The sequence below is a fragment of the Piliocolobus tephrosceles genome, chromosome 8 (genome assembly GCF_002776525.5).
Source record: "Piliocolobus tephrosceles isolate RC106 chromosome 8, ASM277652v3, whole genome shotgun sequence".
Lineage (NCBI taxonomy): Eukaryota > Metazoa > Chordata > Mammalia > Primates > Cercopithecidae > Piliocolobus > Piliocolobus tephrosceles.
The window spans coordinates 57760659-57893216 of record NC_045441.1 but is presented as its reverse complement, the minus strand read 5'-3'; the positions used below and the strand labels follow the sequence as shown (position 1 = coordinate 57893216).

Below are 132558 nucleotides of genomic sequence, written 5' to 3'. Positions count from 1 at the left end.
TATCTCACACCAGTTAGAATGGCAATCATTAAAAAATCAGGAAACAACAGGTGTTGGAGAGGATGTGGAGAAATAGGAACACTTTTACACTGTTGGTGGGATTGTAAACTAGTTCAACCATTATGGAAAACAGTGTGGCAATTCCTCAAGGATCTAGAACTAGATGTACCATATGACCCAGCCATCCCACTACTGGGTATATACCCAAAGGATTATAAATTATTCTACTACAAAGACACATGCACACGTATGTTTATTGCGGCACTATTCACAATAGCAAAGACTTGGAATCAACCCAAATGTCTATCTGTGACAGACTGGATTAAGAAAATGTGGCACATATACACCATGGAATACTATGCAGCCATAAAAAAGGATGAGTTTGCGTCCTTTGTAGGGACATGGACGCAGCTGGAAACCATCATTCTTAGCAAACTATCACAAGAAGAGAAAACCAAACACCGCATGTTCTCACTCATTGGTGGGAACTGAACAATGAGATCACTTGGACTCAGGAAGGGGAACATCACACACTGGGGCCCATCATGGGGAGGGGGGAGGGGGGAGGGATTGCACTGGGGAGTTATACATGATATAAATGATGAATTGATGGGTGCTGTCGAGTTGATGGGTGCAGCACACCAACATGGCACAGATATACATATGTAACAAACCTGCATGTTATGCACATGTACCCTAGAACTTAAAGTATAATAAAAAAAAAAAAAAAAAAAAAACAGTAACCTTGAGGTTCAGCTTCAGCAATAGTAGCCACAGCATGGATGGTCACGGGGCAACGGGAGTATGGCCTGGTTAGGGCACACATCTCCAGACCGCCAGTATTATAGGAAAGGGGTCCTGATCCAGATCCCAGGAGAGGGCTCTTGGATCTCGTGCAAGAAAGGATTCATGGTGAGTCTGCAGTGCAAAAAAGCAAGTTTATTAAGAAAGTAAAATGGTGAGAGGGCAGCTATTCCATAGATAGAGTAGGACATTCCTTAGAGTAAGAGAAGGAATGCATCCACCCTAGGCACAATGCTTGTATATGTGGGGAGATGTGTTCTGCTACAAGGGTTTGTGATAAAGGATTGATTTTCTTAATTACTATATTTTGCAAGGATCGATATTATTATTATTATTATTATTATTATTATTATTATTATTATTATCATTATTATTATTATTTGAGACGGAGTCGCACTCTGTTGCCCAGGCTGGAGTGCAGTGGCACAATCTCAGCTCACTGCAACCTCTGCCTCCTGGGTTCAAGTGATTCTCCTGCCTCAGCCTCCTGAGTAGCTGGGATTACAGGCATGCGCCACCACGTCCAGCTAATTTTTGTATTTTTAGTAGAGACGAGGTTTCACCATGTTGGTCAGGCTGGTCTCAAACTCCTGACCTCGTGATCTGCCTGCCTCGGCCTCTCAAAGTGCTGGGATTACAGTGTGAGCCACTGCCCCTGGCGGACACTATTATCTTTAAAGCAAAATTAGGAATGCCTTTGTTCTCCAGATATCAGGATACCAGACACTCCCAAGTCTTTGTTCTCCAGATATAAGGATACCAGACACTCCCAATTGTTACTGTTTAGTAAACAATATTAATCTGTTCTCTTAACCATAAATATCTAGGGGCTAGGAATGCTTAACTTTCTGAGAATGCAGCCCAACAAGTCCCAGCCTCATTTTCCTAGCCCTCACTCAAGTTGGAGTTGCTCTGGTTCAAACTCTGACTTCCTCTGCCATATCTCCCCCAACCCTTTACAAGAGGACCCTTAATCCTAAGGGTGGCAGAAGGATGCAGATCCGTCTTCTGCAACTTCTTCAGGCTGAGTAGGGGCAATTATATTCCTGCCTAACTATTAGGGTCTCTTGCATTCAGGATAGAGAAAAGCTCAGTCAGACAGCATTGGTATGATGAAAGTCATTCGTAACTCCGAGTTCCAACAAAAGGTGATACCTGGAAGATTAATAAGTGTCCAGTTTAGGCCTGGCGTGGTGGCTCATGCCTGTAATCCCAGCACTTTGGGAGGCCGAGGCGGGTGGATCACGAGATCAGGAGATTGAGACCATCCTGGCTAACACGGTGAAACCCCGTCTCTACTAAAAATACAAAAAAATTAGCCGGGCATGCTGGCCGGCACCGGTAGTCCCAGCTACTCGGGAGGCTGAGGCAGGAGAATGGCGTGAACCCGGAAGGCAGAGCTTGCAGTGAGTCAAGATTGCGCCACTGCACTCCAGCCTGGTCAACAGAGTGAGACTCCATCTCAAAAATAAGTAAGTAAATAAATAAATACATAAATAAATAAGTGTTCAGTTTAAGAAAGCATTAAGTAAACTTGTCTTGCATTCCCACACAAAGAGTACAACCACAATATATTCCACAACAGTAAAGTAAAATAAGTAAAATCATTCCAAGTAAAATAAACAGGAAGGCTCTCCAAGAGCCAAGCAGTTGTTGGAACCCAGCCGATGTAGGGTCGACTGATAGTGCATCAATGGCAGAGATATGAGTATCTAAAGCTTTCGTATCCCAGGTAATATTATGTGAATAGTCTGAAACATACACTCGTTTGGTTTTGATCAGAGCACAAGTTCCCCCTTGGGCCGCTGTTAAAATCTCCACATACCCAACAGTTTGTCTGATTATGTAGAGAGGTGAAAGTCTATGCCCACTCGGTAAATAAGTTACTCTCTGCATGATTCCAACTTATACGCAAAAGTAGAATGCCAGTCTATATGTTATTTATCCCTTTCATTTTTTCTGAACAGGAGTCGGAGGTCACTGATTGGCTCACAGGAATAAATGAGATCACTCTCTTGTATTCCACAGGCCTGTGGGACTTCCTAAGAGACAGGTTTAATTCAAGATAAGTGGACCTAGCTGTTTTTTCCCAGAAGTTTCACTGCAGTTGGGGTACTAAGGAGAATTTAAGAGGGTCCCTTCCATTTTGGGGAAAGTTGATCTGCTGGGGATCCTTCCTTCCAAGTTTTTAATAGGACCAGTCTCCCAGCTGGATTGTAGCAAGATTCTCTTCCTTAGTGGGGGAAGCGAGTCTTTGGTTTCCATATTCAAGGAGCGTGCTTTGCACTTGTCCTAAGTTGATCACATAATTCTGTAGCTTGAAAGTATCTATGCCTATTAGGAGGTCTGTAGTTAAGAAAGGCCTTCCATACATTACTTCAAAAGGGCTGAGCTGCAGATTTCCCTTAGGGGCCACTTGAACCCATAATAAGGTTACAGATAATAAAGACAGCCAGGTTTCTGGTGGCATAGTTTAGCAAGAGTCCTTTTTATAGTTTGATTAGTTCTTTCTACTTTCCCCGAAGACTGTGGCCTCCATGCGAGTGAAGGCGGTACTGAATTCCTAGGGCTGAAGATGTGTTTTGGGTAATTATCACTGTGAAATATGGGCCATTATTGCTATGTAAACTTTTAGGCAGCCAAAATCTAGAAATTATTTCCTTTAGTAGGAGTTTAGAAACCTCAATTGCCTTTTCAGACTGGGTAGGAAAAGCCTCGATCCAGCCGGTAAAGGTGTCAACAAATACTAATAAATAAACACTTAAATGGGGACATCCAAGTATAGTCTATTTGCCAGTCTTCACCAGGGTACATTCCCCTATGCTGAACAGGCCTTACTAGAGGAGGAGGTAAAGACTGTTTTTTTGGGTTATTCCGGGCACACAGTTCACAGGCCTGAGTTAGTTACCTGCTTTACTCTTTTAAGTAAGCCTTTCCTATTAAATGCCAAGACATTAATTGAAACAGAGACTCTCTTCTCAAATGAGTAGAGTCATGCAAATGTTTAACTGTTTCCCACTGATTAGCACCTGGTATTAGCAGTTTTTTGTTCTGTTTCCCTGGTGCACAAAGCTACTTCCATCTGCAAACCATTCTACCTCAGGATTATCTGGAGGATCGTCTTTTAAATCCGGATAGCTGAAGTAAACTTTCTCCATAACTTGTATGCAAGAATGATCTAGGATGCCTGTGGGTTCAGGCAAATAGGTAGCTGGATTCAAAGTTTGGCTTACTTAAAGAATTATATCAGGATATTTAGCAACAAAACCTGATATTTATTCACAGGAAAGGAGAAGGAGCCATTTCTTACCTGCTTTATGATTTCCAAAAGATACTACCATTTTCAGCTGAGTTAACAAATCCCTTCCCAACAAGGGGTGGGACATTCAGGAGAAAACCACAGTCCCTTAAGAGGAGCTTACAGGATAGGTGAATGTCATCTACGAGCTTGTCCATCTATCCCCATGACTATACAGTTTTGGGGTGAGAGGCCCGTTATAATGGGTCAAAACAGAATCAGCATTCCAGAAGGAAGTTAATATTCTTACCTGCCACGTCAAGGGTTACCGAGGCTCCTCCGGAGACATGGCTAGCTGTCCGACAGAAGCTGTGGCAGAAGGTCTCAGGCCCCATCACTCTTGGGCTTGCCTGGCTATTTCTGCCATCATTGGTTCAGTTGCCGATGGCTCCCTTTGGAACGCTGGGCAATCCTTCTTCCAGTGGCCAGTTTTCTTACAGTGTGCACACTGATTCATGCCCAAGGCATCGTGACTTGGAGACCCAGCTTTGGGTTTCCTACCTTTCAGCTTCCCTTGTTCAGGCCAAGAGCCAGGAGGGCAAACCCAGGTGGGAGGTAAGCTTAAGGCTGCAGCCAAGAGTTGCACCTTGTGGGAGGTCCTTCTTGCTCTTTCTGCTTCCTCTGCTTTGTCCCTGTTATTAGAAATTTAAAATGCCATATCCAAAAGCTATTCTAGGCTAGGCACGGTGGCTCATGCCTGTAATCCCAGCACTTTGGGAGGCCAAGGTGGGTGGATCACCTGAGGTCAGGAGTTCAAGACCAGCCTGACCAACATGGTGAAATCCTGTCTCTACTAAAAATACAAACAAATTAGCTGGGCATGGTGGTGCATACCTGTAATTCCAGCTACTTGGGAGGCTGAGGCAGGAGAATCACTTGAACCCAGCATGCAGAGGTTGCAGTGAGCCAAGATCATGCCATTGCACTCCAGCCTGGGCAACAAGAGTGAAAATTCATCAAAAAAAAAAAAGGTGTTCCTTTTTTTTTTTTAGGAGTTTGGGGACCCATAGCTGCTTTTTGCAGTTTCCTGTGGATATCAGGGGCAGACAGGAAATAAAATGTACTCCCAAAGTGTTTGTCCTTCCCTTGAGGCAGGATCAGTGTTAGTATATTTCCTGATTGCCTCAACTAAACCCCCTTGAAACAAAGCTAGATTCTCGTCTTTGCCCTGTGAAACTTCCTTAACCTTTTCATAGTTAACAAGCTTTTTCATACGTTTCTTCATCCCTTCCAACAAACAAGAGACCATATGATCTCTACTCCCCAAGTCCTCACTGCACCTTTGATAGTTCCACCCTCGATCTTGATCTGGAACTGCTATACCTCCTGCCTGATATACATGATGGTTAGGGCTACGAGCCAATATCTCATCTGTATGGGTCCTAGCTGTCCCCAAAATGTATTGTTTTGGCTGGGCACAGCAGCTGACGTCTGTAACCCAGCACTTTGGGAGGCCAAGGCGGGCAGATCACTAAGTCAAGAGATCGAGACCATCGTGGCCAACATGGTGAAACCCTGTCTCTACTAAAAATAAAAAAATTAGCTGGGTGTGGTGTCATGCACCTGTCCCAGCTACTCAGGAGACTGAAGCAGGAGAATCGCTTGAACCCAAGAGGCAGAGGTTGCAGTGAGCCAAGATCGCGCCACTGCACTCCAGCCTGGTGACAGAGCAAGACTCTGTCTCAGAAAAAAAAAAAAAATAGTTGTTTTTCTTCCACTGTACAACACAGAGACAACAAAACATGCTGATTCTGCCAAGTTAAACTATAGGTGAGAGGTAATTTCTCAAACTCATCTATGAATTTTCCTGGATCTTCAGAGAAATGATCAAAGTTCTCTTTACATAGAGCCAAATCAGACATAGAAAAGGGAACATGTACTCTCACAGTGCTCTGGTTCAAACGTCTCTGATACCAGGGCTTCAGAAGGTCACTGGGTGTCTTACTCAACACTGCATGAGCACCGTTCTGGAGTTAAAGCATGGGAGTGGCTCTGCGGAAGCCTTTAGCCTCAAGGGGGCGCACTGAGTTTGGTGTTTGCCAAGAGGAAAATGATAGCTAGAAGAACAGACACTTGGACATGTTTCAGCATCCCTGGGGTTTTTTGGAAATACTCGGGGAGGCAAACCAAAAAAAAAAAAAAAAAGACAGACTTCCTGCAGTCAAGCATGCACACTAAATTGGATAGTAAAAGGACGTGTGACTGGTCAGGGTCATATAAGGACATGTTTTTCCAGGTCACTCTGAATACTTCTTTGCCTCCACTGGATCTGTTTCTTCCTTGGGCTCTGATTCCGTAATTTGCTTTTGCTCATTTGTTTTCTTTTCCTTGGAGACCTCAATCTGCATCTTCAATGACTTACTGGACATTTTTATATGTACATTATCTCCAACTCAGTTTGTCTGAAATCCACCTCAACAAAAAATCCTTACAATAAGAAAAACAAACAAACAAAAGAAAAATGAACAAAAATATAAACAGGCAATTCACAAAAGAAAAAATAAAATAGTCAATAAATGTATGAAAACATGCCTAATCTCATTAAGAATTTTAAAAATAACAAGGAGGTTGGAGGTCTGCTTGAAACCAGGAGTTTGAGACCAGCCTGGACAATATAGTGAGACCCTGTCTCTAAAAAAACAACAAAAAAAGAAAAATTAGCTGGGCATGGCAGTGCACACCTCTACTCCTAACTACTCAGGAGGCTGAGGCAGGAGGACTGCTCGAGCCCAAGAAGATAGTTAGCTATAATTGTGGCACTGTACTCCAGGTGACATAGTGAGACCCTGTCTCAAAAACAATAACACTGAAAAGTCTTTTTTTTTTTTTTGTATATCATATTGATAAAGATTTCCAAAACCTAGGATTGCATTGTCTATATATATATATATCTCCTTTTAAAAAGTGATCCCGGCCAGGCACGGTGGCTCACGCCTGTAATCCCAGCACTTTGGGAGCCCAGGGCAGGTGGATCATGAGGTCAAGAGATCGAGACCATCCTGGCCAACAAGGTGAAACCCTGTCTCTACTAAAAATACAAAAATTAGGTGGGTGTGGTGGCACGCCTCTGTAGTCCCAGCTACTCGGGAGGCTGAGGCAGAAGAATTGCTTGAACTCGGGAGGCGGAACTTTCAGTGAGCCGATGTTGCATCACTGCACTCCAGCGTGGCAACAAAGTGAGACTCTGTCTCAAAAAAAAAAAAAAAAAATGATCCCACTGTCTCCAAGCTTGTTACCAGCTTAAATCTGTTAAATCTTTAGGTGCTTTTAAAAGTACTAAGGCAGTTCAAATAACATTTATTGCTCAAATGTACAAAAGCCTCATGGCCTCATAGTTGTTTTTTAAAAAACAATTGTATTGAGGTATAATGAACATACAATAAACTGCATATATTTAAAATGTACAATTAGATAATTTTTGCACCCATTAAATCATCACCACAATCAAGATCATGAACATATACGTATCCCAAAATGCTTCCTTGATCTTTTCTTTTTTTTTTTTTTTTTTTGAGAGGCGGAGAGAATCTCACTCTATTGCCAAGTGCAGTGGTGCAATCTCGGCTCACTGCAACCTCTGCCTCCCGAGACCAGGTAATTCTCATGCTTCAGACTCCCAAGTAGCTGGGATTACAGGTAAGCACCACCACGCCTGGCTAATTTTTATACATTTAGTAGAAATGGGTTTTCACCATGTTGGCTAGGCTGGTCTCTAACTCCTGGCCTCAAGTGATCCACCTGCCTCGGCCTCCTAAAGTGCTGGGATTACAGGTGTGAGCCACTGCATGTGGCTTCACACGTCTTTTTAATCCTATCTTCTTATTCCTCCTTTTCTTAAACCCATGTCTCAGGCAACCCCTGATTGCTTTCTGTCACTAAATATTAGTTTGCATCTTCTAGAACGTTCTATAAATGTGTACATTTATAGAATGATACAATGTGTACTCTTTTTGCCTATATTATTCTACTCAGCATAATTATCTTGATATTTATGCATTTGCTGCCTGTATCAATAGTTCATTCCTTCTTATTGCTACTACAGAATATTCCATGGTATGGATACAGTCCTTTTTTAAATCCCTTTGCCTACTAATGGATAGTGGGTTGTTTTCAGTTTTTGGCTATTATAAATAAATCTGTTTGAACATTTATATACAGGTATTTGTAAAGACATATGCTTTCATTTCTTTTGGGTCAACACCTAGGAGTGGAATAGCTAATTCATATAGGAGGCATATTGTATAACTTTAAGAAACTGCCAAACAGTTTTCCAAAGTAGTTGTACATTTTGTATTCCCACTTGGCAGTGTATGAGAGCTCCAGTGCTTCCATATTTTCATCTACACTTGATATGATCAAGTGTTTTAAGTTTAGACATTCTTTTAGGTGTAAAGTGGCATCTTACTGTGTTTTTAATTTGTATTCCCCGATAAATAAAAATGTTGGGCATCTTTTCATGTGCTTTTTTCCTATCTATGTATATTCTTTGGAGAATTATCTGCTCAAATCTTTTGCCCATATTTTCCCCAAATGATTTGTTTGTTTTTTGCCTACTGAGTTGAGAGTTCATTATATGTTCTAGATACAAGTATTTTATCAGTATGTGATTTGCAAATATTTTCTCCCACACTGTAGTTTGTCCTTTCATCCTCTTAACAATGCCTTTTGAAGAACAGATGTCCTTAATTTTCATAAATCCCAAATTATCAGCACTTAAGCTCAGAGGGGCATGTAAAGGTAAAGGGAGACTATACAGAGAAAATATGTAACACAGTGATTGGCACATAGTAAGTGCTCACTAAATGTTAGTTTTTGTGTATTTTACTGAAGGAAAACATGGCTTAAATACTCAAAACTAGTTATCAGCTTAAATCCCTCATTTTCTTACTCTATATGATTGTGAGCCTTGTGGGCAGGAATTGGGGATCAAGGCAATTTTCCGGGGCTCTTTCCATACGTGAACATTCACAGCCATGGGTAATTCTCTTTTGTTGACAATGATAAAATTCTGTTTGCTAGACAAAAGCATATACAAATAATTTCAAAGCATTCTAAGAGAGATAATCTAATAGAAATACTGACAACTGGCTGGGCATGGTGGCTCGAGCCTGTAATCCCAGCACTTTGGGAGGCCAAGATGGGCAGATCACAAGGCCAGGAGATCAAGATCATCCTGGCTAAAACAGTGAAACCCCATCTCTACTAAAAATACAAAAAATTAGCCGGGCATGGTGGAGGGCGCCTGTAGTCCCAGTTACTCGGGAGGCTGAGGCAGGAGAATGGCGTGAACCCAGGAGGCAGAGCTTGCAGTGAGCTGAGATCCAGCCACTGCACTCCAACCTGGGTGACAGAGCAAGACTCCGTCACACACAAAAAAGAAATACTGACAACTATTTAACATTAATCTAAATCACATTGAAATTAAAAAGCAGATGAAACTTGTGTTTTCCATTATTGGGTGTTATGACGAATGTAAATGAATTATTTCTAGGAGGGAAATCACTGAGTGTCAATTGTGTTTATCAAAAAACATTCACTCCTATTCAAGTTATTTTTTTACGTCACATCAAACTCCTTTTATCTTTTACCACTGTCATTTTCTGACAGTTATATGTGGTAGAGCTATGGTAGCTGGTGAAATAGATAAAACAAAACAAAGAGGTAGTAAAATGGGCCGGTTGCTGTGGCTCACGCCGGTAATCCCAGCACTTTGGGAGGCCGAGGCAAGCGGATCACGAGGTCAGGAGATCGAGACCATCCTGGCTAACACGGTGAAACCCCGTCTCTACAAAAAATACAAAAGAATTAGCTGGGCATGGTGGCGGGCATCTGTAGTCCCAGCTACTCGTGAGGCTGAGGCAGAAGAATGGCATGAACCCGGGAAGCGGAGCTTGCAGTGAGCCGAGATCTACCACTGCACTCCAACCTGGGCGACAGAGCAAGACTTCGTCTCAAAAAAAAAAAGGTAGTAAAATGGACAGAGTAGGAAGCATTATATATTACCCTTGAGTCTTGAAGAATAAAGACCCAGTCACACCAGGGCAAAAGGGAGTAATGACAATTTGTTTTCACTGAGAAGTGAGGCACTGCTGAACAATATATGCCAATTTGGGTGCTAAATGGTATTAATAGTTTAGAGATGACTTTTGAAAATCCTACCACTAACCCACTGCCCTACCAGGCAGTGTACCCAAGTATAAAAGCCACGCGTAGATGTGAGAAACAAGAGTCAGAAGGGAGAAAATACCATTTTATGAACAGCTAGAGAAGCACTCACAGCCCCTCAAGGCAGAACTCTGGCAGAGCCAGAATGGAGAATGGAACTCAGCAGAGAGCCTCCCTCCCTGGCCAGCACTCCCTAAATCAGAAATGGCCGTGTTAGAGGGGCAGAGCTCAGCCTGACTTACACATCAAATTGCAGGCTGGAAGAAGCTCAAATAAATAGACCTGCCCAACAGATACAGGCCCTCCCTGGGCATTTTTACAACTCCATAGAATTAGATAATAAGTGATGAGTGTGGGTGCCGTTCTTTAAATGCATAGTGACCCTACCCACTAGTAAAATGGTACCCAATGACTATAAGGCTCTGACCAATTAGATTAGCAACTATTCCTTCCTTGGAGCAGAGCTATTTCAAGAAGTGAAAGGAGTGGATGTCTGGGAGAGAAGCAAAATGTTTTAGCTGGTTAAGTGAGAGTAGGCAGACATGCTCCTCTTTTCCCCCATCCATGTTCCCCATCCCCTCCCCCATAAGGAGCACCTTTTGACATGAGCAGAAATATTGAAGCTGTGACACTTGGTGGAGAAAAGAGTAGTTAGTGTCCCAGTGGACTAAAAATTAGAACCTGAAATTTAATCCTGCTTCAACCGCATGCAAAGTGACTTCGGAAAAATGGCTTAGCCTTTCTATGATTATATTCCCATCCTTAAAAAGACAAACACATGTAAAATATCATAAGAAATAATAAATATGCAAATATCCTATGAATAGTAAAATAATATAAAAATATAAGGAAGATTGTTTCTGAAGGAGCAGATATATACTAGGTAGGAGAAAATGTTAATTTGTGATCTGAGAAAAAAGAAGAGACGAGAAATAAGCAACTACTGGACCATGCAGTTTGAGACTGATAAAACTGGGATATTCCCAAGTAGAAATTTTAAAAAAGGAAGTAATTGGGAAATAATATAGATTCTGGACTGTAAACAATGTCAGAATCATAAGCCTAAAGTGATGTAAGGATAGTGATGTTCATTTTTAGAGTGGTAACACTTTGAATGATAGTCCTAGTTTCCATGTTTATTGCCCCTTTCTTTTTTTTTTTTTTTTTTGCTAATCATTCCTTTGTTTTCGTTTTTGTATATAAATTAAACTTAATATAAATAAACTTAATATTATATAATTAGATTATTAGATATGCAAAATGCATAATAGCCATGTACCTAGCATCTTGCTTAAGAAAAACAAAACAAAAATAAAACACGCATTACTGAAAGTATCGAAACTTCAAGTGAACTCATCCTAAAATTCACCCATCTCCCTTCCTCACATGGCTAACCATTATACTAATTTGGTGTTTATCATTCACATACTTTTTAAAAAATAATACTTTTACTACCTGTGCATCAATTTCTAAACAATACATTGGTTTACTATTTCTTACACTTCAACAGTGTTATAATGGCTTCATAATGTGTACGTCTTTATGCATCTTACTTTCTTTTTTTTTTTTTTGAGACATTCTCTCGCTCTGTCGCCCAGGCTGGAGTGCAGTGGCCAGATCTTGGCTCACTGCAAGCTCCACCTCCCGGGTTTATACCATTCTCCTGCCTCAGCCTCCCCAGTAGCTGGGACTACAGGCGCCCGCCACCTCGCCCGGCTACTTTTTTTTGTATTTTTTTAGTAGAGACGGGGTTTCACACTGTTAGCCAGGATGGTCTTGATCTCCTGACCTCGTGATCTGCCCGTCTCAGCCTCCAAAAGTGCTGGGATTACAGGCTTGAGCCACCGCGCCCGGCATATGCATCTTACTTTCTTTCCTCTATATTATGTTACTGAATCTATGTTTATTCCTGTGGCTCTAACGCATTTTTTACTGCAATATAATTACGGTACACTGTGCCTACTTTATTATGTTGCTGTAAGTGGACATTTAGATTGTTTACAACCAAAAAATACTGCCATGAATGTGCTATTCCCATATATCTCTCCTTGTAGGTATGCTCGGTCTAGGTGTGAAATTGTTTAGATAGGGAGTATGCATTGTCAACTTTACTAGATTTCATCAAATTATTCGTCCAAAGTGACTGTACCAAATTATAACATTGCCAGCAATTGATAAATGCTAAATATCCTTAGTAATATTTGGTATTGTATCCCTATAGAATTTTGGTCAATCAGATGGATGAATGGATGCCAAAACCTATCTCATTTTGTTTTTTTATATTTATTTATTTATTTTTATTTTGAGTTGAGTTCTTGCTCTGTTGCCCTAGCTGGAGTGCAGGGGCGTGATCTTGGCTCACTGCAACCTCTGCTCCCAGGTCCAAGTGATTCTTGTGTCTCAGCCTCCCAAGTAGCTGGGATTACAGTCATCCATCACCACACTCAGTTAATTTATTTATTTTTTATTTTTTGGTATTTCTTGTAGAGACAGGGTTTTACCATGTTGACTGGGCTGGTCTCGAACTACTGACCTCAAGTGATCTACCCACCTCAGCCTATCTCATTTTGGATTTAACATGCACTTCTCAGATTACTAGTGATGTTGAACACATTGTTATATGTTTCTTGGTCATTCCAATTTCCTTTTGAGTACATTTTCTAATTATTTCTTTTGTCCTTTTTTAGAGATGTTTTTCTTATGAATTTGTAAGCAATTTTTATATATCCTAGATACTAATTCATTCTCAGTCACGTGTGCTTCTGGGATCACAAGACTTTATCAGGACATGATGCATTATATTGTCAGGATGTGGTCCAATATGCCAGGATGCATAAAATATGAAACTTCATAGACTAACTCACTGTTGGTAGTACTGTTATAAAAACATAATAATTCTGATAAATTCTGTTTCATGCATTTCCCCTCAAAAATGAAAAAAAAAGGTGCATTTATAATTTTTAAAAGTATGCCAGACACAGTGACTCACGCCTGTAATCCTAGCACTTTGGGAGGCCAAGGCGGGTGGATTACTTGAACTCAGGAGTTTGAGAGCAGCTTGGGCAACATGACAAAACTCTGTATCTACAAAAAATACAAAAATTAGCTGGGCGTGGTGGCACACACCTGTAATCCCAGCTACTTAGGAGGCTAACGCAGGAGGATCAATTGAGCCTAGGAAGCGAAGGTTGCAGTGAGCTGAGATCACATTACTGCACTCTAGCCTGGGTGACAGTGAGATCCCATCTCAAAAAAATAAATAAAAACAGCTATAGTAAATATAATTTGTATACCATAAAGTTTACCACTTTACAATATACAATTCAGTGGTTTTTAGTATACTCACAAAGTTGTGCATTTATCACCACCATCTAATTCCAGAACATTTTATCACTCCAAAAAAAAAGGCATACATCTAAGCAGCCAATTCTCATTGCCTCCTTACCACCCCCCAATCCCTGGCAAACAATATTCTACTTTCCATCTCTTTGGATTTGTCTATTCTGGGGATTTCATAAGAATGAAAATATATAAGTTGTGGTCTTTTGTGTCTGACTTCTTACACTTAGTATAATGTTTTAAAGGTTCATTCATATTATAATATGTATCAGAATCTCATTTCTTTTTATGACTCAGTAATGACTAATGTTCCATTTTATGGAATATTATCATTATATGGAATATACCACATTTTGTTTATCCAGTCATTAATCGATAAACATTTGAGTTGTTTTCACTTTCTGGCTATTATGAGAGTAACAGTGTTACAAACATCTGTGCCCACGTTTCCGTGTGGACATGTTTTCAATTGTCTTGTATATATATCTAAGTGTGGGATTGCTGGGTCATATGATAATTCCTAAAAAAAAAAAAAAAAAAAACATTTTGAGGAACTGCTGAACTGCTTTCCAAAGTGGTTGCATCATTTTACGATCCCATGAGTAATGTATGGGCATTCCAAATTCTCCACATCCCGCCAACACTTATTATTATACATTTTTAAAATTACAGTCACCCTAGTGGGTGTGAAGTGGTATCTTGTAGTTCTGATTTTTTTTTTTTTTTATTTAGTCTTAGATGACTAATAGAGTTGAGCATCTTTCATGTGCTTATTGGCCATTTGTCTTCTGGGGAGAAATGTCTGTTAAGATCCTTTACCAATTTTTAAATAGGGCTATTGGTGTTTTACATATTCTGGATACAAGTTCCTTTTCCAATGTATGATTTTCAAATATTTCCTGTGATTCTATGGGTTGTCTTTTCACTTTCTTGATGGTATCCCTTGAAGAACAAAAGTTTTTCATTTTTATGAAGTCTAAATTATCTATTTTTTTTTCTTTTGTTGTTTGTGCTTTTGGTGTCTAGGAAGCCACTGCCCAATCCAAAGTCATAAAGATTTAAGCATAATTTTTCTTCTAAGAGTTTTACAGTTTTTCTCTAAATATAAGAGTCTTATATTTAGTTCCCATTTGAGTTAATTTTTATATATGATGTGAGATAGGGATCTCAATTCATTCTTGTCCATGTGGCTAATCCAGTTATATTAACATAATTTGTTGAAAAACAAACTATTCCTTCTCTCGTTAAATGGTCTTGACACTCTTCCTGAAAATCAATTGACCATAACTACAAGAATTTATTTCTGGCCTTTCAATTCTATTTCATTGATCTATATTTGCATTCTTATGTTAGTACTACATATTAACTTCGTAGTAAGTTTTGAAACATGGAAGTTTAAAATTTTTCAACTTCGCCTTTTTCTTTCAAAATATTTTGACTATTCTGAGTTCCTGGCATTTCTTTGAGACTGAGTCTTGCTCTGTCACACAGGCTGGAGTGCAGTGGTGCAATCTCAGCTCACTGCAACCTCCGCCTCCCAGGTTCAAGCGATTCTCCTGCCTCAGCCTCCATAGTAGCTGGAACTACAGGTGCATGCCACCACTCCTGGCTAATTTTTGTATTTTTAGTAGAGACGGTGTTTCACCATGTTGACAGGCTGGTCTCGAACTCCTGACCTCAAGTGATCCACTAGCCTCGGTCTCCTAGAATACTGGTATTACAGGTGTGAGCCACCATGCCTGGCCTCTTGGTGTTTTCATATGAATTTTAGAATTATCTTGTTGATTTCTGTAAAAAAAAAAAAAAATAGGAGTTGGGATTTTGATGATAATTACATTGAATCTGTAGATCAACTTGGACAGTACTATTATTTTAACAATGGCCGGGCGCGGTGGTTCAAGCCTGTAATCCCAGCACTTTGGGAGGCCGAGACGGGCGGATCACAAGGTCAGGAGATCGAGACCATCCTGGCTAACACTGTGAAACCCCGTCTCTACTAAAAAAATACAAAAAAAAAAAAAACTAGCTGGGCGAGGTGGCAGGCGCCTGTAGTCCCAGCTACTCGGGAGGCTGAGGCAGGAGAATGGTGTAAAGCCAGGAGGCAGAGCTTGCAGTGAGCTGAGGTTCGGCCACTGCACTCCAGCCTGGGCGACAGAGTGAGACTCCGTCTCAAAAGAAAAAAAAAAAAAAACAATGTTAAGTCTTTCACTCCATGATCATGGGATATTTTTCATTTATTTAGGTCCTCTTTAATTTTTTTCTATGATGTTTTATATTTTCCAGTGTATAAGCCTTGTACTACCTTTGTTAAATTTATTCTTATTTTATTCTTGTTTATGCTATGATAAATAGAATCTTTTCTTAATTCTATTTTCATATTTATTATTTTTTAAGTTACTATATAGAAAACTGATTTTTGTATCTTGATCTTGTATCCTGAAACACTGCTGAATTTGTATTAACTCTAATGCTGCATGTGTGTGTGCACGTGTGTTCCTTAGTATTTTTTATATATAAGTTAATGTCAACTGTGAATAAAGATAGTTTTCCTTCCTGCTTTCCAAGCTTAATGTTTTTTAATTATTTTTCTTACATAATTTCCCTGGTTAGAACCTACAGTACAATGTTGAATAGAAGCAGAGAGATGAAACATCTTTGTCTTGTTCCTAATATTAGAGGGAAAACTTTCAGTCTTTCAACATTAAGTATGATGTTAGCTGTGGGTTCTTCACAGATGCCCGTTAATGGGTTGAGGAAGTTCCCTTCTATTCATAATTTACTGAATGTTCTTGTCATGAAAGGGTGCCAGATTTTTTCAATTGCCTTTTCCACATCTATAATCATGTTATTTTTGTTTTTTATGCTATTAATATAATATATACTATGTTGATTGATTTTTCATGTTAAACCAATCTTGCATTCCTGGGATAAATTCCTCTTGGTCATGATGTATAATCCTTTTTATATAAAAAATCACTTAAAACAATAATTCTTTTACTCTGCCAAGGGGTTCTATGTGTGTGTTGGGTTGCACCTTTAATGCTCCAGCAGGCAGCTTATAATTCTGCCTTGCCTGTCACTTGTTGCTTGCATAGAGCCACAAAAGTCAACCAGAGGTAAGAGTTTCAGGCCTTCTGAGATTTCTCCTGGCCTTCTAGATTCCCAAGTATATGCCATAGTTTTCAAAGTCAACTATGGACATCTCATTACCTAATGTGGTGATTAATTTAAGGTGTCAATTTGACTAGGTTAAAGGATACCCAGGTAACATAAAATATTATTTCTAGGAATACTGTGAGGATGTTTCCAGAAGAGATAAGCATTTGAATCAGTAGACTGAGTAAAGAAGACCCACAGTCACTAATGTAGGCAGGTGTCATTCAAACCATTGATGATAGATAGAACAAAGAAGCAGAAAAAGTTTGAATTTGCTCTCTCTTCTGGAGCTGAGACATCCATCTTTTCCTCTCCTCAGACATCAGAACTCCAGATTCTCAGCTGGGCGTGCTGGCTCACGACTATAATCTTAGCACTTTGGGAGGGACCTTAGGAACCTTACCTGAGGTCAGGAGTTCAAGATCAGCCCAGCCAACATCATGAAACCCTGTCTCTTCTAAAAATACAAAACTTAGCTAGGCGTGGTGACACATGCCTGTAGTCCCAGCTACTCAGGGGGCTGAGGCAGGAGAATCACTTGAACCAGGGAGGTGGAGGTTGCAGTGAGCCAAGATCAAGCCACTGAACTCCAACCTGGGTGACACAGTGAGGCTCTGTCTCAAAAAAAAAAAAAAAGAAAAAAGAAAAAAAAACATGAACTCCAGATTCTCAGGCAATTGGACTCAGACTCTCAGACTTATAGTCCCTCCAGTTTTTCAGGACTTCAGCCTAGGACTGAGAGTTAAACCACCTGCTCCCTTGGTTCTTAGGTCTTTGTACTCAGACAATTGCAACAACAGCTTCCCTGGTTTTGTAGCTTGCAGACAACCTATCTTGGGACATCTTAGTCTCCATAATTGTATAAGCCAATTCCCATAACAAATATGTGTGCATTTATGTATGTATGTATGCATGCACTTATGTATGTGTATGTAATACCAGCAGCAGACCATCTGGAGTGGCCACACTGTGAAGACACAGGCTGCAGTCAGGGAGGTGCAGCTGGGGCTGTGCACTCCCCAGAGCTAGCAGGGGCCAGGAATAGGTGGGAGCTCCTTGCCCTACCAAGTTAGTAGGCTAGGAGCCCTCTCTCTGGGGCTCAGCTGTAGCCACCCAGCCACAGCTCCAGACCTGGGCATCCCTGTGCTCTCAGGAACTGGGAAGCTCCCCTGCTCCCGCAGGCTTGGAAGTGCCTGCTCCCGCTCCCTGGCCTCTCCTTGCTTCCAGGACCTGCTCTGGGGCAGAGCAAAGTTGTGGTTGAGCCTGGGCATTGTCACAACCTGGCCAGCTGTACATGTGTTCAGGATGGTGCTGACACAAGAGCCCCCAGCTGCTTCAGCCCCCTCCAGACTTTGGGCACCAAAGAGCATGGGAGGCAGGTGGGAGGGGCAGTGACTGATGGCAGCTTGGCATGGGCCTGCAGACACCTCTCAGTGTGGACAGCCAAGGTGCCCTGGATGACATGTTGATGAGGGCAGAAGGCAGACAGGTTCCTGGATGGGAAGGGGTGGGTCCCCAGTGAAGCCCCTCCTTTGAGCCAAGAATGGCCTGAAGCCTGGGGGCCAGGCTGCCAGTTCGGGTAGAGTCTGTGGCCCAGAGTGAGAACTTATGGTGGTTTTCCTGGGCCCACCCATGGCTGCCCATGGACCAATAAGCACACACTTCCTCCTTTCTGAAGCCCATAAAAACCCCAGACTCAGCCAGACTCACACAGATGTCAAGACTACCAGCTGTGGGAAAGAGCTGTCCACTTCGGGTCCCCTTGACTCATCAGGATGAACTGCCTGCAGAAGAGAGCTACCCACTGTGGGTCTCCTCTCCACTGAGATCTGGACATTCATCAGGATGACCTACCTGCAGAAAGGAGCTACCCACTCCAGGTCTCCTGATAGCTGTTCTGTCGCTCAGTGAAACTCTTCACCTTGCTTGCCCTCTCCACCTTGCTTGCTTGCATACCTCATTCTTCCTGGATGCAGGATAAGAACTCGAGTCTCACCAAATGGCAGGACTGAAAGAGCTATAACACAAACAGGGATGAAACACACACACACACACCCCGCTTGCCATGTTACAGACGACAAGGAGAGAAGAGCTGTGGCCCTTTAGGAAGCCCAGACCTAGAGGCTTCCCAAGCCGAGACTGTGACACCCTCTTTAGGGCTCTATGGTTCCTGGTGTCTCCAAGCTTCTGGGTGCTACGTGTTCCCCTCATCCAGATGTGGGTATCTGGAACAGAATCTGCACACAGTGCATCTGGACCAGCCACAGCCTCGCATGGAGCCAGCACCTGTGCTGGTGCCTAGAGCTGCCTACCTTGCCACAGTAGCTGGCATACCAGGCCGTGCACAGTGGCTGGACCCCAAGCTCACTGTCCCACACACTCCTCACCACTCTGAACCTGGTTCACTGTTGGCAGGTGTGGGATCTGGGCCAGTAGCCCGAGCTGAGCACAGCTTGCCAGGCCAAGTGGGCAGAATGAGTCCAGCAGGTGTAAGCAAAACTCAAGCAGAAGGTGCCACCAGCCACAGAGGTTTCTGGCTGGTGAAGCAACATCCTAAGGATCCTGTGACATATGTATGTATACATGTGTGTGTATACATGTATGTATGTATTATCTATCTATCTATCTATCTATCTATCTATCTATCTATCTATCTATCTATCTATCTATCTTTCCATCCATCCATTCATCTTATTGGGATTTTTTCTCTGGAGAATCCTGCCTAATATACTCAGTTTTTCCTTTTAAGTGTTTAGGTCAGCCTTTTGCTAGCCCTAAATGGCAATACTGCCTTAGGCAGCTGTAATATTAAACAACTGCTGCTTATTGTCTTTGTCAAATTCCCTGCTGGCGGAGCTGTTTGCACAAAGGGAGCTCTGAGTCATGGCAAATAAATACAAGCCCTGAGAATGGAGCTTTTCAGTAAGGTGCTAGACAGGCTGAATACTAAAAAATACCCTAGGGATGAGGCTTTCCAGGACCTCTTAACCTGTTCTGCCTTCTCCAATGACGGTGGGCTGGTGGGTTTCACAGCTACCATAGTTGTGAAGCTGTTGGTCTTTAAAGCTACTGTAAAGCTGGGGAGAGTGAGAAGGGATTAGGAAGAATTAAAACACTACAAGTCCCATTGTTCTTACTGAGATTCAGCCATCTGTATTAAATAAATACTTCTTGGATTTTTATAAGCTTTTAGTTAGTTTCCAGCATTCAGAAAAAGTTAATTTTGACAATCTCCCAGTGTTGTTGTTGCTTTTATGGAGGAGTAGATTTTCAGAGGCCCTTACTTTACCATTCTGGAAGTTGAGGTCACACTTTCCATTCATACGTTATATTGTAAAATATATACATGACTGGCTGGGCACGGTAGCTCACACTTGTAATCTCAGCACTTCGGGAGGCCAAGGTGGGCAGATCACCAGAGGTCAGGAGTTGGAGACCAGCTTGTCCAACATAGTGAAACCCCATCTCTACTAAAAATACAAAAAAAAAAAAAATTAACTGGGCATGGTGTCAGGCACCTGTAACCCCAGGTACCTGGGAGGCTGAGGCAGAATCGCTTGAACCCAGGAGGCAGAGGTTGCAGTGAGCCAAGACTGCACAACTGTATTCCATGCTGGTCAACAGAGTGAGACTCTGTCTCAAAAAAAAAAAAAAAAAAAAAAATGCATGACATATATATTCCTTCCACTTCTGACTGGAAGTGAGTACCAAACCTTCTGCTTACAATTTTACATATTTGATGATTGAAGAATTTTCCATAGACCAGCTTGTGGCTTAGCTGATGAAACCTGTTTAAAATTTGCTTCTCCGCCACTACTTAAATACTTTCAGTGCTGGTTACTGTAAGAAATATTAGGAGAAGATCTCAGGCCCTGCATCTTTGCATCACAAGATAGGGTTGGCACAGTGGGACTAGGGACTATTCCTGGATGCCATTCTTACATTAGAAGGGCTGGAAATAGCTTAACTATATGGAAGTAAATGTGATCTACAAATATATATCCTGCTAGATGCCAAAAAAATATATCCCCAGCTCAATTTGTGATGTGTTCCCAAAGATATACATGGCCATTTCAACACCACCAGATAGTAAAAAAAAAAAAAAAATGTGATAGAGGGAAATTCAGGGTGAAATGAGACAACAGACTCAAACTATTGTGGTTAAAATATCTTACTTTTATAAATTTTACCAAGCCAAATTGCTATGTGAACACACTGCTAGGCCCACAGCTTTGAAATCAGCCTGTTCAAGTTTAGAGACCCTGAATTTTAAGCTTAGATAACCCCCATCACCCTGCCCACTACCTGGTCCTTTGTCTGATTTCTCTCTGGGTTTCTGCTTTTTTTTTTTTTTTATTCTGCAGTCTCTGCAGACTGCTGCCTTTCTCTGCTCATCTACATACATTGTCCAGATTGGCTGGCTGAGCCCCTTGTACGTACTTCCAGTAGGACTGCTACACACCAGCTCATCAACATCCATCTGTCCCGTGTCCAAAGAGAACATGTTGCTCTTTACTTCAGCTTATTAGTTGGATGTCTTTGGTTTAGGTGTTCAACCTTAATCCAATAAACTGAGACTAGGTAGAGGTAAAGTCCCACAGAATAGGTACAGCCTTAGGAATCCCTCCTGTGCGTGAATAGAGGTGTAAGTAATTCACAGAAAATGGGAACTGGCTAAGTTGACACTTCAAAAAGTACTGGACTACAGAAAAGTTGAATAGGTTTAAGTAATAGGTACAGAAAACCTTCTCTAAACACTTAATATGCAAATATATTTTGGGATTTTTCACTAAGGATATATCTTATATGTCTCCCAAAATTGTTGCAAAGGTTCTCTACCAATCACATGACTGTGATTGCAAACAGATTTATTATGCACAGATAGATGAACAGCAGGAATAAATAGAAGCCTAGGATCCACAGCAAGCCAGTCCTCTAAGTCTCAAGAAAGCTGCTGAGTGTGGAAAGGGCCTTATCTGTGTGTGCTCCACATCCCACTGCAGCTGAGCGACACTGAAAAGCACTGTGCTCTGGGTTTTATACCCTAGGTGGCACTAGGATCACAGAGAACAAGTGCTGCAGTACACCCTGTTCTGCGAGGAACAAGCACACAACATGGATTATTCTGGACATTACCTCTCTATCTCAGAAAGTTGCATTCGAAGGTTGTTCTGAGAACTACAAGTTGCAGGGAGAGCTGGATTGGCCAAGATCACCCAAGGACCTATCCTCCTGTGGGTGCATTCCCAGAGAACCAATTCAGATTAGGGGAATCATAAGACTAGTGGTATTCCAAGAAACACCTTTTGGGAAATGCTAGATTAAATAGTAACAAAGTTAATATAGGACAGGCACACCTCATTTTATTTGCAGTTTGCTTTACTGTGCTTCACAGATACTACATGTTCTTTTTTTTTTTGTTTTTTTTGCAAATTAATGGTTTGTGGCAACCCTGCATGGATCAAGTCTATCCGTACCATTTTTCCAGCAGCATGTGCTCACTTTGTTGTGTCTCTGAGTCACATTGTGGTAATTCTTGCAATATTTCAAACATTATTATCATTATCATTATATCTGTTATGGTGACCTGTGACCAGTGATGTTTGATGTTACTATTATAATTGTTTTGGAGCACCATGAACTGAGCCCATAAAACAGCAAATTTAATCAATAAATGTTGCGTGTGTTCTCACCGCTCCAATGACCAGCTGTTACCCATTTGTCTTTGTCTCCCCAGGCCTCCCTATTCCTCCAGACACAACAATATTGAAATTAAGCCACCTAATAACCCCACAATGGCCTCTAAGTATTCAAGTGAAAGGAAGAGACGCACATCTCTAACTTTAAATAAATAGCTAGAAATGACTATGCTTAGTGAGGAAGACATGTTGAAAGCCAAGACTGGGAAGCTAGGCCGCTTGGCACCAAACAGCCACATTATGAATGAAAAGCAAACACACTTGGAGGAAATTTAAAGTGCTACTCCAGTGAACACACAAATGATAATAAAGCAAACCAGCCTTAATGCTGATATGAAGAGTTTTAGTGGTATAAATAAATCAAATCAGCTACTACATTCCCTTAAGCCAAAACCGAATCGAGAGCAAGATCCTAACACAATTCAGTTCTATGAAAGCTTAAAGAAGTAAGGAAGCTACCCAAGAAAAGCTAGAAGATAGCAGAGATTCGTTCATGTGGTTTAAGGAAAGAAGCTATCTCCATAACATAAAAGTGTAAGGTAAGGCAACAAGTACTGATGTAGAAACTGTAGCAAGTTATCCAGAAGACCCAGCTAAGATCTTGATGAGGGTGGCTACATCAAACAACAGATTTTCAATGTAGATGAAACAACTTCTATTGGAAGAAGATGCCATCTAAGACTTTCATAGCTAGAGAGGAGAAGTCCATGCCTGTTTTCAAACTTTCAAGGACAGGCTGACTCTTCTTGTTAGCAGTTAATTCAGTTAGTGACTTGAAGTTGAAGCCAGTGCCCATTTACCATTCCAAAAATCCTAGGGCCCTGACAAATTATACTAAATCTTCTCTGCCTGTGCTCTATAAATAGAACAAGAATGTCTAGCTGGCAGCACATCTGTTTACAACACGGTTTACTGAATATTTTAAGTCCACTGTTGAGATCTACTGCTCAAAAAAAAAAAAGTGTCCTTTCAAAATATTACTGGTCATTGACAATGCACATGGTCACCCAAGAGCTATAATGGTGCTGTACAAGGAGATTAATGTTGTTTTTATGACTGCTAACACAATGTCTATTCTACAGCCCATGGATCAAGGAGTTATTTTGATTTTTAGGTATTATTATTTAAAATGTGCATTTAATAAGGCTAGAGCTACCATAGTGATTCTTCTGATGTGGGCAAAGCACATTGAAAACCTTCTGGAAAAGATTCACCATTCTAGATGCCATTAAGAACATTTGTGATTGGGAGGAGGGAAAAATATCAACATTCACAGAAATTTGGAAGAAGTTGATTCCAGCCCTCATGGATGACTTTGAGAGGTTTGAGATTTCTGTGGAGAAAGTACCTGCAGATGTGGTGGAAATAGAAAAACAAGTAGAATTAGAAGAGGAATCTGATGTGACTGAATTGCTGCAATCTCATGATAAAACTTGAATGGGTGAAGAGTTGCTTCTTATGGCTGAGCAAAGAAAGTGGTTGTTTGAAAAGGAATCTACTGATGGTGAAGACTCTGTAAATATTGTTGAAATGACAACAAAGGAGGTAGAAGAGTGCATAAACTTAGTTGATCAAGCGGAGACAGGGTTTGAGAGAATTGACTCCAATTTTGAAAGAAGTTCTACTATGGGTAAAATGCTATCAAACAGCATTGCATGATATGGAGAAATCCTTTGTGAAAGGGAGTCAATCAATGCAACAAACCTCATTGTTGTCTTATTTTAAGAAATTGCCATAGCCACTCCCAACATTCAGAAACTACCATTCTGATCAGTCAGCAACCTGACCCTGATCAGTCAGCACCTATCAACATTAAGGCAAGACCTTCCACAAGCAAAATGACTGTGAATCTAGTGGGCATGGTGGTGTGGGCCTGTAGTCCCAGCTCCTCAGGAGGCTGAAGCAGGAGGACTGCTTGACCTCAGGAGTTTGAGGCTGTAGGATACTATGATCACATACCTGTGAATAGCCACTGTACTCAATCCTGGAGAACACAGCAAGACTCCATCTCTTATAAAAATAAAAATAAAAATAAATTTAAAACTTGCAACTTGCAAAGGCTTAGATGATCATTAGCAATTTTTAGCAACAAAGCACTTTTTAATTAAGGTACGTGCATTGCTTTTGCAGATACAATGTATTATTGTACAAAGTATTATTGCACACTTAACAGACTACAGTATAGTGTAAACATAACTTGCATATGTTTTGGGAAACCAAAAAATTTGTGTGACTCACTTTACTGCGATACTCACTTTATGTGGTGGTCTGGAACAGAACCTGAAATATCTCTGAGGTATGTGTGTATTATTAACTCAGTAAAGTAATTTTAAGGGTCTTGTGCTGGCACCCCTCTAAGCATTTTTATAATCTTTATGGCAGTCCCATGTGGTAGGTTCTATTTTCGCAGATAAGGAGACTGAGGCATAACAGAAGTTAAGCAATTTGTCCAAAGTTGCACAACTAGAAAGTTGAGATGCTTGACTTTGCATCCAGGCAAAGTCTCATGCTTAACCCCTGTACTGTATAATCTCTGTGGTCTCTTTGAGTTCTGAATCCTATGGCTCTTCCATGAACTTTGATGTTTTATACTCAGCAATATGTAAAAAGACTGTTCTAACAACAAGCACTAAGGATGCTGTTTCTTGTTTCTTTTTTGCTTTATTACAGAACAGCATTCTTTTTCATCACCTACATTTCTGCCTTTGAATCACAGATCCTTCATCTCTCAAGGCCTTCGAGTTAGAAGACAGATTTCTACTTCTTTTCGATGAAAAAAAAGAAAAAAAAAAGTTATTCTGTTTTTCTTCAGTGTCCTGGGTCATTTAATAAAGTGAATGAAAAATTTTCTCATTTCTAATTTTATTAACAATAAATTATTCCTATTGCCAGGGTTCACCTTAAATCCCCCAAATCAACTAGTTAAAATAGAGGCACATCTGAGAACCTCTAGATTAAAAGAAGAAAGATAAAGTCTACAGAGACATAAATATCTTACTCTTTTGTAAAAATTGAGGCGTATATACAGTTTGCTCTTTCATCTGGATTATGCTATGTTGTTTGTCCCCAACAAGAAAAGTATACTGTGGGCTAAGCCTGGCGGCTCATTCCTGTAATCCCAGCACTTTGGGAGGCCTAGGTGGGAAGATTGCATAACGCCAGGAGTTCGAGACAAGCCTGGGCAACATAGTGTGACCTCTTCTCCACCACCACCAACAACAACAGCAACAACAAAATTTTAAAATTAAAAATTAGTCCAGAGTTGTGTTGCACACCTGTAGTCCCAGCTACTTGGGAGGCTGAGATGGGAGGATTGCTTAAGCCCAGGAGTTCTGAGGCTTCAAGCCACTGCACTGCACCCCCCCAGCCTGGGCAACAGGGCAGAGACCCTGCCTCAAAAAAAAAAAAAAAAAGCCTCAAGAGTGTAAATTATTTTACATAAAATGTCTCTATACAGTCCTATATAGACCAAGGAGGAAAACCAATGAAATATAAAGTTTTCATAATATTAATGTACAATTTTAAATAATCCTATATATTACTATACACTAGAAAGAATATGGTTACAAAAAGCATTTCCATGAGGGCTGTGATTGAGTTCCGTGATACCGTAAAAACACTTAGAGAAGCCTAACTGAAGATTTCTAGAACTGACTGACAACTGATTTCAGTTGTGAACACATAGTAAGCCAGCCTAGTTAGGCAGACACTCACTGCTCGCCAAGGAGACAGCAATGGGACTGTGTGCTGTTGCTTTATGAATCCCATGAAAATAAATCTTGTACTCCGTGTAACAAGACTTTAACGTGCAGTAACATCCTTTCATCATTTAATATTTATTGAGCGCCTACCATACACCAGGCTCAGATACTGCACTGAACACCGACCGTGTTCCCATGAAGCCTTACACTGATGGGAGACACCTTTGCATGTTCCACCGCCCAATTATAAAAAAACAAAAAGATAATCACGTAACCGAAACCTGGAAATCTGTCTTGGGCACACAGAAGGGCAGGCGCGACCTCGGACCAGCTCCGAGGCAAAATTCACTCAGCGCAGGACAACATAGCACCCGGCCGCACTTGGGCCTGCAGTCGCATTGCTCGGAGCGGCGCGCCACTGTGACGTTCGAGACCCCGCCCCTGACTCCATTCAAAGGGCCCCCGCCTCCTTGCGCGAAGTGCGCAGGCTCCTCCGCGGGACTCGGGTTCTGCCCGGGGACTCAGCCCAGCTGGCAGCGTTGCTCCCTGAGCGCTCCTGAGGGGGCCGCCCGGCCTTGTCTTTCAGCAGTGGCCGAGCCACCGCCGCCTGTCGCCCGTTCCAGAGCTGGGTGCTGCAGCCGCAGTCCCGATCGCCGTGTTTGGTCGATAGAATCCCCAGTGTGCCCAGAGAGTGCGACCCCTCGCCCGGCCCGGCGAGCCCCGGGCGTGAACCGAGCTGAGGGAGGATGGCAGCCTCCGGAGTGGAGAAGAGCAGCAAGAAGAAGACAGAGAAGAAACTTGCTGCTCGGGAAGAAGCTAAATTGTTGGCAGGTTTCATGGGCGTCATGAATAACATGCGGAAACAGGTACCGCCTCTGTGGGAGTGACGGACGACGGTGGGAGGTGGTCCGGGGCTCGGGTCCCTGGCTCCCGGGGTCGAGCCCCGCGCCCTGTGGATCGCGCCCCTCTTCCTCGGTCCTCACCCCTTCTTCCATTTTCGCAGGCGAGCGAGTCCGCAGTTGGTAGAGGGGCGCGTAAAACAATTCTCGAGCAAAAGTGCTTCTCGTCTGCGGAGGATGTAGCTCCCAAGTCAGACTCCTGGGGGACTCCTCGGGCTGGCTTTCGCCGTCGGGTATAGGTTGTGTAACAGCTCTGCCCTAGTTATCTCTTTGTGAGGCGAGGATTCTTCCACCGGCGAGCCGTTTTAAAGTGTCGTGAGATCTTGTGTGAAGAAACCCATTGGCATAGCCCAAACCGAAGCCCCCAAACAGAGGAGAGTTGCTGGCCTGAAATCAGCTGTTCTTAAATAAGGATCCCCGCCCCCTCCAGTGTTTCCCCGGTGGAGCTAGTTGAAAACGAGTCCTCCTGTACGTGTTAATTTAGAGCAGAAGCAGCCATCGATAAATACCATGCCATCTTCTAAGGGCACTGTGCGCCCCTGTTATTAAGAGGAGCTCTTTGTTCTGTCTTTGGTGTGTGGTGCATTCATGAAATTCTGCAGCACATCGGCGAAAGGTGGGTTATGAAAAGAACGGATTTTGACACTGGCGAAGGTGAACCAAAGAGGCTTTATTATTTATTTTTTTAATTCCATAACATCTATACCGATAAGCATAGAAAGTCACTTTTTCCTTTCTGTAAGCTTTATTTATAGATAATTCACATCTAAGGAGATTTGTGGGAATGTTTGGATTTTGTTGACTGGATCCTATTTCAAGAGGACAAAGCAGGATGTGAGTTGCGTGTAACTGCAAAACCTAGTTTGCTTTGTCTAGTGGTTCTGGGAATATGGGCAACAGTAGAGGAATTTAAGATTTTTATGAAGATATTAACTTCTGGTTTCTATAAGCAAACGCTGACTGCAGGGACCTTGTCTTTGTTCACCAGCTCCTGCTACAGTGCACCAGTGCAGTCTATGGGAATGCTTTTAAATCTTTCATGACCTTTGTGCTGAAGTACTGTGAATGTCTGAATTCGTTAATTCATGCGACTTACTTCCATGTATCTATTTTCAAATTCATGTTCCTTTCATGTAAACCTTTTTGTATCTACAATACCACAGACTTCAAATTGCTGGTGCATTTTGCTATTGCCTGCCTGTAATGGTAGTTGAACATAGTTTACCAGTGCTTAAACTTGTTCAAGACTCATTAGGTTCCCTCCCACTCCCTCAAATATGTATTTTCATTCGTGGATCATAGCATCGTAAAGCATTGCCTCAATCCCTAAACAGATAGGGTGCAACTGGGTTGCAGTAGCAAATATTTACTTGAGGAGGAGAGGATTACTTGAGACTGTCCATTTAGGTCTTTGGATTTAAAAATTGACTCACATTTCCTAGCTTTGGAGTATATTAACATCACTTATTTACTGTTACAATAGAAATACAGTTACTGAAAAATCAGGGTTCTGTTACTGAGTAGGAAGGAAAAAATGGTTACTTGGTGAACAACCAGGGATCCCCTCCACAATGATTAACTGACCTTAATCTGCCAGGTTCTCCTTTTGTCAGTGGTTTGACATGTGATTCAAACAGTTCTCCGATAGCACTTTTATCAACTTCATGGAATCATGCATCTTTTGCAAGATGTGCAGTTTCACTTTGCAATTGATTTACATTATGGTTATATTGTATTGTCCAGTTTAACATCATAACACAGGAAATAATTCACCAAGAATGACTGACAAGGGCTGTTGATGGGAATTGGCAGAAACAGTAGCTGGCCTGAGCCAGAGGAGGAATGTTTGAGCGAGGACCAACTTTATAAGTGCTCTTGTTCTTCAGTAAATATTTTTGTGTTATGACTACTTTTGCATGCCTTTACAATCTCATTGCTTTAAGGATCAGGATAATGAGTGCCTAGATGACGAGGACCCCTCTGTAAACATCCAGAAACATTCCTTCAAGAATTTCAGAACATTGTGAGATTAGCATACCTCAGTTCCAATCCCTGCTCTCTCATTATTTCATTTTGTTATTTTAGATAACATGATTTAGGTCATTCCATCTCTCTGTAGCATAGTGGCCAATTCTATACATCGAGGCAAAAGGGGCTTCTGCAGAGCCAGCAGCCTCGGCTTCTTCTAAAGCCTTTTCCTATGTTGTTTTTGTCATTTCTAGCCTTTTGTTTCTAAGTAAACTCTCCAGTGAAGTATGGGATACATAGAAGAGGGCACAAATCATAAATGTACAACTCAATTATTACAAAGTGTACATCCCACCAACAAGACTAGAACATGACCAGTACTCCAGAGGTACCCCTTATGCCCTTCTCAGTCACTAACCCCACAGTAGTAACAACTATTCTAACTTCTGTAACCATAGAAGTTAGAGCAGAAGCAGCCATTGATAAATGCCATGCCACCTTCTAAGGGCACTGTGTGCCCTTGTTATTAGGAGGAGCTCTTTGTTCTGTCTTTGGTGTGTGGTACATTCATGAAAGTCTGCAGCACATTGGCAAAAGGTGGGGTTTTCCTGTTTTTGAACTTATATAAATGTAATCATATGGCATAAACTCTTGTGTTTTGATTTCTTAAAGCCAACATTGTGAGATTATTCTGTGCTTTGTGTAGCACTACTTCATCCTTGTGGTATATAGTATCCCACTGAATGAATATAGCACAATTTATCCATTCTATCATTATGGACATTTGGGTTATTTCTAGTTTGGGACTATTAAGACTAGTACTACTTTGAACATTTTTGTACACTTTGTACATACCTTTTGGTATGCATATATATATATTAATATTTGTGTTGGGAAATACCAAATAGGAATTTTTGAGTCATAAGCTATATCACCTTCAACTTTAAAAGATATTGTCATGTACTTTTCCAAAGTGATTGTACCATGTTATGCTTCTGCCAGTTGCGTGTGAGAGAGGCTTTTGCTCCGCATCCTTGCCATCACTTGATGTTGTCAATCTTACCACTTTAGCAATTCTAACTGGGTGGCATCTTATTTAATTAGATTGAATACTTTTTCATGTATTTCTTTAACTTTTTGCTTAGATTAATGTTATTACCTGCTATGTAATATAGAAGCTTTACAAGGCAGGTCTGGGTCACAATCACTATTACACATGCACATTGCTGTTGCCATACTCTTCTTTTGTGTTAATGAAGTCCAGGAGTCTCTTAACATTGGAGGAAGATGTTTTAAGACATTCTTGAGTACCAACATAGTTTGTAGTTTCTCCACATTAAATGAATTAAAGCATAATTGGAACTTGAAAGCTTATGTTAAAGTCCTTATTGAGAGTTATGTGAGAGAACTACAAGGCTGATTTGACAATTAGCTAGTGGGCAGTTAACTGGGCTCACCTGCTGGCTAAAATGACTTTGCTTCTGTATTCTCATCTGTCTGACTGTAAATTACTACATGTCATTATCTTTAGGTTCTCTTGTGAATAATCTAAACCTTCAGTATTAAACCCTTGATAATAATAAGACTTCTTGAGCCCTTATAACTCTGTTCCAGCCACTTTGCAGAATGTTTTACATGCTTTGTCTCATTTAATTCTCTTAACTTTCATTGACAGCTCCAGTCATCCAGACCTTTCTATTCTTTTTCCTGTACTTTACTGTTTTCTGTTTTTTTCTGTCTGTCCAGCTTAGAAGCTATTGTCACTCCACTGTCTCTCCAGTGCCCCAGCTTTCTTGACCCTCTGTCCCTTTTTCATGTCCATCTGGCAAACTTCAGTATTGACTGATTACCTTCTTCATGCACGGCTCCAAGCACAGCTGGAAAATATCTCATTATTGGGCAACTTCTGCCAAGTAAGTGCTTGGCCACTAATTTCCACTAGACTATCAGTGCCAGTGAGCAATCTTTTTGTTTTACTATTTTCCTCCAATCTGAGTCCTTTCTATAGATCCTCACTTTCAGCAGATCACCCTCTTTTGACACCATAGATAAATATAAGTCATTAGTCTAGAACTATCCTACCTTTTCACTTTCTACCACCAGATCTATAAACCTATTTTGACACTTTCCCTTTTCTCTTCTTATTCTGCTGCAATAGAGTTGCTGCTTCTTTTTCTAAGGCCAGTACTTCTACCTAGGCTTTGGCTTCCTGGATGCTGGGCTTCTCCGAAGTATTATACTGTTGGTTATTCCATCTTTGTTGAGCATCTTTAACTTTTCTTCTTTGCTGGATTCTTGCTATTGGCACTTAAGCTTGTTTTAACCTCTCCAACTTTTGAACCAACCAACCAGCAAACCCATTCTTAATTTCAACGTACCCCTGTAAATACTTCTCTCCTCCCATTAAAATGAGAAGTTGGATAAATTCACTATATTTTCTTAGTCACTATTTATTTATTCCTCTAGTTCAATTTGGCTTGCAAGCTCATTCATTGAAATGAATACTTATTGACAACCCACTGTATGCTAGACATTTTGCTAGATTCTGGGGTTGCAATGATAAGCAAACCCTGACAGTCCCAATCCTCATGTAGTTTATAGTCTAGTAGAAAAGCAAGACATTAGTCAAGTAATCACACAAATAAATGTAATATTGCAACAGTGGTAGGTATTACACAAGAGAATAACATGGTACAACGAGGGCATATGGGTGGGTAATTTGACCATCAGGAAGTTTTCTCTAAGGAAGTGGTCATTGAGAGCTGAAATAAGAGTAGGTGTTAACTAGGTAAAGAGAAAAGGGAAGAGTGACTCAAGTAGAGGGAACAACATATTCAGAGGCTCTGAGTTGGAGACCTACTTTATTATAGAATGGCACGTTTGAGACCGATTAAAGGTCAGTGTAATTGGAGCACAGAACATAAGGGGGACGATGGTTCTAGATGAAACTGGTGAAGTAGCTAGGGACCTGCCCATGCATAGCTTCATAAGTCAAGTTAGGCGATTTGCCCTTATTCTAAAATCTGTGTGTGCATGTTTGTGTGCATGTGCATGCATGTTTGTAGAGGTGGGGTGTTTTCCTCTTTAAAAAAGATGACTTGGCCTGGCACAATGGCCCACACCTGTCATTCCAGCACTTTGGGAGGCTGAGGCAGGTGGATCACCTGAGGTCAGGAGCTTGAGACCAGCCTGGCAAACATGGTCCCATCTCTACTAAAACTTTAAAAAATTAGCCACGCATAGTGTCACGTGCCTGTAGTCCAAGCTACTCACAAGACTGAGGCAGGAGAATTGCTTGAACCCAGAGGCAGAGGTTGCAGTGAGCCAAGATTGCGCCATTGCATTCCAGCCTGGAGACAGAGTGAGACTCTATCAAAAAAAAAAAAAAAAAAAAAGACTTACTGCTCTATGGTAAATGAATTAAAGAGTTTTCAAAGTGGTTGTTGGCAGACCAAATAGGAAGCTGTAGTAGTCCAGTGAGACATGATGGTCCTTTGGACTGAGGTGATGGCAGTGGCAGCCACAAGCAACATTAATGAAGAAAAGGTGATAGATTAAAAAAATAATAAAATCAACAGGATTTGGTGATGATAACTACCATATGTAGTTGTGATAACTAAATTAGGTAACCAAATTAAGATAACTTAAAATACGACCTGATAACAAGTAACATCTCAGTAAGTGTTAGCTATTTGTGTTGTGATGCTAGTACTTGATTGGATGTTGAGGCATTCAGCATAAGGTGTCACTTATGATCTCTAGGGTTCTGGAATGCATAACTAAATGGATGATGACACTATTCACTGAGAAAGGAGGTATTGGAAAAGGAGCAAGGCATTGGGGAAAGGATTATAATTTGTGTTTTAGATGTGTTTAGTTTGTGATATCATTGGGACACAAGTATATATGACAGGTTGACAGGTCTGGAAAGTAGTGGGTTAGATGTATACATTTGTGAATTATCTGCATGTAGAAGATAACTTCTTATTGAAGCTGTGAAGAGTCAAGAGTCCAGAATAAAGGATAGGAAATGGGCCTATGGAGGAGATAACAAAGGAGTCACCAGAAGAACAGGAGAAAAATGGAGAGTTTTGAAAATTGGGAAGAAATTGTTTCTGCTTCCCAAGAGGAGGATCACAGGAAGTCAGAATGGCCAAATGGTCTAAAGAACTGTGTTCAGAGGAGGACTGCAATTTTTGAAGCTGATAAAAGGTCAGAATAAGATTAAAACTAAAAATACTTGTAGGACATAGCAACACAGAGTGGTTTGTTGACTGTAGTAAGACTTATTTTGATGGGGAGACAAATAGGAGTCCGATTAATGTAAGCTGAAGTGAGTAAAATATGAGGAAATTCAGGCAGCTGTTTTGAGAAATTTGGCCTTGAAGGGAGAGGGAGTCAAACGAAGGTTGCTGGGTTTTATTTGTTTAAATGGGAAAGATATAGATGTCTTTAAAAACTAGTGAGAAAAAGAGATGTAGAGGTTGAATGTATGTGAGGCAGAGTGGGTAATTAATAGATAATTCCTGAGATGAGATCCAAAGCAAATGTGATTAATCTTAGACAGGGGTGGAGGGCAGTTCCTCTTCCATAAGAAGTGGGAAGGAAGAAGGGATTGATAGTAGTGTGTTTGAAATCAGAAAAATGAAGGAGTTTCTATCAAGTGACTTCTCTTTTCTCTAAAAAAAAAAGAAAGATCATCTGCTAAAATGAAGGAGGAAGAAGGCAAAGCTGAAGGTTGAGGAAAGTAGTCTTTGCAAAGAATAGAAATGGTATTATGGCTGTCAGTATTTTTGAAGATTCTTTTGAGGTTGTCATGAACTTATGTTGAATATTAAGCTAGACTTCAAAGCCCTATCTTTTGTTCTTTTTACCTGATGAGGAGGTAAAAATTAGGAGGCTAATACAGGCAGGTCACAGTCTTAACTTTCAATCCCATGGAAACATTTGTCTATCACTTGGTTGAATCACTTTTCTTTTGGGCCTCCAAATCTCTAAACTAACAGAACCCACTAGCAGAAAGACTAATTGCTGAGATTAGAAGCAAAATGTTTGTAAGTGAATCATTAAGTGTAATATCGAAGGGTGCCAGGCCAGGCACGGTGGCTCATGCTTGTAATCCCAGCACTTTGGGAGGCTGGGGTGGGCAGATCATTTGAGGCCAGGAGCTTGCGACCAGCTGGCCAACATAGTGAAACCCCTGTCTCTACTAAAAATACAAAAATTTGCTGGATGACGCATTCCTGTAATCCCAGCTACTCAAGAAGTTGAGGCAGGAGAATCGCTTGAACCCAGGAGGCGGAAGTTGCCATGAGCTGAGATCGTGCCATTGCACTCCAGCCTGGGTAACAAGAACGAGACTCTGTCTCAAAAAAAAAAAAAAAAAAAAAAAAAAAAAAAAAACCCAAATATTGAAGGGAGCCTCTTCCATTTTTTGGTTGCCAGGCTGTTAATTCTTGCTACAGAGAGACCATTCTGTCTATATAAATTATATTAGATTAGCTTATTTGAGAATGCTGCTACATAAAAAAGAAGCTCAAAAAGCACGAATGTAAGAAGCTGAAAGGAAATGAGGCATCTTGAGCTCATATCTATCTCACTTCCTCACTTTGTCAAACGAGAGAGGAGTAGCTATTAAGTTGGAACTGAAGACACTGCTGTTTTATCAATGGTAGAGTTACTCTGTTGAGAGCTACCTTGTTGTATTTAAGGACTCCATCTGTTGGAGTAGGACAGGTAAGGTATGTGTTATGATGGACTCCATAAGCTGCGTTTGGGCCAAGCCATCTCTCTCATTTTTCCCACGTAGGACATATGACTGTGCAGATTCCAAAATTTAGATTATTGGGATATGTAGGGGCAATTTAAAGGTTGGCTTATCAAGCAAAGCTTCATTTTCCAACTTTGTTTTATGAGAGAAGCACTGCATATGGGAGATTAACAAGTACTTGCCCTTCAGTCAAAAGTGCATCTTGTTATGTCTTATTTGGTTATTGATCCTTCCTTATATAAACAACCTGAGTTGAGAATCTCAGTGGGCTGAATGATAGAATCCAGGCACCAAAGCCCCACCGCAAACCTCCAGCACAAAATAGCCGGACCAAGTAGCTATAAGTTATTTTTTCCAAGTTTGCCTTGTATTTTGGGCTATTTTCTTACTACCTCAGGGAATGCTTTGTTTTATCTTCAGTGCTTATATGGCTATTTTCCTCTACCAATAACTTCTTTTTTGTATCCTCCGAAGACCAGCTTAAGAGGTTTTTAAAATTTTTACCCAAGAATGCTTTGAAATGGGTGGATAACTACTAACACCAGACCTTGAGATACTACAGGCTGGCAGTTACTCACTTCTATTTCCCATCTCAAATTTTTCTAAGCCGAGGTGTCATTCATAGCTCTCTAGATGTTCTGTGGTGAACCAAATCACAGCCTAAAGCACTCTGTATAATTCTGTATTAGCAACACAAAAATCTACCAAATCGGACTGTTATGGGCCCTCTCATGATTAAATTCCAACATCTACGTTCTTCCTCTGAATTAAAATGAAAGGCAGTTGAATTCCAAATATGTGCTCACCCTGGTTTCCTATGCTGTTCAGTTTAGTCAGCCAGAAAGCATTTGCTTGAGTGTTTGGGTACAGTCAGGGTAGCTTCTTCAGCAGCTGCAATGTGGGCTGGCTTCCACTGGAATGGATTTAGTTAGCTTAGCACCTCCAAAGCTGACTTTCTCCAATTTCAAGGTAGTTGATGCCACACTTTTCCAGTATGTCAGAATGTCCCTAGGATTGATACAAGAAGATCTCTCATCTCTATACCAAGCAGCCCAGATGTTGACATATTATTTATACAATCCTAACCCACATTATTTTTCACAGCCAAAAACAGAGTATAAACTTTGGTTTCTGGGAAACAGAGGGTTTTCAAATAAAATGTAACAATCTTGGCTTTTGGCTTGCCAGTCTGAATCAGCTTTCTATAATCTACAGACTCTAGGCTAAACTCAGTTGGGAGGAATCTTCCATGCTTATAGGGGCACTGTTTACCATCTATAGAAGAGATTTCTTCAATATATAATGATGCTTCTGTGGCATAGGACTCATTCCTTTTTTTTTTTTTTTTTGAGATGGAATCTTGCTCTGTAGCCCAGGCTGGAGTGCAGTGGCGTGATCTCAGCTCACTGCAATCTCTGCCTCCCGGATTCAAGCAATTCTCCTGCCTCAGCCCCCCGAGTAGCTGGGACTACAGGTGCCCGCCACCACACTGGCTCATTTTTTGTATTTTTAGTAGAGACAAGGTTTCACCATGTTAGCCAGGATGGCCTTGATCTCCTGACCTTGTGATCTGCCCTCCTCGGCCTCCCAAAGTGCTGAGATTACCGGCATGAGCCACCGCGCATGGCCGGGACTCATTCTTTTTCTTGGACAATTGTTAGAAATTTGCCAGGGTGATAATACTCAGCTATCAGGTATCATAGAGTTTCCCTTCTTTCCCTTTTGTCCATCCTGCACATTTAAAGCTTAATTTTGACATCTTTTTTGAACCCTGTGTTCCTGGCAACCTGATGCTGAAATGATTGAGTTCTATCTAATGACAAAGCTTCTCTCATTTTTGAGAGAAGAGTGATTCACATTTGTAGCCAGCAGTTCTGCAGACCACAGTTTGTGGCCTTGCATTCCTTACAATTCTGAGCTTCCTGATTGTTCTGCACCTTTGTGTGCCCATTAAGATCCTGTCATGCTGTGAAATTCCTTATATCTATGAATCCTGTCTCTTGGAGGGGTTTGTCCTCCTTTCCTCTCCATTTGTCTCAGCTGGAGAATGGCCTTTAACATTCCTTTAAGACCTGTGGTCCCACAGGGACCAATAAGGCCCTTACAGCATGCTCCTAAAAACCTTGCTTTTCCTCAGTATTTGAATTTTCTAGGCCTTGCAAACTCAGCAGCAGTGCAGACATGTTCCTTTCTGTTACCTATTGGTGTCAAAATGGGCTATGTCTCTAGTGTTGCGTTTTCCTCTATGGTACATCTGTTCTTTCAGGCAGCCTCAGCTGACTTGTTAACCTGCTTAAGTTGGATCTTTTCCTTTCTACATCAGGTAGCTGACCCTTTTAGATTAGAATACCTTTCTTTTTCTTTTCCTTATGATTTTGGTGTTTGTTTTGCTTACATACTTATTCCTCTAATGCATTTCCTATAGAGCTTCCCCTAGTGGAAAATAAGAGAGCACATGTGTTCAGAATTAGTTCAGTTACTGCCAGCCTTCACTAATCTCAGAAAGGTAATTCTAATTGTGGGGATGTCCAGCATATAACTTAGAGCTGGACTACTTTTGGCTTATTTGACTTACTTTAATGTGATCTAGTACTCTCCCTTAGAGTCTTAGTTCCACAAACTTCTCAGTTCCACTATATACCGTATGCCATATAGCAAATACCACACCTGTCTTCCGAGCAATATCAACTTGAAAATTACTTAATAATGCAAGAAATACTCTTGCTGATCTTTCTCCTTTTCAAATCTGTCTGAATTTAATTGTAATGGCCTATTATAGTTGTCCTATTCTTTAAGGGAAGTCCTCTAATTTTCTCTTAATATCTTTAGCATTAAGAGGAATCATAAAATTTTCCTAGATCCAGGCTTTTTTTTTTTTTGAGATCAAGTCTCGTTCTGTCACCCAGGCTGGAGTGCAGTGGCATGATCTCAGTTCACTGCAACCTCTGCCTCCCGGGTTCAAGTGATTCTCCTGCCTCAGCCTCCCGAGTAGCTGCTACTACAGATGCACACTACCAAGCCTGGCTAATTTTTGTATTTTTAGTAGAGTCAGGGTTTTGCCATGTTGGCCAGGCTGGTCTTGAACTCCTGACCTCAGGTGATCCATATGCCTTGGCTCCCAAAGTGCTGATCCAGGCCTTTCTGAGAGAACCATTTTAATCTACTCCTGAATTCTTACTTCTCTTCTTCTATTCCTGTTTGGTCCATAACACCTTCCTTGAATAAATAACAACAAAAATAGCTTTTTTTTTTTTTTTTCTTAGTCCCATCTCTTAAAGGGCAATTATGCCAAAGTCTCCTTTCCTTTGCAAAGCTGTTCGGCCTGACCTGGTATATGTTTCCCTTAAGGAAGGCAGTCCCTCTTTTCCTTCTGCTTAGTCTGGGTATCTTCCTTTGTTTTTCCTTCACTATCCCACTTGCCTTATTCTAATGTGTGTGTTTAAGTTCAGTCCTGTTTTTCTTTGCTTTTCTGACAAATGTGATTTCTAGAGAAGTCTTTTTAATGTTTCTTAGCCTTTGCATTTACTATTGCTTTATTGAGGCTTTTCTAGTAACTAATCCAAGAAAATTATTTACCCCATCTAATAAGGGCTTCATTTCCCTTTATATTTTCAGTGACTTAAATCTACCACCCAGCTATAGTTGAATCTACAATCTGCTCAGGGGTTTATACTCAATGCCAATTTGATATCATGCTGGGAGGGACTGATTGCAGAACCTTCTTGACAAGCCACATAAATCTAAAGGTTAGTCATTCCTCAGTCTCCTCCTTGGGATGTAACAAAGAATAGAACGTGGGGTAGTTGACTGCATGCCTCTTACTAATGACAGCACATGTGATTAAAAGCTAATCTTCGTATAGTGCTTTAGCGCTTACATGGACCCAGCTGCCTTTTGTAATCCTGTCTGATAAACTTGATAGAGAGCAAAAGGTCATGATACCAACAGATGCCTAAAATGTCTGCCTCTTCTGAGGTTAACCTTTCCTAGAACCGAAGGATTCTTCCTGTAAAAGCCCCCAAATCTTGCAGGCAATAAAGCAGCACCAAAGTTTCTTTCTCTATGATGCATTGAGTATCTATGCATACATATTTGAGGACCTGTCACTACTAGTTCTAACTATAGGACATTGACCTAAGCATTAAATTGGACTTTCTGTTCTTTCTTTCCTAAACTAAACTTACTTACCCAGTCTGAGGCAGAGCAGTTGATGAGCAAGAACAGTCCTCTCTTGCCAGAGGAGCAAGCCTGCCCCAGTGATTGATGTCCCACTTTTGGGGCAGACCTAGGAAAGAAGAATGAGCCACGATGCCTGACTCTGTGTTGTCAGTGACCTCTGCTACACTCTTGTTCATCCTGTAGTCACTCTTCCACATGTGATGGATGGAAACTGAAACTTCCTTCTCAGTACTTACCTTCCCAGGGGAAGAGGGAGTACATTATGAGTGAGGAATCTAATGGTTCCCTAAATGATTAAGTTATCTCAATATCAATTTTGATTATCTGATCTCTTACCACATTATTTAATAGACTTTTTTTTAAAGAGCAGTTTTAACTTCATAGAAAATTTGAGCCAGGTGAGGTAGCTCATGCCTGTAATCCCTATACTTTGAGAGGCCAAGGTAGTGAGATTGCTTTAATCTGGGAGTTGGAAACCAGCCTGGGCAACACAGTGAGACTTCATCTCTACAAAAGATAAAAAATTAGCCGGGCATGGTGGCACATGCCTGTGGTCCCAGCTACTTGGGAGGAGGGATGGGAGGATCACTTGAGCCCAGGAGTTCGAGGCTGCAGTAAGCCAAGATTGCATCACTGCACTCCAGCTTGGATGATAGAGCAAGACCCTGTCACAAAAAAAGAAAAAGAAAAATTGAGCAGAAAGCGCAGTATGTACATTTATTCCCTCACCTCCTTTTCTACACACAGTTACCCTTATCATTAGCATATTGCATTCATGTGGTATGTTTGTTACAATTGATGAGTCAATATTGTTACTTTTTTTTTTGAGACAGAATCTCGCTCTGTTGTCTAGGATGGAATGTAGTGGCAAGATCTCTGCTCACTGCAACCTCTGCCTCCTGGGTTCAAGCGATTCTCATGCCTCAGCCTCCGGAGTAGCTGGGATTGCAGGCGGGCACCACCATGTCCAGATAGGTTTTGTATTTTTAGTAGAGACAGGGTTTCGCCATGTTGGCCAGGCTGGTCTCGAACCCCTGGCCTCAAGTGATCCATCCGTCTCGGCCTCCCAAAGTGCTGGGATTACAGGGGTGAGCCACTATGCCCAACCCCCAATATTGTTACATATTATTAACATTTATAGTTTACATTAGGGTTCACTCTGTGTTGTACCTGTTATAGGTTTTGACAAATGTATAATGACACGTATCCACCATTACAAGATCCTACAGAATAGTTTCACTGCCCTAAACATGTCCTGTTCTCCACCTTCCCACTACATTTTTGAAATGGTATGTTTATGATATATCAAATTGCCACTTAATGAAGATCCCTCACATTTTTTTTTTTTTGTTTCTCAATATTTAATTATTTTGTTGCTTCTATACCTTGGGATTTTTTTCTCATTTGTGTTTCTTTACGGCTTATTTCTCATACAAGATAGTTAATTGCATTTCCGTATTTATCTTATTTGTGTCTGGCCATTTTACTGACTTTTCTTGTTCTTTCTATAAGTGTAAGTTGATTTATCTTTATCTTCTTACTAATTTGGCTAAGATTTCCAGAGCAAGGTTGAATAATAGTAATGACAAGGATTTGTATACCTAGTTTGTTTTATTTTATTATTATTTTATTTATTTTATTTTATTTTTGACTGAGTCTCACTCTGTCACCCAGGCTGAAGTGCCATGGCACAATCTCAGCTCATGGAAGCCTTTCGCCCCTGGGCTCAGGCGATCCTCCCACCTCCACCTCCCAAGTAGCTGGGACCACAAATTTGTGCCACCACACCTGGCTACATTTTTGTATTTTTGGTAGAGATGGGTTTTACCATGTTGCCCAGGCTGACCTTGAACTCCTGAGATCAAACCATCTGCCCACCTCAGCCTCCCAAAGTGCTTGGGATCACAGGCATGAGTCACCACACCCAGCCCCGTATACCTTGTTTCAAGATTGAAATGAGAACATGTCTGATGTTTCATCATTACATGTGATGTCTGCTGTTGATTTATTATTATTTTATTAGAGACAGGGTCTTACTCTGTCACCCAGGCTGGAGTGCAGTGGCATGATCATGCTTAGTGCAACTTCAAACTACTGGGCTCAAGTGATCCTCCCATTTCAACCTCCCAAGTAGCTGGGACTACAGACATGTGCCACCACACCTGGCTAATTTTTTATTTTTAGTAGAGTCAGGGTCTCACTATGTTGCCTAGGCGGGCCTTGAGCTCCTGGCTTCAAGCAATTCTGCCTTAGCCTACCAAAGTGCTGGGATTACAGGCGTAACCCACTGCTCCCAGCCTGAATCTATTACTGGTAACTATAGTCATCCTACAGTGATATAGAATACTAGAACTTTTTCCTCCCATCTAACTGTAATTTTATGTCCTTTAACAAATCTCTCTCTATCCCTCCTTTCCCCCACCGCCTTCCCTCTACCCTTTCCAGCCTCTAGTATCTTCTTTTCTGCTTTTTACTTGGATAAGGTCAACCTTTTTAGCTTACTCATATGAGTGAGAACATGTAGCATTTAACTTTCTGTTCCTAGTTTATTTCAACTAACATAATGTCTTCCATTTCCATCCACATTGCCATGAAAGATGGGATTTCATTCTTTGCTATGGCTGCATAGTATTCCATGATGTATATTTACCACATTTTCTTTATCAATTCGTCTATCATTGGACACCTAGGTTGAGTCTATATCTTGGCTGTTGTGCATAGTGCTGCAGTAAACATGGGGGTGCAGATGTCTCTTTGTTATAATATCACTGGAGTACAGTGATGCAATCACAACTCACTGCAACCTCCACCTCTGGGGCTCAAGTGATCCTCTTACCTCAGCACCACCCCCACCCCCAGTCACTGGGACTATAGGCACATACCACCATGCCTGGCTAATTTTTGTTTTGTTTTTTTTTTTTTTTTAATAGAGATAGAGTTTCATCATGTTGCCCAGGCTGGTCTCGAATTCCTAGGCTCAAGCAATCCACCTGCCTTGGCCTCCCAAAATGCTAGGATTGCAGGTGTGAGCAACCACACCCAGCTCCATTTCTTGTCTGTGAATATACCTTTCTTTCGCTTATTGATAACAGGAGGGGCCTTTCAATATAGGTCAGTCCCATCTCTTTTTTTTTTTTTTTTTTTTTTTGAGACAGAGTCTCACTCTGTCACCCAGGCTGCAGTGCAGTGGCTCGATCTCTGCTCACTGCAAGCTCCACCTCCTGGGTTCACGCCATTCTCCTACCTCAGTCTCCTGAGTAGCTGGGACTACAGGCGCCCACCACCATGCCCAGCTAATTTTTTGTATTTTGAGTAGAGGCGGGATTTCACTGTGTTAGCCAGGATGGTCTCCATCTCCTGACCTTGTGATCCGCCCACCTCAGCTTCCCAAGATGCTGGTATTACAGGCATGAGCCACCGCGCCCGGCCCAGTCCCATCTCTTTTTTTTTTTTTTTTTTTTGAGACGGAGTCTCGCTCTGTCGCCCAGGCTGGAGTGCAGTGGCCGGATCTCAGCTCACTGCAAGCTCCGCCTCCCGGGTTTACGCCATTCTCCTGGCTCAGCCTCCTGAGTAGCTGGGACTACAGGCGCCCGCCACCTCGCCCGGCTAGTTTTTTGTATTTTTTAGTAGAGACGGGGTTTCACCGTGTTAGCCAGGATGGTCTCGATCTCCTGACCTCGTGATCCGCCCGTCTCGGCCTCCCAAAGTGCTGGGATTACAGGCTTGAGCCACCGTGCCCGGCCCAGTCCCATCTCTTATTGGAAATTATCAGTCTATTGTAGTACAGGCAAATAAGTGTACCATTTGGATACAAAAGACTCTTCTGACTTACTCTCCCCATCCCTCAAACCATTAATATCCAGCCGGCCATTAATCTTAGACTAAAACTCAGTTGCTATACAAAGATCTACATTTCTTCAACCTCTTTCAGTGCCTAGAAAGTCATTCTACTTTTAAACTCTGTTGCTGAGTATGCCTTGGAGATGTTATTGCTGTATTTTGGTTTAACCCTATGTTTCACAGAAGTTCCATCACTAGCCATAGATTTCTCCTCGATGATCTGATGTAATCTGATTTGCTTGATGCTTTATCATCTTTATTCTTCACTCCCCACTCGTTTCTCCCTCTCCTTCTCTCCCTCCCTCCAAGGCAAATTGATCACTTGTTTTTTGGTGGTAACCAAATAGTTAACTTGGTTCTGCTACTTGGTATTTTTTGGTGTAGTATGTAGCAAAATCACCTAAGAGATCTGCCTCTGTATCCCCTCCCCAAATGAAAAGAAATAAAATTTAAAACTTCAAGACACTATAAGAATAAAAATAGCTTTAGCTATTAACCTGTATATAAGTTTTTAGCAATAGTCAGTAGTAGGCCTTATTTGAAAATCTTCAAATAAGCGGTAAAAGTGAAATTTTGTTCATTTCCTAGGCTGCTATTTGAGGCTTATTTTCTCTCTCATTATAAACATCATTATTATTTATTTTGATTTATCTTCACAAAATAATACAGTAAGAAATAACAGGGATTTATCTATCAGAAACTATATTAACAGTTTTAGTAAAATACTTAAAATTTGCAAAATGCAAATCCTCTGAGCCACGAAGCCAATCTTAGATTTGTAAGCGATATTTTTTTTACTCTGAATATGTTATTTGCCTCATATTCCCAGTGCCTAGGACAGTGTTTAACACATTATATGCACCAAGTTTTCTGTAAGCCTAACCTCTATATTTTATCTTTAACTTCGTTAAGAAATTAAGATTGGATTGGCAAAAAGGACATTTATTTTTCTTGATATTCGTTTATAAGTGTTTGAGTAAGCCTTAAATTTTTTTCTTTATTATTCCATTTTCCCCACATTTTAATTAAGTACTTACTCAGAGCTGCTTTCTTTAAGCAGCTTATAGTGATACTATTTTGACCTTGGTCAGAAATCACAATTTAAAACTGGCTGCTATCCAGCTTCTATCAGAAGTACATTTGAGAGAAGTGTTATTTAAGAAAAGATTGCTGAAAGGACATTTAGTTCATCTCCTCTCTGTATTCTGAGCTGTTTCTGTTTCAAGTTAGATCTGTGAATGCTACTTTCTTAGGAAATGCAGTGTGTGTTCTCGATTTCATCAAGGATAAATAATGGAAAACAAATCATATAAAAACTAATTGCTGTGTTTGAAAAACTATCAGGGGCACTGCCATGATGTCATTTAATTTCCCCCAGAAAAGCTTACCATGAGAAATGTCTTAGAATCTGTGTCAGAAAAAAAAAAAAAAGACTTCTCAGAAGGGTTAGTAGACTTGTTTCTGATTATGAGGAACGTTTTCTTTCCTCTTGACTGTTGGACAACTCAGTGCAAAATTTTCATACTATATGGCAGCAACTCTGTTAAGTCCTTTCTAAACATGTCTTCAAAAGAAATTCTGTGCTGAAAAAAGATTGGCTTTAAATAGAAAACAGAGATAAAGCATTTGGCAAGCACCTTTTTAATATGTATTGCCAAGCTAGGCTAGTGAGCCTCTTTTTATTTTATGTATTTTTTCTTTGATTAGAAAACGTTGTGTGACGTGATCCTCATGGTCCAGGAAAGAAAGATACCTGCTCATCGTGTTGTTCTTGCTGCAGCCAGTCATTTTTTTAACTTAATGTTCACAAGTAAGTATCTTAAGGTAAAACATGCCATTATTTCTTCTATGAGAATGAAGTAAAATCTAAAAGAATATGTCATTTTTCTAATTTTTGAAGCAGTTAAGAACTTAAGGCCGCAGAACAGTGAAGAGATTGAAAAAGTAGTCAGCTGATAACCAAAGGAAAAAATGTCCTTTCATTAGACATAAAGGCCTGATGTCTTTATAGATGGAGGTATAGTGTCAACTTAAAAGCCCAGGGTTGAGGTGGAGGTTGCAGTGAGCCGAGATCGCGCCACTGCGCTCCAACCTGGGCGTCAGAGCGAGACTCTGTCTCAAGAAAAAGCCCACCGCTTTCTTTTTAACCTCAGATGCAAAGATAAAGAAGTAGATAAATTTCATAATATTTTAGCCGGCAAGTTAAACTTAAAAAAAAAATAGATATAGCATATTGTGCTAGAAAGAACCCTGGATTTGGTGTTGAGAACTGGGTCCAAGTCCTACTTCCTCTACTCAGTACTATTTTATGAGCTTGGGAAGAAAACAAAATCTAGTTTTATGTTTCTGTTAATATGGTCTTTAAATTAAAAAAGAAGTACACTAATTCACTGTTTTCTTAGCTTAATTTAAGGCACATCTTGTGTGGAGAATTAATTTGCATTTACTATAGGAATGTTGGGCTTGCTGGGGTATTTTCTTCCAGAGAGAACTGTCCTGTTATTTTTCTCCATATTTAACATGGCCTGGAATGCCGTGGTTCCTCAGTCAAACTTGTGGTATTACAGATGCCATTTATGTTTCTTCTCTTCATTGTAGCTAACATGCTTGAATCAAAGTCCTTTGAAGTAGAACTCAAAGATGCTGAACCTGATATTATTGAACAACTTGTGGAATTTGCTTATACTGCTAGGTGAGTTAAGAAGGATTATTTTTATTTTAGAGAAGTAATGTTGGTATCTGCCATGGCAAAGCATTGTTGTAACAAATGGTTGCGCTACAAATTCTTCAAAATGAAAAACCGCAAGGATGGAAGAGTTTGAGTATCCTATGCCATACTGATTCAAGGACTGAAAGTTTAATTTTGTGTTTAATTTCAGGGGCTATTAGGATACATTCTACTTTAACATTTAAATAATAAAAAATCATGGGTAACTAATATTCCCTCTAACTTATTTGCAGAATTTCCGTGAATAGCAACAATGTTCAGTCTTTGTTGGATGCAGCAAACCAATATCAGATTGAACCTGTGAAGAAAATGTGTGTTGATTTTTTGAAAGAACAAGTTGATGCTTCAAATTGCCTTGGTAAGAAATATCAGATTCCTGTTATGTGTTTTTTTTGTTTGTTTTATCCTCAATTTGTAATTTAATTTTTTTTAAAGGCTGATTATAAGTATCCTCATTTAACCTTAAAAACATTGTCCACTAGAACATTTTCTAGTAATAAAATTTAAGAGGGGCTTAGAGAGATGCATATTAGCCTGGGCAGCAGCAAGCTTATTAAATATTATATCAACATTTTCTAAAACAAAATGGCATTTATAATGGTTTTTCATGGATCTAGGACAAGGAATAAAGATTGTATATGGTGATAGTAACATGATTATGAATGTTTCCTTTTATTTAAGCACTTACGATATGCTAAAGTCTGTCACAGATAAGGCAACTTATAGTTAGGTAACTTGCCTGAGGTCACATAGCTAGTATATGAAGGAGCTGGCATTGGAACTCAAGTAATCTAATTCTTAGCTACTACACCTTGCTGCCTCCCCACATTGTCAAAATGATGTTTTATACTGGAAAACATAACCTTAGTCTATAAATTAAGATACTAACTGAGGGACTGCTATAGCCATTCATTTTGAAGCTATTAATAAAGTATTTTCTATTTTGTGATAGGAGAAGCAGAAAAAGTTGATCAGAGCCTTCCAGAGTGTGGTATGCTTTTGACTGTGTGATGATCCTTAGTGGCACATGAATGAACGTCCAGATGTTTGTGCCGTAGCCCACCCTTATCTGCAGGATACGTTCCAAGACCCCAGTGAATGCCTGAAACTGCAGATAGTACTGAATCCTATATATACTGTGTTTTTTTCTATGATACATACATGCCTATGATGTTTAGTTTCTAAATTAGACAGTAAAAAATTAACAACAATAATAAAATAGAACAACTTTAACAATATGCCAGCATCACTACTCTTATATTTTGGGGCCATTATTAAGTAAAATAAGGGTCACTTGAACAGAGCACTGCAATACTAGGGTAGTCCACTTCATAACCAGGACATTTACTTAAGTGACAAACAGGCAGGTAGGTTATACAGCATGGATATGCTGATCAAAGGGATGATTTCTGTCCCAGGCAGGATGGAGCAGGATGATGTGAGATTTCATCACACAACTCAGAACAGCATACAATTTCAAACGTATGAATTGTTTATTTCTGGAATGTTCCATTTAATGTTTTTGAACGACAAAAAGCAAAACCATGGATAAGAGGGACTACTCTAATTCCATTTTCCTTCCCTTGCTGTGATTCAGAGGCTTTAAAGAAAGGGAAGAGCGCTGGGATAGGAGTGCTAGGAAAGCAGGGAGGAAAGAAAAGTAAAATGAAGGAAAGTATAAAGAGGGATCAGAGAATCAAGTCAGTGCTAAGATATTTGACCCAGGGGAAAAGAAGAGGGGTGCTAATGACAAGAACTCAAAGACTGAGGCAAAGGGCTCCTGGAAATGCTTCAGAATTTTGGCAAGCCTCCTCTGTCTCTACTTTTTCTAGGCTTTCCTCCTTCTGGACACTTTAGTACTCCTTCCTGCATACCCCCTCACTGAGCACAGAGAGAGAGATCTTGGAAGGCAGGTAGGAAAGAAGCAGAATAAATTTCAGGAGGGAGTAAAAGCCAGGTGAAGGGAATAAAAGTGAGACTTAGCCTAATATCAAGAAAAGGAATTGGACTAGATGGAGCAGGAAGAGAAACAGCTATGCAGGTGAATATATTGATGGAATTTTTAAAAGGTAGCCATGGGTCTATGTATTGAAAAGATCCGTATGTCAGGAAATAAAAGGCCAATCTCTAATCCTATGTATACAGCAGAGACACTCTGGCATGAGTTCTTCCATCTCTTTGGGCCATAGTTGGGGCTTTACTCATCAATAAGTTTTATATTCCTAAGATTTCAGCTTACTTCCATCATATAAATAATTATCTTCAGACAATGTACTATCAAAAGAGAATTACCTTAATTAAGTTTTTGGAAGATGATGGCTTGTGTATGTTTCTATAACTCTCTAGCACTCTAAATTTCCTCTTGGGGTGATTCAACTATAAAGAAGAATGGCTGAAATATAGGTAGGTAGTAGATGTGGTGGTGCAAAGCATAGTGTGAAACCTGGAGTTAGTCTGTGCTAAGCACATCTTAGGCTTTGGGCTTCTGAGGAGACCATTTAGCAGTTTTGCCTCTGGATACCTTCTATCCTCATTGTTCACAAAGCTGGGAGGAAGGACAGACCAGCAACCTAGAAAGTAGCCTGATTCCTGGCTAAGCTTGTGGCAAAGACAGTGGCCCAACCAGGTGAGCCAAGTGCCATAGCCTAGTAACTGGTGAAACTGCTTCTGCTTGCTTTCTGTTTAGCGCTGAGCATGGCTCTCAATGTCAGCTGATTGGAGAATTCCTATCATAGTTTTCACCACCTGTCAATTCTCTGCTGCCCAGAAAGTGTCCAACAATCGGGCTTCCACAAATGCTAAAGGAACCGGTGGCAGCTGATGGAATCGGGCAAAGATCATATAAAAAATTAAACCCAGTACCAGCCTGGCCAACATGGTGAAATCCCATCTCTACCAAAAAAATACAAAAATTAGCCGAGCGCAGGCGTGGTGGCACACACCTGTAGTCCCAGCTGCTCCGGAGGCTGAGGCGGGAAAATCGTTTGAACCAAGAGGCAGAGGTTGCAGTGAGCCGAAATCATGCCACTGCACTCCAGCTGCATGACAGAGTGAGACCCTGTCTCAAAAAAAAAAAAAAAAGAGAGAAACCCAGTAGTTTGAGGAACAGAAAATCAAGCTAAACAGCCAAAATGAATGGCTCCTGTAAGGCAAATTTAATGTAAGAAATAGTGGTGATGGCGCGCCTGTAGTCCAAGCTACTCCAGAGGCTGAGGCGGGAAAAACCACTTGAACCGCGAGGCGGAGGTTGCAGTGAGTGAGCCGAGATTGCGCCACTGCACTCTAGCCTGGACTACAGAGTGAGACTCTGTCTCAAGAAAAAAAAAAAGAAAAAGAAGCGAACTTAAAAACATGATATGTAAAAATATGGTTTTACAGTTTTTTGGCATTCAACTGTATTGAAAAATGGAATGGATACTCTTAAAAATCAACCCGAAGAAGATCAAACAGGAAGTTGCCTCATGATGCGAAACAAAAATGCAAGGAAGCCACTAGTGAGAAGATAAAAGAAAGGGAAGGAAAATACAGGAACTGCAGTGTGAGGTGGGAGTTCCAGAAGGAACAGATGGAGAAAGCAATAATCAAGTAAGACGACGATTTCTTTGGGTTTAAAAAAAAAAAAAAATTCTCGGACTAAGTTATACTGAGTGCTAAACCTGATCAATGAACTAAAATATTCCTCCCTCAGGTATATTCTAGTGATATTTTTCACCTTCAAAGATCAAAAAAGAGCTTACATTTGGGGTGATAGAAGTATTCTGCAACTAGATAGTGGTGACTGTGGTACAACATTGTGAATGTAGTAAATGTCACGGTAAGTTTTATGTGTATTTTACTACAATAAAAAAAAAAAGTGACCCAACGGCTAGCAGATCCCAAAAGAAACTCCCACACCCGTTAGCAGTCACTCCCCATTCTTCCTCTGGCAGCTCTGGCAACCGTGAATCTGCTTTCTGCCCCTATAAATTTGCCTATTCTGAGTGTTTCATATAAACTGAATCATATCAAAGGTGGCCCTTTGTGTCTGGCCTCTTTGAGCACAGTGTTTTTAGGGTTCATCCATATTGTAGCATTTATCAGTACTTCCTTTCTTTTTATGGCTGAATAATATTCCATTGCATGGATATACCAAAATGTGTTTATCCATTTACTGATTGGTGAATGTTTGAATTGCTTCCAAGCCAGCACATTTTATAGAGGAAAAGGAAAGCACTGGTTAACTTGAACAAAAAAAAAAAAGTGCTTTCTGCCATCTGGGACCTTGGCTGTGGATCAGGTGAGTGCACAGGTCAGACCAAAACCCTACAGTTGGCACGGCTTGGGCCTCTGTCCATGGTTGCGGGGGCATCTCCGCAGCTACTGCATACAGTGATCATGGGGGTCCCAGCCCTGGGCTTAGGCAAGGTTGCCGTGTTGTTGTACATCACCAAACTCTTCAAGCTGAGGCACCTCTCCAGCAGGGACTGCTCCAGGACAGCATGCTACAGGGCACAGAAATTGGTATGTTAGCCAAGGCTTTTCTTGACCAAGGGAAACTCATTCCAAATGATGTTACGACTCGGCTGAGGCCCTTCACGAACTGAAAAATCTCACCTAATATAGCTGGTTGTCCAAGGACACTGCCATAGGCAGAAGCCCTAGATGAGCTTATCAGATAGACACAATGATTAACTCATATGTGCCCTTTGAGGGCATTTAAACAACACTTCACTGCCTGCTGTTCATCTAGCCAGTGGCGGAGTCTACTACATTGAATTCAACCCTCCCCAAACTGTGGGCATTGCTGATCTGACTGGGAAGCCTCTCATTCAGCCTGAGGATGATAGACCAGAGACACAGTTGTCAAGAGACTGAAGACTTATGGAGCCAGTCCCAGAATTTACCAGAAAAAAAGGATGTTGGAAACACTCTCCAGAGCAGAAACCAACAAGATTTAACACTATGTTTATGCTTTCCTACAAACTAAAGTTCCACAAAATAAATCAGAAAGCCCCAATTACTCCATGAGGAGAAATGATTATAACTAGTAAGATGAGCAGAACCTCCTTATCCTTGGATTTAGAAGCTCGTTTTCCTAAGAATGGAGGATGTATAAATAAGAATGTATGCATGTATAAGAATGTATGCATGTATAAATCCTTTGAAAATTATATTATTTCTACAGATTTTATTCTAGATACTAATGATGTGCCAAATGAATCAGGTACTGATTCATCTTTTGAAATCATCTAATGTGTTTTATCCAGTTATCTTCTAGCAGTGTGCAATTCAAAAACATCAGCGGTGTCTAAACTTTTAAAACATCTGTTAGAGCAAAATTAAAAGAGCAATTAGTAGTCTTTTTTCTTCAGTAAGTGGTTGATAAAATTTTCATATTTTTCTGGAAAAGTTTTTCAAAGTTACATGTCATTTGGGGAAAATATCTCAAAAGTTTTTGCATAGAGATATTTCTAGCCCTGTGGAACGTGGATTTGTGAGACATCATGTCTATAAAATTCCAGAAAACCAGCAACTGGATTTAGAGATCTGCTGCAAGATGCAAATTCATGCTGCCTTTACACCAAGACATTTATAAGCTCACCATATTGCTATATTTATTTTGTTGTTAAACATATCTTCAGTTTACTCAGAATTTTCAATTTGCTATACAATTATCAATTAGCATATGGGAATATATTACTTTAAGATGACTTGTTTTCTTTTGAAAATACACATGTGCTGAGGGATATGATTTATGTCAGAAATTGACATTGTAAGTTCTTGGATAAGTTCTTTCACCACAGTGGAATGAATTTTCAATGGAAAATGTAATTTAAAGACTTATTTTTTCATCTGTTACTCGGGTTTAGTAATCTATGTTTTAAGATCTACTTGCCAGTTTCTCTTCGATCAAACATGATCTGTCTTGATAAATAACAACATCTGGTACCAAGAAAAAGAAAGAAAAAAGATTAAGGGTAAACCTGGCCGGGCACAGTGGCTCAAGCCTGTAATCCCAGCACTTTGGGAGGCCGAGACGGGCAGACCACGAGGTCAGAAGATTGAGACCATCCTGGCTAACACGGTGAAACCCCGTCTCTACTAAAAAATACAAAAAAAAAACTAGCCGGGCGAGGTGGCGGGCACCTGTAGTCCCAGCTACTTGGGAGGCTGAGGCAGGAGAATGGCATAAACCCGGGAGGCGGAGCTTGCAGTGAGCCGAGATCCGGCCACTGCACTCCAGCCTGGGCAACAGAGCGAGAGTCCGTCTCAAAAAAAAAAAAAGAGTAAACCTGTGGCATTATGTAAAGTGAACATACTTTGTTGTTAGGAAATAGAAGTAATAGATCAGGCAAGTCCAGGGAGTATTCCCTTTGCATAAGTAACAAACATAATTAGTAAACAGGTATAGCAACGAAAAGAATTTACATAATGGTTAACAGGGATCAGGAACGTGACTCTCCTGAAAGAGTTATTTATTTCTGATGACATTGATACCTGGTAGTGTTCACTGCCACCCTATCTTAAGGGGAAAGAATTCTGCTGGTAAGTGTCATCTGAGCAACCATTTAAAAATTTGAATCATTTTAGATTCCTTAGTGGGGCAACAAGGATGCATGCTTATGTAGTGTGACTTGGTAGGAGAAGCGGGCCAATATGAGAGGTGGAGATAAAACTCGACTGTCTTCCATGGCATATTTACTTTTACTTGATGCTAAATCAAATGAAACAAGCCCTTGTATAGCTGTTATTAACTGCCTTTGAAAATTTGGCCTTTTTTTCCCAGGAACTTGAAATAAAAATGCCAATAAATAGTTCTTGTGTATTTTGGTGGAAAAAAACTTATTTTCCTTTTCTTTTGATTGAAAAAAAGATTATTGTTGATCTTTGAAAATGAATCAAGGCTTTTAAAGAGGATTATAGTAGACATTTCATCCTTTATAAAACTTTCTTTAATGCCTATTTTTTTGTGTGTTTGTATTTTTATTTTTGTGGGTTCATAGTTGGTATATTTCTGGAGTATATAAAATGTTTTGATACAGGCATGCAATGTGAGATAAGCACATCATGGAGAATGGGGTATCCATCCCCTCAAGGATTTATCCTTTGAGTAACAAACAATCAATTACACTCTAAGTTATTTTAAAGTGTACAATTAAGTATTAACTATAGTCACCCTGTTGTGCTATCAAATAATAGGTCTTATTTATTCTTTTTTTTTTTTTTTTTTTTTTTTTTTTTTGGTACCCATTAATCCTCCCTTCATTCTCCCAACTACCATTCCAGGCCTCTGGTATTCCAGACCATCTCTCTACTCTATGTCCATGAGTTCAACTGTTTTGATTTTTAGATCTCACAAATAAATGAGAATATGTGATGTTTGTCTTTCTGTGCCTGGCTTATTTCACTTAACATAATTATCTCTGGTTCCATCCATGCTGTTGCAAATGACTAGATCTCATTCTTTTTTATGGCTGAGTAGTACTCCATTGTGTACATATACCATAGTTTCTTTATCCATTCATCTGTTGATGGACACTTACGTTGCTTCCAAATCTTAGCTATTGTAGACAACGCTGCAGCAAACATAAGAATGCAGATATCTCTTTGATATACTGATTTCCTTTCTTTTGCATATATACCGAGAGTGGGATTGCTGGATCACATGTTAGCTCAATTTTTAGTTTTTTGAGAAATCTCCAAGCTATTCTCCATAGTGGTTGTACTAATTTACATTCCCACCAACAGTGTACGAGGGTTCCCTTTTCTCCACATCCTTGCCAGCATTTGTTATTAACTATCTTTTGGATATAAGCCATTTTAACTGGGGCAAGATTATAGCTCATTATAGTTTTGATTTGCATTTCTCTGATGATCAAGGATGTTGAATACCTTTTCATAAGTCTGTTTGCCATTTGTATGTCTTTGAGAAATATCTATTCAAATCTTTTGCCCATTTTTTCACTGGCTTTGTTTGATTTTTTTCCTATAGAGCTCCTTATGTATTCTGGTTATTAATCCTTTGTCAGATGAATAGTTTGCAGATATTTTCTCCCATTCTATAGATTGTCTCTTCACTTTGTTGATTGTATCCTTTGCTGTGCAGAAGCTTTTTAACTTGACGTGACTCTATTTGTCCATCTTTGTTTTGGTGGTTTGTGCTTATGGGTTATTGCTCAAGAAATCTTTGCCCAGACCAGTGTACTGGGGATTTCTCCCCAGTGTTTTCTTGTTGTCATTTTATAGCTTGAGGTCTTAGATTTAAGTCTTTAATTCATTTTGATTTGATTTTTGCATATGATGAGAGATAGGGGTCTAGTTTCATTCTTCTGCATATGGATATCCAGTTTTCCCAGCACCACTTATTGAAGAGACTGTCTTTTCCCCAGTGTGTATTCTTGGCACCTTTGTTGAAAATGAGTTCACTGTCAGTGTGTTGATTTGTTTCTGGGTTCTCTATTCTGTTCCATTGGTCTGTGTGTCTGTTTTTATGCCAGTACATGATGTTTCGGTTACTATAGCTGTGTGGTATAATTTGAAGTTGGGTAATGTGATTTCTCCAGTTTCATTCTTTTTGCTTAGTGTAGCTTTGGCTATTCTGGGTCTTTTGTGGTTCCATATAAATTTTAGGATTGTTTTTTCTACTTCTGTGAAGAATGCCATTGGTATTTCGATAGGGATTACATTGAATCTATAGATTGCTCTAGGAAGTATGGATATTTTAGCAATATTGATTCTTCCAATCCATAAACATGGAATATTTTCCCACTTTTTGGTACCTTCTTCAATTTCTTTTATCAGTGTTTTATAGTTTTCATTATAGAGATCTTTCACTTCTCTGGTTAATTCCTAGTTATTTAATTGTATGTGTGGCTATTGTAAATGGGGCTACTTATTTTATTTTATTTATTTTATTTATTTATTTATTTTGAGACAGAGTTTCTCTCTGTCACCCAAGCTGGAATGCAGTGGCACAACCTTGGCTCACTGCGGTCTCCACCTCCTGGGTTCAAGCGATTCTCCCACCTCAGCCTCCCAAGTAGTTGGGACTACAGGTGCATGCCACCACACCTGACTAATTTTTTTGTATTTTTAGTAGAAACAGGTTTTCGCCACGTTGGCCAGGCTGTTCTCAAACTCCTGACCTCAGGTGATCCTCCCACCTCGGCCTCCCAAAGTGCTGGGATTACAGGCATGAGCCACCATGCCCAGCCCTCTTATTTCTTTTTCACATTGTTCACTGTTGGTATATAGTAATGCTACTAATTTTTGTGTGTTGATTTTGTATCCTGCAACTTTACTGAATTTATCCATTCTAATAGTTTTCTTGTGGTTTCTTTCAGTTTCTCCAAATATAAGATCATATTGTCTACAAACAAGGATAATTTTATTTCTTCCTTTCCGGTTTGGCTGCCCCTCATATCATTCTCTTATCTGATTGCTCTAGCTAGGACTTCCAGTACTATGTTGAGTAACAGTGGTGAAAGTGAACATCCTGGTTGTGTTCCGCATCTTAGAGGACAGGCTTTCAGTTTTTCCTCATTTAATATGATACTAGCTGTGGGTCTGTTGTATATGGCTTTTATTATGTTGAGGTATGTTCCTTCTATCCCCAGTTTTTTTTTAGGGTTTTTGTCATGAAAGGATGTTGAATTTTTTTAAATGCTTTTTCAGCATTGACTGAAATTTTCATATGGTTTTTATCCTTCATTTTATTGATATGCTGTATCATATTGATTCGTGTATGTTGAACCAGCATTTGCATTCCAGGGATAAATCCCACTTGGTCATGATGAATTATATTTTTAACGTGTTGTTGAATTTGGTTTGCTAATATTTTGTTGAGGATTTTTGCAGCGATGTTCATCAGAGATATTGGTGCCTGTATTTTTCTTTTTTTTTTTTTTTTTTTTGATGTGTCTTTGTCTGGTTTTGGTATGAGGGTAATGCTGGCCTCATCAAATGAGTTTGGAAGTATTCCCCCCTCCTCTGTTTTTTTTTTTTTTTTTTTTTTTTTTTTTGTTGTTGTTGTTGTTGTTGTTGTTGAATAGTTTGAGTAGGATTGGTATTAGTTCCTCCTTAAATATTTGGTAGAATTCATCAGTGAAGCCATCAGGTCCCAGGCTTTTTTTACTGGGAGACTTTTTATTATAGCTTCAACCTCATTCCTTGTTATTGATATGTTCACCTTTTGTATTACTTCCTGATTCAATCTTGGTAGGTTGTATGTATCTAGAAATTTGTTCATTTCCTTCTAAATTTTCCAATTTATAGGCATATATTAATAGTTGCTCATAGTAACCATTAATGATCCTTTGAATTTCTGTAGTATCAGTTGTAGTGTCTCCTTTTTCATTTCTGATTTTATTTATTTGGATCTTCTCTCTCTTTTTCTTAGTCTAACTAAAGGTTTGTTCATTTTGTTTTAACTTTTCATAAACCCAACTTTTTGTTTCATTGATCTTTTGTATTTTTTTATTTCAGTTTTATTTTTTCTCTGATCTTTATTATTTCTCCTACTAATTTTGGATTTGGTTTGCTCTTGCTTTTCTAGTTCTTGAAGATACATCATTAGATTGTTCATTTAAGATTTTTCCTCTCTTGATGTAGGCACTTATAGCTATAAATTCCCTCTTAGTACTGCTTTTGTTGTGTCCTGTAGGTTAGGGGATATTATCATCATTTGTTATCATTTGTTTCAAGAAATTTTTCAGTTTCCTTTTCAATGTCTTCAGTGATCCACTGGTCATTCAGGAGCATATTGTATAATTTCCATGTGTTTGTATAGTTTCCAAAATTCCTCTTGTTATTAATATCTAGTTTTATTCCATTGTGGTCAGGGGAGATGCTTGATACTATTAAGTTTTTTTTTTTTTTTAATGTTTTAAGACTTGTTTTGTGACCTAGCATATTGTCTATCCTTGAGAATGATCCACATGCTGAGGAAAAGGATGTGTATTCTATAGCTCTTAGATGAAATATTCTATAAATATCTGTTAGATCCATTTGTTCTATAGTGCAGATTAAGTCTGCTGTTTGTTGATTTTCTGTCTGGAAGATTTTTCCAGTGCTGAAAGTGGGGTGTTGAAGTCTCCAGCTATATAATGCCCTTATTTGAATGATACATGCTTTCTAAAAATGTTGTGACTTGCTAAACGTGTATTATCACTAGGCTATCAGGCATACATTCATCTTTATTAGAATAAAACAAAATGTCATGACTGTGGCGGTTTGCCTTTGGCCCTTCACAGTGCCTACTCCATCCCACCTTTCTTTCTGCTGCCCTGATGTTTCCCTGGCTTCTGAATGAGTGACTGTGTAATAATAAGTTGATCTTAAAGCAGTAAAAAAGAACAAATATCAATATAAAAAAATTTACAGCCTTTCAAAGAGAAGCAGTATAGTATATTACAAAAAATAACCATAAATTCTTTCCTTCCATTTATGTACACCCTTTTGCAGTGTCACTTGGTAGCTCCTCCCATCAAGAGATAGAATCTGTTTTCCTCCCTTGTAATCTGTGACCGTATGATTTGCTATAGCCTGTAGGACATTAGTAAAGGAGATGTTAGCAGAGGATAGAAAAATGCTTGTGCTTTGGGATGTGCTATAGCCTGTGGGACATTAGTAAAGGAGATGTTAGCAGAGGATAGAAAAATGCTTGTGCTTTGGGATTTGCTCTCCATTGTTGCTGGGAACTCTTCTGCTGTCATGAAAAGAAGGCTAGAGACCATATGGCAGAGATGAACTATCCCAGCTGGTGTTTATAACAAGTTACTCAGAAAAGAAAGAGAATGAGAATGCCATTAATTTTTTATCTGCAACGCAAAATTAGAACATAATATCACAAGGTTGCAAATGAGAGGGAGAGAAAATTGCATTTCAAGGCATCATTCATTTGGATATTGCAAGAAAACAATCACATGTATCCCTTCTGAGAAAAGTATTGGAAGAAGTACTGAAGCTAGCTAAGTGAGAGAGAGAAAGAGCTCAAGATAAAGATGTACTGGTTAGATTTTTTACTTGCAAGCAAAATAAACCAAATGTTGCTGGTTTATACAGAAAGGGAATTTATGGAATGGCTAGTGAGTAACTCATAGCATTGCCCAGAAATCTCAAGTCGGATTTTAGAAAGAATAAGGATTTGAATAATACAAACTTGTTCAGCTAGATAACACAGAATGTTTTACTTAGTCATCAGAGAACACAGATTGTTTTCAGATACCCTTGGAGTATTTACAAGTACTGATCACCAGCCACAGAAAAGCTGGAGCACCTAAAAAAGAGGAGACACAGGCCACATCCCCTGATTACAGTGCAGTAAAACTGGAAATTAACTATGGAAGGACAACTCTTCTCCCGCCCCATTCTGAACACTTGAAAATTTAACTGAAGAATTATTTAGAAAATTATTTTTTAGAGATATTAAAGGTAAGCTTATAGGCTATATAGAAACATGGCAATAAGCCCACAATAAACTGAAATCTTTAGACTATAACCAAAGTATTTCTTAGAAGAAAATTTACAGTCCTAAATTTTTTCCAAATAAATGTATTTATTTTTATTCTTTCTTGACTTATGTATCCTATTCAGAGAGGTAGAGAAAAATAATTTGTAAACATCGAATGAAAGTAGAAAATATATGATTTAAAATATAAATTAGGCCAGGCGCAGTGTCTCACGCCTGTGATCCCAGCACTTTGGGAGGCCGAGGTGGGTGGATCACCTGAAGTCAGGAGTTCGAGACCAGTCTGGCCAACATGGTGAAACTGCATCTCTACTAAAAATACAAAAATTAGCCAGACATGGTGGTTTGTGCCTGTAATCCCAGCTATGCAGGAGGCTGAGGCAGGAGAATCACTTGAACTCCAGAGGGGGAGGTTGCAGTGAGCCAAGATTGTGCCATTGCACTCCAGCCTAAGTGACAGAGTGAGTGAGACTACATCTCAAAAAAAGAAAAGAAAATATAAATTAATAAAGTAGAGAAATAAAACTAATAGACTATAGACTTAGTCAGAAAAACTAAAGCTAAGTATTTCAAAAAATGGTACAAAATAGCCTCAGACTTAACAAGTCTTATCAAGAAGAAAAGATCAAAGAACAGCATCAGGAATTAGAACTATAGATATGAAAGCAAAAGACAGTGACCAAAATTGTCTTTTTTTTTTTTTGACAGAGTCTCACTCTGTCGCCCAGGCTGGAGGGCAGTGGTGTGATCTCGTCTCACTGCAACCTTCGCCTCCCTGGTTCAAGTGATCCTCCTGCCTCAGCCTCCTGAGTAGCTGGGATTACAAGCGCCCACCAGCATGCCCGGCTAATTTTTGTATTTTGGGCAGAGACAGGGTTTCACCATGTTGGCCAGGCTGGTCTCAAACTCCCGACCTCAAGTGAGCTGCCCTCCTCATCTTCCTAAAATGCTGGGATTACAGGCATGAGCCACCATGCCTGGACAGATTTTATACTTTTTAAGACAATTTTGGGCTGGGCACAGTGACTCCTAAAATGCTGGGATTACAGGCATGAGCCTGTAAAAAGAAAGAAAGAAAGAAAAAAGTTATAAAACCTGAAGCTGGTAACCTCAGAAACAATAAAAAAAAAGTAAAGATGTATTTCTTTTTTCTTTTTGAGACAGAGTCTCACTTTGTTACCCCAATTGGAGTGCAGTGACCCAATCTCAGCTCACTGCAGCCTCTGCCTCCCAGGTTCAAGCAATCCTCCTGCCTCAGCCTCCTGAGTAGCTGGGATTACAGATGAGCACCACCACACTAAGCTGATTTTTGTATTTTTAGTAGTAGAGATGGGGTTTCACCGTGTTGGCCAGGCCGGTCTGGAACTCCTGACCTCAAGTGATCCACCCGCCTAGGCCTCCCAAAGTGCTCGGATTACAGGCATGAGCCACCATGAAGATGTATTTCTAATTAGTGCTCCAGGCTTGAAGGCTTTGTGGGTTAATTCTATCAACCTTTCAAAGAATAGAGTAATGCTTATGTTATTTAAATTGTTCTAAATCTCTAGAAAGGGTAGAAAACTTGCCAGTTCATTCTCCTAGGGTAGGGTTACCATAATACAAACATTGGATGAAGAAAGTGTGTGCGTATGTATACGTGTATATGTACAAACACATATAACATTTTAGTTTCATTTAAAAACGTTTATTAATGCTAAAAAAAAAATTCAAGAATACCCCTTGTGTAGAATGGTGATAGTGGGAAAGGTTATGCATGTGTGGTGACAACAGGGACATGGGACTCTGTAATGTTTCTCAGTTTTGCTGTAAACCTAAAACTGCTCTGAAAAAATGAAGTTTATTTTAAAAATAATAATACTTTGTGACCAGCTAGAATTTACTTTAAAAGTGACACAGTGGTTCAATCATTTCAATGTCAAGAAATCTAGTAACAGCCGGGCGCGGTGGCTCATGCCTGTAATCCCAGCACTTTGGGAGGCCGAGGCGGGCGAATCACGAGGTCAGGAGATCCAGACCATCCTGGCTAACACAGTGAAACCCCGTCTCTACTAAAAATATATAAAAAATTAGCCGGGCGAGGTGGCGGGCGCCTGTAGTTTTAGCTGCTCAGGAGGCTGAGGCAGGAGAATGGCCTGAACCCAGGAGGCGGAGCTTGCAGTGAGCCGAGATCGCGCCACTGCACTCCAGCCTGGGCGACAGAGCGAGACTCCCTCTCAAAATAAATAAATAAATAAATAATTTGTATTTTCATATAGAAGAAGGAGCAGAATTTTCCTGTAAAGGACCAGAAAAGAAAATATTTTAGGCTTTATGGACCACATGTGGTCCTTATCTCTCCTCTTTTCCGTCTTCACTTCCCCCTTCTCGCCTCCTCTTTTTTTTTTTTTTTGTCTTAATCTTTCAAAAAAATGTAAAAGCTATTATTAGCTGCTGACCCTACAAAACAGGCTATGGGCTAGATTTTGCCCATAAACAGTACTTTGCAGACTCCTGACATAAAAATTTATACCTGAATAAATTTGATGTATGTCATGTTTTTAAGTGGAGCTCCTCCGTGCTGCAGAAGTTGTCCCAAAGTAATCCAAAAGTTCGGTGCAATTCTGATTAATATCACATGGAGATTTTGTAAAGTAGAATGTGATAAGCTTATTTTAAAATTTGTCTGCAAGAGAAAATGTTTAACAATAGCCAAGAAAACTTTGAAAAAACATTGAAGGGGGCTTCTCCTACAGAATATAAAAACCAGCTGGGCGCGGTGGCTCACCCCTGTAATCCCAGCACTTTGGGAGGCCTAGGCGGGCAGATCACGAGGTCAGAAGATGGAGACCATCCTGGCTAACATGGTGAAACCCCGTCTCTACTAAAAATACAAAAAAAAATTAGCCGGGCGTGGTGGCTGGTGCTTGTAGTCCCAGCTACTCAGGAGGCTAAGGCTTGAGAATGGCATGAACCTGGGAGGTGGAGCTTGCAGTGAGCTGAGATCGCCCCACTGCACTCCAGCCTGGGCGAGACTCTGTCTCAAAAAAAAAAAAAAGAAAAGAAAAAACAGTCTTTTATAAGACAGTATAGTATTGGCACAAGAATAGACAAATCAATGAAACAAAAGGATCCAGATTTATGAAATTTATTCAACTAATTTTCCTGAAGTCATGCTTCATCTTAAATGTATACTTGGTTTTTCTAAAAATGATTTTCTATTCTTTTATTTTCTTTCTGTATTTAGGTATAAGTGTGCTAGCAGAGTGTCTAGATTGTCCTGAATTGAAAGCAACTGCAGATGACTTTATTCATCAGCATTTTACTGAAGTTTACAAAACTGATGAATTTCTTCAACTTGATGTCAAGCGAGTAACACATCTTCTCAACCAGGACACTCTGACTGTGAGAGCAGAGGATCAGGTGACTAAATTGCCTTCTCACATTTTTCTTAATAAAAATGTCTTTATTGGTTTCTTATAACTCATGTTTGGACACATGACAAGGGAAAGAGTCATATTAGGAAAGAATATGTTCTTTACACTAAACAGAGTATTGCAATCTTATGTGCTTGCCGGGCTGGCTGTTTGAGAAATAGGTCACTTCATACAGATAAAACCACTGGGTACCATGGTAGGCAGAACAATGCCTTCCCCAAAGATGTCTACTTCCCAATCCCCAGCATCTGGAATACAGTATTATGCGGCAGATAGGACTTTGCATATGTGACTAAGTTAAGGATTTTGAGATGAAATTATCTAAATGGGTCCAGTGTAATCATAAAGATCCTTAAATTTGGAAGAGGGATGCAAAAGAAGGCAGCGTCAAGTGGTGCAATATGAGAAAGACTTGACTGGTCATTGCTGTCTTTGAAGGGGGAAGGGGGACTATAAGCCAAGGAATGCAGGCAGCTGCAAGATGCTGAAAAAGGCAAGGAAATGGTTTCTTCTATAGTGTCTCCAGGCAGACACATTGGTTTTAGTCCACTGTGACCCATTTTGGACTCTGACCTATAGAATTGTCAGATAAACTGTCAGAAGTGTAAGCTGGGTGCAGTCATTTGGGAGCTGGGTGGGGGAACACTTTATTTCATTTATGTATGTATGTATGTATGTATGTATGTATGTATGTTATTTTTTGAGATGGAGTCTCGCTCTGTTGGCCAGGCTGGAGTGCAGTGGCATGATCTCGACTCACTGCAAGCTCTGCCTCCCGAGTTCATGCCATTCTTCTGCCTCAGCCTCCCAAGTAGCTGGGACTACAGGCACCCACCACCAAGCCTGGCTAATTTTTTGTATTTTTTAGTAGAGACAGGGTTTCACCATGTCAGCCAGGATGGTCTCAATCTCCTGACCTCGTGATCTGCCCGCCTCGGCCTCCCAAAGTGCTGGGATTACAGGCGTGAGCCACCATACCCAGCCTTATTTATTTTTTTGAGAGGCAGTCTCACTCTGTTGCCCAGGCTGGAGTGCGGTGGCGTGATCTCAGCTCACTGCAATCTCTACCTCCCAGGTTCAAGTGATTCTCATGCCTCAGCCTCCCAGGTAGCTGGGATTATAGTCATGTGCCACCACACCCTGCTAATTGAGATGGAGTTTCACCAAGTTGGCCAGGTTGGTCTCAAACAGGTGACCTGCCCACCTCAGCCTCCCAAAGTGCTGGAATTACAGGTGTCAGCCACCATGCCTGGCTGTGGGAACACTTTAATATGCAGACTCAATCTCTGTTTTTAGCCCCACATGCTTCTCTGTATTTTAAGCCACTAAGTTTGTGGTAATTTGTTACAGCAGCAATAGAAAACTAATATAGGTACTGTAAGATTATATGTTTTAGGCCAGGCGCGGTGGCTCAAGCCTGTAATCCCAACACTTTGGGAGGCTGAGATGGGCGGATCACGAGGTCAGGAGATCGAGACCATCCTGGCTAACCCAATGAAACCCCGTCTCTACTAAAAAATACAAAAAACTAGCCAGGCGAGGTGGTAGGCGCCTGTAGTCCCAGCTACTCGGGAGGCTGAGGCAGGAAAATGGCATAAACCCAGGAGACAGAGCTTGCAGTGAGCGCTGAGATCCGGCCACTGCATTCCAGCCTGGGCGACAGAGCGAGATGCAGTCTCAAAAAAAAAAAAAATCATAAGTTTTAAGTTGCTTTTGTTCTAAAAACAAAAATTGGCACTTAGCAATGTTCTTTTGCCCAGTCTTCTTCGTGACCCAGGGTATCAATTTGCAAGTTAACAGGTTAGACCTGGAGGACCTCACTAGATAAATAGAAAAAATTTACTTCCATGCTCAAAATTGGTTGACTTATATGCAGTATGGAAAAGGAATAACAAGTAACGTTAGACTGGAGAAACGTGATGAGCGTTACCTACAGGTGGTCAGCATTAGCATCATCAGTGATGTCATGATGATTAGTATGCACACTTACTTGATGTAATGAAAATGTCATTCACCTCTATGATCATCCTCCTAAAAATCCATAGCCTCAGTCTAATAAATAACACATCAGACAAACCCAGAATGAAGGACATTCTCAACAAAATACCTGACCAGAACTCAAAACTGTCAAGGTTGTCAAAAACAAGGAAAGGCTGAAAAATTGTCACAGTCTAGAAGATTCTAAGGTTTAATGACTACATGTAATGTGGTATCCTTTATAGTATTGTGGAACAGAAAAATAACACTAGATAAAAACTAAAGAAATCCAAAAAAATATGAAATTTAGTTAATGTGTCAATATTGGTTCATTAGTTGTAACAAATATACCATACTAATGCAACACCTTAACAACTGGGGCAGGGTATATGAGAACTTTTTGTGCTATCTCTGCAACTTTTCTATAAATCTAAAACTATTCTAAAATAAAAAATTTGTTTAAAAAAAGACCAATTCCCATAAAAAATTAACTCAGAAAGAGATCAGAAGTTGGGCCTTATTAAATCACCCCAAAATTAATTTCAAATATCACCCCAAAATTAATTTAGTGAGTATGGGAGATGTGTGTGTATATGACGCAATTGATTTTTTGGGGGATGTTTAATGATTTGTAAGTTAAATTATGTTGAAGAACTTGGACTCGTTCAGTGCAGTTAAGTGCAGCAACAGTATTATTTTGGAAAACAATTCTTTTAAATATCCTGTAATTTATTTTTAAGTATAGAATTCTTCATATCTTAAAGTTTCTAAAAAGCAGATAAGTCTATCCATTCATAATGCAGGAATATAATATTGAAATAAAATCATGAGTGACCTTCATATCTCCTGGAATGGACGGCCTCTTGAGAAATTAACCTGTTTTCCTGGTACTAAACTAAATGAGGGTATGTTGAAACTTTTGTTGACTGCAGTTTTTTTTTTTTTTTTTTTTTTTTTTAGTGCAATGTATATCATGTCTTTGTCTGAAAATGAAGCTATCTTTTTTTTTAAATCATAAATTCAACATCCTCCCTGTCATTACATTACATAATAGTAGTTAGTTCTAAAAAACATATTACCTACAAGACTCACTAGAGCAGTAAGTAAACTGTTCTGAAGTACCAGCAAGTGTCCAGAGATGAAAAATATTAGGAATAAGTAGTTGTCTCCTTATGAGGTTCTCTCCCTTCAATGTGAGAGTAAACATAGGTAATTGGAAATGTTGCTGTCTTCTAAGAACTTTCCTGTGCTGTTTTTCCCCCTTAGGTTTATGATGCTGCAGTCAGGTGGTTGAAATACGATGAACCTAATCGCCAGCCATTTATGGTTGATATCCTTGCTAAAGTCAGGTTTCCTCTTATATCAAAGAATTTCTTAAGTAAAACGGTACAAGCTGAACCACTTATTCAAGACAATCCTGAATGCCTTAAGATGGTGATAAGTAAGTTGCCTTAATATCCATTTGTAACCTGATCATGTAGCCAGTTTCTCATGGGCTTAAAACCCTTTAGAATGGATTAGACTCAGTAGCCAGGGAGAAACAGTCAAGATTTTGCTCTTCTAGATAGTTAATCCCTTGGCTTTCTGAACTGTACACTTGGAAGGGACTTGGCCTCAGCCCTTATTTTATAGGGGTGTATATCATAGAAAGTACAAATTACTTATGCTTTTTCTATTCTTGTATACAATAACTTTCATGCAGTTTTGTTTTTAGTGTTTCCTTTTTTATTTTACTTAGCCAAGTAGTTTACTGTGATCACGTTTTCTTTCTTCAACAGTATATATTTTTTTTCTTTTTTGGCCCAGAGATAAAAATTGCCACATTGTTTTCATTTGCTTTAATTTTCTTGCTTGCCCGCTAAGTCCCAACCCCTCAACACCTTTGTAAAATGCCACTTAATAAAATTGTCTATGCAATTAAACAATCTGTTGCTTTTCTTTCTTGGAAACGTGCCTTGTAGAACCTTCCTTCTGCCTATTCCAATATGAACTGTTTGCTCTCTAGACCTGAGACACAGTTCTTGTCCTGGGGCTTCCGTCTCCACAATCCTGGGAAGCCATTTCACTCCTCTCCTGTTAGATCTGTTGTCTTCTTGGATCCTGGCTGTCCTCTATCTTAATTCTTTTTGTTTGATGCAATATATCCTCTAAAAGATTCCTGATGGAGTATATGATCAGTAAATATTTGGAGACTTGACAAACCTCATATGTTTATTTTATCATAAAATATTGAAGGAGGCCGGGCACAGTAGCCCACACCTCTAATCACAGCACTTTGGGAGGTCAAGACAGGAAAATCGCTTGAGGTCAGGAGTTTGAGATTCACCTGGGCAACATAGCAAGATTCCAACTCTACAAAAAAAAAAAAAAACGTTACTGGGTGTGGAGGCATGTGCCTGTGGTCCCAACTACTCCAGTGGCTGAGGCAGGAGGATTGCTTGAGCCCAGGAGTTTGAGGTTACAGTGAGCTCTGATCCTGCCACTGCATTACTCCAGCCTGGGCAACAGAGTAAGACCTTGTCTATTAAAAAAAAGAAAGAAAGATAGTTAAACTGAAGATAGAATTATGCTGAAAATCATTTTCAGTTAGAATTTATCTTCTAGCTTCCAGTGTTACTTTGAGAAGTCTAGTACCAATCTGATCCTTTCCTTCCTTCCTTCCTTCCTTTCTTTCTTTCTTTTTCTTTCTTTCCTTCCTTCCTTCCTTCCTTCCTCCCTCCCTCCCCCCTCCCTTTCTTTCTTTCTTTCTCTCTCTCTCTCTCTCTCTCTCTCTCTCTCTCTCTCTTTCTTTTTTATTATCCATCTTTGTCTCTTGGCCTTTTTCTGAGAGATAGCTTGATTTTTTTCAACTCTTTTATTTCAGCTATAATTTTTAGTTTCTGGAGTTTTTATTCTCTATTATTTCATGGCTGCAATATCTTATCACTCTAAAGTAGTCTTTGTAGTGCTTTTGAGGTTTTCTTATGTTGTCTGTATTTTCTATATTTTGAGTTTTCTTTTCCTTTTTTTATTGGAAGCTTTTCTGAAATATTTGGTTTTATATCATATGAAAGTGAGTTATTACAAAACTGATAGATCATGCTGTATGTATGAGTGGGCATCTCAGTTCTTGGGCTAAACTGTAGCATAATCAGAGTAGCTGTTCATTTTTTTAATTGGGGACCCCCAGATGTCAATATTTGTAGATATTGTCTCAGGGAACTATAAGCTGAGTGTAGGCATTTAGGAACTGGATGAGATAATATTTTGCTATTCAGACTTTCACTTAATCCATATTTTTATTTTTCTTTTTTTTCTTTTTTTTTTTTTTTTTTTGAGACAGAGTTTCCCAGGCTGGAGCACAGTGGTAAAATCACAACTCATTGCAGCCTTGTCCTCCCCAGCACAAGTGATCCTTTCACCTCAGCCTCCCAAGTAGCTGCGACTACAGGTGCATACCGCTATGCCCAGTTGATTTTTGTATTTTTTTGTCAAGATGATGTCTCACTATCTTGTTCAGGCTGGTTTCAAACTTCTGGGCTCGAGTAACCCTCCTGCCGAGGCCTCCCAAGATGCTAGGATTATAGGCATGAACCACAGTGCCTGGCCTTAATCCATGTTTTCAGACTCCCATTCTTTTCTGTGCTGTTCCCTGAGTCTGGAACATTTCTCATTCAGTATTTTCGGAGACCAGTCCTGTGTCCTACAGTGGTACAGGTACAGTGGGTACCTGACTGTGCAACAGGGAAAGGAAAGCTGGAAGTTCAATTGTCGTTTGTTCAGTATTTTAGAGTTATCTTGTTTTCATCCCTACCTGCACTTCTAGGTACTTAGTATCTCCAATTATGAGCCTTTTCAGGGTTCTGCAGGGTAATTTGGCTTGCTTTTCATTGGTGTCTCCTGGCACAACCATTTAGGTTTAACAGATACTCCATCTGCTAGCTGTCTTCATTAATTGTGTTTTGGGGTTGCAAGTCTCTTAGTATTATCAAAGATAGAGTTTGTGTTTGTTTCTTGTTACCTTGTCGTTTGAGATAGCTTTCAAGAGAAGAGGAGAAAAAACATCTTAAAATGGCGAGTCTGATCTCATATTGTTTTTTATATTAAGTCTGAACTAGTCTTTTCCTTTGTGATGTGGTTGGAAAGGTCTTCCCTATTCCAAGGTGATTTTTAAAAATTAACTAAATTTTCCTCATGTGCATTTATCACTTATAGAGAAGTTCTTCTCTTTTTTAAAAACATTTTAAGGGTATATCTTACTGAAATCATTTGGGTGTGAAATAAATAATATTTTTCCGAATATATCTGATAAGATGGTTCAATACCATTATTGAATAATTCATTTTTTCCCACGGATTTGAAACACGTTAAACTAAATTTCCATTTATCTATATGTACACACATCACTTCTCAGTCTTTTGGCTAAGATCAAGTGTAGTGCAGGTACACATATACACAGTTTCTCTTCTACTTCATTCTAATACCTTTTAATTATTGTTATCCTTCATTTAAATTGCCATGTGTCTCTGGAGAATTTGTAATTTTCTTATGAGTTCTGCATTCTTAATTTATTTCAGATACTTTTGTTGTCATTGTAAATTGTATCTTTTTCCTTTTATGTAGGTATTATTTATCAGCCTGGCTTTTTTTTTTTTTTTTTTTTTTTTTTGAGACAGAGTCTCGCTGGCTTCCAGGCTGGAGTGCAGTGGCATGATCTTGGCTTGCTGCAACCTCCACCTCCTGGGTTCAAGTGATTCTCATGCCTCAGCCTCCCAAGTAGCTGGGATTACAGGTACTCCACCACACCCAGATAATTTTTGTTTTTTTAGCAGAGACAGGGTTTCGCCGTGCTGGTCAGGCTAGTCTGAAACTCCTGGCCTCAATAGATCCACCCACCTTTGCTTCCCAAAGTGCTGGGATTACAGTTGTGAGCCACCAAGGCTGGCCTACCCTGGTCATTTTTTATGGTCTTTTTTCCTTGCTTGTGTTTTCAGTTCTTGCTTTACCTTAAACTTTTCAAATGTTATTTTATGTTCTATGTTTCATAATGTCAGTATCTGAAGTCCCTGAAGAACAATGCTGCTATTTGTTGGTTCTATTGACTTATTTCTGGTGGCTTAATTCCTTATATGTTTTGTAATTTTGAATGATATGCTTATATTTGATTGACTTTAATCCCCAGGAATATTGGGAGGCTTAGGTAGTGTCTTCTCTGTTCTCTGGAATGTCTTCTCTCTTCTCCTCAATAGGAGAATGGTGTTTGCTTTTGCCGAGTTCTATAGGGCACAACAATCTAGGACTACTTTGAGTTTTCTTTGGCTTATGGTTTCCTAGACTTGTAGGTAGGGTAAATTCAAACCTCGAAGCTGCATGAGGCTGTCAATATAAATTCTCAAAAGAGGGACACTTTACCTGAAGCTGAAGTTGAAACAAAATTATTGCTGCTGCTTCTGCCATTGAGCAGATATTTTTCTTAGCCTATCCTTTCACTAAAAGCATAACCACCAATCCAAGTGATCCAGCTTTATCTCAGTTCCAACTCCTTATCTTGAGCAGATCCAAGACTTTATCTTCTCTGCCTCATACAGCCAATAAAAACAATTTCTAGGTTTCCAGTATTTTCATTAGACTTATCACATAGCTACTGCTTACTAGTATGATGTGGTTTTAGGTAAGTAGACCCAATGTTGTCCCTAGATTGGAAAAAAATATATCCATACAATGTAATGTTCTATAGTTACTAAAAATATTTTACATGAATATCTAATAATGAAAATGTTCATAAGTGACAAAGGCATATTTTTTTAATTAAATGAAAACAAAACTGAAAAAGACTAAGTGTGTTTGAACCTAGTTGAGGTTGTCAAGGGAAAAGGAGAAGAGGTGTGCATCAAGGACACATCCTTACAAATACCTATATTTAAGGGGTACAAGAAAATGAAAAAAAAAATAATAAAAGAGCAGCCCCAAAGCTACTTGAACCAAAGCCTGGTGTCTTGGAAAACCATAGTGTAAAAGAGTGTTTAGAAGGTAGAACATAGGTGGCCACTTGTCTCTTTAAATGCAGAGAGGAAAGAAAATCAGGACCAAGAAGATGCCTTTACATTAGGACTTTTGTCTCTTAGATTTTGTACATGCTAGTATCAGGTTTTTTGTTATGCCCAATTCCCAAACTGTGTATTATTTTCCTGGCCTTAGAATTTCTATGTCTTCATACATGGTCTGGGCTGTTGAAAACAACCAGCCAGTCTCAGAATCTAGTGTTTAGTTCTTACATGGATTCTGAACTGATTAAGAAGCAGGATAGCAGCATTATTTCAGAAAGTCAACCAACTGTGAGGATTAGACACTTGAGCAGGATGCTTTGTTGTTTAGTTTAACTTACTAGGCTTATTACATTTTTTTTTGTTTGTTTCCTTTTTTAAAATAAATAATAGTGGATTGTTCTATTACTCCTTGAATAAGCACAAGCAGCTGAGATGCTTCCAAGCTTTGGGGCCTGGGCAGAGCTAAATTGGGAAAAGCCTTCCAGCCTCTCTTTTTCAGATCATCAGTTGTCTTCCTACCGCCTGATTTTGTTGCCTTTCCAGAGTAGAAGAAAAACAGATGACGATTGAAAAATAGAATAAAACTAAGCTAAAAAATTTACATCTAAAAGAAAACGAACTACAAAATACAAATGAAGTGCACAGTCAAAGCTACCACAAAGGGCCAGGCCAACTTCCCTGAAAATTTACAAATGATTATACCTAAATCTGGAAAGAATAACTCACGAAGGAATAAGCCTAAGCAACAGCGAGCTCCTCAGAGAAAGCTACCAAAGTGTCCCCCAGCCCTATTCTTGGGGAGGGAAAAAAAGGCCCATCAGTGAAGGATCCAAAGGCATGCCTCCTCCAGTGTGTCAGCACAGTTGGCCACTGTCAGCCACTTTTACCCCATGGCCTATTGGTGGAAACAGTTCCCTCTTGTCTCTCTCCTTCCCTCCTACGTTTTTCTTACTGGGAATATTGCCTTCATAGACTACACAGTCCACTTTCAACCTGTGTGGAACCATCCTAGAGCAGTGGTTCTCAAACCCCTCCCTAGCGTTTCTGATTCAGAAGGTCTGGGCTAGTGTTCAATAATTAGGATTTTCAACACACTTCCAGATGATACTGATGCTGGTGGTTATGGAGCCACACTTCAAGAACTACCCACAGGCTAAATGCAGACTTGAGCTAATGTGGTTTTTACAATTGTAAAGGATTATAAAACAAACAAAGAATATTCCACAGAAACCATATGTGGCCTACAAAGTCTATTTGTCCCTTTACAGAAAAAGTTTTCAGATCCCTGACCTAAAGCATGCATCAGCTTGCCTTGGCCTCTGAAATATCCAGGTGTTTCAATACAAAAGAGCTTCTACTCAAACTCTGAAATGGAAGAAATGATAAATATTGATAAAGATGTTCATTAACTCACCAACTATTCTCCAAATGAGTTTCCTTTCTCTATCCTTTTAATAAAGACCCAAAACATAGCCTCATTTATAGAAAAGTTTTGCATGTGTCAGGAATTTTTGGACCAGGCATGCTGGCTCAGGCCTGCAATCCCAGTGCTTTGGGAGGCTGATGTGAGAGGACTGCTGAGCCTAAGAGTTTGAGGTTATAGTGAGTTGTTAGGGCACCACTGCACTCCAGCCCAAGTGACAGAGCAAGACCTTGGCTCTAGAAAAAAGTAAAATAAAATGGCCTTATTTTATCTTTAGATTGATAATATTGTAGAGTTCAAAAGATACTAAAAGGACACATAGTGAAAAGTAAGTCTCCCTGATATCCCTTTTCACTACTCTCTCATTCTCTTACCCTGGAGATTAACATTATTAAGATTATTATCTTGTATATACCCTTCCAGAGGTAGTCTTGAGAGTGTACATACAGTCATTTACTTATATATCCACGTATAAATTACATATATAAAATGTGTATATTTACATTAAAATATACATTTTAACACAAACAGTATTGCATTCTGTGTACTGTCCTACATCTTGCTTTTTTCATTCCATATTATTTATTGGAGATCATTCAATGTGTACATACTAATCTTTCTCATCTTAACAGCCACATATAATGTTCTATTGTATAGGCATAGCATAATTTTTTAACCACTTCCCTAACAGTGATCTTTAGGTAGATAAACTCCTAAAAAGGGGAATTCCTGGATTAAAGGGTGTATACATTTATAATTTGTGTAGATTGGGCTATATCACCCTTCCCATGGTTATACCCATCCATCCCCACCATCAGTGGAAGAGAGTGCTGCCTCCCCGATACAACCATTTTATACCCTGTGATCCAGGCAGTTTGATCTTGGCCAATCTGATAAGTGAAAAAAGTATGGTTTTAATTTGTTGTTTTCTAACTAGAGCACTCAAGCATCTTTTCATATGTTTAAGAGTTATAGTTCTTTTTCTGTGAACTATATTCAGATACTTCACCTAATTGTTGGTTAAGTTGCTGGTAATTCTTAACAAAGTATCTTTTAATAGTATTTTTTATTATTTATAAATATTTTTCTAGTTTGTCATCTTTTAATTCTGCCTTTTCTTTTTGCTGTGCACTATTTTAACTTAAAGTTTTATATAGTTAAGTGTGAACATTTTTTTCTGGCTCCTAAGTTTTTGGTCATTCTTAGGCTTCTCCATTCTGGGCCTGTTTTTTTGTTTTTCCAAGCTTTTAGTGCATTTATGAGTTTATATATTCAAATTTTTATTGATTTGGAACTGAAAGTGAAATATGAGGTATGGGTATAATTTCTTTCTTCATATTGTTGTCTAACATAGACAATCCTCCTTTCCCACACTGATGTGAAATGATACTTTAACAGTTTTTGACTGTTAAGTGGCATTGACAAAATTAAGGAATTGCTGAAGGAAAAGGATCGTGATAGATCACAGTAGTTCTGACCTTATTGCATTTTAGAGTCATCTAAGACAGTGCTTCTCAAAGTGTTATGTACATCCTAATTACTGTGGGGTGTTAAATATGCAGATGCTGATTCTGTAGGTCTGGGATAGGGTCTGGGGTTCAGCATTTCTCACAAACTCCCAAATGCTGAAGCCGCTGGTCTTTGAACCACATTTTAAGTGGCAAGATTTAAGAAGCCCTCTAAAATACCAATTTCTAGACTCTACCTAGAGATTTTTATTTAATTGGTCTGTGGTAGGTCCCAGGTATAAATAGTTTCAGAGATTTTCTAGGTGATTCTAATGTAAAGATCGAGAACCACTGGGTTAGGAAATGTGAATATTATTTTGACAGCTGTTGCTTGAGGAGCCAGATAATTCACTGGTACATAGTAAGTTGCTTGCTGGGTGGGGCAGTCTTAAAATAATGGTGATTGCTGAGAATAATGAATTGGTTAGTACTCGGATCCTTATACATTTCTCCTGCCTCTTCCCCCTCACTTTCCTCAAATGCTATAAAGATATGATAAAAGAAAGTTACTGAAATAAAGGCCCTGTTATGTCTGGGTATTTCCTTTTCAAAGCACTGGTTAGTGCCTGAAGTTCTTGAAGAGTTGCCATGTATTTTACTACAGGTGGAATGAGGTACCATCTACTGTCTCCAGAGGACCGAGAAGAACTTGTAGATGGCACAAGACCTAGAAGAAAGAAACATGACTACCGCATAGCCCTATTTGGAGGCTCTCAACCACAGTCTTGTAGATATTTTAACCCAAAGGTAACTGATTTTTATTCTTGTTTTTTGATGTTGTCTTTGAAATCACTGAACACATAAGACACTCACCAACCACAAGCAGTAATAACTCATAACTTTAGAGATGATAGTTTATGGTGTTCTTTCACATACCTTAGGAGATACATAGATCATTTTACAGATAAGGAAATCAGGCTTAGATTCCAAATGTTTCCTTAATTGTTCTGGAATGTTGCATGGTAACCACTGTCAAAGAAAAAGGGAAACTAGTTTTTCCCCACCTCTCTTTGTCAGCAGCTCCTTGAATTCATTACAATTTCTTCCTTATGTCCCATTTTAAATGAAAATCTGCTTCTGGGGCTATCTTTTGTTTGTTTTTCCCCTTAGTAATTTTAATATGAAATAATACATAGTCATTCTAGAATATTTGGAAACCCTGGAAAACCACAAAGAAAAAAGATTAAATGACCTTTATTTGAACCATCTAGAAATGATCACCAAGTTTAGTGAACTTTTCATTACATATTATGCCAACCAACTGGATCAGGAGAGCTTGAGTCATAGGGATAGGAATAAAACTTTTTTCAGTGGGTCATTACTTATAACCTTGAGAGAGTCCACTCACATTTCTACTCCTTGTGTCTTAGACCTGTATGTTTTGGCTGTGGGAGAAAGAATACCATGTTTTTCTGGTACTACATGTATTGCTGGGGAAGAGCAAATACCACAATCCTAAAGGATAACACCCCAAACTTGCAAGGTGATATCCATAAGTGGTGCTGAATCCAAACACATAATGATCTTGTTCATCATTTTGCAAACCCATTTTTGGTTGAATAGATACCTGATGAGACCAGAGCATTTTTTCAAGCCTACATCCATCTGAATAAACCATTAGCAACTGCCCAAGACTTGATAAAAACTGACCTTAGGGTTTTTCTCCTAAAAGGTATAATGGGCAGTAAAATGAACTGCTTGGAATTCTGTCAAGTCAGAACACTTTCCTTCATATTGTCCTTCAAAACAGTCCTTGACGCGGGGAGCTACAATGCTTTTGCAGCTCATTATTGGCTATTACTATCAAAAGTGAACCAAGCCCAGGTCTCTCAAATTTGTTAGCTGATATATTAGTGACACCCCTCCATGAAGGCATAGTCCTGGGTGAGGGAGAAAGGTAGTGAATTAAGTGAGGGACTACTGGATAAGGACTGTCAGCCTATTTGGGTATTTTGTGCCTTTGGAACCTCCATAAGCCCAGTCTTGCATTTACATGCTGCATTATTGGTTGAAGGCATGCTGTATTTGTGGCTAGGCAGGTCAAGTAAAATTGTTCACGATGGGTTTATGACACGGTCACCTGGTTTACCTTGGTGTCAGACATTTGCCATCTGTCAAAACCTCATGGCCAGCTGGGAATTGTCTACTGAAAGAATGATACCTGCATAAAGGAGGCTGGCCTTGCTCCAGAATTTGGGGCATGCTCTGATTATATTTAGACATACCTCAAGCTATATGCAGCATCCTAATGCCCCAGGATCACAGGCAGCTGAACCATACATACTGCTGTAGCCTGTCCCACTCAGAAAGATTTCTCGTACTCTAGATTTTACTTGTAACTGATAGCTTTGCGGTTTACCCAGAAGTGTAATAATCATATGAACCATATGCCATCTCTAATATGTAGGAGGTGCTAGGGGTCAGCAAGCTGTCCTTCATTTTCAAGGGATTATACCAACATACTGTAGATCAGGGCTTCACAAACTTTTCTATAAAGGACCAGAGTAAGTATTTTCAGCTTTGCATGCCATCCATACTCTGACCCAGTAGCAGGAAAGCAGCCATAAACAATACATAAGCAAATGGTTATGGCTGTGTTCCAATAAGACTTAATTTACAGGTCAGGTGCAGTGGCTCATGCCTGTAATCCCTGCACTTTGGGAGTCCAAGGTGGATGGATCACCTGAGGTCAGGAGTTTGAGACCAGCCTTGCCAACATGGTGAAATTCCATCTCTACTAAAAATACAAAATAATTAGCTGGGCATGACAGTGCATGTCTGTAATCTCAGCTACTTGGGAGGCTGAGGCAGGAGAATCACTTGAACCCAGGAGGTGAAGGTTGCAGTGAGCTGAGATCATGCCACTGCACTCCAGCCTGGGGGACAGAGTGAGACTGTGTCTCAAAACAAACAAACAAACAAAGACTATTTACAAAACCAGCTAAGGGGTTGGATTTGGCCTTCAGGCCATAGTTTGCCAACCTCTGCTCTAGACCTAAGAACATCTAGGGACTTTGAAGCAATCAGCACTGTATTCTAGGCTTATCTTCTGTCCTGTCAAGCAACATTTCTTACCAAGATGTAGGATCCTTTCCATTTTCTGGTCTCCAGAAATGGTTAGCATTATGCGCATCAATACAGGAGACCAGTATGTGACCTTGGGAAGGCGAGATGGTCCAGGATGCCTGCAGCTTAGATTATGGCATAGAGCTAAAGAATCAAGGGATCCTTGAAGTCAGACCATGACATTTAAAATTTTTCCCTGCCAGCTGAAAAGGAATTCGATCTAATGATCTGGATAGATAGAAACAGAAGTACGCATTAGCCAAAGTGTTAGCTATAAGGCAAGTTTTCCTGGCTATATTAATCTGATCCAGTAAGAAGACCACATCTGGCCCTCTTGCAACAGTTACCAGTCTCAGCAGTTCCACCAAGGCAAGCAGTTCCTCTTATATTTTGGTAGAGAAAGAAACTTCCATCAGCTTTTCTTTCTTACCGTAACACTTAACACCATAACCCATAGAGCAAATATGCCGCCAGATAGCAAAAACACCTCCCCAAGGAGGGAAAGATCAGATTAAACTGGTTAATCACCATCATATTTGGACTGTCCCTGTTGCCCCGCTCTTGGCTCAGACATCGATTTCTGGTCTATTCCTTCATCTCCAGAATATAGGCTGATTTTTCACCTACAGAATTCTGGCTTTCTCAATAGAAGACTGAGTGACTAGCAGGTGCCATGAGAATTCATGGCCTGTGTACTATCCAGTAAGCACACTGGCCTCACTGTGAGGACAGTTAATTTTTCAGGATCCTTTGAGTGAAGAACAGGAAAATGATAAACTTTTTTTTTCCCAAACAAAAACTGAAATAGTAGTTTAAATTGTAATTCTAGGCCAGGCACAGTGGCTCACACCTGTAATCCCGGTACTATGGGAGCCCAAAGTGGGTGGATCACCTGAGGTCCGGAGTTTGAGACCAGCCTGGGCAACATGGCGAAACCCCATCTCTACTAAAACTACAAAAAATTAGCCAGGCATGGTGGCAGATGCCTATAATCCCAGCTACTGGGGAGGCTGAGGCAGGAGAATCGCTTGAACCCGACAGGTTGAAATTGCAGTGAGCCGAGATCCCGTCACTACACTGCAGCCTGGGTAATGAGAACAGCAACAAAAACAAAACAAAACAAAACAAAAATTGTAATTCTAAAAACCACAGCTTTCAGGTATTAGTAATAATTACACCCAATTTGTTTCCCAAACCGTAATTGTGGTGTTGATTTTGGCAGTTAAAAAGCAATTAAGCAATTAAGTTGGTGGAAGATACTTTATTTTAAAATAAAGTAGATGGCTATTTTGATGTACAGATGGGCAAGAAGAATTCTGATTTCATTTAGGAGGCAGGGAGCACTGTTCCTACAATAAGGCAAATGTGGGATGACTCTTAGCACTTTATTTTTAGTCTGTAGTTCTAATTCTTTCCTTGATTTTTTTTTTATTGGACAGTTGAAAAGAGATGCATATTCTTCTACACGAGCCTGGAAGTGAGACTGTAACTTCAGAATTCTCATTTGTTGTCTTGCCTTGCTCTTATAAATGACTCATTCCTAATTGCACTTTGAAAATTTATGGGAAAATTCAAATAATTGAGGAATGAACTACCAATAAAAACATTTTCATTCCATCAGTTATAGTTCTTGTATTTCATTGGTGACAGGAGGCAAATATTTGTTCTTACTGGTGACTAAAAAGTTATAGCAAAGAAAAATCTTACTTTTTTTCTGAATATTGACAGAAAAAGAAGTCTTGGGTTGCTATATTGAATTGAAATGATATTTTTCTTGTTATCATCCTTTTATAAAGCCTGTTGAGCTGCCTCTTCCCATCCTGTATCTGTTTTTAAATCATCAAATGCTTAGTGATTTCTAAAAGAGTTATGTATTCAGTGTTCTATTTATCCTAGTATTGGTGTTCTCAATCTGTAACATGGTAATGTCTTACGATATTGATACCTAAATAAAAGTTGACTTAACTGACCAGTTTTTATTTGGATTCCTCCTCCCAGTGAAATGATGAGCTGGGGCTTTGTAAGGATCTTGGCTTCATACGGTGGAGAAACAGGAGACTATGCCCTGGAGAAAAGAGGATTCTGCATATTCCCTGCCAACAATAAACTAGTAGTAAGACTAGCAGGGCGAGGGCCAGAGCTTGTAAATTGCTAAGGCAGAAAACCATATGGCACCCTATTCATGGAACCACCAGGTTCAGAAGGTTTACCCTGGGTGCATTTTCATATTCAGAACTCTAAAGTAGACTCATTACTGAGCTGAGTGTCTGGCGCAGGGTGAGTACTCAAGTTTATAAGGATGAGTGAACCAATATAACTTTACATAATTTTCTCGGTTGTATAAGACTGGATCTAAATAAAAGAAAAGAAGAGAAAAAGAAGTTATCTTTAACTTGGGACACATTTTCCTGTCAGAAATATTTTATATTAAAGGTATTGCAGTGCCTGTATCATAGCCACCTTCCCTCTTAAACAGGTCCTCCCTAAGGAGGAAACAGTCCCACCCTGTGATCACGGCGGAAATCAGTAGTTATAAACTGTGTACAATTTTAAAAGATCATGTGCATAAATGAAGTGTAAACCTTAAAGGAAAATGGTGTTACATTTTTAAAAAAATGAGAGTTTTATAACAGTATATGAGTAGTGTTTGTCACCAGCAAAGAGCTCTAGAAGTACTACACAGAAGTAAAAATGTGAACACTGCTACAATGATCAGAAGTACCTACAAGAACAAAATATCTACAATAGGCAGCAACCATCCCAGATGAGTCGGACCTCTAGCTGCAAGCCCCAGCAACTGACATTGCTGAGATGCAAGTGTGGGTCATCATGAGTATCCCTTAAGCTTCCTTAGTTGTCAGTATCATGGGCAGCCAGGGGTAAACAGTGTTCTCTGCAGTTTGTGCTTGAAAGGTATTCTCCCTGATTCTTTGAAGGCAGTTTGTAAGACAGGTGGTCTTCATGTTCATGTAAAGAAGAGATTAGATCACATCCTGAGGTAAGTTCTCAGTTATATGCTCTGGTTTCCTAGAACGTCTTCCAAAATAGAAATATTGAGAGTCTCAATTTCTTTCCAAGTACCTCCCTAATACACTGGTTGGTAGTGTTATTCTAAAATCAACTTCACAGCCCCTTCCACCCCACCTTGGCATAGTGCCTGAAGTTCCCACCTTCAAAGATTTGTTTTTCTTTGTGTTATGTCACTGCATCTCCAAGAAACCCCCAGTGAAAATATGACTGATGCTGGGAATCATGACATCAAACTCACGCTCCATAGCCACAGCTGGCCTTAATTATCATAAATTAACAGATCAGCACTCTAAAAAGGCTCAGGGAGAGTGGAAACAGAGCTGCATATATTTGATTGAAGGCTGTAAATGGGAAGAAATGAGGAAAATGGAAATGATACCTCCGTGAAGCTGTGTTGTGTTGTGTTTTTGAGACAGGTTCTTGCTCTGTCACCCGGGCTAGAGTGCAGTGGCACGGCCGTGGCTCACTGCAGCCTTGACCTCCCAGGCTCAAGTGACCCCCCACCTCAGCCTCTCCAGTAGTTGGGACTTCAGGCACTTGCCACCACACCCCACTAATTTTTTTTCATTTTTTGTGGCAACAGGGGTCTCTCTATGTTGCCAGGGCTGGTTTTGAACTTCTGGACTCAAGCAGTCCTCCTGCCTCAGCCTCTCAAAGTTCTGGGATTATAGGTGTGAGCCACCACAGCCGGCCTGGGGTGGGGTTATAAGGGACTCTAGCCTTTCGGAGGTAGCTAGACAGCAGTGGGTCCATGAGCACAGGGCTAAAGGGATGAGTCAAGCTAAGGATAACTGACAGGGAAGAAGATAAATTCACACTCTTTACTAGACCATGTCACCAATAATTAATATTGATTACCTTTGGTAATTGTTCATATGTTGACCCAGAGCTGCATTAAGAGCTGTCATCTCAGAAGTATTGAATCATATTTGGTTGGATTTGGCATGGATTATTTTCTTTGAAAATTTGGTAATCCAGGTATAAAAGATAATTATCCTTACCTGTTACTAACAACAGGGTGTGTTGTATGGCTAGCTGGTTGTAAAAGTATAGTTTAAACAAATAATATTTTAGCATATATTACCAGTATCATGGTTCATCTAGGATTTGAAATTTGTGGGTTGGACAGCAGCAGGGAATATGAAAGACACATACAGCAGGACCCTGTCCTCACAGAGTGCATGAGGTGTACACATAAGCACACAGCAGTTAGCACAGAGGTGGTGGTCAACACCTCAGCTGAACTTAACAGTTAATTGTCCTGATGTGTGATAGACAATGACTGTGTTGGTGGCATGGAAAGAAGAGAGCTCCCTGGGTTCGATTTGTCAATCAGGAATCCTCTGTGGAAGCTTCATGGTAGTTTACTTGAGGGAGACTTACTCATAGGGTTTGGGTAGGAGGAAAGAGAAAAGACTTAAAAGTATATTGAATCCTGGATATGAATGCATCTTGACTTGGTAAGTATGATTATTAAAATTTTTCATAAAAGCCACCAAAAGTATTGTATAACTGAATGGAATCTAACTTTGCACTTAAAAAAAAAAAAGAAATAAGACATAGGTGGAAGAGCTGAAGGATTAGGTCATTGGTCTTTTGTCTTTTGTGAGATCTTTTTGTTGTTTTGTTTTTAAAACAGGGTCTTCCTCTGTCACGTAGGGTGGAATACAGTGGTGATCACTGCAGCCTCAACCTCCTGGCCTCAAGTGATTCTCCTACCTCAGCCTCCCAAGTAGCTGGGACTACAGGCATGCATCACCACACATGGCCATTTTTTTTTATTTTTTATTTTTTGTGGAGACAGGGATCTCACTATGTTGCCCAGGCTGGTCTTGAACTCCCAGCCTAAAGCCATCCTCCTACCTTGGCCTCCAAAGCACTGGGATAAAAGTACATGAACCACCAAGCTGAGACTTTTCTTTCCTTTTTTCTTTTTTCTAGATATGATCTTAGGCAAGTCAGTTAGCCTTCTGCTCCTTCTCCTTCTCCTTCTTCTCCTTCTCCTCCTCCTCCCCCTCCCCCTCCCTCACTCTGTTGCCCAGGCTGGAGTACAGTGGCGTGATCTCGGTTCACTGCAGCCTCAACCTCCCAGGCTCAGGCATTCTTCTCACCTCAGCCTCCTGAGTAGTTGGAACTATATGCCACTACATCTGCTAATTTTTAGATTTTTTTGTAGAGACAGATTTCACTATGTTGCCCAGTCTGATCTCAGCTACTGAACTCATGCAATCTGCCTGCTTCAACCTCCCAAAGTGCTAGGATTATAGGCTTGCACCACCATACCCCACTATCAGTTAGCCTTTCTAAACCAGTTTTCTGGTCTAAAGCCAAAAAGTTTAAATCTTCTCAGGATTTGTGTGAATGTCAATTATGTTTGTCTGACTCTTCTTTCGTTTCTTTGTTCTCCTTAACTCCTCTGTCAGATTCTCCCTGCCACCCTTGGGTTTTCTAATCTTCCCATATTTAAATATAAAAATGCTTACCATCTTCCCCACTTTGTTTTTCCCTTCATCTTCTGAACTCTTCCAGACACCTGGGACATCTCCTGTACTCTGTACAAAAAGTAGATGTTTGTTTCATTGGTGAGAACATTTTTATAAATAAGTATACGATTACTTTCTGGAATTTGAGATAATTTAAAGCATAATATACCTTGCTACGCCAAGATTAAAAATTGCATGGCAAAGTTCACTTAAAGGCTATCTTCTGTTTAGATAACTGACAAGGTACTAGTGTAGGGATACTATATACTTCTCTAATATGTTATTTCTACTCAAGGACAAGTACTGTTATCAAGCGTTTAATAGCCATGTCATGCTTCATTCACCTTCAGACTGAGTTTTATTTAATGGTTGAGTTTCTGAGTAGCTTAGGTTTGATTTTTGTTTGTTGGTGGTGTGGTTTTAATTTGAAAGTGGAGACAGGAAGAACATTTTGTGACTTTATAAAGCAGCAGTGATTCTTAATAATTCCCTTTCAGCTTGCCACTGGCCTCACTTTGGACTCTTTGCTAATTTTAGCTAATCATTAACAGCTAAGGAATGCCCATTTGTATATTGTTTGTTGCTAATTAAGCCTGATTTTATCTAGCAGCCTGCAATAGCACAATCTCCCTCCTCCCCAACTGTGGAAACTATTGAGCTACAATGTTACTGTTGTTGAAGAATTTGAGGTACAAGAGTATTTTTCCTAATGGCTAATTACTAAATTTCTTTCTGGACTTAAGAAGGTTAATATGTTTCCAGTAATATTTGTGTGACTCTACTGAAAATGAGCATATTTCAAAATATGGATACATCCTATGGAATTACTTGACATGATCAAGGGTTTGCTTCTGGAAAACCAGAGTGCCCTTAAGAATGTGCTATTTGGAAGGAAAGCAAAGGCTGCCTCTAATCTGTCCTATAGTTGAAATTTAGTCTCATAATATAGCTATTTGTGTTTTCAATTCTTAAAGCCTTTAAATTAGTTTGAATTAAATGTTCCTGTTAAAACATTTAGCACTAGTATCGGCTTCTACTGAGAAAAGTAGTTGTTTTCCTGGTACCGTATTTTTGGTATCATTCATTGTATTTTTGTTATTTAAAAAAAAATACATATTCTTTGTAGAAAATTCAAATATAGCAAGATATAAAGGAGAAAGCCAAAGTGCCCCCAACGTCCAAAGACAGTCATCAGTAGTTAGTGAACCTCATTTCAGTCCTTACATTTTACAAATATGGGATCATGCCTACATGCTATTTTACAAAATGTATTTTACTCTCACCATTTTATTATGGAGATATTTTCACATCAGTGAGAATATCATCCTTTTGAAGGGCTGTAGAGTATTCCATCACAAGGATATACCATAATTTAATACCTGTCTTCATCAAACACATTTGGTTGATTTACAGTTTTTTCCTGTTAAAATACTCCTGCAGTGAAACACCGTTATAGCTGCCAGCTTTACACGCTGTACAGTTTTTTCTTTAGGATAAATTCCTAGGAGAAAAATTGCCCTAGCAAAGGATAAAAGTGGAAACTATTTGGATTTACAAAAACAGGAGATGAAAACCTGGCCCTCAACCCCAGGAACTGCTGGTTGGTTGGTTACAGGTCCCTCTGGTCTTCAGTGGTACAGCCACCACAGAACCAAGAGCAATAGTGATAAGATGCCAGCTGGAGCCAGTGTAATATAAAGATAGTGCTGCAATGAAGAACTGGTACAAACCAGTAGCAGAGTGCAGCAAATGTCTATGACATTTGCAAAGTCAAAAATGAGGGTGGCCCAACTGAATGATATATGGTTTTCTACAAATGTGAACTATCACTCAATGAAAACATTCCCTCAGTATGCTAAGCCCTGGGCCAAATACTGTACAAACACATGGAGAGAAACTCTATTTTCACACCAGCTGTGCTTTTGGTGGTTGAGCATTGTGTTTATAAGTGAAAAGATATGGAGATTGTGCAGGACATCAGCAGCCATCCTGCTAACCTTCTGATTTTATAGATGAGGCTGTTGAGATCCAACGATGACAATTCAAGTGCCCAGAATCACTTTGCTAGAAACACAACAGTGACAAAATCAACCCAGATCACTGTACTCCGAGTCCTTTGTTCTTTCTAATAGGCCTGGAAAGTCTTTTAGAGAAGCAGCGTAGGGGCTAAAGACATAGCTTTGGAGTCACATGGATTTAGATTAAGATCATGGGTTCACCATTTTCTAACTATGTGACCTTTGATAAGTTACTTAATATCTCTTAGTTTTCTTATCTGTAAATGAGTATATTAACTTATAGAGTTATTAAGGAAATTACATTAGATGATGTTTTAAAATATTTCAGGATAGTTCCTGGAAAGGTAAGTACTTAATAACTAATAAATTAATAGTAGCTATTTGGTTAGGGATACATCCTAAGTCATTTGTATTCTAAGATCATTGGATGTTCGGGCTGAAAAGGAAGAGACCTTTGGTCGTCTAGCTCAATCATTTTGTTGTACAGATAAAGTCCCTTGGAAGTTAAGTGACCCAATTGAAATCCGTGGCTTCTCCATACAGAGCCTGGCTTTATACCCAAGTTTCCCAGTTCCCTTGAACTGCATTCTTTGTGTCCTTGTAAAATGAATGAAGCCAAAACTGTTTCTATGTGTTTCTCATGAAACTACTTCTAGGAATGTTCTGGTATCTGGCATAAACCTGCTTTTCATGTAGATTGTCACCATAGGTGTATGGCCTTTTTAAAGCCCTTAGAAACTAAGATATATCAAATAATGGCTTAAGAGAAAGTGCTTGCAATTTGGTCATCTTAAACTCAGGTTGGATTGATTACCTGTGGTTTCTCTAAGAAATCTTAAAGTTTCAATAATTTTGCTTTCTTTTTTCCGTAAGACCCTGCCTTCCCTAATTTGGCTCTATTTTCTCTCAAAATGATCCGAAATAAAGTTCTCAGGTGTTAAAAATGAAAAGTATTTCATTTTGGATTGTGGTTGCTTTTATACTACAGCATTTCTATTATTTGAGAATCTATGTGTTTTCAGAATACATTATGTAAAATCGGTCCTTACTTTGAAGGAAAATATCACACTGATCTTTTGCCTTGAGGCATTTAGAGAAAATATTTACAACTTACCACCCCCGAGCTTTTACTCTTTTTTTTTTTTTTTTTTTTTTTCTTTTTTTGGGGGAGACAGAGTTTCACTCTCGTTGCACAGGCTGGAGGTGATGGCATGATCTCAGCTCACCGCAACTTCCACCTCCCAGGTTCAAGCAACTCTCCTGCCTCAGCCTCCTGAGTAGCAGGGATTATAGGTGCCTACCACCATGCCCGGCTAATTTTTTGTATTTTTAGTAGACATGGGGTTTCACCATGTTGGCCAGGCTGGCCTTAAACTCTTGACCTCAGGTGATCTGCCCATCTTTGCCTCCCAAAATGCTGAGATTACAGGCATGAGCCACCACATCCCACCCGAAGCTTTTACTCTTGTAGAGCAATGAGAACTATTGTATTAACAGCTAGAAAATCACACAGGGCAAGATACAGTGGAGTGCTCAGTCATCAGGCCTGAACTTCAAGTGGTAAGGATTCGGAAGAAAGAAATCAGGAAAACCTATAAAAAGGAAAGCAGTCTTGAGCTTAGAAAAAAGTATAGCATGGCATATCACAGCAGAGGCAAGAAAGGCTGACTAGGACCAAGGAAGACAGGACTTTATACACGGCTGTGTCTGCATGTGTACATGTGTATAATGAGAGATATATCAAAATTTAAGAAATCCTTCTACCCATATCTTTTCCAGGCTTTCCAATTTTCCCATTTTCACATCTCAGCACCTAAATGTAAGAACTTGCATGGAATAGATACTCAGTAAAACTTAACTGAATTAAATCATATTTTTAGGGTAACCATTCCCTGACTCTGCCCACACACATACACCTTCCCATCTGTGACTCTAGTGTTATTTGTCCATCTTCTTGCTAACATGAAAACTGCATATTCCTCTAGATTTCCCTTTAGCCTATGAGTGCAGGGAGCAATAAATAGCACTGCCTTTACCTGCAAGCCCAGGTTGGAACTAGTTTCATCACTAGGGTAATGCCCAACAGTCATACCCACTGAGCTGACAAGGCTGACTTTCCATCTACTCTTTTCCCCCTCCCTCAACTACATGCAGTATTTAGCTACTATAATCAAAAAAAAAAAAACTTTCCCATATAGCTCTCAAGTAATAAATGTCAAATAAATGAGGGGTAAGAGGGACAAGATATGAAATTCACTGAGTTAATACAGTTAATGAAATCCTATTTCTCTGCTACATAAAACTGATTAGATAGGAATTATCAGTAGATTTGAAGAACATTAAAGAGAATGATTTAGTTTATCTTTGAGGGATTGTTCCTTGTACAATATGATCATTATTTTATCTCTTTATTTCATTCTGAGGTATACAGTTTCTTTAAGAGAACAAGTGAAAATATTTCCCCCAGTTTTTCAAGTGTTCATTGAGTGGAATTGAAGTTTGAGGAACATGTTATGTTTATCCTATTGTTTTGTGTGCCCACCACTGAGTAACCTAGGGGGATATTGATCCTAATTTGAGAATAAAATCCTAAGCTATTAAATCTCTATTTTCCTGGTGACCTAAAAAGCAGAATGTTCATCTTTGTCAGGAGTCAAAGTATTCTACATTAGGGGCTCTTCCTTTCCTAAGAGACCATTCCTGATGTTCTGTGATACTTTCATGCAATGAATGCCTGCAACACTGGATACGATCATAGGTTATCAGTCAGATTTTCTCAAAGGAAACTCAATAATCACACATAGTGCTTTCCTTGGTGAGATTGGGAATGGTATGAATTTCTATCTGACCCTGATTATTTTCAGAAAATAGCAGGAACATTGTACCTTCCTATCTCAAAAAAAGGGAGGGTCCAAGATACTATAACTTTAGGGGCATCCCTCCATGCACATCCATGGAAGGGTGGCACAAGCATTCTTGGATGCTATCAAACATAGTGAAGAAACAGGTGCTGTGAACAGCCCTTACTGTCAAGTACTGATAGGTGTATATTTCTAATCGTTGAGGTGAAAAGTGAGTATCCAGAATACTCAGAAGAGATTACTCAAGTATTTCCTTATAAACATCAACAGTTTTAAAATCCAGCTGACTACATTGGCTCAACTGAATATAGAAAAGTAATAAAGAAATCTACAAAATACCTTCTGGCTTTAGACTATCAGTAGGATAATGGCAATTTGAGCTTTATATTATCCATTGATTACTTATATCACACTATATATCTGGCAGGGAAGGGATGGAGACATTTACATTTGAAAAAGAAGCTTTTTAAAAATAATAAAACAACTTATTTTAGAATCTTCTTATATTATCTTCAGTAACAAAAGGAATAGAAAACAGGGTGGTGATGGTATATCCAAATATATTTAAGTTTATTTTAGATCCAGAAAGGACCCAAAGCAGTCAAGTGCCTGCCTTCTGCCCTCCGCCCCATCTAATCAACATTCTACAGAAACCACACAAGATTAAATTGGTAATAGTCTCAAGTCAAACATTTGTATGTGTAGTCTAATAAATTAACATATTCTTATATATTTTTGGCTATATCTTTGCATTGTCCTTTTCATTTATATTTTTTTCCTTACTGAAAGCTTCCTGTCCTTTTCTGCTACAGGATTATAGCTGGACAGACATCCGCTGCCCCTTTGAAAAACGAAGAGATGCAGCATGCGTGTTTTGGGACAATGTAGTATACATTTTGGGAGGCTCTCAGCTTTTCCCGATAAAGCGAATGGACTGCTATAATGTAGTGAAGGATAGCTGGTATTCCAAACTGGGTCCTCCGACACCTCGAGACAGCCTTGCTGCATGTGCTGCAGAAGGCAAAATTTATACATCTGGAGGTTCAGAAGTAGGTAAGGACTCCTTAAGTATTTTGGTTTGGGGCAAATGCTTTAAAGCCAAGTATCTTGGCTTTCATATTTAAATAAACAGCTGGTATTATTTCTCCAGATACTTTCTTGGTAATTTAAATACGTGTTTGTCACATTTTAGAGCTCATCTCCCTGAAGGTTTATCTCATTCCTTTACAAACCATTAAATTACAGAACTTAGCTTCGTAGATTAATGGTCCATTTTTTATCATAATGAAGCATTAGTTGACACTATCAGAATTATAATTCTAAATTAGTTATTTGGACTACATAATATTTGTTTTAAAGATTTCAGAGTTCAACTTATAGACTCTTTAAGAACTCATTACGGTATTTAGGCTTTTAAAATTTGTATTATTTTTGCTTTCTTTTTATTAGAAAAAATGCTCTTTTTCATTCGTTTTATTCTTTAAGTTTTCAATGACTGTAATGGTATTTATGCTTATGAGCACAATGGGGTGTGGGTGTGGATATAAAAACCTTTCTTATTGAATCGTGTGTTAGTGTCCAGTAGTGCTCTTTTTCTAAATGAATAATTTTTCTAAATGAATATTCTAGGTGCAGACTAGACACATAATAGCTTTTGTATGCTTTCATTTTCAAGTAATTTCTTCAGCGTAAATAATGGGCTAATAAAGAAAACTAGGAAGACCAAGTAAACGGTTATACTTTTGGTCTGCATACTTACGTTTTTACCACCAACTATATGTCAAATGAATAAAAAAAAATTATTTCCTAATTGTAACCATTTTCTCTCTTTAAAAGCATTCTTCACGGACTGTAGAAGATGTAGAATATTTCAAATACAATAAATTCTAAAGATGATAGACAGTAACTGTTCTGTGGTACTGCAGATAACTTCATTTTTTCAGCCTTTGCTAAGTGTGTTTTTAGCTTAAATAGTAGTTTTTTTAATCTATTATATACTATATATTTTCCCATAGTGTCCACTCACTGAACCTACCAAATCAGAAATGTTTAAAAAGTTAAAAATAAATTATTTTTGGTCATGACCATTGCTTCTTCTAGCTGTTATTTTCTGATATTTACTTTTCACAGACCTTAGTTGCAATGGAGAATTATAAAGGTGGTGTTGTTTTTAAATCATTTGATATTAGCCCAGAATGGTGGAAAATGAGAAATAGTTTGGTAACTTCTAACATTTTTTGTCCTTGGGAAGGAAAAAAAAAAAAAAAAGCACTTAATCTTTAATAGTGTTATTTCTAAAATTTTTTATTGAACTCCTGCAGTATGTAGAAGTTTCAAAACATGATGAATGTATGTTTTACCTTTAAGTTGTCTAATCAGAATACATCAGAAATATACATCAGTATTTTGAGAATATACTTAAGCAGGGACCAGTGTGATTTCAGGATACACCACACTGAGAATAGTTAGGAAGTATAGTTTTGTTAATGGTGCTATAGCTATTCCAGAATATTAAATAAGAATATGATCAGAAAGTAATTTTCATATTTTAAGGTGTGGGTCTACCATCTATAAGGAACTATTATGCTTTTCTACTTTATATAAACATTTGAAGTATGGATAATTCCCATCATGCATAACGGGGCTTGAAGACATATATAAGGCTTCGTATTTAATTTTTCTTTTGAAATCAAATTTCTTTTTCTAAAGTTTAATTACCAATAAATAAGTCTTTCCAACGGATCCTTTTAAGGATGTTTTCCAGGGTCTGTACAAACAGGATTATTAGCATTTTCTTAAACTATTCCTATACTTTGTTGTTGTTGTTGCTGATTGAGTATGAAAATGGCCCTATGACCCTAAATTCTTCCTTCCTTAACTAGTAAGATCTACAGTCAGTTCTCTCCAAACCCCCGCACACACTAAAGTTAAGCATGATGGGGCCTTTTTCTTTTACAGGAAACTCAGCTCTGTATTTATTTGAGTGCTATGATACGAGAACTGAAAGCTGGCACACAAAGCCAAGCATGCTGACCCAGCGATGCAGCCATGGGATGGTGGAAGCCAATGGCCTGATCTATGTTTGTGGTGGAAGCTTAGGAAACAATGTTTCTGGGAGAGTGCTTAATTCCTGTGAAGTTTATGATCCTGCCACAGAAACGTATGTATCTATTTAAAACTTATTTTACAGTTAATTGTATTGTATAAGCTCTGTAGGAGATGTCAAAAGACCAGAGGTACCCAACAGAAGAATTTTGTCCTTGAGTGAAGAGTGTATATAAACTTTTGAGTGTGCTAGGCTCAAACAAAATGTTTTTGTTTGAGCGGTCAGGAAATGTAGAGGAGGAGGGGGGAATTTATGATCAGCAATAAATTTGTCCTTAATTAGAAATAGATCTGTCCTTAAATAGAAATATTAGACATTGGCTCATGATATTAATAAATCATGCCTCCCTAGTTCTTTTTAGGTGGTAACTTCCTAAGTATGTTTAGATTCATGTTTATTAAATAAAATTATTCTTAAATCAACTGCTTTTAAAAAGGCAAAGTGTGTCAAAAAGGTAAAATGCTAAAGAAATAACTGGTTAGCCAGTTTTTCTGACCTTGTAGTTAATGATGAAACACATTCAATGTGGCCAAAGGAAATGTGCTAATCATTGAATAATGGAGAGGGGACAAGGGTAGGGGTTGTGAGTAGTGACATTAAAGCTGATGAGGACATAAAACAGATGATACCCTAGTTGTACCTTTTATGGAAACATCCAAAGAGCTTTGATAAGAAAAGTCACTTGATCATATGGCTGAATTGCCCATTGTTCTTCCCTTACTAGAACAAGTTACTGGGTAAATATGTTCACTAAAATGTTGTGCCAGAGTTGCATCAAAACTCTGGTGCTTGAAGTTTTATATTTAGGAAATATTGCCAAACTACAAAACATGGAATTCTTCAACTCCAGCTACTGCTTTTTTAAAAATTAAGAAATAAGAGGCCAGGCCCAGTGGCTCATGCCCGTAATCCCAGCACTTTGGGAGGCTGAGACAGGCAGCACATCACTTGAGGTCAGGAGTATGAGATCAGCCTGGCCAACGTGGCAAAACCCCGTCTCTACTAAAAATACAAAAACTAGCTGGGTGTTATGGCACATGCCTGTAATCCACTACTTGGGAGGCTGAAGCAGGAAAATTGCTTGAACCCAGGAGGCAGAGGTTGCAGTGAGCCAAGATCGTGCCACTGCACTCCAGCCTGGGTGACAGAGCAAGTCTCCATCTCAAAAAAAAAAAAAAATTAAGAAATAAGAGTTTAATTATAAAATATGATTAATTATGTGCATTTATCTATTTATGATTCCCACCTATTTTTAAAAGATTTAAGGAAGCATAATCAATAATTTCTTTGCAATGCAAATAATAGAAAAGCAACTTGTCTTGAAATTTGTCTTTTGCTAAAGATGTTTACCAACTTTGCTCCCTTTTATGTGAACCTCTACCTTACTTCCCATAAACCCTAGGTTCAAAAAGTATAACAGGCCGGGCGCGGTGGCTCAAGCCTGTAATCCCAGCACTTTGGGAGGCCGAGACGGGCGGATCACGAGGTCAGGAGATCGAGACCATCCTGGCTAACATGGTGAAACCCCGTCTCTACTAAAAACTACAAAAAACTAGCCGGGCGAGGTGGCGGGTGCCTGTAGTCCCAGCTACCCGGGAGGCTGAGCCAGGAGAATGGCGTAACCCGGGAGGCGGAGCTTGCAGTGAGCTGAGATCTGGCCACAGTACCCCAGCCTGGGTGACAGAGCGAGACTCCATCTCAAAAAAAAAAAAAAAAAAAAAAGTATAACAGCATATTAGTTGGAACACTGATTCATTCTGCTGTCTAATTATTTTTTATTTCTAAAAAATATCTTAAAAGAGAAGCCATAATCATAAAAACTCCAGGTTTCTAATTTTTTACATCTTTATTCAGGCACTATCAATGTAAATTAGCATTGATTTTTTACTTTTGTTCAAAGTAAAAATATAAAAGAGTTCTGCAGCTTCTGCATTTTTTAAAACTAGGTGAATATTCAGTTTCAGGAATATTTAAAAACTTACAAGACCTAGCATTTCTTTCATTTTATATATATTGAGCTTAAATTTCAATTCTCTGTGTTCCCTTCAATGCCCTTAAATTTTCACAAATAAAAAGCTAGTATGAATATAATTATCCAACTCTCAAAATAAATGTTATATTATTTCCTTTTAAAAATGTTACCTAGTCCAGGTGTGCTGGTTCACACCTGTAATCCCAGCACTTTGGGAGGCCGAGGCTGGTGGATTATCTGAGGTCAGGAGTTTGAGACCAGCCTGACCAAAATGATGAAACTCTTGTCTCTACTAAAAATACCAAAAAAAAATTAGCCAGGCATGGTGGCATGTGCCTGTAATCCCAGCTCTTCAGGAGGCTGAGGCAGGAGAATTGTTTGAACCCGGGAGGTAGAAGTTGTAGAGAGTTGAGATCATGCCATTGCACTCCAGCCTGGGCAACAAGAGTGAAACTCCGTCAAAAAAAAAAAAAAAAAGTTAGCCAGCCAAGTTATTTTTTATAAGAATTTCTTCCCAATTTTGACAGTTTAAGTGTTTTATAATTAGAGTGTGTTTAATTGGAAGCTGAAAAACTAAGCCTATGGACCATAGAAATACAAATAACACATGTTGTCACTCATGTGGGAGCTAAAAACGTTAATCTCATGGAGGTAGAGGGTAGAATGATGGTTACCAGAGGTTGGTTAACAAGTACAGAAATACAGTTAGATAGGATAAATTCTAATATTCAGTAGTACAGTAGGGAGACTATAGTTAACAATAATTTATTGTATATTTCAAAATAGCTAGAGAAGAACTGGAATGTTCCCAAGACAAAGAAAAGATATTCCTCAGCAGCCACATGGGAGGCCTGGGTTCCTTCCCCAGCCCAAAAAGAAACAAAAAGGAAAGATAAATGTTTGCAATGATGGATAATGCAGTTACTCTGACTTGATCACTCACATTGTATACATGTGTCAAAATATCACAGGTACCATAAAAATATGTACATGTATTATGTATCACATTTTTAAAATCAGTTTTGAAAAAGATGGAGAGGAGCAGAAGCTCATAATAAAGTAACAAACTGAAGAAAGAAATTATGCCTGTGGAAACAATGTGACACACTTTGAGCCGTCAGAATTTTAAGAAACGCTTGTATGGTTTTTTTTGTGGGGTTTTTTTTTGTTTTTGTTTTTGTTTTTTGAGACAGAGTCTCGCTCTGTCACCATGCTAGAATGCAGAGGCATGATCTCGGCTCACTGCAACCTCTACCTCGCAGGTTCAAGCGATTCTCCTGCCTCAGCCTCCTGGGTAGCTGGGATTACAGGTGCACGCCACCACACCGGCTAATTTTTGTATTTTTAGTAGAGATGGGGTTTCACCATGTTGGCCAGAATGGCCTCGATCTCTTAACCTCGTGATCCGCCTGCCTCGGCCTCCCAAAGTGCTGGGATTACAGGCGAAGAAATGCTTCTAAACATTAAACTTAAGACTGCAGATAGCAGGGACCTAGTACGTCCTCCGCATGTGAATTATAGGAGGAAGGGGAATTTGCGAAACTTTTTTCTAAACCTTCAGGAGATTTAGATATACATAAAAACATGCTCTCTTTTTATATCATTAACATAGTATATGGAGAAGAAAGTGATATGTAAATGGAATTTTTCCAAGTCAAATACTATGTTTAATGCATGATGATAGCTCAGTCTATAAATCTCACTGCGTGCAGGGCAGTAAAGATCTAGTTTTTACTGCTTTCCCACTTCCGAGCTGTATGTCGGTCATTTCACCTGGATGAGGGTGTGTGTTTTTCCTAAAACAGGAGCCATGCTGTCCACCTCACCTTAACAGAGTACTTCAAAAATGAGAGTGGTGACTGTCAAACCATTTTTAAAACAATACATACATGTAAGACAAAAGAATTGTTAATATTTCAGAGTTAATCATGGTGCCCTAATTATGTTTTATAAAGTTAAATTCATCAAATTGTTTTGTTTGTTTGTTTGTTTTTTGAGACGGAGTCTGGCTCTGTTGCCCAGGCTGGAGTGCAGTGGGGCGATCTTGGCTCACTGCAAGCTCCACCTCCCGGGTTCACGCCATTCTCCTGCCTCAGCCTCCCGAGAAGCTGAAACTACAGGCGCCCGCCACCACGCCCGGCTAATTTTTTGTATTTTTAGTAGAGGCGGGGTTTCACCTTGTTAGCCAGGATAGTCTCGGATCTTCTGACCTCGTGATCCACCCGCCTCAGCCCCCTCAAAGTGCTGGGATTACAGGCGTGAGCCACCGCGCCTGGCTGGCCATCAAATTGTTTTAAAGAAGAAATATAAACAATAATTATCGAGAGTTACACTTATGCCAAGTTTCCCTTTTGTTGTTGTCGTTACTGTTGTTTGGAGTCTTTTGTTGTTAGCTGCTAAAAGCAGAAGCCTATGTGCCAGTACCACCTTCACAATCACAAATGTCAGACTTGGGAGCGTATGCAGAAGAAGGTATTAAATCTCAGAAAAAAAATAACTAAACTCTATTGTCTGTGTATATATGTATAATGCTGCTACTTGTGAATTAATATCCTTTGACTCCTGTGTCCACATTTATATTCTCAGCTTCATTATTTATAATAGTGGCTGTGAACAGAGCACCATGAGTTACTAAACTTGACAGAATGATAGTACTTTTTTGTTACCAGAGCAGCATAGACTTCTTAATGTAGATTTAAAGATGGACATGTGAATAGTAACAGATACTATTAATTTCCTGATTGCCTGAGGCCCATTATAAGTTTGTGTTTTACTTACACATGTATAAATAATAATTAAAGCTATGTGTAATAGAACTAGTTCATATTTCCTGCCAACAGAGGTGTGAAGAAAGAAAAAAGAATTATTTCTTTATATTCTAAGTATCTTCCTCTTCTTTTTTGTTCCCATATTACAAGTTTTTATGAACTTCAGGAAATGGATTTCCTCTAAAAATGTGTTTTTTAATAGTCAGATATCCTCATTTTCTTATATCCTATCAGAATTGAAAGGAATAAAATCCCTGTTTACCCCATGTATTAATAAATTACCCATAATCATTGTTAAACTTTTGTTTTCTACCCTTCTAGACATTTTGTGTGTATATGTACACATATGTGAGTAGTAAATAAGCACTTAATTAGAATAATAGACCTTTCTTATTAGTATGAGTTCTTTTACTTCCTGTAAACAAGCACACCAAAATCTTTAATTTTTTCAGATGGACTGAGCTGTGTCCAATGATTGAAGCCAGGAAGAATCATGGGCTGGTATTTGTAAAAGACAAGATATTTGCTGTGGGTGGTCAGAATGGTTTAGGTATGTGATGTTAATTCACTGTTCCACTTTCCTGATGAGTTTGCTGATAGTTCCTTAAATTATTGAAGCATTTTTTAAAAATCTAGATAGCATTTACCATGCATATTATTATATCTATTTTTATAGTTTCTGGGAATTAACATACTTGATAAAATATCGCAGGATGTTAAACATTCTTGTTTATGAAATGTCGCAGTGGTCACCAGTCATTGTGACAATTTTAGATGACTCCTATACATTTCCAGATACCTCCTGGGGAATGATGTCACACCAGCTTAAGAACTATTGAGCAATAGAAATATGTGAACCTTAAAAAACCTTTAAAAACTTTTTAAATACAAGTTTTAAGGCTTGTATCCACGGCCTAAATGGTAAAGGTTCCTAAATATTTTTAAACATTGCATGAAAATATCAATATTGTGATTTTTTTTTTTGAGACGGAGTCTCGCTCTGTCGCCCAGGCTGGAGTGCAGTGGCGCGATCTCCACTCACTGCAAGCTCCGCCTCCTCCCAGGTTCATGCCATTCTCCTGCCTCACCTCCCTAGAAGCTGGGACTACAGGCGCCCACCACCACACCCGGCTAATTTTTTTTGTATTTTTAGTAGAGATGGGGTTTCACCGTGTTCGCCAGGATGGTCTTGATCTCCTGACCTCGTGATCTGCCCGCCTCGGCCTCCCAAAGTGCTGGGATTACAGGCGTGAGCCACCGCGCCCGGCCCAATATTGTAATTTTTAAATGACTAAATTTGGCATTTTATATTCGTAAATGATGTACTAAAGAATCTTAAATAATTGTATTAAATGAAAGGGAGTCGGAACTGAATCTAGACACAAGCTTCATTTTAGTCAATACATTAAAGCATTACTTAAATGTAACAACGTCTTTTCCTTCTTCTGTCCCCGCCCATTGCTATTTTCCATAAAGTGCTAAAAGAAAAGAGGAAAAAGAAGGACATTTGAATAATTATAATCAAAGTTAATCAGAGGGGAAATCACTGATCTGTTTATTTTGCATTTTTCCAGAATAGATAGAATATGTTTAATTTTGTAGAAAAAAATTAATATTTAAAAAGAAATATTAAATTTCAATTGTGTTAAAATAAAAGTAAGAATTTAGGTGGTGGCTATGTGGACAACATTCATTGTAAAATGATTACAGTTTTTCTGTGTGTTTGAAAATTTTTGCAATAAAATATTGGAAAAATACAAAAAGTTATTACTTTAAGAAACCTTACAATTTTTCATACAGTTTTTCCTGTTCATGTTTTATTCTTTTAAAGGTGGTCTGGACAATGTGGAATATTACGATATTAAGTTGAACGAATGGAAGATGGTCTCACCAATGCCATGGAAGGGTGTAACAGTGAAGTGTGCGGCAGTTGGTTCTATAGTTTATGTCTTGGCTGGTTTTCAGGGTGTTGGTCGATTAGGACACATTCTCGAATATAATACTGAAACAGACAAATGGGTTGCCAACTCCAAAGTTCGTGCTTTTCCAGTCACAAGTTGTTTAATTTGTGTTGTCGACACTTGTGGAGCAAATGAAGAGACCCTTGAAACATGAAAAATGAGTGGACTTCAGACTCATCAGAGACTCAAAAATATAGCCACCAGTGCTTTGTTCCAAGAGTTTGGTGACAAAGTTTTGGTTTGGTGTTTTGGTAAAGAAAGTTTCAAGTGAAATGAGGTTCCTATTAAATAGATGTTTCTTTTATATGGATTTCCTTAATTCCAAGATCATATTTTAGCTGGCCACAAAACCAAGAACATATCTAGCAAGAAAACTTGAAAAAGTATAAGCATTTGTTAAAAATATGTATTTCTTGAATGAATTTCACATTTGTAACTATGATTTTGGCAGAATGGAAGATTGGCTCATCAGTGAAGCGCAGTATCTTAGCTCTAGATTCTGTTTTCACGCATCACAGAAGTGCTACGTGGTTAGGTCTGTTTGTGCTCAGTCAAGAACTAAGGAATAGTATGAATTGTAAGTCAAAATGGGCAACTCAGATGGAGCAGCTTAGTCTCACATAGTTTGCTTGTCTTTATTTATTTTTCTAGTGCCAAATGTATTCCATTTTTAAAGTAAGCCAGAGTCAGTCAAGGCATATACACACTTTCTCACAAAACTTCCTAAGTGGATTTGGGGGTTTAATGTGTCCAACTCCTCATGAAATATATTCAGTCCACTTAAATATATTCCATATTTTTAACATAAAATGTAAAGCTTAGCACCGATCATTAATTTATGTCTCTGTTTTATTCAGTGATTAAAAAAGGATTCTGCCTCTTTAGTCCTCACTGTTAAATAAAATCCAATCATAATAAGTGATTAACTAGCAAAAGGTAAAGCTATTTATAGCAAATTTCTAGATCATTAGAAAAGCACTGGTAGTTGTACCACAATATCAGTGTTGACTTTGAACTTCTTTAAAGAGATCATGGATTATTTTCCCTTAGCCAAAACATGAGATATTTAACCTAGTTGTCTCTAAAAGTTTTGTAATCATGAGTTACATATATGTCATCTCCTATTCATTGCTTTTATGTGATCAATAAATATTTTACAAACCCAACTACTCATTTCTTTTCTAGTAATACTTTGCCTTTTTCACTGTGTATGGAATGAACCATGTAAAGCTGTCACCACCAATGTTTTTATCTGATAATATTAAATATTTTTTAACTTCAAATAGGCCACTCAATTTATTCGTTCTTCAAGTATGTTAGGTAATGGCTGTTTTTAGAATTTGTGAAGCAGTGTCTCTTAATTTTCAGTTTTCTTTATATAGAGGTTATAATAGTCTTAAACCCTAAAAATGTTTAAATCAAAAAGGAATTAGGAAAAACATAATGATAGCTATATTTCTATTTGTGTAGGGTTTTTTTAATGTACAGAACAGCTTTATTGAGATATAATTCACATACCATACAGTTCACCATTTAAAGTGTACTATTCAGGCCAGGCACAGTGGCTCACGCCTGTAATCCCAGCACTTTCGGAGGCCAAGGCAGGTAGATCATTTGAGGTCAGGAGTTCAAGACCAGTCTGGCCGACATGATGAGACCCCCCGTCTCTACTAAAAATACAAAAATTAGCCAGGTACGGTGGTGTGCACCTGTAGTCCCAGCTACTCAGAGGTTGAGGCAGGAGAATTGCTTGAACCTGGGAGGCAGAGGTTGCAGTGAGCTGAGATTGTGCCACTTGATTCCAGCCTGGGCAACAGAGCAAGACTCCTTCTCAAAAAAAAAAAAAAAAAAAAAAAAAGCAAAATACAAACATAAAAAGGAAAACATAGGGCCCCCAAATCAGTATGACCTTATTTTAATTACACCTGTAAAGACCCCATTTCCAAACGAGGTCACATTCTGAGTTTCTGGGTAGACATGAATTTGGGGAGATGCTGTTCAACACAGAAAACCTCCCAAATACCATAGCCCTAGGCAACCACTAATCTACTTTCTGTCTGTAGATTTGATTATTCTGAACATTTTTAGTAGGGTTTTCAATTTTGCACTCTATTGAAAAATGTGGCTAGTTTAATTTTTTTGAGGATGAAATATCCATTTATTATATTACAATATAGCTATATAGTTTGACGATCTCCTATGTAGAATATACAGTACCTGTTTGAGATATTTTAAGTACACTAGCATTTCCTTTTAGGCTGTGTCAATTGACTAGAACACACTAGTAAATACATACACAGGTTTGATGTGGATTATAATGAAGTAGTTTTATTCCTTAGTAATCTGTATCCCTAATTAGTGTCTTTTTCTGCCTTGGAAATTTCTACAGAATTGTCAATATCAGGATAGTGGATAAAAGTACACCCACCATACTGACAAGCACATTTTCTATTTTGTTCCCCAAAACTTCCTGTCCTGTAAAGTGCTCTGCTTGCTTTTTAGTAGACATTTGATAAGTTAATGTTATATCCTTTGCAGTGATACTATTTTGATGACAAAGTAATTCAGTTTATGCTTTCGAAAATCACAATTTGGACATAAAAGTTTAGCATCTTAAAAAAATTGTTGCTATTAAAAAAAAAAAATCATACACTTGTGACTTTGTGGCCTAGCTGGCAAAAACTCGACATATCGTCCCATGAAAATTTTTAGTCATGAATTATTTTGACATGACAATATTACTAACAAAATCAAAATCAGCCATTTAATAAACAGTTATTCCACCAAGCAGTCTATATTCCTTTGCCATATATACTTTTAACAGCAAAAATTTTGGATTTGCTACATATGCAAGAGTAAAGGAGGTTATTTAGAGGAAACTTTGCTTTCTAAGGTTATACCAAAGACTTGAGAAAATCCAATGTACTCCCACAAGGCACCAAACCATCTCTCACGGAGAGTCATTATTTGGACTCTTAAGTCCAAATAATTTGTCCTTTTAATGAAAGGACATTTTACAGGTGGCATCATTCAGCATTTGATAAATCCATCCTTTAAATATCCTCCTCCCGGCTGGGCGCGGTGGCGCAAGCCTGTAATCCTGGCACTTTGGGAGGCTGAGACGGGCGGATCACGAGGTCAGGAGATCCAGACCATCCTGGCTAACATGGCGAAACCCCGTCTCTACTAAAAAATACAAAAAACTAGCTGGGCGAGGTGGCGGGCGCCTGTAGTCCCAGCCACTCGGGAGGCTGAGGCAGGAGAATGGCCTAAACCCGGGAGGCGGAGCTTGCAGTGAGCTGAGATCCGGCCACTGCACTCCAGCCTGGGCGACAGAGCGAGACTCTGTCTCAAAAAAATAAAATAAAATAAAATGGGGTTCAAGATCTAGTTTGAATCTTACAGAAATTCCCTCAAACATTGTCTTCTAACCCTCTTTAATTTATTCCCACTATCTATGTTTTCCAAGAGTACTTTATTTCTATAATTGTTCTTTTGTACAGTATGCCATTCTTGTTTCATGTTATCCTCTCTGGTGATATTTTAGTTTCTTTAACTTTTAAAATATGTTGGTGTTTTTGTTTCCTCTAACTTCTTTTTCTGTTTCTTTGCTTTGCTCTTTCCTGTTGGCCTCTGCCTTCAAATGTCTAGTTCCTGACTGCATTTGTATTTATAATGAGACATTTGAAAATTGATAATTCTGGGGAACAAGGGTGAGCTTAATCAGTGAACTAACTTCATTATATGATGAGGAGACGGCCAACTATTTTTGTTGCTGGTCCATAAGAGATACATAGGTATTTTTCTGGGATGTTTGACTCACCTTTCAATAAGCATAAGCCCTCTCTGTACCTGATGTCCTAGAATCTGAAGTGTCTCTTGTTCCCTTTTATTGGGAGAGGAATCCTATCTCCTATCAAGTTGAGACAGTTGCGTCATCCAATTGGAAGGGGAAGCAGCAGTATTTTTACTCTGCCATCTTGAAGAAATCAGAAGTTTCCTTCCTGTAACCCCACTCTCCTGATTTCCACCTACACCCATCACCAAACCGATCACTACCAAGTTCTGCAAGCCCTAGGCTCTCATTGTCTCACACACACTCCACCTAGACAGTCTCAACCAGTATTCTGACCTTGCCCCTCTCTACCTTCACCACGCACTGGGCTTACCCTCACTTAAGTTTCAGCCACCACTGGTATTATTTTAGGTATCTGATCCCAGCAGAGTCCATTATACACACTGACATTTGCAGGAATAAGAAGTCAGTGGCTACAAAGCAATACTGGTTAACACAAGGAGATAATAAAATAAATATATTAAGGTTAATGAAAGGCAAGTTTCTTGTTATCAACGGAATTAAAAATAGAGGAAAATAAAATGAATCATGTGATTTTGGATTGAAATTGGAGATTATCAGTGTGAACTCAAATTTTTTCTTTTTTTTCATAGTCTTTGACAGAGAAGACATAATAGTTTTAATATACAAAATACAGAAATATTTGATGTAAATGTTTGTGTTTGTTTATACTTAGGTATTTCCCAGCAATGTTCATGACAGCAAAGACATCCCAGTAGCAATAAGCACATTAAAGCTCAGATTTTGGTTTCTAAGCAGCACCAAAAGGACCCCTGAAGAAATAACTGATTTCAGGACTGGAGTAGAGAATGTAAAAATGAGCCTGGAACATCTCTGGATCAGAAAGTAAAAAAGTGCTCAAGTAATTATGGGGATTTTTTTTCCTTTTTCAAAAGTGCAAAGGAGTTTAAAGGGGCCCCCATTGGCCAAATTGGAGATGATTTGAGCATCAAAATAAATAATGATAGTAATGGATTATAACCCACTGAGTAACATTGGAAATCATGAGTCCATACTGATATGAATAAATAATGAGCTAAAAGCTGAATGAACAATCAGATTTTTATATACTTTCAAAGTACATCCCCACAAAATCCTTATTAATAACAAAAAGGAAAAGAATAACTTTATGGGAGAGCAGCTTGGCAGACACCACCTTAAGCAAGTGATCAATTGAGTATCACAAGTAACAGGACAAATTGAAACTGTGCACAACCTGCAATGTGAAAACCGCAGCATCACTTCTGTGATAATCCTGCCAAAGATGTATAATCTGAATCTAATCAAGAGAAAACATCAAACAGACCTGCACTAAGGAACTTCTACAGTATAACCAGCCTGTAAGTCTTTAATGGTGTCAAGGTCATGAAAAGGAAAAACAAAAAATCTTCCAAATTGAAGGAGACAAAAGAAATATGGCTAAGCAACAATGATTCTGAACTGAACCCTTTTCCTCTAAAGGACAATATTGGGACATTTGGCAAAACATAAATGGAGTCTAAGGGTTAAAGAGTAGTAGTGCATCAGTATCAATGTCCTAATTTTGTTGATTGTGTTGCGGTTATGTAGAATGCCCTGGTTTGTTTCTAGAAAATATACAGTAAGTATTTGGATGATGGGGCATTAGGTCTGCAACATAGTCTCAAATGGTTCAGGAAAAATGTTCTTTGTACTGCTATTTGTAACTTTTCCATAAATTTGTTTCAAAATAAATGAATTGCCTTGATTAAAGAAGATAAAAAACTAGTTTGGACAAGTAGTTCCCGTCCAGTAGATTCTGTCTTCAAAACCCAAACAAATTACATGAGCAAGAATGATGGCTCACTCCCAGCCCAATAATCCTAAAACCACCAGCACAAACCTGTAAGCCAACAAAGTCAGATTTATTGACTTATTGCAATCAAGAAGACTGCACACCAGAGGAGCTGTGGGGTGTCTCACCATACGAAATAAAAGGTAGTTATCGTATGTTTTGGCAAGGAGAGTGAAGTTTAGGTGAAATTTAAATGAAATCTCAAAACATAGCTGTGTGTAAAGGCATTAACATCAGGTCTGGACGAGAATTGAATGTAGGGCATGTTTCCTTGGAAACTGCAAAGTTAAAATATAGAATGTTTTCAGAAACCGTTTATATGAATGAAGCTCTACACCTAGGTAGAAATTGAGGCTGCTTCTCTGCGTTAGAGAGACTTAGATCCTCCAGGCAAGGATGGGACGTTTCACTGGTTCTGATATAATTTCAAATAGCAACATTTATGTGGACTTGAAAGAACAAGGTTTCTCAGTGTGTAGTAAGAATGTACCACTCACTCAAAGGGGTAACACTTTTCCGTTGCAGTGTGTCCTAAAAGAAACATTGTTTCCTCTTAATGTCAGGTCTGGCTTTATTTGACTCTGTTATCCATCCAGATGAAAGGCTGGGCATTTTGTTACTTTCTCAACCCGAGCTAAGTTGTACTGTCTTAGCAAGAACGACTCGGTCTCGCAAATCATAGCTAAGGCTCCTCTCTGGGCCTTGCTGAAGTTGTGCGTTTGCTTGCTGCGCTTTCCCCTCATTTTGGACCTCAAGCCTTCCTGTAGTCCGAGGCCCTGCACCGGGGTCAAACGCCCCTCCGGTCTTCACGTAACCGTTCAAGCATCCCGCCTTACCAGGACACACTCAAGCGTCAGAGCGGTCCGCTCTTCTCAAATCTTATTGGCTCAAGTCCACGCGTCTCATGGCACTCGGGGGGTGAGGCAGGCGGAAAAAGGCCTTTCCCCGCCGCGAGAAGATGACGTCACAGTAGCCCGGCCGGGCGCGGAGGTTGCCTGGGGCTCTCTGCCCAGTAACTGGCATCGACCGGTGCCGACCGTAGACCCCCTCCGTCGGCAGCGCCGTTGCAATGGCCATTTGTCAATTCTTCCTTCAAGGCCGGTGCCGCTTTGGAGATCGGTGCTGGAACGAACATCCTGGTGCCAGGGGTGCAGGAGGAGGACGGCAGCAACCGCAGCAGCAGTCTTCAGGTGAATCTCCTCTGAATCCTCCGCGGTAACCGAGCCGTGAAGGGCCCGCTGGCGGGGACCCCCACCTGTGTCCCAGTGCTGGTGACCCCAACGTGCCCGCGTCGCGGCCTTGCCGGCCCCACTGGGCCCTGCACAACGTTTTTAAACCGAGGGTTTTATCTACATATTATTCATGTGGTCCGTTTTTATTGAGCTTCAGAGGACCTGGGTTTGGGCCTGGATGCTTTTGCGAAACTGAGTTTTTAAATCGGAAGTAACTATCGAAACTACCTTGTAGGTAAATGCCGTAATTGAATATAATTTTTTACTAAGTTGTTTTTTCGAGGGTGAGGCTAGCAGCTTGGGTCAGAATCAGGACTTCATTTTGGATAAGTCGTGGACTTCTTTGAAAATCTAATAAAACCGGCCAGGTGCGGTGGCTCACGCCTGTAATCTCACCACTTTGGCAGGCCGAGGCCGGCGGATCACGAGGTCAGGAGTTCGAGACCAGCCTGACCAACATGGTGAAACCCCGTCTCTACTAAAAATACCAAAAAAAATTAGCCGGGCGTAGTGGCGCGCGCCTGTAATCCCTGTTACTCAGGAGGCTGAGGCAGGAGAATCGCTTGAACCCGGGAGGTGAAGGTGGCAGTGGGCCAAGATCGCACCACCCAACTCCAGCCTGGGCGACAGAGCGAGACTCCGTCTCAAAAAAAAAAAAAAAAAAGAAAATCTAATAAAACCTATAGAGCCATACCGCAGAAAAAAATGCACCTGCTCATACATTTGGGGTGAAATTGGGAAGGTGGGAAGTCCAGTTAACTCTCCGGGAGATGAGGAAAGGGGATGTGGGGACCTCTTTAATCTAATCCCTGGGCCTAGATCATTGTCAAAGTTTTTTATCTTAAAGGAAAGGAGAGATTAGACGTGAAACCTTAGAACAACACAAGATTTTAAAGATCGGGTTAATAATTAGGTGCTGTCTCCCTTCCTTCCCCTCCTTTAGGGCTCTTCATCTGACCTTATGTTATGTTATGTTATGTTATTTTGAGACAGCGTCTTGCTCTCTCAGGCAGCTCACTGCGACCTCCGCCTCCCAGGCTCAAGCGATTCCCACGTCTCAACCTCCCGAGTAGCTGGAATTATGGGTGCCTGCCACCATGCCCTTTATAAGTTTTGTTTTTTTATTTTTAGTAGAGAGAGGATTTTGCCATGTTGGCCAGACCGGTCTCGAACTCGTGACCTCAGGTGGTCCGCCCGCTTCGGTCTTTCAAAGTGCTGGGATTACAGGCGTGAGCGACCGCGGCAGGCTACCTCTAACCTTTAAACCTTGTATTGCTTGTGGTTTCACGTCTGATCCCACTTAAGGGAAGACAGTCCTTTTATTTCATCCACAATTAATCTAGTGAAATATTTCAAACCAAAAATTAGGACTCAGGTCTGAGGAATGTGAGTGTAAACAAAATTTAGCAGACAAACTTTGTATTTAGCTCCCAGAAACAAATGAATGTTTCTGGAATTATAAGTATGAAGACCAAAAGCAATATTAAAAAAAAAAAAAAGGAGGAGGAAATGAGTTTCTTCAGTTGTATCATACCTCAGTGAAATTTGGAACTTTAGAAGAAGAAGATACCATTAACTCCTACTTGAAGGATCTGGTCTAGCAATCTCCACTTTTTTTCTTTGTTTGTTATTATTAGGGTAGTTTAGAGTTGCAGGATGAACTTTCACAATTGGGCATGTTTGTCATTCCAACTTTTGATATATTTAATGGCTTATCTCCTAATTCAGTCAGAAACGAGATGAATTACCTTAATCTTGGCCCCAACAAGGAAGTGATGAGTAAATGAGATTGCTAAAGTGATTTTAAAAAACAAAACCAATATGTAAAGAGAGGAGATAATCTTTTTGACTCATTTTGATATTTATGAAATATTGGAAAGCTACTCATAGAGGAACTACATGCATTTTGTTCACATGTAAATACCATGTATAATCTCTCTGTGAAAATAGGTGTGTAGGTGTTTGCCCAGAGAAAAGACTGCATCAAATAGACTTAAGCATCTGTCCAAAAACAGAGGGTAGAATCTAATCTTTCGTATTCAAGAAACTAATTCAATGTCCATTTTTCAGCCTTTACTACAATAGAGGGCCTGGTGCTGGAGCAAAGAATGATAAAAACACAAGTTTTTATCCTGAAGAAGTTTATGATTTATGATGCATGCCTTCTGTCAACTATCAAGAGGTTGTTTATTTAATAAGCTTTGTCAGCTGAATTTAGTAAAATATCACTATTTTTCTGTATTATTTTCTTCTGAATCTCAAACAGAAATGCAATTGGCCACTATATGATTTGTTGATATTACAACCTAACTACTGTCTGTAAATAAAAAATGAAGAGATTGCCATTTAAAATGAGTTTAAATGTAGTGCTTGTTGAATCTTTCTATAATGTCTAGACATACTAAGATATGAAGACTTTTGAGATTTAAAAGAACAGTTGCTGGGCACAGTAGCTCATGCCTGTAATCCCAGCACTTTGGGAGGCCAAGGCGGCTGGATCGCTTGAGCCCAGGAGTTCGAGACCAACCCAGGCAATATGGCAAGACCCTGTCTCTACAAAAAGTACAACAATTAGCCAGACATGGTGGTGTGCAAAAAACGCCTGTGGTCCCAGCTACTCAGGAGGCTGAGGTGGGAGGATTATTTGAGCCTGGGAGGTTGAAGTTACAGTGAGCCAAGATTATGCCACTGTCCTCCACCCTGGGCAACAGAGTGAGACCCTATCTCAATTAAAAAGAAAATAAAATAAAAAGAAAAGTTGCTAGTAAAATTATTTTGTTTTATTGTTTATTTTAGGTAATAATAGACGTGGATGGAATACCACTAGCCAGAGATACTCCAATGTCATCCAGCCATCCAGTTTCTCCAAATCCACACCATGGGGGGGCAGCAGAGATCAAGAAAAGCCATCTTTCGGTTCTTTTGATTCTGGAGCTTCAACTAACAGGAAAGAAGGCTTTGGATTGTCTGAGAACCCATTTGCTTCACTTAGTCCTGATGAGCAGAAAGATGAAAAGAAACTTCTGTAAGTGAAAGCTTTCAGGAAAATTACTATACATTTGCTTATGTTTTTTCTTTTTTTTTTTTTTTTTTTTTTTTGAGGCGGAGTCTCGCTCTGTCGCCCGGACTGGAGTGCAGTGGCCGGATCTCAGCTCACTGCAAGCTCTGCCTCCCGGGTTTATGCCATTCTCCTGCCTCAGCCTCCGGAGTAGCTGGGACTACAGGCGCCCGCCACCTCGCCCGGCTAGTTTTTTTTTGTATTTTTAGTAGAGACGGGGGTTTCACCATGTTAGCCAGGATGGTCTCGATCTCCTGACCTCGTGATCCGCCCGTCTCGGCCTCCCAAAGTGCTGGGATTACAGGCTTGAGCCACCGCGCCCGGCCTGTTTTTTCAAAAGCACCTACAATCTTTGTATTTTGTTTTCTCTTTTTTTGTAACATCTTTTCATAATACAATATTTTCTTTAAAAAAAGAAATAATACATTATTTTTAAATCAGAGTAAGCAAAAAAAAGAAAAGTCACCCACAATCCTATCACTCATAGATAACGATTTTGCTGTGTATTATCCTAAACTTTATTTCACTTAAAAATATATTATCTTTCTATAATAGTAGAGTGCCTTCCTAGGGATAATTATACTTTTTCCACTTTGTGTTGATAACACTATATTGTGAATATCTTTCTAAGATTAGTCCTCCTTAGGTTCATTCTAACTTACAAGTCCTTTACAAAGTATGATGTAATTTAGAACAACTTGTAAACTTGGAAGTCACTTATACCATCTCTGTCTCTCTCTCTCTCTCTATTTATTTATTTAGAGATGGAGTCTCGCTCTGTTGCCCAGGCTAAAGTGTAGTGGTGCAATCTCAGCTTGCTGCAGCCTCCGCCTTCCAGGCTCAAGCTATTCTCCTGCCTCAGCCTCCCAAGTAGCTGGTATTACAGATGCCTGACACCACGCCAGCTCATGTTTTGTGTTTTTAGTAGAGATGGGGTTTCACCATGTTGGCCAGGTTGGTCTTGAACTCTTGACCTCAAGTGATCTGCCTGCCTCAGCCTCCCAAAGTGCTGGGATTATAGGCTTGAGCCACCATACCCAGTCACATATCTTATTTCTTTCTAAAACTTTTACTTGGATTATCCTATTCAAACTGATCTCATTTGATTTCCTACATTTATTGTGAGGTAGATACACGGCATTTCTTGAGAATATTTACGGTAAAATTTATGGCTGGTGTCAAAACAATGCTTGGTTATCTGTAATGTTCCCTCAACTCATGGTGACCAGGATGGAATTTAAATGTAACTGGTTAGTCTTTTACTTCTCCTAATTAAATCAGAACCAGTTGTAGCTATTTTGAGCCATGTACCATATACAGCCGATTTTTTTTTAAGTAAATGAACAAACAGAACCTTACTTTCTGCATTTGTTACAGTCCTAAATTTAATGAAGTTTTCTCTGTGATAATTCTCTTTTTATTGACATAGTCTAAGTAGGAAGAAACTTTAATTTACAGCTGAATCTACCCACGGCATTACCACAGATTACTTGTATGGATGTGGGTCTGTTTCCCCTGTTGCAAAATGTGAGAATTAGATAAAATGATCTCTGAAGTCCTATAACCCACCTTTAAAACATTGTGATTCTGTATCACGTAAGTGGTACTTTGTTCTTCCCAGTTAAATGATTATTGATGTTTGTGATAATTAACAAAGATTAAAGTTACTATTTTAGATTTTAATTCCTAAAAAAAGTATGGTATCTGTGATAGTATTTATGTAAGTATATTGGTTAATGGGTCAGTGTATTGGAAAATCAAACTCATTAACTTCTCTGACATTATAATACCATTTGTAACCATGAAATATAGTTCACACTTCTATAAACTTGTGCTTTAAAGAACACTCTTCAGAAAATATAATGGAAAAGATTTTGAACTATGTATTTACTAGAATTTAAATTTTCAGTCGTGGAAAACCATTAACAATAAATTTTACCAAGCAACTAAGAAGATCCTTTACTCTTTTTTGTTTGTTTTTTTTTTTCTTTTTTGCAGGGAAGGAATTGTAAAAGACATGGAGGTTTGGGAATCATCAGGGCAGTGGATGTTTTCTGTTTATTCACCAGTGAAAAAGAAACCTAATATTTCAGGTAACTGAAAAATTGTGCATTTAAAAAATATTTTCTAAAACTATTATTTTCTAAAACCAAAAGAATGCCAAATAAAGAAATCAACCACCAACTTAGCTACAACTAGGAGAGTTTGGACATTGTTTAAAGTATTTGAGTATTCTAGCCAAACTTCATAATTTAGAGATTAAGGTTGGAGAATATAGTCTTTTAAGACATATAGTTCTTGGGAGAAAATATTTAAATAAAGCCCAGGAAGAGACTCTACATTCTTGATTCCCTGTATATACAACTTTGGAACCTCTTAGCTTTCTGCAGTGAATAGAAGAGTCACATCCTGCCTGTCATTAAGGCCTTGACTGCCTGGTTCTGTTCTTTCTTCCCTTTCTTTCCTTCTAAGAATAGTTGTGTGGAGACCCATTCTGGAGATAATGTTTAAATGTGAGGAGGCTTAGCTGGGCTACAGGGATAGCAATGTTTGTTTTTTTTTTTGTTTTTTTTTTTTTTTTTTGAGACGGAGTTTCACTCTTGTTCCCCAGGCTGGAGTACAGTGATGCAATCTCGGCTCACTGTGACCTCTGCCTCCCAGGTTCAAGTGATTCTCCTGCCTCAGCCTCATGAATAGCTGGGATTACAGGTGCCCGCCATCACACCCGGCTAATTTCTGTATTTTTAGTAGAGACAGGGTTTCGCCATGTGGGCCAGGCTGGTCTTGAACTCCTGACCTCAGGTGATCCGCCTGCATGGCCTCCCAAAGTGCTGGGATTACAGGTGTGAGCCACCACACCTGGCCTGGGGCCTGAAATAGCATTTGATTTAGAATATTCTTCTCTCTCTCTTTTTTTTTTTTTTTGTCCATAGTCCCTAAGCCCTTTCTGGGCTGAAACCTACACCACCAGGCTTTTCCAAGCCCACTCTAGGTGTTCCTGGGCCTCTATCCTTTTGAGGAAACAGTGGATACCTTGCAGATGGGAGCCCTTGCAATCAATATCGCAGAATCTTGGGATCTTTCCTCTGTCTCCGTTCTAGTTGCTCATTTTCTGTGAGCATTTGCATTGCAATGCTTCTTAGTTATTTATTTACTTGTCCATTTAACAAATATTTACTGAATTTCTTTTGTGCTAAGTGCTAGGAATATAGTGATGAGCAAGACAGACAAGATCCGTTCCATATGAATCTTACATTCTTCAGGGAAGAAGACAATAAGTGCTGCAAATAAACTAAGATGATTTCAGATAATGATATTTTCTATAGAGAAACAACAAAGTGTTAAGCCCTTAATCAGCTTAAGTATTAGTACTTGAGTATTAATCCATTCCAAATTGAACCTAAATTGAACCTAATGCCTGTTGCCCTAAAGCAGTGGTTCTCAAAATGTGGATTCCTGAATACAGTTGCCAGATAAAATATGGGACATCCAGTTATATTTAAATTTCAGATAAACAGTATTTTTAATATGTGTACATCCCATGTAATATTTGAGGCACATTATACTAAAAAAAGTATTTATTGTATATCTGAAATTCAAATTTAACTGGGCATCCGTATTTTTATTTGCTAAATCTGGCAACTTTATCCCTGAGGCCCTTTTAGGAGTTGCCTAAGTTCAAAAATATTTTCTAATAATACGAAGTGATTAATTGCCATTTTTCACTGTGGTGACATTTGCACTGTTGGTGCAAAAGCATTGATGAGTAGAACTACTTGTATGTTAGCATGAATCAAGGCAGAGGCAATAAATTACTAGTAGATGTCACAATAAAAAAAAGTTTAATGCCATTTGAACTTAAGAACTTCCTTTATGAAGACATAAAAATTATTAATTTTGTTAACCCTTGACCCTGAGTACACACCTTATTAGTATTCTGTATGACAAAATGGGGAGCACATACAAAGTGTGTCTACCCCATACCCAAGTGTGATGGTTATCTTGTGTAATTGTTCATGTTGGACTGAGCTAGCCACTTTTTTCAAAGACTATTTATTTGAAAGGAATGACAACTATGGTTATTTAGAAGAAAACAGTTGATAGTGTTTATTGCCAAATAAAAAAATTAAAACTTTCAAGCAAAAATTGGAATTACGGAAAACTTTTTTGTCATCATGAACATGATGACTTCTCAATACTTCAAATCTCTTCTGATGAAACGTATGGCAACATTCACAAATGTGAGGGCCACACACAGCAGCTCATGCCTGTCATCCCAGTGCTTTTGGAGGCTGAGGTAGGAGGATGGCTTGAAGCCAGGAGTTTGAGACTCCCCTGGAAAACATAACAAGACCCTGTCTCTACAAAAAATAGAAAAATTAGCCTGAGTATGATGGCATATGCCAAGAGTCTTAGCTACTCTGGAGGCTGAGGTGGGGGGATCACTTGAGTTCAAGAGTTCAAAGTTATGATGAGTTCTGATGGTGCCTCCACACTCCAGCCTGGGTGACAGAGTGAGACCCTGTCTCTTTAAAAAACATTTTTGGCCGTGCGTGGTCGCTCACGCCTGTAATCCCAGCACTTTGGGAGGCCGAAGTGGGCGGATCATGAGGTCAGGAGATGGAGACCATCCTGGCTAACACAGTGAAACCCCGTCCCTACTAAAAAATACAAAAAATTAGCCAGATGTTGTGGCGGGCACCTATAGTCCCAGCTACTCGGGAGGCTGAGGCAGGAGAATAGTGTGAACCTGGGAGGCGGAACTTGCAGTGAGCCGAGATTGTGCCACTGCACTCCAGCCTGGGTGACACAGTGAGACTGTCTCAAAAAAAAAAAAAAAAATTTTTTTATATTGTATAATATACCAGTGTTTGGAAGTTCTGCATAACTCAGTGAACTGGCATTTTTCAAATGACTTAATGTGTGATACTACAAAATTATGCATGGCTGAAAGTCCATTCTACATGCATGATAAACCAGTGGATTTTAATATAATACCACAAAAAGTTCATTAGTATGGCTTGAGTCTGTGTTATAGTTAACTTTTAAGAAACTACCACTTGTCAAGTTTTGGTGTAGTATCAAAGAAAAATGTCCACAGTTATTTGAAAAAGCCATTTAAGTCTTCCTTTTCCAATACGTGTCTGTGCGAGTGCCCGTTTTCTGCATACACTTCAGTCAGAACAACATACTGCAACAGAATGAATGCAGAAACATATATAAGAATCCAGCAGTCTTCTATTAAGCCAAACATTAAGAGATGTATAAACATAAAGCAAGGCTATTCATCTTACTAAATTTTCATTTTTTGTTTTGGAAAATAGCTTTTTCATTTATGTAGATAGGTAATTGGTTTCTTTTAAATAAATTAATACTAAGTTTCTCAGTTTTCATTTCAAATGTGGTAATTATCAATGTAAGTAACCCATGTAAACAAACATTCTTTGGGGTCCTTAATGATTTTTAAGAATGTAAAAGAGTCCTAAGACCAAAAGTTTGCGTACTTCTCTCTTTTTGTGGTATTATATTAAAATCCACTGGTTTATCATGCATATAGAATTAATCCATTGTAATAATAAATTAACTTTTTCTATGCAGCTATAATAGAATGATACTACTTTTGCCCCATTTTGCAAGACTTGAGAAAATTGTCACTCAAATCATTTTCTGTGTTCTGTGGTTCAGATGAGGAATTCTGGTTGAGCTTGGCTGGAAGGAATAGGAGGCAATTAGGGGAACAATGTTCCTTTAGATAGAGTGGTTATCTATTCCTGGGAGGCAGTATTGGGAATGAGTCCTGCATAAAGAGAGGGTATCAGTTAAGGGAAGATTTGGGGAAAACATTCCTGGCAGTAGGACTAGCTATTGCAAAGGCCCTGAGGTAAGAACAAGGTTGGTAGTGTTTACAGACTAGTGAGGCCTGAATTACTGGAGGAGAGTAAACAAGGGAAAGTAATATGACAGTAAGGCCAGAGAGATAGCCAGGGGCCAGATCATGTTGGGCCTAATTGCACTGGGCAGGCAGCCATGAAGAACTTTAAGCAAAAGAGGGACGTGATCTGATTAGGAAAAGCTAACTCAACATGCTGTGTGAGGGGGGATAAAAAAGATCTGTTGGGAGCAGAGGCAAAAGTAGAGATAGGGAGACAGAAGACGTTGCTGCTTGTAACTAGAGTTTATAGCAGTGAAGACAGAATTGGTCATATTTGGGTTCTCTGTTGGAGCTTGAACTGGCAGGATACTGATTAATTAGATATAGGGAAAGAGAAATCCAAGGTGATTCCTAGGGTTTTTTGGCTTGAGGTGTCAGTAAAGATGGGGAAGACAAGTCATTAGAAGGAATCCAGGGTTCTGCTTTGAACATTTAGTCTTTCCTTTATTCTGAAGCAGGTGTCCTTCGAGTTAATAATAACTGGGTTACAAGGAATTCTTTGTAGAAAATATCTTGAACATTTTTTGTCTTTCTTAGTAAGTTTGCCCAATTATAAAAGTTACAGCTTTTGGACCAGATGTGGTGGCTCATGCTTGTAATCCTAGCACTTTGGGAGGCTGAGGCAGGTGGATCACTGGAGCCCAAGAGTTTGAGACCAACCTGGGCAACATAGCGAAACCCTGTCTCTACCAGGGTGTGGTAGCACATTCCTATAGTCCCAGCTACCCAGGAGGCTGAGATGGGAGGATCACTTGAGCCCAGGAAGTCAAGGCGGCAATGAGCCACTGCACTCCAGCCTGAGTGACAGGAATGAGACCCTGTCTCAAAAATAAAAAAAACAGGTTACAGCTTTTGCTTTAGAAAACTTGGAAAGTACAGAAATACATAAATAAAATAAAAATAGCCTGTTATCACAGAGATAACTACTACATTTTAGTGTATTTCTTTCAAAACCTACACACACAAACATATCTCTTGTTTATGTATACAATTGACCCTTGAACAACATAGAGTTTAGGGGCACTGGTCCTCTGTGCAGTCAAAAATCCACATATAAGCTTTGATTCCCCAAAAGCTTAACTACTAATAACCTACTGTAAGAGAAAAGAAAATGTTAAGAAAATCATAAGGGGTCAGGCACGGTGGCTCATGCCTGTAATCCCACCACTTTGGGAGGCCGAGGTGGGCGGATCACAAGGTCAGGAGTTCGAGACCAGCCTCGCCAATGTGGTGACACCCCATCTCTACTAAAGATACAAAAACAATTAGCCGGGTTTGGTGGTGTATGCCTATAATCCCAGCTACTGGGAAGGCCGCGGCAGGAGAATTGCTTGAACCTGGGAGGCAGAGGTTGCAGTAAACCGAGATCACACCACTGCACTCCAGCTTGGGCAACAGAGCAAGACTTTGTCTCAAAAAAAAAAAAAAAAGAAAAGAAAATCATAAGGAAAAGAAAACATATTCTTCACGTAGTGGAAGTGGATCATCATAAAAGTCTTCATCCTTGTTGTCTTTAAGTTGAGTAGCAGAGGGATAGGTGGGTTTGGTCTTGCTGTCTCAGGAGTGACAGAGGCAGAAGAAAATCCCTGTACAAGTGGGCCCTGTACAGCTGTGTGTACAGTTGGCTCTTGAGCAGAACTGCAAGGGTCCACTTGTACAGGGATGTACAAGTTGTTCTATGTGTGTATATATGTATACCTATACATATATACATATACATATATATAATTAGGATCATAATCTAGTTTTTCTTTGTTTTGTTTTGGTTTTTTGAGATAGAGTTTCACTCTTGTTGCCCAGGCTGGAGTGCAGTGGCGCAATCTCAGCTCACTACAGCCTCCACCTTCTGGGTTCAAGTGATTCTCCAGCCTCAGTCTCCTGAGTTGCTCGGATTATAGGCATATGCCAACACGCCTAACTAATTTTTGTATTTTTAGTAGAAATGGGGTTTTGCCATGTTGGCCAGACTGGTCTTGAACTCCTAGCCTCAGGTGATCCACCGGCCTTGGTCTCCCAAAGTGCTGGGACTATAGGCGTGAGCCACCGTGCCCGGCTGTAATCTAGTTTTATTTATTTATTTATTTTTGAGGCAGAGTCTTGCTTTGTCGCCCAGGCTGGAGTGCAGTGGCACAATCTCAGCTGACTGCCACCTCTGCCTCCCAGGTTCAAACAAGTCTCCTGCCTCAGCCTCCCGAGTAGCTGGGATTACAGGCGCATGCCACCATGCCCAGCTAATGTTTTGTATTTTTAGTAGAGACGGGGTTTCACCATGTTAGCCAGGATGGTCTTGATCTCCTGACCTCGTGATCCATCTGCCTCAGCCTCCCAAAGTGCTAGGACTACAGGTGTGAGCTACCGCGCCTGGCCCTAGTTTTATATTCTAATTTTTGCTTTCAGTTTGTCTCTGGTACTAAAAATATTAGAATGAGCACCCTTATACATAGTGACCTTTGTTTACATATATAACTATTTCCCAAGGTTAAATCCTATAAATTGTATTGTAAGTCACAGGATATGAATGTTTTTCAGGCTTATGATGCTTATTAATAATTATCCCTCCCAGAAAACTTGTACCATTTTAATTCCCTTAACAGTAATTTAGGAAATGATACATTTCACCACATTTGGAACAACAGTAAATACTAGCTTTTAAAATTTCTGCCATTCTGATAAGTAAAGCATTTTATCTATATTTTAAGTTGCATTTAACTTTCATTTATTTACTACTTGATTTTTTTGTGTGTGAATTGCCTGTTCATTATCTTTGCCCAAATTCATTTACTTTTCTCATTTATTTGTAAGAGCTATTTATACATTAGGGCATTAGTTCTTCTATTGTCATATATGTTAAAATTGCAATTTTCCTAGTGTACAATTTGCCTTATAATTTTGCTTAGTATAGTTTCTGGCAGATTTTTTTAAATAAAAGTTTGAATATAAGTGTAGTCAAATCTTTCTCTTGTGTTTGTTGTTCATTCTACCCCACCTATCTTTAGAAAATTCTTCCCCATTTAAAGATCAAAATAACCAACTATATTTTACTGTAATTTTACACTTTATTAAACATTAAGTAGAGTGTAGGCTTTAAGTTTCTTCCTTATGATTATGAAAATTTTCTAATCAACATTAGATATGTTCTTGTTTAGCACCTGTAGCTTTACTATCAAAATTATTGGCATTTATTTTAAAGATTCCAATTGATTCCTCACTTCAGGTTTTACAGACATTTCACCAGAGGAATTGAGGCTTGAATACCATAACTTCTTAACCAGCAATAACTTACAGAGTTATGTAAGTTTGTTTCCTATTAATCTACGCAATAACAGATGAGCTGTTAATTACTGCTTTCTTTATCGTGGCTTGTATTTTGGCAAAACCGATGAGGTCTATGATCTTTTTTCAGGAGAAGGCTATTTTTCTTTTCTATATTATTTTCATTGAAATTGGTTGGTTATTAAAATGATAGTATATTTTTACTTTAATAATTAGGAATATTACTATTTTTATTACAAATTACCCAACAGTCAGTCCCAGAAATGAAACCGTTTTATCATTTGACAGATATTTATTGAACATCTGTTAGGTACAGATCCAGTGATGAATGCTAGAAAAACAAAGTTAAATAAGATACAGTCTGTAATACAGATTAACATCTTCATATATCAGATATCAAAAAATAAATAAAAATCTTGACAATAAATTGAGTACCTGAAGGAAGCAGTTTAAATGCTGTATTTTTCTGTTTCTACAGTCATGATCATGCATTTCAACTAGTACATGTGTTCACTTCCCATCCAAATATAACTAACTACGTGCTGCCAGATGCTTGTGATATTAACCAGATGATACAAGGAGTTGAACAGGGAGAGGGAACTGGAGCTGGAATATCTTTGACAAACAGGCCAAGTCAATGCAAATTTTGCAAGTCATGGGCCATAAAACTGTTACATAAACCTTTCGCGATTTTGGCGAAGAAATATGTGAAGTTTTTATTGAAGAAACTAACTTAAACATACAATATTGAACTGTTATTTTTCTGTCTTCCCTTTTCAGCTAAATTCTGTCCAACATTTAATAAATCAATGGAGGAACAGGGTAAATGAACTGAAAAGTCTAAATATATCAACTAAAGTAGCTTTGGTGAGTATGGGAGAGTTTTCTTGAGGGAAGTGTCTTACCTATTGCTTTTTTGAAGAGGATATTTTACTTTAGATTTGGAAAGCAAAACAAAAATTTTCTGTCAAGAATTATGATACACGCATTCCCAAAATAGCATCACTTAAGAGTCAAGGTCTTGAAATAGTTTTCTCTGTGTTCCTTGGTCAGAAAAGCAGAAATAATTATGCTTTTTTTTTTTTTTTTTTGAGACGGAGTCCGGCCCAGGCTGGAGTGCAGTGGTACGATCTCGGCTCACTGCAAGCTCCACCTCCCGGGTTCACGCCATTCTCCTGCCTCAGTCTCCTGAGTAGCTGGGACTACAGGCGCCCGCCACTGTGCCCGTCTAATTTTTTGTATTTTTTAGTAGAGACGGGATTTCACCGTGTTAGCCAGGATGGTCTTGATCTCCTGACCTCGTGATCTGCCCGCCTAGGCCTCCCAAAGTGCTGGGATTACAGGCGTGAGCCACCGTGCCCGGCCAGTTATGCTTTTAAAAGCTTTTTAGGGTAAAGTTGTTAACTTTGGTAGTGCTAGTTTTGAAAATGGCAAACTGTTATATAAATTCAAGTATTTAAAGTAATCTGTATGTAAAAAGAAATTACTTTGAACAATTATATGAATGCACATTTAGAATGTAATGTATCATTTTGCGACTGAAGAACACAGTATGTTCCTTGTCTTAAACAGAAATGCCTTTGGAAGATATATACCCACCTGTCTCCAAAGATCTATAGTCCTGACTGTAGCAAGTTCATTATCCTTGTAAATAAAGTTATGATGTTTCTACACCCATTAAAAAGTTCTTAAGAATTTTATTTTAAAATAAGATATTCACATTTATAATTTTAATATTTCCAATTTCTCAGATGGTTTCTACTCTGTATAAAGGATATGAGAGTACTATGTTCCTACACTTAGTGAACGGTTGACAGTCCCAGCACCCCTCCCCTTTCTTAAATATGTGCTTCCTGAATAACTAGACTCTTGTGCAAGCTAATTTCTTTGACCTTTTAGTTGTTGTAATGCTATTTGAATTTAGTGGGACCTCTTGGAAGTAGTCTGTCCTTGTGTGAGAGGTGGCCCACCATCACCATGGATGAGAGCTGATGGAGAAAGGATAATTGAGTCCAAAGAACTGTGGAACTTCCCTCAGGGCTGGAAGGTCCCTGCTCTTTGCTAGCTGCCCAGGGCCCCCCCACAGGTGAGGATGTGGGACAACCCACCCGTAGCTGACTTAGCATGTATCAGTAGTTCATGCCTTCTTTATGCTGAATGGTAACCCATTGTATGGATATATTATAATTTATCATCTGCCTGTTAATGAATATTACACTGAGGGAGAGAAGCCAGACCAAAAAAAAAAAATAGTGTAGATTGTGTGATGCCATTTGTATGAAACTGGAAAAGACAAGTCTCATTTGTAGTGATAGAAAGCAGATAGAGTGGTTGCCGGGGACGAGGAGTTGAGAGGGAGTTGACTGGAAAGGGACACAAAAGAACTTTCAGGGAACAAAAATGTTTTGAATCTCGATTGTGGTGGTTGCAAGTTTGTTAGAACTCATTGAAATATATACAAAAATGGATGAATTTTATTGTGTTAGACTATACCTCAAAAAAAGTTGATTCGTTAAAGAATGCTCTTGAGGGCTGGGCGCGGTGGCTAACGCCTGTAATCTCAACACTTTGGGAGGCCGAGGCAGGCGGATTATGAGGTCAGAAGTTTAAGATCAGCCTGACCAACGTGGTGAAACCCGGTCTCTACTAAAAATACAAAAATTAGCCAGGCATGGTAGCGCACGCCTGTAATCTTAGCTACTCAGGAGGCTGAGGCAGGAGAATCACTTGAACCCCGGAGGTGGAGGTTTCAGTCTCAAAAAAAAAAACAAAAAAAATTTTTTTTTGTTTTTTTTTTTAGTTGTTGTTTTTTGGTTTTGGTTTTTGTTTTTTTTTTTGAGACGGAGTCTCACTCTGTCGCCCAGGCTGGAGTGCAGTGGCGTGATCTCGGCTCACTGCAAGCTCTGCTTCCGGGGTTCACGCCATTCTCCGGCCTCAGCCTCCCGAGTAGCTGGGACTACAGGCACCCACCACCATGCCCGGCTAATTGTTTGTATTTTTAGTAGAGACGGGGTTTCACTGTGTTAGCCAGGATGTTCTCAATCTCCTGATGTCATGATCCGCCTGCCTCAGCCTCCCAAAGTGCTGGGATTACAGGTGTGAGCCACTGCACCGGCCAGAGAATGCTTTTGAGGCTTCCAAATGAAAGAAATCGCTTATGTTTGCTTTGGAGGATTAAGAAAGTCTTCTTGGAAGGAAGGAGCAAGTACAAAGTTCCTTGAAAGGAGGATTAAGATTTCAGTAAGCAGAGATGAAAGACATTTCTAGAGCACAGAATAGCAAGAACATAAAGTACTTTCAGGGAATGGGAAATGTTTAATGGATGTTTGGTCATAAGCTTTTAATTATATAATAGTGGATCTACTTCATTTCGAGTATTAAAGTTGACTGGGTGTTCTGTAAAGGTCCTTTTTACCTAATATCTAGATTTCTCTATAAATGCAGATCTAACCTTATAGACACTGAAAAAAATTTAAAAATGTTGTTCTCATTATAATATCTGCTCATTGTAGGAATTTAGAAAGTATAAAAAAGCATAAATAAAATTTAAATCAACCATAATTCATCAGCCAGAGACGATCACTGTTAACTTACTAATGTACATTTTTTATGCGTATTCATATTATTAGTTGTGATAATACTGTTTATACAGTATTAGATCTTATCCTTTTCAACATCATATTATGGGCATTTTCCATGTTAAGCATTTAACTTTGCCTTTTTTAATGCACTTTTTTCTTCTCTTTTCTGTTCTTTTTTTGAGTCAGAGTCTTACTTTGTCACCCAGGCTTTCCCAGGCTCAAGTGATCCTCCCACCTCAGGTTCCCAAATAGCTGGGACCACTGGCTAATTTTTTGTAGAGATGGGGGTCTCACTGTGTTGCTGAGGCTCGTCCCAGACTCATAGGCTCAAGCCCTTCACCACCTCAGCCTCCCAAAGTGCTAGGATTACAGGTGTGAGCCACCACACCCAGCCTTTAATGCATATTTTTAAAAATTGAATTTGTCCATAAAATGTATAGAAAAGATACTGGAGCATTAGTCATCAAGCACTTTATTATTTGCACACTTTTTTTTTTTTTTCCAGCTCTCTGATGTAAAGGATGGTGTAAATCAAGCAGCACCTGCATTTGGATTTGGCAGTAGTCAAGCAGCAACATTTGTGTCGCCAGGTAAGTGATAAAGTAATGCAGGACTTAACTGATTTAGAAAAATTAGATTTTATAGGTTTCAAATTATAAGCCTGAATCACCATTTTAAATTACCTTCATAAATTCTACAACCTTCCATCATAGAACCTCAAAGCATTTGGCTCATTAGACATTTGTGAAAGGGAGGCCAGATTGGGCATGTTCTTTGAAAGACACTTAAGCTTTAGAAGTCCTTTTTTGGAATGGTTTTTCAGGAGTTTCGTAGAAGTACATAGCTATGATAGCAGCACCTTTGAGAACTTTCTTGTCACTGTGTTTAACAGCATAGCATTGTCTTCAGGTGGCAGCTCTGCTGAGGTAAGTAGAAACCAAAGTGAAAGTCTATTCTCTAGTCCCTGTAGTTTCTCCTTGGGTGAAGGTCAATCAAGGTGAAAATGGGATTGTTAGCAGAAAAGGCAGGAAGCAGGCTTTAGTGGGTAGTTCTAGCCTCTCATTTTTATTTTTCTCATATCATCCTTCCAGTAAGCTTCTCAATACTGAAACATGACATAAATAAGAAAGAAAGATAGGGGGAGGAAATAACTGTGACATTTTTCTGACTATAATAGATTTTTTTTCTATTTTGTTTTTTGTAGGCTTTCCAGTCAATAATAGCAGTAGTGATAATGCTCAGAACTTTAGTTTTAAAACAAACTCTGAATTTGCCGCTGCCTCTTCTGGAAGCCCTGCTGGTTTTGGGAGTTCCCCAGCATTTGGAGCTGCAGCCTCTACCAGTTCAGCTATCTCTACTTCTGCTCCAGCTTTTGGATTTGGGAAACCTGAAGTTACATCAGCTGCATCATTTTCATTCAAAAGCCCTGCAGCTTCCAGCTTTGGATCACCTGGATTTTCAGGACTTCCAACTTCCTTGGCAACAGGTTCTATTAGAGCTCCAGTGGCCCCAGCCTTTGGAGGTGGCAGTTCTGTGGCTGGTTTTGGTAGTCCGGGCTCACATTCTCACACTGCTTTTTCTAAGCCATCCAGTGACACTTTTGGAAATAGCAGCATATCCACTTCTCTCTCAGCCTCAAGCAGCATCTTTCCAACAGATAATGTGTTATTCACACCCAGAGATAAACTAACAGTAGAAGAACTGGAACAATTTCAATCCAAGAAATTTACTCTGGGAAAAATTCCATTAAAGCCTCCACCTCTGGAACTTCTAAATATTTAAAAGGGCAATTTTAAATACAAAAAAGAATGATGTTTGAAATTGTTTTGAGTGATTCATATAGAGGTGCATATATGCATACATGTATTATTCATAAGGAATATAAGCTTCCATTAATAGTGATTTTAAATTTTATTTTTTTAAGTCTAAATATTTAAGTAAAAAGTAACAAAAACTCAGCAAGCAAGGGAATTTTTTTGTACTGTAATTTTGAATGGAACCCAAAAAATTGTGCACAAATAAAGTACTTTTCTCATGCCACACCACTTTACTATCTCACCATTTAAAGTTTTAAACTTTTTTTTTTTTAGGAAGGAGATAATTTCTGGAACTATTAGGGGCAATATGCTCAAATATTTAGCCTACTGTTAGAATAAACATTAATAGCATGACTTCATGTTCAAGATTCTCTCAAAGAGATAAATCACAGTTTTGTAAAGAGTGACAAGCTTTTATTTTTAGAACCATAGGGGCATTTGCCCCCCATAAGTTTGAGACTGCCTCTCAACTTTGGCAGTCTCATGGACCACCATTTGAGTTTTCTTCAACAATCTTTGGCTGCTTTTTATTTTGGCCTCACTTTTATAGAATTCTATTTATTCATCACATTAGTCTGTCAAATGGATGAGTTGTAAGAGAAACAAATTGTGATCTCATATGAGTAAATAATGTGTGTAGTGGGGTCAGGATTTACCAGTTTCTGTTTCTAGATCTTAGGCATGGCCAGGTATGGTAGCTCACACCGGTAATCCCAGCACTTTGGGAGGCTGAGGCGGGCAGATCACTTGAGGTCAGGAGAGTTCGAGACCAGCCTGGCCAATATGGTGAAACCCTATCTCTACTAAAAATACACAAAATAAGCTGGGCATGGTGGTGGGCACCTGTAATCCCAGCTACTGGGGTGGCTTGAACCCGGGAGGCAGAGGTTGCAGTGAGCTGAGATCACGCCACTGCACTCCAGCCTGGGTGACAGAGCGATACTCTGTCCCCTCTCCCCCTAACATGAAAAAAAAAGAATTATCGTGCGTGTTTGGATCTCCCTGTGTCCTCAGATTGAGGGAGTAAGATTTGTATCTTATATGTATGGATGATCCAAGAAACTAAAGGCCTGTCACGAGTTGAAGGAGGTATATCAGAGTTCTGTGCTTTCTCAGGCCTCATTACATAGCTAGCACTGCCAAAGCAGTTACTAACACGGGTCTGGCATTGAGCTGATTTTTCTAAGTGATACCTTACATAATAAAAGATACGCACTCCAAATGATTTTAACATATGCAAAGGATTCAGTCTTCAAAGCACCCGCATTCTCCATTACGCTTTGTTGTTGTTGTTGTTGAGACAGTCTCGCTCTGTCGCTCTGTCACCCAGGCTGGAGTGCAGTGGCGCGATCTCTCACTGCAAGCTCCGCCTCCCGGGTTCATGCCATTCTCCTGCCTCAGCCTCGCCAGTAGCTGGGACTACAGGCGCCTGCCGCCACACCCGGGTAATTTTTTTGTATTTTTAGTAGAGACGGGGTTTCACCGTGTTAGCCAGGATGGTCTTGATCTCCTGACCTCGTGATCCGCCCACCTCGGCCTCCCAAAGTGCTGGGATTACAGGTGTGAGCCACCCCGCCCGGCTCCATTATGCTTTTTGAGAAGCTGCGTGACTCATCTGACAGTTCTGGAACCCCAGTGTTTGGGATAGAATCTATACTGTACCCAGGGAATATATATTTGAAACCATGCTGGTGTAGAGGTGGTAAATAGAGCATAAGTTCCTTTAGAAGGAGCAAGATTAAAACAAAAAGAGCATAAATTCCTTCTTTGGTCTCAAGCTCTAAAGACTTTCCAGTATTCGAACTAATACTTGAATCCTAGAATTTTCCTGCCCCCTAGGATGAGCCCTACACTACCTTTAAATTGCATACAAGCTCCCTGAGGTATCAGTGGAACTTCCCAGTGTCCTGGAAGATCTCAGAGAATTCAAGTTAAAAGCCCATTGTTTCCAACTGTGCCTGATTATAAGAATCACCTGAGGTGTTTGTTAAATAATATATCCAGATAATATATCCAAATTACAGGGGCTGCCCTTTGGGATGGGCTTGGGAATATGTCAACAGGTATTCCTGTGATCTTTCAGGCAAGTTTGGGAAACAGGCCTATCCAGCTGTATTTGGGCTACTTAGTAATACCTGATTTGGGAATTCTAATTGTTGAAGTCTGTTTTCTGTGCTCCCATATACACAAAAATGTGGGAATTTAACAGGATCCAAAGTTTTTTAAAAAGCACAAATAAGTGCTACGGCTACGAAAAAAATTGAGAAACTAAAGCAGAGAGGCCCACAAAGTAGAATCTAGCACCATGCATGCATACTGGTGTCAGAAGTCAAGAAAACTGGTAATTCCAAGACCTAGGCTAAGGGGCATCGGGGCTTCAAAAAATCAGAAACAGGTAATAATGAAGTGGCAGCAGCTGGGCATAAAGGTAGGTTGAGTGTTCAGACCCCAATAGGGAGGGAGTAGAAGGGAAAAGGCACCCACAGCAAGAGGATGTGCCAGCATCTTCTGGGTGGTATCTCCTGATCTCATATCCAGTGAGACTAGGAGAGCTGGACTGACTAAGAGGCATACCATAAAATAGGCAAAAACAGCCTCCCTTCACAGCTGCTGCAATAGCTGTCCCTTTCACCAAAGGCCTAGAGCAAGTGACAGAATTGCAGATAAGGTATAGCAAATAAACTGATTTAACTCGCTTGATTATCTGATCACAGATTAGAATGGGAGAACAGTAACAGCTGAGAGCTGATTAGAAGGGGAGAGAAAGTGAGCTGACATTAAAATTAAAAGGAATGAAATGATTTAGCTACACAGTATTATTCATAAGAGTAAATAATTCAACTTGAAGCATCAAACAATGATTTAATTATGGTAGATACATACACTGGAATACTAAATAGCCTTTCTAAATGACTTAATAGAGAATAACTCTGAAATGTTTTCTGCAATCAGTGGACGAGCGTTTGCTATAAAAATAGCATGTACAGTGTGATCCATTTGGAGGGAAATAATATATTCATGGGGGGGAGCCTAAAAGTTAACAATAATAGCTCAAATTTTAGTGAGTTTTTGCTGTGTGCCAGACAATGTCCTAAGCATTCTGTATCTAGTATATTAGCAAATTGCCTCATCACAACCATGTAATCTAGGTGCAATTATAACAATCCTCATTTTCTAAATGAGAAGAGCAAGATTTGGAGACATTAAATGACCTATCTAAAGTCACTCAACTTGCAAATAGTTGGGTTGTAATTCAAACACTGAACTTAATGGGGCCATGTTTAAACCACTCTGCTATACTAGATACTAGATTATGAGGCCACTTTGTCTTTTTTTTGTATTTTCTACAATAGCATTAACTTTATATGTTTCCCCCATTTTTCTTCATATGAGTACAATTTGCAGGTCCCACCCCAAACTTACTGAATCAGTCTGCATTTTAACAAGACCCACCAAATGATTTGTATGCACATGAACATGTGAGAAACTATTTCATGTGTAAAGGAGATGTACAAAAATGTACACAGTATTGTTTATATAGCAAAACAGAAAGCACCAGAAGTCCATCCACGGGATAATGGATAAACTTTGGTATAATGGAATATAACTGTATAATGACTCTAGTTACTTGTATAAACAATCACCAAAAGTGGGAAGGTACAGAATAGTATGTATAATATGCCATTTAAAGTACAAAAGAGCAAAACAATACTGTAGTATTATTTATGGATACATAAATATAGGAATAATAGCATGTGGATAACAAGCACTGATATGATTTGGCTGTATCCCCACCCAAAATCTCGTCTTGAATTGTAATTATCCCCATGTGTCAAGGGCGGGACCATGTGGAGATAACTGAATCATGGGGCTGGTTTCCCTCATTCTGTTCCCATCATAGTGAGTTCTCATGAGATCTGATGGTTTAGGGGCTTCCCCCTTTGCTGGGCTCTTATTCTCTCTGCTGCTGCCATATGAAGAAGGATGTGTTTGTGTCTCCTTCTGCCATGATTGTAAGTTTTCTGAAGCCTCCCCAGCCATGCAAAACTATGAGTCAATTAAACCTCTTTTCTTTTTTTTTTTTTTTTTTTTTATTATACTTTAAGTTCTAGGGTACATGTGCATAACGTGCAGGTTTGTTACATATGTATACTTGTGCCATGTTGGTGTGCTGCGCCCATCAACTCGTCAGCACCCATCAACTCATCATTTACATCAGGTATAACTCCCAATGCAATCCCTCCCCCGTCCCCCCTCCCCACAATAGGCCCTGGTGTGTGATGTTCCCCTTCCTGAGTCCAAGTGATCTCATTGTTCAGTTCCCACCTATGAGTGAGAACATGTGGTGTTTGGTTTTCTGTTCTTGCGATAGTTTCCTGAGAATGATGGTTTCCAGCTGCATCCATGTCCTTACAAAAGACACAAACTCATCCTTTTTTTGGCTGCATAGTATTCCATGGTGTATATGTGCCACATTTTCTTAATCCAGTCCGTCACTGATGGACATTTGCATTGATTCCAAGTCTTTGCTATTGTGAATAGTGCCGCAATGAACATACGTATGTATGTGTCTTTATAGCAGCATGATTTATAATCCTTTGGGTATATACCCAGTAATGGGATGGCTGGATCATATGGTACTTCTAGTTCTAGATCCTTGAGGAATCGCCACACTGTTTTCCACAATGGTTGAACTAGTTTACAGTCCCACCAACAGGGTAAAAGTGTTCCTATTTCTCCACATCCTCTCCAGCACCTGTTGTTTCCTGATTTTTTAATGATTGCCATTCTAACTGGTGTGAGATGGTATCTCATTGTGGTTTTGATTTGCATTTCTCTGATGGCCAGTGATGATGAGCATTTTTTCATGTGTCTGTTGGCTGTATGAATGTCTTCTTTTGAGAAGTGTCTGTTCATATCCTTTGCCCACTTTTTGATGGGGTTGTTTTTTTTCTTGTAAATTTGATTGAGTTCTTTATAGGTTCTGGATATTAGCCCTTTGTCAGATGAGTAGATTGCAAAAATTGTCTCCCATTCTGTAGGTTGCCTCTTCACTCTGATGGTAGTTTCTTTTGCTGTGCAGAAGCTCTTTAGTTTAATTAGATCCCATTTGTCAATTTTGGCTTTTGCTGCCGTTGCTTTTGGTGTTTTAGACATGAAGTCCTTGCCCATGCCTATGTCCTGAATGGTATTACCTAGGTTTTCTTCTAGGGTTTTTATGGTATTAGGCCTAACATTTAAGTCTCTAATCCATCTTGAATTAATTTTCATATAAGGAGCAAGGAAAGGATCCAGTTTCAGCTTTCTACTTATGGCTAGCCAATTTTCCCAGCACCATTTATTAAATAGGGAATCCTTTCCCCATTTCTTGTTTTTCTCAGGTTTGTCAAGTATCAGATGGCTGTAGATGTGTGGTATTATTTCTGAGGACTCTATTCTGTTCCATTGGTCTGTATCTCTGTTTTGGTACCAGTACCATGCTGTTTTGGTTACTGTAGCCTTGTAGTATAGTTTGAAGTCAGGTAGCGTGATGCCTCCAGCTTTGTTCTTTTGACTTAGGATTATCTTGGCAATGCGGGCTCTTTTTTGGTTCCATACGAACTTTAAAGCAGTTTTTTCCAATTCTGTGAAGAAATTCATTGGTAGCTTGATGGGGATGTCATTGAATCTATAAATTACTTTGGGCAGTATAGCCATTTTCACGATACTGATTCTTCCTATCCATGAGCATGGTATGTTCTTCCATTTGTTTGTGTCCTCTTTTATTTCACTGAGCAGTGGTTTGTAGTTCTCCTTGAAGAGGTCCTTTACATCCCTTGTAAGTTGGATTCCTAGGTATTTTATTCTCTTTGAAGCAATTGTGAATGGAAGTTCATTCATGATTTGGCTCTCTGTTTGTCTGTTACTGGTGTATAAGAATGCTTGTGATTTTTGCACATTGATTTTGTATCCTGAGACTTTGCTGAGGTTGCTTATCAGCTTAAGGAGATTTGGGGCTGAGACGATGGGGTTTTCTAAATATACAATCATGTCATCTGCAAACAGGGACAATTTGACTTCTTTTCCTAACTGAATACCCTTTATTTCTTTCTCTTGCCTGATTGCCCTAGCCAGAACTTCCAACACTATGTTGAATAGGAGTGGTGAGAGAGGGCATCCCTGTCTTGTGCCAGTTTTCAAAGGGAATGTTTCCAGTTTTTGCCCATTCAGTATGATATTGGCTGTGGGTTTGTCATAAATAGCTCTTATTATTTTGAGATACGTTCCATCAATACCGAATTTATTGAGAGTTTTTAGCATGAAGGGCTGTTGAATTTTGTCAAAGGTCTTTTCTGCATCTATTGAGATAATCATGTGGTTTTTGTCTTTGGTTCTGTTTATATGCTGGATTACGTTTATTGATTTGTGTATGTTGAACCAGCCTTGCATCCCAGGGATGAAGCCCACTTGATCGTGGTGGATAATCTTTCTGATGTGCTGCTGGATTCGGTTTGCCAGTATTTTATTGAGGATTTTTGCATCGATATTCATCAGGGATATTGGTCTAAAATTCTTTTTTGTTATGTCTCTGCCAGGCTTTGGTATCCGGATAATGTTGGCCTCATAAAATGAGTTAAGGAGGATTCCCTCTTTTTCTATTGATTGGAATAGTTTCAGAAGGAATGGTACCAGCTCCTCCTTGTACCTATGGTAGAATTCAGCTGTGAATCCATCTGGTCCTGGACTTTTTTTGGTTGGTAGACTATTAATTATTGCCTCAATTTCAGAGCCTGCTATTGGTCTATTCAGGGATTCAACTTCTTCTTGGTTTAGTCTTGGGAGAGTGTAAGTGTCCAGGAAATTATCCATTTCTTCTAGGTTTTCTAGTTTGTTTGCGCAGAGGTGTTTATAGTATTCTCTGATGGTAGTTTGTATTTCTGTGGGGTTGGTGGTGATATCCCCTTTATCATTTTTTATTGCATCTATTTGATTCTTCTCTCTTTTCTTCTTTATTAGTCTTGCTAGCGGTCTGTCAATTTTGTTGATCTTTTCAAAAAACCAACTCCTGGAATCATTGATTTTTTGGAGGGTTTTTTGTGTCTCTATCTCCTTCAGTTCTGCTCTAATCTTAGTTATTTCTTCCTTCTGCTAGCTTTTGAATGTGTTTGCTCTTGCTTCTCTAGTTCTTTTAATTGTGATGTTAGAGTGTCCATTTTAGATCTTTCCTGCTTTCTCTTGTGGGCATTTAGTGCTATACATTTCCCTCTACACACTGCTTTAAATGTGTCCCAGAGATTCTGGTATGTTGTATCTTTGTTCTCATTGGTTTCAAAGAAATCTTTATTTCTGCCTTCATTTCGTTATGTACCCAGTAGTCATTCAGGAGCAGGCTGTTCAGTTTCCATGTAGTTGAGCAGTTTTGACTGAGTTTCTTAGTCCTGAGTTCTAGTTTGATTGCACTGTGGTCTGAGAGACTGTTATAATTTCTGTTCTTGTACATTTGCTGAGGAGTGCTTTACTTCCAATTATGTGGTCACTTTTGGAATAAGTGCGATGTGGTGCTGAGAAGAATGTATATTCTGTTGCTTTGGGATGGAGAGTTCTGTAGATGTCTATTAGGTCCACTTGGTGCAGAGATGAGTTCAATTCCTGGATATCCTTGTTAACTTTCTGTCTCATTGATCTGTCTAATGTTGACAGTGGGGTGTTGAAGTCTCCCATTATTATTGTATAGGAGTCTAAGTCTCTTTGTAAGTCTCTAAGGACTTGCTTTATGAATCTGGGTGCTCCTGTATTGGGTGCATATATATTTAGCATAGTTAGCTCTTCCTGTTGAATTGATCCCTTTACCATTATGTAATGGCCTTTTTTGTCTCTTTTGATCTTTGATGGTTTAAAGTCTGTTTTATCAGAGATTAGGATTGCAACCCCTGCTTTTTTTTGTTCTCCATTTGCTTGGTAGATCTTCCTCCATCCCTTTATTTTGAGCCTATGTGTGTCTCTGCATGTGAGGTGGGTCTCCTGAATATAGCAAACTGATGGTCTTGACTCTTTATCCAATTTGCCAGTCTGTGTCTTTTAATTGGACCATTTAGTCCATTTACATTTAAGGTTAATATTGTTATGTGTGAACTTGATCCTGTCATTATGATATTAACTGGTTATTTTGCTCGTTAGTTGATGCAGTTTCTTCCTAGCATCAATGGTCTTTACGTTTTGGCATGTTTTTGCATTGGCTGGTACCGGTTGTTCCTTTCCATGTTTAGTGCTTCCTTCAGGGTCTCTTGTAAGGCAGGCCTGGTGGTGACAAAATCTCTAAGCATTTGCTTATCTGTAAAGGATTTTATTTCTCCTTCACTTATGAAACTTAGTTTGGCTGGATATGAAATTCTGGGTTGAAAATTCTTTTCTTTAAGAATGTTGAATATTGGCCCCCACTCTCTTCTGGCTTGGAGAGTTTCTGCCGAGAGATCTGCTGTTAGTCTGATGGGCTTCCCTTTGTGGGTAACCCGATCTTTCTCTCTGGCTGCCCTTAATAGTTTTTCCTTCATTTCAACTTTGGTGAATCTGACAATTATGTGTCTTGGAGTTGTTCTTCTGGAGGAGTATCTTTGTGGCGTTCTCTGGATTTTCTGAATTTGAATGTTGGCCTGCCTTACTAGGTTGGGGAAGTTCTCCTGGATGATATCCTGAAGAGTGTTTTCCAACTTGGTTCTATTTTCCCCCTCACTTTCAGGCACCCCAATCAGACGTAGATTTGGTCTTTTCACATAATCCCATACTTCTTGAAGGCTTTGTTCATTTCTTTTTCCTCTTTTTTCTTTAGACTTCTCACTTCATTTCAATCACTTGATCCTCAATCGCTGATACTCTTTCTTCCAGTTGATTGAGTCGGTTACTGAAGCTTGTGCATTTGTCACGTATTTCTTGTGTCATGGTTTTTATCTCTGTCAGTTCGTTTATGGCCTTCTCTGCATTAATTATTCTAGCTATCAATTCTTCCATTCTTTTTTCAAGATTTTTAGTTTCTTTACACTGGGTACATAATTCCTCCTTTAGCTCTGAGAAGTTTGATTGACTGAAGGCTTCTTCTCTCAATTCGTCAAAGTCATTCTCCGTCCAGCTTTGATCCGTTGCTGGCGATGAGCTGCATTCCTTTGGAGGGGGAGATGCACTCTAATTTTTTGAATTTCCACCTTTTCTGCCCTGCTTTTTCCCCATCTTTGTGGTTTTATCTGCCTCTGGTCTTTGGTGATGGTGACTTACTGATGGGGTTTTGGTGTGGGTGTCCTTCCTGTTTGTTAGTTTTCCTTCTAACAGTCAGGACCCTCAGCTGTAGGTCTGTTGGAGATTGCTTGAAGTCCACTCCAGACCCTGTTTGCCTGAGTATCAGCAGCAGAGGCTGCAGAAGATAGAATACTGCTGAACAGCAAGTGTACCTGTCTGATTCTTGCTTTGGAAGCTTTCTCTCAGGGATGTACCCCGCCATGTGAGGTGTGGGGTGTCAGACTGCCCCTAGTGGGGGATGTCTCCCAGTTAGGCTACTCAGGGGTCAGGGACCCACTTGAGCAGGCAGTCTGTCCATTCTCAGATCTCAACCTCTGTGTTGGGAGATCCACTGCTCTCTTCAAAGCTGTCAGACAGGGTTGTTTGCGTCTGCAGAGGTTTCTGCTGCTTTTTTTTGTTTGTTTAGCTGTGCCCTGTCCCCAGAGGTGGAGTCTACAGAGACAGGCAGGCCTCCTTGAGCTGCTGTGGGCTCCACCCAATTGGAGCTTCCCAGCAGCTTTGTTTACCTACTTAAGCCTCAGCAATGGCGGGCGCCCCTCCCCCAGCCTCGCTGCTGCCTTGCCCTTAGATGGCAGACTGCTGTGCTAGCAATGAGGGAGGCTCCATGGGCGTGGGACCCTCCCAGCCTTGGTGGGCGTGGGACCCTCCCAGCCAGGTGTGGGATATAATCTCCTGATGTGCCGTTTGCTAAGACCCTTGGTAAAGCACAGTATTGGGGTACGAGTTACCCGATTTTCCAGGTGTTGTGTGTCTCAGTTCCCCTGGCTAGGAAAAGGGATTCCCTTCCCCCTTGCACTTCCCAGGTGAGGCGATGCCTAGCCCTGCTTCAGCTCTCACTGGTCGGGCTGCAGCAGCTGACCAGCACTGATTGTCCGGCACTCCCTAGTGAGATGAACCAGGTACTTCAGTTGAAAATGCAGAAATTACCCATCTTCTGTGTCGCTGGCGCTGGAACCTGGAGATTGGAGCTGTTCCTACTCGGCCATCTTGCTCCACCCCCAAACCTCTTTTCTTTATAAATTACCCAGTCTTTATTAGCAGTGTGAGAATGGACTAATACAAGCACCAAATTCAGAATAGTGTTTACCTAGGCAAAGAAAAAAAGGAATGGGATCTGAAAGGGACAGGGAGCTTTATATGTGACTTAAAAAAAAAAAAAGCTTAATATGATAAGCATAAAATTTGACAGTGGGAGCTGGGCATGATGGCACAAACCTGTAGTCCCTGCTACTTGGGAGGCTGAGGCAGGAGGATCACTTCGGCCCAGGGGGTCAAGGCTGCAGTGAGTCATGATCACACCACTGCACTCCAGCCTGCATGACAGAGTGGGATGCTGTCTCAAAAAAAAAAATTTTTTTTTTAATTGATGCTGGGTGATGAGTAGTACATAGTAATACTCTGTTAACAATTTTCTGTACTTTCCCACATGCTTGAAATGAGTTTGCAAACTTTTATATATTTGATTTAGGTGGAAAATGCCTTTTTCTCCACCCTAACTTGTGTATTATCAAGTCACTTTCAGATTTCTGTAGTTATCACTGTGAATCCACTGGTTTGCCAAATTGTGTCCAAGACTGTTGGATTAAATATGCCATACTGATGAGGCTTGTCATTCAAATACTGAAGCACAGGAGTGAAACTAGAGAACTGACTGTAGTGGTGGAAAATGTAATTTTTACTATCAGACTAACAAAATATAAAAGGTACACATTTGTGGAACAAGATAAAAATCTTTGATTCACTAGTTGTGTGTTTGTTTCTCTAATTACACTGGACGAGGAAAATAATCTAGATCAACATATTAAGTAGTTACCTTGAGGCTCTTTTCTCAACCACACATCATCAACCATCTGGAAATCTCCATTTTCCAAATCTCAACCACACACCATCAACCACCTGGAAATCCTGTTTCCTGGTTATTTACAACGCAAGCAGCATTTAGCCCTGGCAGCATTGAAGCAGAAGAATTGAGGAATTCTCTGCCACTCCTATAGGTATCCTTTAACAGGTTAAGTGGTTGTCAAGCTTCTTTTTTAAATTTGTAAACCTATTTGAATCAATTTGTGACTCCTGAGTTCCGGCCCAGCAGAGAGTTCAGAGAGACGCAGAGCGCCGCCCGCTCCCCCCAGGGCCTTCCAGGCCGGCGGGTGAACTGTGGGGCCCCGGCCGGCGGCTGAGCTGGGGTCCCCAGGCCGGCAGGTGAGCTGGGGAGATGAGCTGGGGGTCCCGGACTGGCTGCGCCCTCTGCCCTGCAGACACGGGGGGCCCTGCTGTGGCTGCCCACTGGCCGGGCGCAGGCCTTGAAGCCGCGGCGAACCTCTCTTCCCCACCCCACCTCGGTGACTGATGGCGGCGGCCTCTTCCTGCCCTGACCCCGCCGCCGGGTCTCCTGCTCGGCCTAGACGAAACCCCGCCGAGCCGCCGGGACCCAGTGCCTCTGAGTGGCGGCGGGAGAGGAGGGCAGGGTTCTCTGCCTGAACACCGCGCGGCGGAGACCGTTAGGGTGTGCGGGGCCCGGGAAGGCGGTCTCGGGACGCAGGCAAGCTCGGCCGCCTCTTTAGGCCCAGGAGCCGCGCAGGTCCGGGCCCCGGTGACCGCTCTGTTCCCACTGGACGAGACCTACCGAGTGCTGAGGACAACGGACAACGGACAACGGACAAAGGCCTTAACGGGCTTCGGAGGTGAGCGAAGCCCCGACCGACGACGGGTGGAACAGTTAGCGGCCTTCGGGCGGTTGGTCTCGTTCTACCAGAGCTTGCTGTGGAAAGAGAGAAATGGTAGAATGACAAGCCACGTCTAGGCCCCTTGGAAATGCCCACCACCCTTTGGGAAGATTTACTAGCCGTTTATGGAAGGCCTGTGTATATAACATGAAAAAGCTGCTCTCAACACCACCCCCAACCTTTTAATAGAAAACATTTGCTACATCTAGCCCTTCTAGATGGAAAGAGGTTGCTGATGTATGATAAAGTTAGAAAATCACACATCTTGTAAATTCTCATATGTTTAAAAGAAATCATAGAAAATAAATGTCTTCTGGAGACGACGTTTGGAAATGAAGTTGTTAGACGACCTCTGGAAGCGATACGTCCACGTTTGTTAAGTGGTTTAGAGGACGTGGAG

At 39.6% G+C, this 132558-nt stretch overlaps 2 protein-coding genes, 1 long non-coding RNA gene and 1 pseudogene across 10 annotated transcripts; 3 read left to right on the top strand and 1 right to left on the bottom strand.

Moving 5' to 3' along the window:
* The first annotated feature begins 26617 nt into the window (after positions 1 to 26617).
* Positions 26618 to 96885, top strand: KLHL7 (kelch like family member 7). Of its 5 annotated transcripts, none has more exons than XM_023215973.1 (12): positions 26618 to 27028; positions 44526 to 44628; positions 45417 to 45510; positions 45780 to 45904; positions 61218 to 61393; positions 64651 to 64825; positions 72946 to 73088; positions 86369 to 86470; positions 86612 to 86852; positions 88758 to 88959; positions 94098 to 94195; positions 95477 to 96885. In XM_023215973.1, the coding sequence occupies exons 1-12, from the start codon at positions 26909 to 26911 to the stop codon at positions 95758 to 95760; spliced, it is 1863 nt and encodes a 620-aa protein (XP_023071741.1). In that variant the 5' UTR covers positions 26618 to 26908; the 3' UTR covers positions 95761 to 96885. The 5 variants fall into 5 exon arrangements, with proteins under 5 accessions (XP_023071741.1, XP_023071743.1, XP_023071745.1 ...); XM_023215976.2 differs by lacking the exon at positions 86369 to 86470 and adding an exon at positions 38415 to 38545 and having other exon boundaries at positions 26640 to 27028; positions 95477 to 96772; XM_023215975.1 differs by lacking the exon at positions 86369 to 86470.
* LOC111545060 lies at positions 48593 to 50553 on the top strand (annotated as a pseudogene).
* Positions 96886 to 102086: 5201 nt separating the features above from the next.
* Positions 102087 to 120396, top strand: NUP42 (nucleoporin 42). 4 transcript variants are annotated; one of them, XM_031936040.1, is made up of 8 exons: positions 102087 to 102465; positions 105304 to 105532; positions 107564 to 107658; positions 114712 to 114788; positions 115551 to 115637; positions 116343 to 116417; positions 118857 to 118941; positions 119556 to 120391. In XM_031936040.1, exons 1-8 carry the CDS (start codon positions 102345 to 102347, stop codon positions 120131 to 120133), a joined length of 1347 nt encoding a protein of 448 aa, XP_031791900.1. In that variant the 5' UTR covers positions 102087 to 102344; the 3' UTR covers positions 120134 to 120391. The 4 variants fall into 4 exon arrangements, with proteins under 4 accessions (XP_031791900.1, XP_023071747.1, XP_031791899.1 ...); XM_023215979.1 differs by lacking the exon at positions 116343 to 116417 and having other exon boundaries at positions 119556 to 120396; XM_031936039.1 differs by lacking the exon at positions 116343 to 116417 and having other exon boundaries at positions 102096 to 102742; positions 119556 to 120396.
* LOC116418892 lies at positions 105266 to 115345 on the bottom strand. Its single transcript, XR_004229095.1, has 2 exons — positions 115206 to 115345; positions 105266 to 105501 (listed from the first exon to the last, which is right to left on the bottom strand). It is a non-coding gene; the product is annotated as an uncharacterized LOC116418892 (long non-coding RNA).
* Positions 120397 to 132558: the final 12162 nt, after the last annotated feature.

What these genes read in the sequence shown, in the direction of transcription:
- NUP42 (XM_031936040.1), top strand. Translation starts at nt 102,345, where the DNA reads ATGGCCATTTGTCAATTCTTCCTTCAAGGCCGGTGCCGCTTTGGAGAT. An exon ending in GCAATAACTTACAGAGTTAT is followed by an intron (nt 114,789 to 115,550) that starts GTAAGTTTGTTT and finishes TTCCCTTTTCAG; the next exon opens with CTAAATTCTGTCCAACATTT. An exon ending in TATCAACTAAAGTAGCTTTG is followed by an intron (nt 115,638 to 116,342) that starts GTGAGTATGGGA and finishes TGTCTTAAACAG; the next exon opens with AAATGCCTTTGGAAGATATA.
- KLHL7 (XM_023215973.1), top strand. Translation starts at nt 26,909, where the DNA reads ATGGCAGCCTCCGGAGTGGAGAAGAGCAGCAAGAAGAAGACAGAGAAG. An exon ending in GTAGATATTTTAACCCAAAG is followed by an intron (nt 73,089 to 86,368) that starts GTAACTGATTTT and finishes AATATATTTAAG; the next exon opens with TTTATTTTAGATCCAGAAAG. An exon ending in GGGTGGTCAGAATGGTTTAG is followed by an intron (nt 94,196 to 95,476) that starts GTATGTGATGTT and finishes ATTCTTTTAAAG; the next exon opens with GTGGTCTGGACAATGTGGAA.